This window comes from Patiria miniata, unplaced genomic scaffold, assembly GCF_015706575.1.
Source record: "Patiria miniata isolate m_02_andy unplaced genomic scaffold, ASM1570657v1 HiC_scaffold_1, whole genome shotgun sequence".
NCBI classification, from domain to species: domain Eukaryota; kingdom Metazoa; phylum Echinodermata; class Asteroidea; order Valvatida; family Asterinidae; genus Patiria; species Patiria miniata.
The window spans coordinates 9,688,168-9,832,346 of record NW_024037047.1 but is presented as its reverse complement, the minus strand read 5'-3'; the positions used below and the strand labels follow the sequence as shown (position 1 = coordinate 9,832,346).

General features: G+C 40.3%; 8 protein-coding genes and 1 long non-coding RNA gene across 15 annotated transcripts in view; 3 read left to right on the top strand and 6 right to left on the bottom strand.

Annotated features, from left to right (window-relative positions):
• Positions 1 to 17,553, bottom strand: part of LOC119722811 (histone-lysine N-methyltransferase 2C-like) — a 25,608-nt gene extending 8,055 nt beyond the window's left edge. Inside the window, exons 1-3 of the mRNA XM_038193168.1 lie at positions 17,332 to 17,553; positions 10,173 to 10,366; positions 498 to 3,922 (exon numbers count right to left, since the gene is read on the bottom strand). Of these exons, the coding sequence (XP_038049096.1) occupies positions 498 to 3,854 (3,357 nt within the window). The 5' untranslated portion in view covers positions 3,855 to 3,922; positions 10,173 to 10,366; positions 17,332 to 17,553. The remainder of the gene's footprint in view (positions 1 to 497; positions 3,923 to 10,172; positions 10,367 to 17,331) is intronic.
• A 1,036-nt stretch (positions 17,554 to 18,589) lies between these two features.
• Positions 18,590 to 66,301, bottom strand: LOC119722781 (myosin-10-like). Of its 6 annotated transcripts, XM_038193096.1 has the most exons (43): positions 65,676 to 66,301; positions 59,708 to 59,864; positions 50,508 to 50,535; positions 48,280 to 48,388; positions 47,075 to 47,104; positions 44,565 to 44,573; positions 42,046 to 42,138; positions 41,524 to 41,587; positions 40,912 to 41,010; positions 38,785 to 38,925; positions 38,432 to 38,527; positions 37,833 to 37,951; positions 37,536 to 37,688; positions 37,232 to 37,318; positions 36,547 to 36,630; positions 35,739 to 35,903; positions 35,248 to 35,362; positions 34,179 to 34,369; positions 33,636 to 33,827; positions 33,210 to 33,370; positions 32,333 to 32,441; positions 31,939 to 32,142; positions 31,607 to 31,755; positions 31,252 to 31,366; positions 30,960 to 31,115; positions 30,697 to 30,845; positions 30,129 to 30,273; positions 29,779 to 29,991; positions 29,046 to 29,252; positions 28,317 to 28,421; positions 27,892 to 28,044; positions 27,507 to 27,674; positions 27,228 to 27,395; positions 26,906 to 27,031; positions 26,224 to 26,436; positions 25,745 to 25,906; positions 25,220 to 25,348; positions 24,830 to 25,042; positions 23,906 to 23,989; positions 23,464 to 23,588; positions 23,141 to 23,249; positions 22,674 to 22,846; positions 18,590 to 21,455 (listed from the first exon to the last, which is right to left on the bottom strand). In XM_038193096.1, the coding sequence occupies exons 1-43, from the start codon at positions 66,003 to 66,005 to the stop codon at positions 21,338 to 21,340; spliced, it is 5,916 nt and encodes a 1,971-aa protein (XP_038049024.1). In that variant the 5' UTR covers positions 66,006 to 66,301; the 3' UTR covers positions 18,590 to 21,337. The 6 variants fall into 6 exon arrangements, with proteins under 6 accessions (XP_038049024.1, XP_038049052.1, XP_038049034.1 ...); XM_038193124.1 differs by lacking the exon at positions 44,565 to 44,573; XM_038193106.1 differs by lacking the exons at positions 44,565 to 44,573; positions 47,075 to 47,104 and adding an exon at positions 46,308 to 46,343.
• Positions 66,302 to 66,867: 566 nt separating this feature from the next.
• On the bottom strand, positions 66,868 to 75,191 carry LOC119722802. Its single transcript, XM_038193155.1, has 6 exons — positions 73,281 to 75,191; positions 72,744 to 72,982; positions 72,210 to 72,276; positions 71,498 to 71,851; positions 70,597 to 71,027; positions 66,868 to 70,080 (listed from the first exon to the last, which is right to left on the bottom strand). Exons 1-6 carry the CDS (start codon positions 75,085 to 75,087, stop codon positions 69,745 to 69,747), a joined length of 3,234 nt encoding a protein of 1,077 aa, XP_038049083.1. The 5' UTR covers positions 75,088 to 75,191; the 3' UTR covers positions 66,868 to 69,744.
• Positions 75,192 to 82,655: 7,464 nt separating this feature from the next.
• LOC119730181 (mucin-19-like) lies at positions 82,656 to 92,365 on the top strand. Its single transcript, XM_038202969.1, has 5 exons — positions 82,656 to 82,754; positions 85,005 to 85,127; positions 85,429 to 90,694; positions 91,333 to 91,818; positions 92,023 to 92,365. Exons 2-5 carry the CDS (start codon positions 85,040 to 85,042, stop codon positions 92,363 to 92,365), a joined length of 6,183 nt encoding a protein of 2,060 aa, XP_038058897.1. The 5' UTR covers positions 82,656 to 82,754; positions 85,005 to 85,039.
• Positions 92,366 to 93,932: 1,567 nt separating this feature from the next.
• LOC119722749 (WD repeat domain phosphoinositide-interacting protein 3-like) lies at positions 93,933 to 105,314 on the bottom strand. 2 transcript variants are annotated; one of them, XM_038193059.1, is made up of 9 exons: positions 105,179 to 105,314; positions 101,829 to 101,903; positions 101,487 to 101,588; positions 100,735 to 100,917; positions 100,085 to 100,275; positions 99,042 to 99,127; positions 98,575 to 98,676; positions 98,160 to 98,281; positions 93,933 to 97,684 (listed from the first exon to the last, which is right to left on the bottom strand). In XM_038193059.1, the coding sequence occupies exons 2-9, from the start codon at positions 101,884 to 101,886 to the stop codon at positions 97,578 to 97,580; spliced, it is 951 nt and encodes a 316-aa protein (XP_038048987.1). In that variant the 5' UTR covers positions 101,887 to 101,903; positions 105,179 to 105,314; the 3' UTR covers positions 93,933 to 97,577. The 2 variants fall into 2 exon arrangements, with proteins under 2 accessions (XP_038048987.1, XP_038048979.1); XM_038193051.1 differs by lacking the exon at positions 105,179 to 105,314 and adding an exon at positions 104,137 to 104,339.
• LOC119722772 (enoyl-CoA hydratase, mitochondrial-like) lies at positions 105,153 to 111,832 on the top strand. The gene is made up of 7 exons (XM_038193084.1): positions 105,153 to 105,406; positions 106,757 to 106,951; positions 107,752 to 107,879; positions 108,483 to 108,582; positions 108,989 to 109,093; positions 110,082 to 110,269; positions 110,877 to 111,832. The coding sequence occupies exons 1-7, from the start codon at positions 105,274 to 105,276 to the stop codon at positions 110,940 to 110,942; spliced, it is 915 nt and encodes a 304-aa protein (XP_038049012.1). The 5' UTR covers positions 105,153 to 105,273; the 3' UTR covers positions 110,943 to 111,832.
• On the bottom strand, positions 111,147 to 129,344 carry LOC119722764 (polycystin-1-like). The gene is made up of 24 exons (XM_038193071.1): positions 125,214 to 129,344; positions 124,630 to 124,805; positions 124,103 to 124,273; positions 123,618 to 123,913; positions 123,140 to 123,277; positions 122,501 to 122,539; positions 122,233 to 122,358; positions 121,963 to 122,053; positions 121,323 to 121,552; positions 120,575 to 120,817; positions 119,975 to 120,202; positions 119,287 to 119,551; positions 119,002 to 119,150; positions 118,657 to 118,887; positions 117,724 to 117,894; positions 117,441 to 117,601; positions 116,499 to 117,285; positions 116,160 to 116,304; positions 115,404 to 115,639; positions 114,816 to 115,020; positions 114,200 to 114,690; positions 113,844 to 114,045; positions 113,141 to 113,698; positions 111,147 to 112,846 (listed from the first exon to the last, which is right to left on the bottom strand). Exons 1-24 carry the CDS (start codon positions 129,242 to 129,244, stop codon positions 112,614 to 112,616), a joined length of 9,603 nt encoding a protein of 3,200 aa, XP_038048999.1. The 5' UTR covers positions 129,245 to 129,344; the 3' UTR covers positions 111,147 to 112,613.
• A 37-nt stretch (positions 129,345 to 129,381) lies between these two features.
• On the bottom strand, positions 129,382 to 131,623 carry LOC119730170. Its single transcript, XM_038202959.1, has 3 exons — positions 130,944 to 131,623; positions 129,622 to 130,433; positions 129,382 to 129,428 (listed from the first exon to the last, which is right to left on the bottom strand). Exons 1-3 carry the CDS (start codon positions 131,621 to 131,623, stop codon positions 129,382 to 129,384), a joined length of 1,539 nt encoding a protein of 512 aa, XP_038058887.1.
• A 4,972-nt stretch (positions 131,624 to 136,595) lies between these two features.
• On the top strand, positions 136,596 to 138,936 carry LOC119722743. Its single transcript, XR_005270475.1, has 2 exons — positions 136,596 to 136,701; positions 138,347 to 138,936. It is a non-coding gene; the product is annotated as an uncharacterized LOC119722743 (long non-coding RNA).
• The last annotated feature ends 5,243 nt before the right edge of the window (positions 138,937 to 144,179 follow it).

Below are 144,179 nucleotides of genomic sequence, written 5' to 3'. Positions count from 1 at the left end.
GATGAGAATTCAAATGATTACAAGTAGTATACAGTATATTACAGTATCAGATATATTTTGTACATTTACAGGTCATGTACAAATGTATCGCTGCAAGTCATTCCTGGTGGGAAAATCGAAGCACTTATTACATGTACAATACAACAAAAATTGAACATAAGGGGCTATTAAAACAATCCATTTCAATCATCTAGTCAAGAAAACCTGATTTTGAACATGTGTGATATTGGTTTGAAACAGCTGGCAGTTTTGTCAAAAATTTAGCTGTTTTTTAAATTTAATTTAATAACTTGTTTACAATAATTTGGAAATGTTTCTGATAAGGGGTGAGGTTCCCTGTAAAGGTCTAGATGGTTTTCACTGAACAAAAACAAATGGGAAGATAATGTGTTTCATCATAATTTGTCCTCACTGAAAAGTAGCATCATCATCACTTGCAAATGCAGTGCTTTTGAAATACGCCAAGCAAAAAAAACAAACATCTGGTCTTTACTCACCACTGTTTGTGTAGCTTTGATTGATTCAGCTAGTCCATACAGAGTTCCTCCAACAACATATACACCATGGGTCCATATAACACAATCCTCATGAACCCAATACTCATTAGGATCACATGGTCCCCTGTCTTCAACTTCACTTGATTTCCTCCTTCGATTACCCCCACGATGGCTGGTTACCTTGGAGATCTCATAAGTCATTCTCTTTGGTGTCTTGGACACTCGACCTGATGACGTAGTTGCCTCTTCCAAGAACATGAAATATTCTGCCTCATCTGAGTATTTGCGTTGACGCTGTGCTGAGGTTGTTCTTGATGCTTTCCCTTTGGACGACACCTTAGATGTCCTGGCAGCTTTAGGGATGGGTGAGACTTTGGCTTTTAATTTGCCCTTTTGGTTTGTCCTGACATGTTGTTGTTGCTTCTTGCTGGCTGCAGCAGCAACAACACTTTTAGTTTTTTCATGAGTACTTTGTGGACTGAGAATAGGAATCTGGTATCCAGGAGGGTAATATGGACCATACAGATCTCCTAAGGAGTCATAGTTAGCAGGTTTGCCACACAGTGCACATAGCCATGGTCCCGTTGGATTATTAACAGTCAGAGATTGTTTAGTAGCAGGTCCTAGAGGAGCTCGACTCACGCTCTGAATGTTTTTGTTGGAGGTCTTGTCATGCTTTGACCCACGTTTTTTACTTGGTACCGAAGCACTTGTTGCCAATGCATCTGGATTGTTCACAATCTTACTAGAGACAGGATTGTCACGGGTACCAGTTATTCTTAGTATGGGACCACGAGCTCGGGCATGCTGTGGAACCGGAGAATCTGAACTTCTGCCTTTCACAGATGACTTGAGGTGTTTGAATTTTCCAAGTTCATCTTTGACTTCCAAACTCATGTCAAAATTCTTCTTGACGGGTTTCTTTCTGGGTTTTGTGGTGTCACCTTCTTTTCTTGGTTTGTTTTTACTGCCTGGTGGTCTACCTCGCCTTTTAGTAGGAGTAGGGGTTGATGGATCATCAGATATAGCTTGGCCTGTTGGGGTACTGGGAGGAGCCTTTTGTGAATGAGGCGCGACAGGTTTCTCAGGAGTTGTACGTTGGCTTGAAGGAGTGGTCATTGGATTCTGGAAGGTTGGTGTAATGCTTCTAGGTGGTGCAATGGTCTCTGTTGTTGAGGTCTGTGGATTAGCACCTTGATCTTCTTTAACAACATTGGTTGGAGGAAGTTCCTCGGAACTTGTCTGCTTCTCTTCTTTTGGCTTTGGGGGATCGGTCACAGACAAGGGAAGCAGAGGACTGGGTAATACAATGGCATTACCCTGCTTGTCTACACTAGTCCTTTTTTTCTTTCCACTGTAAGTTTTTAGTACTTTGCGGGGATTACCATCAGAGAAATCTTCCTTGGCCTTTCTTGCCGGGGACTTGGAACCTCTTGGACTGTTAGGACCACACTGGTTTATCTCTTTACCGCTGTTAGGTGGGGTGTATGTTAGTGGGTAGGCCGTAACACACTGCCCACCATTTCTAGGATAGCTGTTGAAGGAGTTGTGGTAGACGTCATTTTGCGTCTCAGAGAATTTACGCTTGAGCTGGTTGTTTACATTCATTGAGTTTTTGTCAACCTGGGAGATGTCATTGGCAACTTTGAAGCTCTGTGGTGACTGGGTCCTTCTTGTGTCTGAATCCAATGAACTATTCATGGCTATTTTCTGTGTGATTGCATTTTCAGTGGGACCATTAAGATTATCAAAGGAGGTGTCTTTGTTGCTATTACTTCCTCTTTGTGACTTAGGGGACTTTGTTGGTTGTCTCGGCAATGGACTTCTCTCTCTGACATCACCGTTAGTCTTAGGACCCTTGGGACTGGCATCTATGAAACTTCTGTCAGTTCTTGGTGATTTGCTGTTGGGTCTTGGGCTTCCATTTCCCTGATTACACCTGTTGTTTTCCTGAACAATGATATGTTGCTTAGCACTTGATATATCTGGCTGTCTTTCTGCAGACTTAACGCTCCCTGTATGAATCACACAAGAAGGTGGTTGTTGTTCTCCATTTGTTTTCTTTGTGGTTTCTGAATTGTTGTCAACTTTGGCTACATCCTTGGATTCATTCTCACCATTTTCTTCACTGTTTTCTTTATCGTTTGGTGTTAAAATCCCCTGGGTAGCAGACTCGCCAAGAAATGCAACCATCTCTTCTAGTTTGGGCAAATGTCCACTGCTACACCTGTCTTCTTTCTTCTTTGGGTAAGGGCTCTCTGGTGACTTTGGATTACTCGATGAGTGAGTTTTATTTTGAGTGTCATTCCTCGAGTGAACAAGTTCTACATATGGAGTTCCAGTAGAGTTGTGGTCACCATTGTCAACAGGTCTGACTTTGGGGGACACAAGAGGGTGTCCAGACTGAGTAACAGCGGCTGGGGTCTGAAATGCTGCCACAGGGGATTTGATAGGTCTGGGCACATTGACCGGACTTGGATTGGACGGAGTATTAAATGGACCTGGTGAAGCTGTTGCTAGATTATGTGGGCTGTTCACAACACCAGGTGATCGTAGGCTACTGGGAGAGGGTAAAGGAGATGTGTGCTGGCTTACTGGGGATGTACTAAATGGAAAGTGGGTGTTACCCCGCCCACCTTGAGAGGAACCGGGACTATGAGAGTACATACTCTGTCCTTGCATTCCAACAGGCGAGGGTACTGTGACACCGGTGCCTCTGTTGAAGACTGAGTTCTGGCCAGTCGGACTAACCATATTCATGTGAGGACTCTGGCTTGTTTGTCGGTGATACTGGGAAGGGTTGGCTCCAAACCCACTATCAATAGGTGACATAGCATGGCTACGGACCGGGTAGATCTGAGAGGCACGAGGACTATGTCCAGGACTGAATGGGCTTGGGTATTGTCCTGCACCATATCCTGTACGAGTTCCATCAGGGGAAGTATACCCCATAGGTTGACCGTACGGACCAGCAACGTTCTGCATCGGTGAACGGTACTCAGGAGGTTGTGGCATAAACATATCATCCTCTGTTAATGCTCGCATCATAGGGCCCATTTCAGTCCCTCCTCCTTGGCCATATCCAGGGCTGGTCAACCCAAACTGTGGCCCTCCAATCTTAGGCCCATCTAGTCCTCTAGGGGGATAGTTCTGACTGGGTTCAATCAGGGCAGGCAGGGGTGTTGGGTAGATAGGAGTTGTGGTACCAGTCCGTTGAGAACTATAGTATGGATCACCCATCTTCTGTGGATAGCCACTGAAGTCTTGCTCCCGACCGTAAGGTTGTTGGACGTGTGGGTAAGTCTGGGAGTACGGTTGTGATGAAATGTGGTTGGTGCCTGACGGTGGAGGCTCCATTCTCTCTCTCTCTCTCTCCAGATGACTTCTAGTTCAGCTCTCACATCTCATCATAAGGCTGAATGAACCTGTACAAACAATTATTCAAAAAAAACAATTAGGTACTGGTATGTGTCCTATTAAGAATACCTGTTACAGTAACATTAACATACACAATTCCAAAACTGCATCTCGATTTCCGACACAGATCATGAACTGCTGTCTGTATGAATAAAAAACTCAACACATTCAAGCCAACATTCATGTACAATAATTTACAACTTGTCAGGTAGGAGCAATCTAAGGTATGTGGATAGAGACTGCATTATATCAGGCTAGACAGGTCCTACACATGTCAAAGAACTCTACATACAATATTTCAGCAATCTGATATTCCTAACAATTTGTGTCAGCAAGATCATCCTCTTTGGCAGACAAATGCAATGTGTGTGTACAAGGTACATGTACGGTACATGTAGTCGTATCCTCGTCCCCAGGGCTCACTTTATTTTCAACCTCGTTTCCAATAATAAGCCCTGGATAGGAAACTTTCTTCCTGTATCCTGAAATCGATACCGCAATTAGCAAGTAATGGATTTATATAGTGTACCAGTACTCGGTGTTGTTTTTTCCAACAACTATGTGTTTTCATGTTCATTTTAATTATTACATGTACACGTATACCTTCCCAAAAATAATCATTTCCTTTGGGGAAAAATTGCATTTACGTAACTCACGTCGTGACATTTTTACCCCAGACAACTCATACAAACAAACGTTAACGGTGAGAGAGCAAGTATAGTGGTGGGCCCACACTGCTCGACACCCTGGGGACTAGATGTTGCAACTATCCAAAGCTTGGGTAGATATTCATGTACCCATGTACACACTGTTTGAAGGTCATGAATACAATGTACAAGAAATAAGGTACATGTACATGTACATGTACATGGACATACACTGTACAAAATGTGTTGCATATGTACAATGTACACATGTACATGTACATTTTTGTATAGTGTACAAAAAAAATGTACGTGTACATGTATGCTACATGTACATGTACATCTACTGGTACTGTACCGTATAGTTAGCAACAAAGAGCAAATCCTTAGTCCAGAATTAATTAAATCACCTATCAATCATATCCACAATCCATGTCCAATATGACTAATGACCAACAACCAATGAAATGAATACATTTTTTCTTCTTAAGTCAACACTGTAATATCAAAGTACAGAACACGACAAAAGGTTTCTGCCAACACAAGAGCCCATGGCCATAAGGCCAGTGTGTTTATGAATGAACTGGAAATACACGTATAGCATATCAAAGGTCTTTGTGTGTAAAGTGTAAGTGTGCAGACTAAATAAACCTTTGGTGACATAAACAATTAAAGGTGCAGATTTTCTCTATATATTGTACATATTTCTGAAAAAAATTGGTACATGTAAATCAGCAATTGAAGTACATGTATATGTGTACGTTTGATTGGAAATAACTTTGAATAGGGGTTAACAAAAATTGAAAAAGATGATTAACACAACAGAAACTCAATGCCCTTAAAAATGTAAAAAGTACATGTACCGTACATTGTATCTGAATTTTACTATAAAAATTCCTCAAGTTCTTTTTCTCACCCTGAATATTTTTTTTTTACATTTTTTTACACATGCCTCCCAATTATTCTCTCTTTTTTTCTTCTTTTTTTTTTTACCAGTAGGTCACAGTGATGCGGTTCACTTTACATAGATCTGACCAAAAAAGGGAGGAAACGGATGCATCTGGTTTCAAGACGATAAAAAAAAGAACCAGAAGGATGACATAGGTACTCCAGTACAAACACACATAAAAAAATGAAGCCTACATGTATGTTTAAAATGACGTTGTTAAAGGCTTGGTTTTTTCAGCTTGAGTATCCACAGTAAACAAATTACAAGACAATTCAATTAACCAATCCTTGGAAGAAACTGTACTTAATTAGTTTACAGCCTCTAGTCAAACAATTGGTCCTCTTTAAGTACAAATGTACATTGTACAGTCTTGTTCATCCCATTTATTGCTTGATCATATTACAAATTACAATTACTCTTGGATCACAAAATACAGCCCTTCACACTAAACAAATCTTGGGCTTGATGCAGGATTGAAAACATGCATTGTTTCACACTTTGGAAATGTTCAACCCTGGGCCAAGCCTGCGTCAATCTTGAGATTGATTTCGCCCCAGTCTGCTCCAGACCAGGGTGGAGAGTTTTGACTCGGGTTGAAAGTCTCGTTAGGGTCCAAAATAGCAGTAAGTGAGCGGAATAAGCCCGGTTTGCACAAAACAAGTTTGAAACGATGAGGGGTTGATATGTAAATCAATCTCTGATTTTATGAAGATGACCTGATATAACCTGACCTGACCAGTGTGCAATAGACATAGAGAGACTGCAGTGCAGACATCATAGGTCCCATCCAATCCCAGCTTAGAGGCAGGCTGGTTTATGGTACTATACAAGTATGTAGGGCAGGAAATCTATTGCCCATGATAGGACTTGACTCATACACGTACAATACAGTCAAGCAATACGTACCTGGTACATGTACATGTACATGGTCTCTTTTCCTAGGCTGAACTATTGAACTTGACAATAAAACAACGTACCGGTACATGTGTGTATGAAGCTGAATAATGAAAAATAAACAGTATACAAATGTAAAACTTGCATTCCATGGAGCCTTTTCACCTGCGCATGTTTGTTTGCTGCGATTTATTTTACAAAATGTAGTTCTGACTGCAAAAGCCATGTAACAGGTATGATGTTGGACGGATCATTCATGGATGTTCCTTGAATTCAAAATTTTGCAAAACATTTTGCAATTTATTTGAAAAAGATGATAACATGCACGCTTAGTTTCTACTTGATAGAAGTGTCAAACAATATCAATCTGGTTTGAAGACGTTCACATACATGTACATCATACATGTTAATAAACGTATTTGTAATTTATGGACAAGTGTCTTTGAGTTTGACTTGTCATACACATGTAACAGTGAATCTCAAGGAAAATCAGTGTTGTAGTACCGTACAGTGTACATGTACACTAAAAGTACAACACATGCACAGCTATCAATAACTACCAGTATACATGTACTCTACACTCTATTACTGTACTACAAAGACAATTTCTTGACATTCGCAATGTGCTAGACGTGCAGCCTTTTATGCAAAACCACATCTGCTACCCAGACTTCTCTCCAGTCTAGTACCTTATCACACTTTGCAATGTCTCACAGTGAAGGTACACAGGCATACACCGACTGTCCTTCAAACTCCCCTTCCCTTAGCATTTCAATAACAGACTGATTATTCGAGTAGTCTCATTTATTATGCGCCTGAGCAATTACTACAGGAAGCACAGAGTAGCAAGGAAACAAGCAGACCTGCTGCAGCAGCAGAAACAGCCCACAATCTCTCTACTAATGCAAGAGACACAGATGGTGAATAAATACCAAACATGTTGACAGGAATCACAAATTACAATGTATGTGACGTTGCAATTACAAAGTGGAAATGGAAAATTATTTTCAAAGTAACATCACATTTTATCAACCCTTTCCCCAACATTTAAATTTCTTTATGAAATTTTAATCCAAAATGTGTATTGGATTCAATAAAATACAATCAAAATATTGTTTTGTGATTACTCCTATAATTGCAATCACAACTTAATGAGTTTAGACAAATTGCAAAACTCTACCGGTAGTTAATAGCATTATAACTGAACCATTTTATTTTCTTGGAATGGCAGTCGTTGAAATGAAATATCTGATTGAAAAAAGGAAAATTTAAGAACAAAGTGTAAGAACTCAATGCAGTCACATAAAGCCAAAAAGTTGTGCGGAACACTCAGATAATATAAATTCAAGTTATCAAGTAAATTTCATTACATTTGATGATGTGAACAAAATGTTCACTATGTGTAATTTTGATTAAAAAGAAATGCACATTTTTTAAACTGTGAATGTTTTGTCTGTACAATATCCGCATGTACCGGTACATATTTCATGGCCTGAAAAAACCCACAGATACATAGGTGTACCGTACTGCATGCATTGTATTGCAGACTATCAAGTGACTGGAATACCAGTATTTTGATAATGGCCGAGTTCTATCAATACTAAAGTCCATGCTCTGTGCACCGTTTTCAACTGTACCTGTATTAATAAATGTGGGACAGCTTTACACTCTGTGTACACAGATTGTAAAGAGGTACAGTGGTACATTGTACATGTACATGTGCACAGTTTTTAATTAAAATCATAAACCATACAATGCATGGGCAGTAACTGAAGGATGAATTTGTTTTTCAACAGAAACACAGGATATACTTACTAGCAAAGCACATTTTACAGTAAAAGAAAAATCAAAATGTGTGTTTCGAGTTTCATAATCATATTTTCAGCCAAATGAACATTATTGGAAAATACCGGTAGTTGCGGATAAGGCAATTACAATAATTTCTACAAAATTGAAAAGACTTGTAGGATTTGTTCTTAACCCTAGACTTAGTTCCACTTTAGTAGAAGACGATGTCCGTCAAAATCCATTACTAGTAATATTTTGTCTGAAATATTGCAACGGAGTGGTTTCAATTTCGATCTTAAAACTAAAAACAAACACCATTTTGCATCATTCTGAATGTTAACTTTCACCATAAATACACGTGCAAGTACATACATGTATGTAGATAGAAATAATAAAAAGTATTAAAATTCACATAAAAATGCTTGGATTTCATACACATGTTGTGTGTAAAGGATCTGGAAAGCATGTGTGTGCCGCAGTTTCCATGATGCATACTTTAAAATGCATATTAATTTAGTATAAGAAGACAGGTTTTACATGTGTGCAAAGTTTTCCAGCATCTTAGAAATGACACAAATTTAGGCAACAAAAGAAGGAAAGTGAACCAAATTCAAGGATACCGGAAATGCACGTTGTCAGGATACAGCTTCCTGGCACTGAATAATACCCAATTTCCTCTCAAGGACTGCTGAGATGACCCCTTAGTGTGTTTTCAAGGAGATCCCTGAATGCATATTTCCTTGGGCCAGTTCAGTGCACGTGTTGTTGTTAGCCAGGCCCGGACCATACTCAGCAAAGGACAATTTACAACACATGCACTTGCTGTTCTCACAGCATGCATGATTTATACTTGCATCCATTCACTCCTAATGCCAATGGGATAACAACAAATATGACTGACTCTCCTCAACCAAAATATCAGATTTTCTCCCTTATTTCAACATCCTGATTTCACTTAAATATGGTAAAACTCAATTTTGTGCATGGAACCAGCAGTAACAATAATCTCAAACATTTAATGTATGTACATACATGTACATGTACAGGTTTGCTGTACATTAAGGAATATGAAATGTATCCTACATACATGCACCCGAATAAATTGGGTAAGTTAAACACAAAACATCCATGCATGTATGTAGCGCAAAATATAAACAACAATGCAGTGCATATTATGTACAATATTGTGCAGCGCAGGGATGTACATGTACTTGGCCATTCCGCATAAAGGCCTAGAAGGTCAGGCCATAAGCCATGCATACCAAACTGGCTGCTCCTCAGCACCACATGGTAGACTTCAATAATAACACCTCCGTACCCCCCCCCCTAAAAAAGGACTACATGTAGTATGAAAGGCAGACTGGTGCATTTTGTATGGACTGACTCATCAGCCTTTTGCAATGGATTGAATTCAGACACAGCATCTACGATTGGATCTGTAGATGTCAATGAATGCAAACACTATTTCACGAGTAATTGGGGCGTGTTTGTAGATTTAATATTCCTTACAAACATGAACAAACATCCACATGTGCAAAGTTACCGGTAACTGATAAAGCACACATACTGACATGACATAATTTACTGCACATTACTGCTAGACAACATGTACATGTACATGTATGTCAACATGTGAATGTGCATGTTGAACACTAAACATTTTTAGTTTTACTTTTTCATAACATTTTCAAGAAATGAAGTTGAACACACACATCATCACACTATTCCTTCTACTACTAGTACGGAGTTCTAGTCTTTAAACAAAATTTAACCTCAATACGCAAAATTTTATGTATAAAATAATGCAACAAAACAAACCTTTCTTGAGTATTATCCAAGCACAAACATGCAAAACGAAATAATACTTGTAAAAGGCAAACATTTAAAGGCAAAATAAAATAAGTAAACCAACCATGGCCATAGCATTATACTCCCCTATTCTACTAGGTGTCAAATACCATGCATTGAAGTAATGTCACTTACTCTTATGGGTTGAATTTCCAGCATGTCCCCGGAGTGTGATTATTATTATTTAGGCCAGATCATTTAAGCGTGTAGGGGTGTTTCCAGCTCCAGAGCATGTGAGAGATTATGACAATCTTGTTCTAACTCCCCTCAGATGACTCACAATGGTTGGACCTGTTCTGGCTGGGTTTATCTGGTGATGGAGTCTGGATCTGTGCAGAAGGTGAAAAATCGAAGCAATGGTTATGAAATAAAATACAGTGGCCTTAGAATACTGCCATGGACCAAAATAACATTCACATACCGGTACATGTATACATTGTACCTGACATAAATGGAAACCTAAAATACAACATCACATGTATGTACATGTACATGTACTGTATTACATATTTGACAATAACCTTTGGACGTATTGTGATGGAAACTGATTCCGTTTCATTCCATTTCACGTCTCTCAGCTCCAATTTCTGTACTATGTATTCAAAATGTGGAATTTCAAGGGATATTTTTTCTTCAACATAGGAGTAAAATATCCAGATGGCATTGATGTTTCCCTTTATCAATACAATTTAAACTGAATAATGCACATGTTCCCTTGTAGAAATTACATCAGATCTTGGTGTTTTTAAAAAGGAAACACAAGACATACCCGGTACTGTACCGGACATGTATGCATAGATGTAACCGTCTAGCTACGTACACATAACATCCGATATGATAATAAATTCCATTATACCAGTGAATCACGACACTAGCCCAGTAATCCTATGCTACGTCTCCAAGAATTCATCATAATTTTGTTTCTCTTTTTTTTTTGGCCATCTCTGTGTTTCCAGTGCAACCACACTCCATCCCATTCCCGGACCTTCTGCACTGGGATTAGCACACCTTGTTACTATAGCAACTTGGGGAAACCCGAGTCGCGCTTGGCCTCTTCTTAATCAGCGTGTACATGTATGCTGTCCACGGTCCTCCAGCAAGCCTATTCACAAGACTCAAGCTCTGTGCATTATGCGAGTGACATGTAATATTCATAACAAGTCATCAGCTCAAAAAGAAAACGGGTATTGGGCAATTTCTGACCATACATGTATAGGGATGAGATTGTGGTTACATGAATGCCCTGCAGGCACTGCTTCTCCTGCGATGCAATTTGACCCATAAACACTGACTGTATGGCAAAGAAATCTACATAGCACACATGTACACATGCACATCCTGTGCAGGTCATAGTGTAATGGTACATGAACATGTACAGTACATTTCTTTACTTGCACCACAATTTACTTTTCTTGTACTGATTGGGAGATTTTTTTAACATAAAGAAATCACAAAATTGAAAGATGACAGTATACAGTACACTGCCCGTTCGTGCTATGCAGAAATTATCCAGACAGGGTAGCAGGGGGTGATAATGGGGATGAAAACCAACATTTTGGAATATGATTGCGTCCACTTCAGAGGTGATGCATTGGGTCATTTGGGGGATGTAGTTTGCATAGGAAGTGGGTATCTACGGTACATGTAGCATGAAAATACCTCCACCCGGCCCAAAAATCAAAATCTGCACTTGTGCACACAGTGGACGGTCAGTATTATTGTGATATGCCTTTTTTGCCCATTTTAATCGACTTGGTATAGTTTATATTGAACACACCACTGAAGTCAGTGATACTTTCATAGATGAGCACATACCGGTAACTGACAATTTATTATTAAGAACATTATTAATGCACTAATATCACTAAATATCACAGACAGTCGGGGGCATAGATACATTATGAGTATAAAATCTTTTATATAAAACTGATATAAGGGTCTTTCCAGACACACAGTAACAAAAGTGCGACATTTAGAGGGAACCACGGGCAGTCGGGCAGAAGTCGATATACATAGTGTATGAAGTAATCTGTCATGTTTTCTCTCTTTCTTTGCCCACCAACAAGTTCGATACATTTCTCAGGTTTCCAGAAATTACAGAGGATTATCTTCAAGAAAACATGGGCAGGCATTTCATTTTAAGTGTTGGGAAGCAGTACATGAAATTATCCCAAATTTCTTCCAAGTAAAGCTATCAATTGAGGGCTTGCAACTGGCCATTCTTACGTCTCTACCTGTAGGTATTTTCAAACTACTGGGTGTACCGCGTACACATCTTCAAGTCTTCATCTTCATAAGAGGTACAGGAATTTGTCACAAATTTGTGTCCTTGTTATAAACATGTATCAAGTCGCATCCTGCTTTCATAAATACTAAACAGGTTGCTTTAGTGTTGAATGATACCGATTCTACATTGAACAAGTAATATGGAACAAGGGCTGGATTAACCCTTACCCTACTTGACCCTCCAATGCATGCCAATTGTGCCTCAGGAAAATGTCCTATGTTTTTTGCATGATATCTGCCATGTCATTTCAAGGGTAACTGACAGGCACTCCAATACATGCCACAGAGACAATGAGAGTCCTCTGATAACAAGTGAGTGCAGCTGTCAGTATCAGGCATCCAGGGCCTCCAACTCCTGCCAATTGGAGCCTTCACTGTTAAGACTTGTTATCTGCCAAATAACTGCAGCTGGAGGCATTGCATAACCAACTGACATGCAGTAAACTACCCTCAGAGAGTAATAATCATTACAAAAATGTATAGTATGATTCAAGAATGTCGGCCAATGTCCGTCATTTCATCTTACAGATGGCTAGGAATTTCCTGCATATCCAGTGAATCAGCGTACTTATTTATCAGTAAAATCAAAAATATGACAGGAATGTCTAAAAAAACAAAAAAATGAGCAACAAACATGCTTTGAAAACCACCTCCCATGTCTCACCATTGAAGGGCTTCAATCGCTTCTCAAAAGTGTGGGGGGGGGGGCCTACCGGTACCTTGATTTAAGCACTAATGCGAACGCGAAGCCTTAACGGCGTTGGGTCCGGGAACTTTTTGGATTCTAGACGCTCTGTGGTGCGATCTGAGGCAATTTTTGACCACTTAAACCAATTTTGTTAGCAAAAGATCATCTTTTAAACATTATTTGTTCGACTTTGGAGTCACTGAAACAGCTATTCTGAGCTTATGTGTGCTACAACTTTTATTTGGGGACCTTTTTTTTGTACCGGTAATTAATTTCCAACACTGGCATGTATGTCATAGATATTAAAGGGCGGGTTTTTAAAATTTGTTAGGGAAATTTGAGGGTAAAATGACGATGACAACAACAAAACCCAACACCATCAAACTTTGCTTTCAGAATTCACCGACATAAATTATGCAAATAAGCCAACTGGTGAACAGCGCCACTCATTATGTGACGTCACAATCGCGTGGCAGAAACCAATACATCGATAAGGCCAACAAAAAAAAGTCTTCGGTTTCTGGTATGGAGCTTGCCCCAAAAGTGGTGCGGCGATGCGGATTTTTTATATTTTTTTAACTTTTTTCTTCAAATGTCGGCCGAATGGCCAATGACTGCAAATGGTGCCCGACTAAATTTAATGCAAAATATATGGGAGCCCAGAGAGGCCACATAAAGCTTATACTCGATCGTAACCCCATCTAAAAACAAGTTAAAATTGTGCAGCAGCAGGATTCCAGTCAAACCAGTGAGTTGGGTGGTTTTGAGATATCATCTTACATTGAAAAAAAAAAACTTCTTAATTTTGCTGACGCGCATGGCTACGGTGACGCGCGCGTATACCAGAAACCGGAGCCTTTTGGGGGGGGGGGGGACCCCTAAGGGATTCCCCCAGATCTGAAGCTTCTCATTGGTTAAAAACAGTCACATGTTAAAAACAGTCACATGATGCACTACGACATCATTTTCCAATTCTCTATAATCAATAGTACGGTTTAATAGTTTACTGCATTGAAATTGGTCACCTCTATACCACGTTATCGGCACTTCATCGCACACTTGTAAGCTTTTCCATGATTCTGTGCCAAAGTGCCGTGTTTTTATAGTGAGTGTTATGTTTGTCTTTCTTCAATTGGTGTACCTTTTAAGAATTTATTCATGAAATGCACTCTTTTTTGTGGGTGAAGTTGAAAGTCTTAGCAAAGATTTGCTGCAAAGGTTGACAACATGCACTTCCATATACACCCCTGCATGACCGATATGCAAGAATATACGGTCGTAAAACCAAAGTGAATGACTGCAAATTCACAGGTACGCGCATGACGTGTGTGCGGGGGCCAACGCTCACGACTTTGACCCAAGCAGTTGACCTCGCCATTGTGCATGCTCACAACACGATCGAAATATGCTACACGCTCAGTAGGCGATGTTTGTTAGTGCTCAACTTGAAAATAAAAATGGCGATCACCGCGCGATGTATAGTGAGCGCACAAGTCGTGCATAGCGCATTGTCGTGGAAAGCAGTCGTAGAAAGCAAGACAATGACTGCCTTCAACGACAACGCACCAGACAAAAACTGAATCCACTAGCGATGCCTGAAAGCGGTATGGTACCCACATACATCGCACAAATTTGTTTCGATAATCATCACGTGATGCATTTCATTTGCATAATTAGCCAAACAAGATGGACGACAGCCCTTTGAACAGGACGCTTTTTATGGACAAGCCGCCAAAATCGTCAAATTTTTTCACATTTTGGTTTTTTTTGTTCTGTTTCAAGTCGATCATTAGCTTCATGAATGACTGCTGAATGGTGTGAGGTATGTATTTGGGGTGGGATAATAGAGGTGAAAAAGGACAATTTTGGAGAGGCCATTCAGGAAGGGTCTCTTAAGACCACACTCCAGCGTTACATGTGAATTCCTGATGAGCATGTGTTAGCTGGAGTTACTCAAGCTACAACCGGCCAATAAACCGCATAGGAAAATCGTAATTTCTACCCCAAGAAATTGTTCAAAATTTCCCAAAAAGGTGTCATTACATTAAGAGAAGTCTGCTTTAGGTTGACAGTGTAATTTTTTATTAATAAAAAAAAAGTTTTGGTTAAAATTTGATCGAAACAATACAGGGGCCCTACACTACACAATCGCCCAGTAAATTGGCAACAAACTAGATCTGTGAACGTGGCGTTGTATGTACAATGTATGTACAACGCCACACTCTGGTATCATTTTGAACCCAGCGAAATCGATCCGCATCATTTCGTATGCAGGTTGAGAACTTACCTAGAAATCATTTTGTGCCTTCACGCGTGTTCAGGAAGTGTTATTTCGAAGAAATTGCCAAAAATGAAGACCCATACGAACGGAAATACAATTTTAACATTTACTGGACAAGTACTCAGGGTCAATTGCATGCAAAATTATCGGAGCCCTCCGAGCTACCCGTCTGCTTCTTGTGACGCATACGATTATGGCTGTCGCTTGGACAGATTGACGGCTGTTTTATGTCACATCCCAGATCCTGTGGGGAGGATGGCTACTACATCTTTTTTTTGTCCACAAGAAGACCTCTGGATTGTCTTTGTGCTTATTGTGGCAAACTTAATTGATATCCCATTTCACCAACAAGATCAGCAAGGATCTTTTCCATGCCTGGGCTTTCCATTTGTTTTTCTTCTGATTTTAGTGGCAGGTGTAAGCTACGTAGAGCATGAAGAGCAAGTGTTCAATTTTGCCAATGTATTAAACGGCACAAGCTGGTGAAAGGTGTAATGACTGCATTTTCAACTTAATTATTATAAAATTTGGATAATAAAGTGAAAAAGACAAGAATATTCTTATATGATGAATTCAATTTATATGAAGCCAGATCCACCTGTTTGTGTTATAATATTTTTTTTTATTGCATACATTAGTGACAAGAAGTAAGATGTAAATTTGCTGTGTATTTTTGCTTGTTTGTATGCAGGTCATTGTTATTTGTTCAGAAAATAAAAAATAAGATTTCCTCTTATTTTCGCGTCGCGGCGAGCAGTAGTGCGCCCGCGTGCTGTGAGAGAGGAAAGGACTGGAAACTTGTCTAAAACGATGTCTTTAGCTGCAACAGAAAACAGCCATCGAATCATGATGGTATTTATGATGCGCATGAGTGAGTTGGGGAATGTCCAACCTCGTCTCCAATTCCTGCTTCCTATTGGAAACGAGTAAGCATTAGGAACGAGGTTGGTGTGAGTCCAGTAAATCGCAAGAATCAGGACATGGTTGCGGGACGTTGAGATCTTGCCAATTCTTGAGCCAGATTTTACGTCAAATTTCGTTCAATTACTTCAATGCGCATTCTTATGATAGCGCAAATCAAAAGAAAGCGCACAACATCTCCAGGGCAGGGCTACAACATGTGAATGAATATGACTTACATGTATGAGCATGTCAGCTGGAGTTGTTGTGCGCTTTCTTGTCAAATTGATCCTTGCGCAATCTACAAAAAAAAAAAAATCTTCCAGAATGAGCGCACATTCTTAAGAATGTGCAACAAGAGAAGCGATCTTTTCGATGCTGAGAACCAGCTGCACTTGGCGAGTCTAGCTGCATCCTCGTTCACTGATTAATTCTTGGGCCATACTTAAATAATTATACCATGGCAATGCAAATTCACTAGGGAAAAGATATAACAATGTAAAGTAGAGAAGTATTGTGCGTATCGGGGAAATAATAAGGGAATAGTTTGGTGGAAAGAATTCTGATAATAAAAACATATAATAAACGTGTTCCTCAGCATGCGTACATGTATGGTGAGGGACTTGTAACTTGTCTAGACTAAAAGCACCTCCCAGACTTGTTCTAGTCCTCAGTTATAATATTACAAACCTTCCCATGGGGGACAATAATCACAGCTTTTACTGAATTCAAATTATCGTAGTTCAACAGGTACAGAAGCATAGATCATTTTCTTTTCTCGTCATATGATTATTTCCCCTTTAGGCCTAATCCTTTAATTCGTTAAATTTAACATAGGCACAAAATGCCGTGCAGTTGTTAAGATTGCGTAAAATTCATAAATTGCACAAGTAGGCCTAATATTCCCACACAATCTTAAGAATGAGCGCTCATTCTTCAGATTGCGTCCTCATTCTTAAGAATGCTCACTCGTTTTTAAGAATGCGCGCTCATTCTTAAGATTGCGCAAATTGCAAGAAAGCGCACAACAGAGTTACTCAAGCTAGACATGCTGCTGCAGTGCTGGTAGTGCAGTGGTAGTGCTGGAGCAATGGGTTTTGGAATCAATATTAAGAAGTTCAGATGGTTAATTCACTTACCAAAATGTTTCAAGCGTTTGAACACAAACTCCTTGGGGACGATATTACATTGTTGATCAACTGTTCACCACTTCTCACCACAAAACTGCATCCAAACAATGCAAGAATTCTGGTAAAATGTCTTCAAACTACCGTCACAATGGGCAATTTACACGAACTATCCAGCACTATGTTAATTGCGAGGTGTTGTCCGTGTAGTCTGTTGAATGAGCACCAAGCTTTACGTGCGCAAAAATATTGATAGAAGAGGCTGTGACCAGACCACAGAAGACCCAATCTGATAATTTAATGGACCGTCACAAGTACCCCCTCAACGGTCAGAAATAGCACAAGTAAGATCACTTTAATTTGGCTGTAATTGTAAATGCGTATTTTCTCTTTTTGCTTTTTAATGTTAAACAAAGAGATGCATTTTGTTTTCCGTTTTGTATTTTGCTGTAAAAAAAACCCCAGATTTTTGCTTTCCCAAAAGAAACTGAGTTTTGTAGTTTTTGGCGCTTGTTGTCCAAAAGAAAAATGGGTTTCGTTCCTCTTTTCGTTTGGCGGACAAAACTATATAGGGAAACCATTCGCTCGCAGGGCGGGGGGGGGGGGGGGGGGGGTACGAGCGAATGGAATGTACAGCGGCGGCGGAATTCCGATTTTCAGACTTGGTGGGGAGATCACTAAAAGGGGCACTTGCACATCCATTCTGAAAGGTCGACACGTTTATTTCCACCGGACACTTGGCCTACATAACATCAAAAGGTTGGGGGGGGGGGGGATGGGCTGGTACCATCTTCCAAAATTGGGGCCCTCTTCAAATCCGGCTAATATGCAAACTAGTACGCATTATCCCCTAACTAATCCCCTAACCCCCCCCCCCCCCCCCCTCCTTTGTGTTGGTCATTGGTTACCAGAATCCAGGGGTGTGTGTGTTAGGTAACAATAGTCTAGGGTGTATATAGGATAAAGGGAGATGGGGGGGGGGGGGGATACCCCTTCGCCTCATAACGTGCTGGCCTATCATGACCCCCGCAAATACTAGTCTCGGTAGTGGCTGCAGCCACTTCCCATATAGACTGTGCCCTCCCCCCCCCCCCCCCCCAAAAAAAACCCCACCAAAGTATGGAAATGACATTGGGGATAGGGAACCACACTACTTCCAATAGACTCCCATTGCTAAGATGGCCAATACGCAAAAGGTCTAAGTTTCCGAGAACACCAGTAAATCTCCAAATGACATTCACATATTAAAATTACTTTACAGAGACAATGATTATCAATACAGAGTTATTTATTAAATTTGCAAGGTTTTCAAAGATTAATAGCTTGAATTTTTTTTATGAGCTTGACAATTATTTTATAATAGTATTAATAAGCATACAAGGGATATACAAGTCTACTCATTTGTTTCTTATTAAAAAAAGTCCTACATATCCCAAGTTTTACGCAAGTCTTTCTATCCTAACAGTTTAGAATTTCATTACTTCAAGATTACTGCATTAAAGTTTGGGTTAGTCTTATAATTTGCTGTGTATCTCATAAACACTAAATTTTGGGATGATGCGTTAACATTTGATTGATGCCTGGGTCATCAAACTTGTGTATGAACATTAAACTGCATTTTATAGTTAGCCGCATTTAAACAAGTTTCCAACATAATGGCTGCCAGGCTACCAAGCATCTGAAGTATCAAAAACCACCACCAAGGCACTATATATAACATACAATACACGTCTACGATTGCTGGACTAACTCCAACAGAAGTATAAAATAAACCAAACTGCTGCTGTTAACTTATAAAAGCACATTAATCTAAGAATCAATTCAAAATGTAAATAAGCAAAAATATGCATTTAATCCGTAATCCTGTTTGCTCTAAGTAAAATTACTTATTTCCAAAAGCAAACCTCAGCTTAGCGAGCAACATATTATTAACATACCAGGGAAATAGTACTTCATTAAAATTAATGCATGCCCCAAATATTCTGTGTCCCCTCATGGAATTGGCATCTCCAAGATCACTCATAAGATTGAAATTAAAAGAATAAAACCTACACAACGTAAATGTTAGTCTTGGGTCATTACTGGTTAACCATGTGTACAGCTTTAGAAAGTACACCATGACCTGATATAATAGAAATACACAGGGAAGTGTAAGGACTTTAACAGTTTGTTCTGTTAGCATTTATCCAATTTTCCTAAGCAGAAATCTGGCTTCATTTACAGCAAATCTCATTGCTTAATCCATTTCATTATGTACAAGCAAAAAAAAAAACCCAAAAAGACGATTCTCTACGTCACTTTAAAGTGACAAAATGTAGTTTTGACATACAAAAAAAAGGGAATCAAAACCAAAAAAATCTTCTAGACTATCACCAAAAACCAAAGGTCTTTTATCAGCAAAACTTGGAAATCTACATCTTTTTTTTTTTCTGGAATGCATTAAACGATTTCAATCTTTAATTTGTCAAAGAGCCGAAAGAGAAAATTGTTGAGAGCTATAAACCTCAAATAAACCCCAGTATCCAGAAACATCCCACACGTGAGTTATTTATTCTTTTATCTGGAATTTAGCACAGTAAGTTCCTTATTCTACCCTAATTAAATGCCTTTCCACAAGCAAACACATTCCAATCATTTATACATTGGCTGGAATTTGCAGGTTTAACAGATTAGCTTGTCTGCCCTTATTCAGCACAAAGTAACAAAATACCCATTATCAATCAGTAATGTCATTTTCTTTCATAAAGCTTACAAAACAATTTCAAGCAAATCCAAAATTTTTGCAAACTTTCTGACAGGCAAAACTGCAGAGTAAAGTTGACTTTTCTATGAGGAATAAAATACACACTAAATACCGCTCCATTGTATCTAAATGTCTAAGTATTAGTATAACAACTTATTGGATAACAAAATAGCATAGGGGTTATCTTTTGCATACAGAAAAATAAAGTCAAAAGAAATGGGTTATATTACTATCGCTGATGAAAAACTGTTTTATTCTATCATTAAACTAAATATATAAACTGTCCTTACTTGTTTGGTTCAATATAAAAATCAATGCTTACTTTTTTTAATTAAAGTATCAGAAACGTTTATTGCAAACTTGACCTTGTGGAACATTTTATTTTCAGACCACATGAGGTTTAGTTCTATTCTACAGCACAGAGGTCAATATTAAAGCTCATATTAGCTACAACCTTTTTTTCACTTTTTGGATTAATCTCGTATTATTTTCAGTTGAAATGCCACGGTCACTTCTTCAACTGTTCAAACACATCAATTATGAACCGAATTCTAGTGGAAGCAGACTTTTAATATACAAAATGCAATTGTCTGTTCTTGATAAAGAGAAAAAAGTTGAATTTGTCTAATTTAGCAACATTTTAGCATTTACATTTTTGGGTTTGATTTCATATTTGAGGTTGATAGTTTGAATTCAAATCTAACGATCAGGCAATCATCTACAGTACTCAAATGTCTGAAACATCAAACGTATCCCCAACCCAGCATAACTGTGTGACTGAAAATTGATGAGTGCAGCAGAAATCAATCCTAATTGCCACAAAGAAACTCAGACAAAAAAACCTTTACACCCTGCTAAATGGAAGTGCATGAAATTCTAGTTTGCAAACCATAACTGGTTAATGTAACAAAAAAAATATGATTTGGTTCAAGATCTACTAGTGCCATGAAAATAATCAAAAACCTACAATTAATACTAGAGGGGAAAAACCTGAAATTAAATGAAAACTCACTAAGCTGTGTAAAAGTCTATGCTATACACAAGAATAATTATATCAAGTTAAAAAAAAAAACCAGCTTTTCAAATTACCACTGCCCTTTCCTTAACCTTTGTTGAAACTTGTTTTGTACTCTCAAGATTGGTTTATTTTCTAGGAGCCATCTTATGTTATGCAAAATGCTTGCAGGATATATCATACATGCACCACTGTGCATGGAAAGCGCCCTCTACCTGACAGAAATGGAAGAACAAATTGTGCATGTGTTTGTTGTTCATTTACTCCACACCATCGCCAGCCCCATCAGGCAAATCATCGGCAGAGCTGGTGCTTTCAACTGGAGCGTTTCGTCGCCCCCCATAACGACTTGGACGAGAGGATCCACCACCACCACTCCTTTAAAAGAAACAGACGATTTGCCATAAATGGAAATTCATCAATGGACTGAATCACGTCTTGAGCTACAACTGTTCCTATTAAACATGGCCCATGTTTTTGTTAAATGTAGAGCATGGATTTTCTCATCATCACTGTTCAAATCTGAAGAAGGGTGCTTAACAACCAACCTGATGAATTTGCAGCTTAGTGAATGCTCTATATTCTGAGAAAGCAATATTTTAGAATCTCGATTTTAAATCAAACGTTGCCCAGTAATGTTTTGAATTGCACCAGAAATCAGCATCCGGGACACATTCTCATTCAGCCGATTGCAGCTATGCGATGTCACGCACTGAACCAACGAATTATGGCAACAGCGCACCATTCATACCCATTCATAGCAGAACTAAAAACAAACTACTAGCTGAAATTTCCAAAAATGCGTCTTTAGACCCATCTTTGGAAATGACCTTTTATTGTTTCTTTCAACATGACAGCATGCCAGAAAGAACAATTTCACAGGGACTTTAGTGCCATTATTATCTTGAAATCGTCCAAAAAATGAACTTCTGTTCCTCATGAATTATGAAACTATTTGACATCCCTTTTGGTTAATTTAATTGAAAAGTGCACTTCTTTAAACATTTAAATATTTTCCATGCTTTTTCCGGACAACTGAGGGAACTGTTGCTGTGATGTCATTTCAGGAAGACACTGCTCAGTTTTGGGGTTTTCTGTTCAAATTGTGGACCCACAAATTCGCTCATTGAAAACATCTGTGAGAAAAGTTTACTCATTGACTTACTGCAATGTTCCAACACAAAAACAAGTCAGCAACGAAAAGACAATTTACAACTTTCGTCAATATAGATTGCAGTTGATTGTAACTATTGATTAACATAAACCTAGCCAGGTTAACTCATCTGTACAAGTAACTAGGATGTCCTGGGTTCATGTTCCTCCCAGGCAAGCCTATGATTGTTTGGAATCACAGGATCTCAGTAAACAATGACAACAAAATGCTAATCACTGTTCAAGAGAAGGCAAATCCCTCTTTCAAGATAACCAAACGAAAAAAATGTAAATAAAGGCAATGTCTCAAATAAGCATTTGTTTCTTCAGCTAGGAATATTTATTTTAGTTGTTTTAACTTGTCATGGTTACAAATCAGATTCAGATCTAGCTTAATAAAAACAAATGTATGTGTGCTGCCCTCTAGTGACCACTTCTTCTCACCTCATTCTGCTCTTGAGTGAGTTGACCTCTCTCGTCAGAGCCTCATTGGCTTCATTCATCTCATCCAACTCACGCTGCACCTTGCGTTTCTGACCGTTGATTCGTGTACACTCATCCTCAGCTTCGTCAAGTTGACGCTTCAGGTTCTTATTTTTAAGATTGGCCTTGTCAACCTTTAAACACCAAACAATATGAGTGATGACAACATGAAACTCACAAATCAAAAGTGTTCATTTTGCTCATAAATTGAGACCCAACAGAGTATCAATCCTAACGGTTCAAGATGCAACAAAAATCCAACCCCTGCTATGATTTGCTTTAGTCAGGACTATAGAGATCTGGAGTCAATACTCTACTGGGGCCTGCTACCTTCATGTTTCTAAAAGTTACTTGTTCCATCAACTTTGGAAGGGAAGCACATCAGCTGAGTAGGTTACGGATAGTTGGAGGGAAGGGGTGATCCTCACCTGTTCTTTGTACTGATCAGCATGTCGCCTTTCATCTTCAACTTGCATGGCCAATTCCTTATTTTTCTTGTCAGCACGTCTCGCCATTTTGGCTTGGGTGTTACGGTCCCTACAATGTAATGAGGAAATATTAAAGGTTAAACATTGACATAGAGCACACAGACACACCTATATAAGAGTCACCCTTTGTCCATCAGGCACTCAGTAAGGACCACACATCACTTAACATCTCTGCTGTAGGATTTCATTTACTAGACTGTTCCAAGTGGTCAAACAACTCTTAATCTACGATTTGCTGCTTTTTGAGTTTTCAGTAGACTTGCCTTGTCTCTGCGTCCAATTGTTCTTCCATCTGTGCAATCTTACTCTCCATCTGAGCTATGACTGCTTTACTCTTCTTGCCCACAGACGCCTCCAGCTCTTGCAGTTTGGCTTTCAGCTCCTTGTTCTAATGATGTCAAAGATCGAATAGATACAATCAAACAGGTCCAAAGACAAGAACAAATATTTTATGTCACAGAGGGTATATGTTACCTACAATCTCGGCCAAAATGGTTGGGACACTTCCTGAGCCTGCCACGGTCACCCACTTCCCCGCTCAATGTTGTTCTCTTCAGCTGATGGAGCACACACCACACAATGAGAGACAACATTGAACGGGGGCCCAGCGAGATTTGGTCAGGATTGTTATCTGAACACCAGCATGTTGTTGGCCTGGATGACCTCTGACATGGGCAACAAAGGAGAGATCGGTATGACACTTACTTGTCGCTCCAACAGCATCTTTGCATTTTCAAGTCGTTGGTTGGATGAGTGCTCAGAGGCCAGCTCGTTGGTGATGGTCTCTAACTGTAGTCATCATCAGAAACAGAAAGACATATGACATATTGCTAAGAATGCTCACTCATATCTCATCAACCTGAAAACAGCATTATGTAATAATAATAGTAACTACAGTTTGTAGAAACAAACACAAGGCGTTGGGCTATGTTCGGTTTGAAAATGAAGACCATGAATTATTCTATCAATTCCACAAAAAGCCAAATCGTATCTCTCATAGTTGATGTTTATGTTGATTTTCAACGATTAAATACATATATAGAGATCTTTGGCTGTTTGTATTCTAATATTTGATGACATCATCCTGACGTCATTAAAAAAAAACAAGAAGACTCAAGAGCTTTGTTTACTGTGCTATTTGAAGCAAAATCTGGATTATATCTCTTGCGGTTGATTTTTCAGTAATTTTTTAAGGTTTAAAGATCTTTTTATTGTCACTTCTGGTCTGGTGACATCATCAATTTGTTCTCGCATACAGGTCTAGTCTGCATAAAGGGAATCATATATATTAATTTTGAAGTGATTACCACAAACGTTGCCTCGGATATCTACTTAAAAATACATTTTTACAGTTTTTCAACCTGCCGCTAGAGGGCGCTTACATTTTATGACGTCACCAGTAATTTTTCTTGTTAAGTTCATCCTAGCCAGAGACTAACATCGTTAACAATAAGTGCACATCTTTTTCCACTTTTACATTATAAGGCACTTCCGGCTTAGACCGGAAAGGATCTGGTGATATTACATATACAAAATAAAATGAAGATTATTCTTTCGATTATTCATCCATTGGTATCTCTCTCTTCATATTAACACCTCACCCTTTGTATCACCAAACTCATCACCCACCTGTTGGGAATTCTTGCGCTCTTTCTCCATTAATGTCTCAACATTTGTCTGTTCTTCTTCTAGCTCATCCTCCAGCTGTGCGATGCGTTGTTCCTGTCGACGTTTATCTTCTAGTAGACTGTTGCCCTTGGTCATGTTGCTATTGATCTCTTCTTGCAGTTCATCCCTATCAGATTCTGCCTTCCGTCGTTGTCGCTCCGATGTAGCTAGATCCTGGCAAAGAACATGGTTTGATTTCAAGATTCAAACATTTCAACTAATATAACATCCCGCTCAATAATAGATTAGTTGAATGCTACTGGATATAGAATGATAAAGTATGTATCAGTGAAAGGGTGCATGGAGTGGTTAAATCATTCTGAGAGAATTGGGATTTTTGGAGAGAATTACCTCCTGCAGCTGCATGGAGTCTGTCTCCATTGTCTTCAGTTTGCGTTCAGCTTCACGAGCTGATGCAGCGAGGTCTTCTCTGGCTTGACGGGCATCATCAAGGTCTTGCTGGAACTCTTTCAGCTGAGCCTGCACAGGTTGGAAGACAAGTAAACAAAAATAGGAATTTTGGAAACTTAAACTTGGATTAGTGAAATCACTGCGAGTGTTTACTATCTTTTCTGGTACCATCATTGTGATGAGGCATGATGGAAAAAGACATATGTAGGAGTCATCTTATGAGTAAAATCTGCATGGCAAAAGCCACAGGTATATAGTGCAGAGGAGTAATATTAATGCCAGACAATGAGGACTGTTCGGCATTAAAAACTGTTCTGGATATTATAAATAAATTGTCAATGATTCAAACATGATCTGAAGATTGGGGACAGGATTTGTTCTTGGAAGTCTGTCAAACATTTACAGATTTGGTCAAAGTGAGGGGGCAGTAGTATAGGGCAATGGGATCTAGTCTTGAGACTTTACCTGTAGTTTACGGACTTGTCGGATGCTGTCTTCCTTTATCTTACTAGCCGCTTCTACCTGACCCTCCAAATCCTTCATATCCATCTCCAGCTTTTTCTTGGCATTGACTGCTCCCCCACGTTGCTTCCGTTCTTCTTCTAGTTCGCCTTCCATCTCACGAAGCTATCACCAAAGAATAAAACAAAATTCCACATCGCTTGAAAGTAATAATGAATGCAGACTTCAAGTACTTACTACTTCCCGAAGCATGGATGTTATTTTCCTAGCTAAGCTGTGAACAAAAACTGGTGCTTGTTCAATTCCAAAGAGCTAACATGTCACTGACAGGTCATATCTGGACAGTTATTGATTATCATGGTAGCATTCAGCAGTTCTCTGACAAACAAACTTTGCTCTCGAACCATTCTCTACTCTGAACTCTTCTGCTTTCCTTATGAAAACCTCCTTAACTCCACCCTAGTCTGCTTGACTCCACCCACCTGTCGGATAAGACCACGCCTCTTTTCTTCCTGAGCCTCCTCCTTGGCTTGTGCCTCCCTCTCAAAGTTGGTCTTCAGGGCCTGCATGTTCACCTCCAGACGCAGTTTAGCATCTTCAGTGGCTTGTAGTTCGTCCTCTAGTTCTTCCATCTGGGTCCTCATTTCCTCGATCTGAGTCTCCAGATTTTTCTTGGATTTTTCCAAACCATGAACCTGATGATCATTGGAGGTGAGGCAAGACAAAGGCGTTAAGAATAACACAAGTCAATTTAGTCATAAGATGGAATTTTGCGCCGGGGTGATGTAAATCAAACTAGGTTTTGCCCTTCACCCTTCACAAATCAATTTAGTCATCGCACATGGTCAAATAGAGCTAAAATGATATTTTCCTTTGTGTTTTGAAGCTTGATGGTTTAACAAAAGGCAGATTTCCCGAGTTATGTTTCTGGTATGAAACCAATTCCAATGTTGACGGTAGTCCAGTCAAGTCAATCTATATAATACTTGCTTGACAAACTCACAGACTTGAATCACTGTAATGGAGCTTCAAAGCAAATTGAATAACCTCAACAAGCTTCGTTGTATTGCTACCTTCTTAATTACCACAAGCAGTTTTCCTACCCTTTACAATTCTTGTGATATATGAGCTTATCTTAAGGTGTCATTTCAGACGAGAACTTACATTCTTGCCAACATCATCCTTGGATGACATAACCTCATCAAGTTCAGCTGCCTGGGATTTCCGGATGCGTTCGCTGTCCGACAGCTGGTCCTGTAACTCCTCCAACTCACGATTGAGTGAAATCAGCTACAAATAGACACAAGAAAAGAGTCTAGTCACAGGGCATGGGTTCTGAACATTATCCTCCATAAGAAGGCAACAATTCAAAGCATCACTAATAATTCTCAGAAGCACAACACAATTGTATAGTAGAAGATTTGTACAGTACCAGACAACAGTGCCATAGTTGGACTATTTCCCTCATCAGCAATCAATAGCTCACCTTAGTCTCCTTCTCTCGGAGTTCCTTGTCAGTCTGGTCTTTCTCTTGCAACAGACGCTCTTTCTCAGCACGCTCATCGGCTAAATGACTGTCAAACTTCTTCTGTTTCTTCTCGAGGTTGTTGACCAAAGCTCGTTCCTTCTCCATGTCAACAACAATGTCATCAAGCTGTAAACAAAATATAAACCAAAAGAAATTACACAGAGGCCTGATCAATTAAAATATTTATCTGCTCCTCATATATGACAGAGAGAACAAATACAGCTGTTGTTTACTTGCCTCAGCTTGCAGGCGTTTCTTGGTCTTCTCCAATTTGTCACTGTTAGCAAGTACTTCTTCTAGTCTGGTCTGCGTTGCCTCAAGTTCACGCTGGGATTTCTTGAGAGACTCTTCAGCATAATCCAAAGACGACTGGTCCTCCTCGTGTCTCTTCTTGGAATCTTGGAGCTGTGACAAACACATAGCAATAGTTAATAGATTCCTTCCCAACTGGAAAACTGTTTCATTTTGAAACATTACGGATCAGTCAGCTATACCCTCTCCTTGGTCATCATCATTGTCCACTTCAACTTGTTTTGTCCAGTTATTCCTCCATGAAACAAGTAATAATTGCCAGGCAACATGTTGTATATTTGCCCTATCCAGCTGTCAATCTATCCCCCACCTGTATAGTCAGACTGCTGACTTGACGCTGCAGGTTATTCTTTGCTTGCTCCTCCTCATCAAGCTGCTCTTGTAGCTGTTCCTTTTCATCCTCACTGGCTCTCAACTTGGAGCTCAGATCCAGCTTTTGACGTGTCTCCTCATTCAGATTTTCCTGAAGTTGGAAAAGGATTTTTAAAAGGATCATGTTGAGTGGTATTTAACATTGAATTTTGGACTTTAAGTGATAGATATCCTTCTTTTGATAGCAATGTTCTCTCTTGTAAAAACTTCCGTTGGTTACAACGTCTGCAGCAATTTATAAACAAATCTGGTCGGAGCCGAATTAAGGGAAATGGTGACTCTGTCCGTGAATGTAGATGTGTTCAGCTCAGTTATACAGTTTATTGACAATCTGTTTTCTGAGATGACATGATACCAGCTTACCTGGACTTCAGCTAGTTGAGCTACGAGGGAGTTAGCAGATTTACCGGACTGTGCGGCCTTAGTGTCAGATTCTTCCAGCTGGATAGTCAGGGACTCCAGCTCACTCTAAGAACAAGGAAGGAAAAGATGGAAGTGGTGATTAAAAAACCCCTAAAGATAACTTAGAAGGCTTGTCCAACATCCACACTACACTTTGTACAACGTTAACTGACTGGTAAATGACAAGGGAAGCGTTACTTAACAAGTTCACAAACTCGGCTGATTCATGATCTCTCCATAATGTTCTAGAATGTGGAAATCAGTCTGAATTGAGAGCCCTTATCACTGGTTGTAATGAATATAATCACATTTTCAAGCTCACATAGTCGTACTTTACATAACTCTTAAGCATTGTTTCCCATTTTTCCTGTAATATAACACTCTCCCATAGACAAAGCACACAAACGCACTATCAAGGACTGTTTTCAACAAAAGATGAACTCTGAAGGACAACAAAGAATCTGTTGTTCTCCCTTTGTCTGTCTGTCCTCAGGGTGCACGTACACTGCTGCAGAACAGTGAAATGTTTGCACATTCGGAAGGTACGTACCCCTTTCAGTTCAACATAATTTACATGTTAGATTCCAGATACTGTACATGCTAACAGCCTAAATATCCTTGATATTCGATCTCAGATTGTCAAATATTTCCCAGGGATGTCAGGACTGACAGCTTCAAGCTTCATCGTACCTGCTGCTTTGTTGCACGATCAGACAGCTCATTACGACTCCTCTCTGTCTCAGTAAGACGGACGGACATCTCAGATAACTGAGCTTCCAGATTCTTCCGCTTGCGCTCAGACTCTTGCTTGGACTGAGTCAATGTCTTGATATCGTTATTCAGCTCAGCATGGCTGGCCTCCAAACTAGACTTGTTCTTCTCCAGGGAAGATTTGCTCTGTTAAAATACATCAAAAAAGAAATCAAACAGTTTTAACAAATTAACTAATCACTTAATCCTTTAACTGTAGGTTTTTTAGGGGGGCTGGTCATATTTTTTTGCCGGCTTATTACAGCTTACTCTTTTGAGATAACCCAATAAAATATACAGTTTGGGAAAGCTCTTTTCTGCTCTATCATTTGGTGCTAAAATTAGCTAAATAGGAGGAGGTTGATAAAAGGTCATGAAACATGAAATCCAGGATTTTTTAATAACATTTTCTAGGTTTCAGTAGCCAGCAGCAGACAACAAGGGTTAATAAGCGCTTAACAATTTCAATGAGCAAGAGTTATCCCTTTTGATTTGTCATTTCCAAAAAGAACAACTGATTGAAGAATCTCTCCAATAATGAACTAAAATTACAATCCCCAAAATGTTACTGTTTTGAAAAGCTCAACAATAGACAGACTTTGGATTTTTCTTCAAGTCTCATCAATTTTCCTTTGGAAACCTCAGCTGACATGAACTGTCTCAAGATACCTACCCTCTTGAAAGTCTCCAGTTGCTCATTCAAACCCTCTACAATGACATTGTTCTTGTGTCGGAGTTCAGTGATAGTTGCTTCATGTGACTTAGTCTCATCCTCAAGAGATTTACGTAGATCTGTCAGTTCTGACTCGCGTTTATTTCTAAGCTCCTGCTGAGCTGCAGTTGAGTCAATGGAATCTTCCAGCTCGGACTTGAGTGCTTCCAATTCCTGATCACATAAAAAAAGGGTTAAAAGTGTAAAGGATGTAGGTCAGAGTCTTGGGATTAGGGGAGGTGGGATGAGAGTACGGAGGGGATGGGGGTTAAGTCTTATATTCATCAAATCTCATCTGATTATGTCTTCACCTCATTCATGTCTTTCTTCTGTTTCTCGGCCTTGTTTCTCGCTGCTCTCTCAGCATCCAGATCTTCTGTCAGCTCTGATACCTGATTCTGCAACTCTCGCAGGTTCTTGAGAGCTGTGTTCTTGGCTGCCATCTCTTCATCAGCCCTGTCAAAATATTAAGATGATGACATTGTCTTTAATGGAAATCAATGCAAGAAACGTGTTGACATGGAAAGCTCCTACGAAGCTGAACACTAGCTAGTAATCTTGTTGCCAAGAACAAGCCAAGGTCGCTTGGCTTGGAAGGACATGAATCCAGGATCAAGTGGCATGAAACCTGTGTCGCAAGAGATGGTTATATGGAAACAAAAATTGCAGTTTGCACCCTAAAGCTATAAAGCCCATCAGACGACTTCCGGGATTCTAACGTTTGGGTTTGGTTTCTTTTACCGGTATCCTGTTACCCGAGGTTTACTTCAATAGGGTAGCTGGTTCAAGTACTACTCGTAAATGCAACCCCTACCACTGCACCAACCTGCCTCCACTAATCAAGAATGAATCAAGAAACAAACAGGTGAAATGATTTACTTTTGCAGAGCTGCCTGCAGGTCTTCTTCTTTCTTGGCCAGTTGAGCTCTCAATTCATCCACCTGGGCACGGAGTTCATTCAACTGTTCTCGTAGGTCATTCAGATCAGTCTCATTCTTACGCTTGACCTTCTCCAGGTCATTGCGTCCCTGTCAATAGAAAACCATAGCAACCATTGTCAACTAGTGTGTAACCAATACAAATGACTTGAACAATGGTTAATATTGTTCCTAATGGTTCATAATCATTTGCATTAATCTCACCTTCTCCTCTCGACGCAATTTGTCCTCCAGTTCACCGATGGTAGATTCATGACGAGACTTCAGCTTCATCAAACCTTTATTCTTCTCCTCCTCTTCAAGCAAGGTGGCCTCCGCATCAGACAAACGTTCATCAATTGATTTCTTCTCCTTGATTAACTAATTTTGAAAAGAAGGTAAACACACCCCATTGTTAGGTAGGGTCCTCTACTGCGCAAATGAGATCCTGAAAAGAAGTCTTCAAAAGCTCCAATCAAGTTAGAAACAATATCTGGTGTTGCCAGGATGTACTTACCTTGGCATGATTATCGTCCAGTATAGCCAAGTCTTCCTCATATTTCTTGACCTTTGCATCCAGGCTGACCTTATCCAATTGAAGCTTCTGTCGCTGAGCTTCTTCCTCTTCCAACCTTGGAGAAAATGCATCAACAATTTGTTTCAGTTTAAGTGATCCTAATTACACAACACAGTTAATGGTTTGAATTTATGTACAGTTTCCTTAGTAAATTGATCACTGGTTCCACCCTGCTTTTACCCATTCATAGCCCAGGGTGAAGTGACGTTGACAACGTCATTCTGACATAGTAGTCAAAGCTAGGAGAAACCACCAAAAAGCAAGATTGAGCAAAAACTAAAGAAGATATTCTTACTGTTCCTCAAGGTCTTGGATGTGACCTCCAAGTCGTTTCTTCTCATTGGCTAAGTTCTGCGAACGTTCTTCTTCCTCTTCAATACGGCTTTCCATGTCATGAAGGATCTCCTCTAGTTCTTGTTTCTTGGCAGCAAGTTTGGCTCGCATCTGGACAAAGCAAGAGAAATCCATCAATCCAATAACTGAAATTTCTCTGCAATTTGGATTAAATAGGTGCAATATTGTACAATGAAATGTTCTTTTATACAATTGTTTGCGTAAATCAATCAGTAATGTACATTTAATTCAGTCAAGGTTTAGACTGTATTGAAGTCGAGTGTTCTAACCTACCTCTTCAGCTTCAGCGCTAATCTCCGCCTCGGCCTGTAGTTGGTCAGCTAAGATACTCTTCTCTTCCACAATCTGTTGGAATTTCCTCTCCAGGTCTGAGTAATCGCCCTCAAACTTGCCCAGCTTGTCCTTGACCTTACGTAGTTCAGTATCCTTGGCTTCCATTTCATCTTCTTGACGAGTCACGTTAAGCAATGGCTTGACCTGTGAGTTAAGGTCAGGAGAAATATGAACCACTGATACGTGGGTTTGGGACAGCAATGACAGAACTGCTATAGATTGGAGTCACTTCACTTCATCGTGGGAATTGAAATACAAAGACAGATGCAACAATCTCAAGACACGGTGCGATGGTGGGATTGACTGCTTGAGGGACCAATAACCTAGTATGTACCTTGGTGAAGAGACGCCACCATGGCCAGTTACGTAGCTTGAGATACGACAGACAGTTGCGTTGGATAATACGAATAGCACTCAGCTGCTGCACACGTTTCTGGTAAAATCTGCAAATCAAAGATAAGCAAGACAACTTAGAAGCAGCAAGAAGTCTGCTTCTATTCACAGAGGTTCTCCAAGTTCTGAGAATCACATCACAATCACAAGTTCAATTTTTGGTAATCTTATGTTTGCTCACCCTAAGACTCAGTGCACTGTCTAACAACAGACAGAGAGTTTAGGGATTCCCAACCACGAATTTTAAGTGAACTGTTATTTTCTTAAAGGTGTGCATCAGGACCGGTTCCCGAGTACCTGACTGCTGATGTCAGAAACCGCTTCAACATTATGGGATCGGGTACCCTAACTAACTTTACAAAGTACTTAGTTACTTCTCAGACAATGAAAATAAAAAAGGTTTTGAATGCCATTTGTGGGGAATTTTCAAAATAAAAACCAGGCTTAACATGGAAAACCAAAACAGATTTCACATTGTTATGCAATTTAACACACAACAGATGACAATTGTGAAAGCTGAAGTTGACACCGTATAAAAGCTCCTACTTCAGACAACTGCCGTGATTTGAATCTTGGGTTGTGTTTCTTTTATGGGTACCAGTGTTACGTCAATGGAGTACCCGGTCCCCGTACTACCCGTAAATGCACACCACTATATTTTCTACATTTCAAAAGATTTGCCTTAACGTCTTCATAATACTACTTCATAAATACTACAAACTTCTTCCCTTCCGGGATGTAGTGGAGACTTTTGATAACTAGAAGATAACTGTGATAAACAAAATGTGCCAAAGGACCAAAGATTTTTGAATTCCTACCTGCGAGACAACATGCCTCGGCAGTGAGCTTGGAATTGGATGATGATGTCAGTCAGTTTCAGATCACGTTCCTCCTCCAAATGAGCCAACACACCAGCACGGAAGAAAATCTTGCTCTGTCCAATACGGTACAAGTTGGGCTCCAGATCCAGGGCTTCGATCTGAATGAGAAAAGCAGCCAGACAACATCTCAGTGAGTACTAAACACATAAATACTGATTTTTTACGTTTACAATGGTACAGTTGTCTGACTTATAGCCATGTTATGAATATTCATCTTCAGTGTGGCTTGTGATTGGATCACTTATCATCTTTAGCCATGTTATGAATACTCATCTTCAGTGTGGCTTGTGATTGGATAACTTATCATCTTTAGCCATGTTATGAATATTCATCTTCAGTGTGGCTTGTGATTGCCTAGCTTACCATCTTCCTGACTGCAATCTTGCCATCCATGAAGCCTTTAGGAATAACATTGGGAGTCAGTAGCTCATATCGCTGCTTGAACTCCATGAAGATGATACGGTTAGGGAAACCCTGACGACAGATGCGGATTCCTTCCAAGACACCGTTGCAACGAAGCTGTTCCAAGACAAGCTGAGAATCAATCTTACCAGCCTGGGAGGTACAAGATGAAAAAGATAAGGGATTAAATAGACAAAAGGCATCACTAATGTCACTAACATTAAACTACACTACACAGTCATGATGGGTATGGAGTCACTAGCAGCATTGTTACCCCTGCTCAGCATGCCTATAGAGCATTAACTAGGACGATCAAAGGAACTCCTTAACAACAGTGTAACAGTCTGATATAGGTAAGTTCAAATGACATTCACCATTCTTGAGACTGGCTGAGTCTCCTCGGAGATTACAACTGAATTGCTGGCATCTGAAACTGAAGGCAGATTGCAACAACAAACTCTACTCTAACCCCCAAAACTCTCAAGCAACTGTACTCGACTTTACCTTCTTCTCATGGTTGGGAATGATGCAACGCACAAAGTTGGGGTTAGTGTTGCGTAGTGTGACCATCAATCGTGACAGCTGATCCTTGTAAAGTTGACCCACGGTACGGAACATACCCTTGCGAGTACGTGAGGAGCCAAAGACAGATGGAGAATCTCCACCAGCAAGTGCACTCATGCTGACAATGGTAGCTGTATTAGAAAAGACAAGTATCATCAATTACGCAGATATAGCCATGATAACTTCATTGAAGCTACAGGGAAAGCTAACATTCAAAGGCTTTCAAGCAGACCCAGAAGGATCAAAGATTCAGCAACAACAAAAATAACAGGACAAAAGCAGGACTTGTGAGGACAAAATCAAGACAAAAGTAGGACTTTTGCAGGCTTTCAGGAGTAGTTTTTGTTGACGCTCACCCATGTCCACAGCATCATAAGCCTCATTTGGCATGTTCTGTACTGACAACACTTGTGTTCCATCCTCAATTAAGCTCTTGGAAGTACAGTTGCAGTACTCCTGCGCCCAAGCCCTTCATCGTGTGATTTGCATATGACAGTGTGTAACACTTATGAAAAAAATATTCAATGAAATTTAAATTTTATGTGTGGGACAAAAAAGTAGGAAAAAGTAGGAATTTGAAGAAAAAAAAGTAGGAGCAAGGTTAAAAACGAGGAAAAAGTAGGAATACTTAAAAGCCTTCATTCAAGTAAAATAATACCATTTAACAATCCCCATCCAGTCAAACTCCAACATCAGGGTTTGTTGGAATCTGTTGGAGTGAGTACTGCACTAGTAAACTGATTATACTTTACATGTGGTCAGGCATGCCGCAATAATCAGAGTCCAACAGTTTGGGTGTTGAGTTTACCATATGGTGTTGGAATTCGCAGGAGTGAGGAAGGTTCCTAGAACATGTAAATCACTGTAGGGGGTTAAGGGTTAAGGAAGGTTTGTGTTTAGTTCTAGGCTCGCATTCAAAAGAAAGATCCTCACTTTCGGAATTGTTTTGATTGAAATAAGCTACGCCTTGTTAGGAGACTGATGTGAGATTTGTTGATTGATTTCTTACCATCCTTCCAGATATTACAGATGAAGGGGTCGTTGGAGTTCTGGAGTAGTGAAACGACGTTATCATTGAGAGGATCCATGTTCTTCATCAGCCATGCAGCAGCGGAATAGTTCACCTGATACAAGCCACAAGATGATCAAAAAATACATGATCACCGCACAGAATCTGGGTTCATAGACTTCAATGGGAACATCAGGTGTTTTCAAACATCATTGAAGAATTACAATTCTTACATACTGCCCTTTAATCCTTTCAATACAACTTGGCTTTATGACATGAATACTTCTCTACTCGTTAATTATATATTTTTATTTTTAAGTCTATGCAATATCAGTGTGTCAATACAAAACTTTTTTTTAAATAAACTTTAAAATTGAAACAAGGGACAATATTACCCACCAAAATTTCAATGTATCGGGGGGAAAAAGGTCAATGTTGTCCTTAAGAGCCTAAGGTATCCCAATAGCCAATGAATGGAGTTTGTGATTTACCTTTCCAGCGTAGTGGTGGACGGCAAAGTCACTGTCTGAACGGAAGTCAGGTTTCTGGAACTTAGGCTGATTGATGTGAGTCTTGCAAAGTTTCTCAGTAAAACTCTTGTCGGTAGCTTTAGGGAACCAACACTCTTCATCAAGGAGAGCCAGAATGCCCATGGGCTGGGGAGAAGAAACATAGGATCTGGTGTAAGATGCTGGCTTGTACAAGCACACTCGGATAAATAATACACACTGAACCAAGGCCCAGGCCCAATTTCATAACGCTGCTTAACAGTTAACAGAAATATTGTGCTTACTGTAGCAGAAAATCATGCTGCTGCTTGAGCACTTTTCATGGTGTGGATGTAACAACGGTTGCACATGCATGAAGACTTCTATTCTTACGTCATTGATTTAAGCAACCTTTTTTTCTCTGGGGTTAAGCATGTTTTTTTTCTGGGCTTACTGCTTACTGATCTCTATGAAATGGACAGAGGATTTTTTAGCACATAATCAGCTGTTAAGGAACACTATGAATTTGGGTCCAGACTCTGGCCCAAATGGCAACAAATGGAGTGCTTGGAAGATTCTTTTCAGAACCAACACACAATCACAAAAAAGATTTGAGAACACGGTGCACCCACAGAGCTTACATCTTTAGACCAGATTTTAACAAGATTTATTGAAAATGGCAAGGTAACGTTTTCTCAAGTTTTTGATCCTGTAAAAGGTTGACATCATACAATAGACAAATCAAGTACACAATGTATATGGGGCCTTCAATAGTTGACAAGAAGGAAAGAGAAAAGCCAGGATGACTTACCTTCTCAATGAGATCAATGCACGGTTGAAGATCCAGACCAAAATCAATGAACTTCCATTCAATGCCTTCACGCTGATACTCTTCCTACAAATACAATAAACACAAAGCTGAAGTTCACTTCTAAAAGTTAGGGGGGAAATGTGATAGTTTGGCTAATGACCTGTCTTCACATCAATTGATTCTGTTGGCTTGGGAAATTTGATATACATTGTAGACAGATCTTTTGACCAGATTAAAGGCATCAACTTCAGTTTTGCCACTTGACATAATGGAAGCATTGTGCGGTACAGTACTATTTGCTCAGTAAATCTACTTCGCTAAGCATTCTTGTTACCTGTTCCATGATGAACATAGTGTGGTTCTATTTGCTCAGTAAATCTATTCTGCTAAGCATTCTTGTTACCTGTTCCATGATGAACATAGTGTGGTTCTATTTGCTCAGTAAATCTATTCTGCTAAGCATTCTTGTTACCTGTTCCATGATGAACATAGTGTGGTTCTATTTGCTCAGTAAATCTATTCTGCTAAGCATTCTTGTTACCTGTTCCATGATGAACATAGTGTGGTTCTATTTGCTCAGTAAATCTATTCTGTTAAGCATTCTTGTTACCTGTTCCATGATGAACATAGTGTGGTTCTATTTGCTCAGTAAATCTATCGGTACTTCGCTAAGCATTCTTGTTACCTGTTCCATGATGAACATAGTGTGGTTGAACAGTTGCTGCAGCTTCTCGTTGGTGTAGTTGATGCACAGCTGCTCAAAAGAATTCATCTGTGAAGAGAGGAAAACACAAACAAACAAATGTCATTCACTCAAGTCAATAACCTAATAAAGCGAAAAGTGAAAAATGAGGTAAGGCTTTGGTTTCCAGAGCCGATCAGATGAAGTGTGATACATCACACTGGACAGGAGGCAGTGCATTACTCGACTAAGTGATGTTATTTAATAGACACTGTGAATTAATTTAATAATCCAAATGTTCACTGACCCTGAAGATCTCAAATCCAGCAATATCCAAGATTCCAATGAAGGAAGCGCCAGTGCGTGTGGTGCGATCCAGCGACTTGTTGATGCGACTCACAATCCACTTGAACAGACGTTCATAGATAGCCTTGGCAAGGGCTTGCGACGAAAACTCAACCTACAATCAGGCAAACAAAATAGTCACACTTACAAAATAAAACCGTACTTTCAGAGAAGCACCCTAACTGTAAGGCTGATTGGCAATGCCATGGAATAAAATTGGACCAGCATTTCAGCAAGTTGTGACATTTTCCCAACTTACCTGTGCGACTGTCTGAGCTTTATGGACAAAGTCACGACCCACTTTCAGTTTGGGCTTCAGCAAAGCTTTAGTCATATCTGTCACATTCAGGCCGAGAAGGGCACACAGCTTCTGAGCAACTGCAATCAAAACAAGAGAAAACCATACATCAGAAACTTGTAAGCCAATAAGTAGAGCCCCTGCACCTGTAAACACCCGATGATACTTGAAGCAGAGTTGAACATGCTGACTTACTGAAATGATGTGTGGTCCTTTGCCAGCGCAGTGTCACCATGGTAACAAGACAGACACTGCCGAAATTAGGACATTTTTCTTGCTGTCACTAAAAAATCCCAAAGGTCTGACGAATCACAAACTGGGATGGTGGAAACAGCTTCATGCATTATAAATGTAATATGTTGTACAGTCCAGAAACCATTATAATCTAAATCTAGCCAATCAAACGATAGATTTTAGAGGAGATTGTTTGCGATGGATTTATCATTCATTTTTAATATCTTTAGCAGTTGTTATTACTTCTTACACACGTAGGCAATAAAGTCCGCTTGGAAATCCCTCAAAACTGTCTCGCAACATACTTTATTTCATTTTGGACTCACTTGTAGTTTCTGGAAGGATGGCTTGGTCGTTGTTCCTCTCCGACTTGAACGTCAAGTTTCCAAACAACAACACTGCAGACACAACTTTGAACACGGCTATAGGTGCAAAATAATCATTAAAAAAACAAAGAAATAAGAAACTGGGGATGAAAACATAACTTTTTTAAACCTCCTACTGTCTGACCAGTCACAGACAGTCAAAAATTCCATTCACTTCCCCGACCATGCCTTTTACACAGGCTGTCACCAACAGTCGGATCATATTTCAAGAAAGCACTTTGACGAGCCACATTCAGCCAACAGACAAAATTGTGCGCATTACTTGAGATCTTTGATAAACTGAGAAGACTTACACATGCTATCTTCAGTCATACTCATGATGTCAAACGCTTCTTGAGTCGCATCAAACTCATCCAAGTCACTAACTCCTGCCACAGGGACATGGCCATTGCTCAGGAATTTGTAATTGTTGATGTCATCCAACAGCAGTTCCTCTGTACAAAAAAAATAACAAGATAAGAACTCTAGAGGGGCTGTTTGAGCTTAAGAGCAGAGCGAGGGTACAGTGATGGTGCCATGTGGACCAGTTATAGCACATGTAGCTGACCAATTAAATATGCACCCAATCAAAGACGTGTTTGCAACTGGGCAATTCCGTAAATTCAGACGTACACGTCAGATGCTTTAATGATCTGCTGTTGGGAAAGTGAATGTGATACATCACTAATACTATGATATGTGATGAGAAGAAAACAATTACAGATCAAACTACTGTACCACCACCTTAATGACCTTGTATGTGTACATCATGTGGTTGGATGTATGTTGGATTTCACGGAATTGCCCAAATAAAGACTTGTAAAAATTAGGCCACTTGATCTGTGTTGGCTGCATTTTCAAGAATCTAATAAGTCACACTTATTCATTAACACTGCCCCCCCCCCCCCATCCCCAAAACCCAAAAATGACTGACTTAACTCTAAGGTGCTACAGAATTGTCACAAATTAATCACATGTGGCATAGTTGTGCAAGCCAAAATAAACTGAGGACTGGAGTGACATGTTGAACTCTTTCATTCATTGATCAGTCAGCAGGTGTCAAAACCAACACGTTCCTGTCATGATTAATTCAAGGCATCCAAACAATCTAAAATGAGGCTACTGAATGTGTAGCTAGCCATATTATTAGCAACAGTCAGTAAACTTCTCTAGAGGCAAACAAACCCCCATCTATCACATTCCTATTGGAAGACAGGAACCCCCCATGAACAAACAAACAGGGGCAGGGATCAGCAATGAATCAACATACCAACCAGGACAAGACTTCACTCAACTAACCTATGATCTTTACTGTCCAGGGTCATAATACTAAACTCAAATATACATCAATGACACTGGCTTGCATTGGAGTGGCCAGTCAATAGGTGCAGTTTATTATTAAATGTCATGATTTTATGGAATAGGGCATTTTGATTTTCTTCTTTTGCTTTCAACCATTGCTGCAGTTATAAATCTCAAACTGTAATACAGATAAGAGGCATTGTGAATGATGTAAACTGGTGCATCAATGGTATACAACTCTTTGAAATGTCACTAAGACATAGTTCATGTTCATCAATTTATCATGCAACCTAACCCACACATCAGACCTTTGCACCGTGGTAAAGTACAGTTAATCATTTGGGGGCATGTTTACATTTCCTGTTTTGGAGTTGAGAGGCAAGGGTTAGTCACACCATGCCAACTTAGGGAGCCGCAAATATCAAAGTGATCATTCTCAAAAGGCCTTTTCACACAGTGCAAAATCTCAGAGTTGGAACCGGATCGAACCCCAAAATTTTTTCAACCATTTTCCCACTTCTAAAATTTCAACCCAGTTTCGACCTGGGTAGCATGCTCTAGCTGGATCAAAATCAACCCTGGCAGGAACCAGGGAAGAAAATCTCAATTCAACTTATCGGCGTGAACCGTGTCAAAAACGATTGTGTGAACCGCCCCGGGTTGAGTTCACTTGCTGTCGATCAGTGTTGAGTTGAGGTGCTACCAAAATCTGACACACCGTACGTATTATTTCCAGCGACCATGACCATTATTGCCATCACAAATATCGGTCGATCACGAGACAATCGCTCCCTAATTATCATTCAAAAACATCTCCGACTATGGAGCAACCTTTGTCGTGTCTGGGCTTGTATTACGTAAGCCTTTTTTTCTCCACAAAATGTACAAAACATGTACATTTCTAACGCTAAATAAAATGAATTGTGACACAAAATAAAATGGGCGAAGCCATTTTTAAAATAAGTCGCTTAGCCGGTGTCATATGAAAATCGAACACCTATAAATGTCGGACTCCTTTACGCTATTATTGGTTAAACTCTCTCACATGACCGATCTTTCTCAAAAGGCCCAAAAAACAAAAAAAAAGTTTGCGTTTCAGCTTGACGGCATAAAATCTCCCAATCTGATAGACAACTCACTCTTCTGTGCATCAGTTGCTCCAGCAAAGAGCTGATAGAAGATATGGAAAGCACGCTCAGTCGCAGCTTGACGAGTCACACGAGCCTTCTCAAGAAGGTCTATAAATAAGGCATGTTCAGGAAAAATGTCTGATGGAGGTGGGCAGGGGGAGAACAGTTATTGTGGTACATGTATGCTCTATTTTTGTCAATAGATAATTTTAGCAGTAACTGCACTTGTGCATCTTTTGAGTCCAATAATGTTAGATACACATATCTTGTGTTAGGCCATAAAATAATGCACAACATGAACTGGGTTTTGGTGCATTATGAGTAGGTACAGCAGTATTGTTCTGCTCATGTATTAAGTAACTCGGGTCTAAGCTACTTAAGTTGATGATAAAGCAATAATATCTTACACAGGACTAAAAAAAAAAAATCTCACCAACTGAATGACAGTAAAACATTAAAGGAAAGTAAGTTGGTTAACCAGTCAATGCCGAAGGACATGTAAGCACGATCTGGCAATGCATATTCGCAGGGCGAGTGATGGGTCAAATAGTCAAGTTTTCCCCCAAAATACTTTTTTTTTCGGCCAAAAATAATCCCAGCAGCAATTTGTTCAAAGGATACAAGTCTCAATGCTGGCTCCGGAGATGTAGCCTGAAGTATCAAAGTTGATACGGATAAACTTCCCCTGCAATCAAAAAACAGCGATAGAAATCAATGCAATGAAATGTTACAATTGGGAAATCATGTCCAAGCCACAATTGATTTGTTATACGATTGGAAGCATAAAGTGGCGCGCTATGGTCCTATGGTTACAGTGTTCAAATCATGTGCTTTGGTTTGTGGGTTCGAACCCTGACAGGGAACATGGAGGTGTTTTTGGGCAAGACACTTTGCTTCAATTGCCTCTCTCCACCCAGGAGTATAAATGGGTACCTGTGAAGGTAAAGACTAGAGTGCACTGATCTCAAGCTGCTGCAAAACTGGTCTCATGGCCTGATGAATAATTGTGAAGCACTTTGAGATATTTGGAGTAGAGCGCTGTACATGTATGTGCATCACATTATTATTATTATAATACACAAACATGGCTTTAGAAGTGAAGAGTTTTATAAGACAAGTTCTTTTCGAATTGTCAGAACTTACAAATCTGGAGGAGTTGTCGTTCTTGACTGTCTTGGCATTGCCAAAGGATTCCAGGATAGGATTGGCTTGAAGAAGCTGAGCCTCCAACTCGCCCTGACAGAGACAGGGGAAAAAACCAAAGGAATCAATCAGTAAAGCTGCTTTTTGTTGAAACAAAATGTAACACACAAAACATCCAAAGTTCAAACAGAGAAAAAACAGTTTAGTTTGTCTTCAATGCTTGTCATGCAAGTCAGTTTTGTGTAACTGGATACATATTGCAACTTCACAAAAACATTTGTAATGAAGTGAAAGCATTTAAAATGTATTCCTGTATAAACCTGCAGGAAGGATGCATAAATGACTTCAGCTTTTCCACATTCCAGATTGCAAAAAAAAAAAACTCATGCTAAAGCATTTTGAACATGTTGAAGTTTTCTTTCTTTTTTCTGTCATCATGCATTTTTGGACATTAAAAAATGTCAATTGTGGAGCAAAAAAAAAATTCACCCCACATTTTCCCCCGAAATTGAGTCAAGTTGATACTGAACATAACAGGAAAATCCAATATAATTAAAACTTCTTTTTCATTGCTTTTTGTCCAGCTTAGCAAACAAGCAATTAGCTGGTATGAACTGTGATAACTAATTTGGTAAGCAACATGAACTGCCAATAACACGATCAATTATTCAGTGACTGCAAGCTATAAATGCTGTGCCATTTAACCCCAGGTTGGGGATGAGTGGTGTTTATGTCTTTATGATGACAAAACAAACAACTTAATGCACTGAACATTTACTGTAATGTTAAAGAATAAAGGCAGGAGCAAAGAATTCAGATTTCTGACTGAAAATGGAATTTTGTAAAAACCTTTCTGGGGGCTTAAGAATGAAGATCCGTATAATTTTTTTCAGAAAACATGGCAAATTCACACAAATGTCAAACATACACTAACAAAGCAATGAAATGCAGAAATACAAACACTATTTGAACACAATGTGAAGCACAAGATGGCTTGCAAAAAATGGAGAAAAATACACGTAATCTCAAAAAGATGACACAGGAAACAACAGCGGTTACAAATGTGAAGCTAGAGTACACACACAAATACAGCCTAAGCCATGACTTCAACATTTCCCCCCCCTGAACAAAAAGCAACTTCAGAAGATGCTCAACAAGACATAAACACAAACATGACTGAAAAGCCTCATGTCAACTGCAGACATGAAAGATGAATGTCTTTAAGGAAAGTAACAGTGAAGCATGATCCTCATGCAGAAGGAAAAACGAGACAGTTGTTGGAAATCACTATCCTCATTTTCCATTTTCAGCCATTCTAAAAAGCAAGTATGAATTTCTTTGCATTTTTATGTTTTTGAAAATGTCAAAAGTCTTCACAAATATCAAGAAAAAATGTGGAAGCTTTGACCACGCCCAATTGACATTACTTCAAGAGGGTTTCTGTAAGAAATTGAAATCAATCTCTGGAAATCTGTGTAAGTTGGGGACACTGATCAGTATTTTGAATTTCATCCATGTATCAAAACAAAACAAGTAACCTCTTCGTTCTAAATGATGGGTGATGAAAGAACACTTCATTTCATCATAACATCCCGTGTGGGTACGATGTGCACAAACAATTGCAGAAATTGGTTCGGGGCATTTCCAACTGCCAACTGCTAATCTATTTATCTGATCCCACAGTAATCTGTTTATGACATATGCTTCGTAAAAGTGTCTCTAATAAAAGATTGTAAAAATACCCAAACAGGACCAAGACTTCCCGTGGGCAATAATGATCCGCTCAAGAGATTCTTATCTTATCATAAATTGAATTTAGTCTCTTGGCTCATTTTGTTCTCTCACTTTTCTTGGTATGATGCAAATGAAAGGATATGCCTTATGTGTCTGAGGTAGAGGACCAAATTACAGCATAAACAAGACAGATGATTTACAAACATTTACTTAAATTTCTTGAATTTGAACTTACTGAACAAAGTGCCCCACAATGCTTTAATATGCTTTACACTTTATGCTTTAAACTGAAGATAAAACGAATAACCAATAAACAATAAGTAGCTGCAGCTACTAAGATCTAAACAAACAATTAAAACTGAACAACAAAATTGTTTCCAAACATGGGAATATTGACCAATTCCTCATTCCGAAATAAACAAGCATGCAAATAAGTTTGAATTTAAACTGGATTGCAACTGCTCTCTGTTGAGTTTGTGGTTTTAATAACTAATTTAAAAAAAAACGCTGGTGAAAGATTCCCAGTATGTGAACAAAACCAAGAAAATAATTTGGAGAAATATATCTTTGGATAACTTTCAAAACAAAAATTCTTTATACAAAATGAAGCATTTATCAATTGAAAAAAAAAAAGCGATTCCGCCAGAAATGAAAACCACAGATAATCACAGAAGGAAAGATGGAAAATTACAGCAAAAATGCTGAAATACAAATGCAAAGAAGGATGAGCGATTTGAAATGACACCAATATTCACAGGAAACGGATGTTTTCTGAAATGACTTACTGTAAATGTCTGGTAAAAAAACATGAAGGAAAACAAAGTGGAATATATAAATTATGTTGAATATTTTTATATGAGAATACAATTCATCAAATTGTAAGTGCAAATCAGGGGAAAAGTCACTCAGCCCAGCCCAGCCCCCCCCCCCCCCCCCCTGTTTCCCCCTCATTTCAAGTGGGTGGATCAACACAAACTACAAAACAGTTTTTGGCTGAGCATGATTTTTTTTTAACCAGCTGAACACCTGCATGTAGTTGGGCCGAAGCTGAGGCAATGTACATGTACATACAGTATACATGTAATATCATATGGATATATGGAGCTGAAAATGTTACAGGCATACAATATTTGCATCCAATCCGAGTCCTACAGCTGAGTGCGTTTGGGATGACAGCCAGGATTCAGTAAATAACGATTCATAATTACAACACTGCTTTGCCTTTTGGACAGAAGCCATGTAATAAACATGGCAACAACCTGCAGTCAAACTATTCAACTGTTCTTCATGGCACCAGGAATGGTTGGGAATGATGCCATCTCCCATTCACACCCAGCTGTAAGCCACTAGAGACAATTCAATATTAGTGTGCACTGAAGAAGCAAACCAAGATAACACAAGTGTCTCTGATGCATACTTACGACAATGTGTTTGGAGAGACTGTCAAAACTCTGTTGACACAGTCAAAGGAAAGGAGGAAGGATCCAAGGGGCGGGGATATCAGGAATGGGAGGAGGGGGTTAACGTAATATTACAGGGTAAATGAGATGGAAAGAGACATGAAAAGGGTTAGAAACAACAGAAACAACTACATGACATGACTGTCTGTTAGCCGTGATTGGGTAACAGACGATCACTTTAATCTACATACATGTACAACATAAAACAATGAATCCATTCTAAAGCTATTGCTTGAAACCATGGCAACCCTCATGAAAATTGAACAATGGTGATTCTGATAATTCAGATCAATATTGCCATTCTTTTCAATTTTCATCCAAGGTGGATGGATGAACACATTCTGATCTACAGCTAGTCAATAAATGACATCTGAGTGCACATGGCTCAAACAATGGCAGGGAAAAACAAAAATAAACAAAAGAAATGTGTTTCAGACGTGTGATTCAACCAAATGGCACATCTACATTTGAACATGCAAAAGTAATAAATATCAACTGAAGAATCTGTATTATGTAAAATGTGGGAGTGTAAACGGGTATGATTGTGAGGTGTACAGATACATGTATGTCTGTTTATTACGTGTTGTATGAAAGGAGACTGTGCTTAGAGTGTGTTCACGTAAACTAGACAGAAGTCGTCTCCATTCACACCGAGTTTAAACTGTTCTGTGTGAACATTAATTCAATAATAATCTTGGTCAGCTTGTAGGAAGTTGAAGTAAATACCGGTTTTGAATAAATTTTTAACACTTAACAGGCAAAATGAGATTAAAATCTCGCTCTTCAGCAGCAAACTTCCCAATTTTGATTTTTTGTTTGTCCACTACATATTTTGAGGGTTTTAAGGAATGCTTGAGAGTAAATATAGAATTTTGGATATTCAACTAGATACTGTGTATACTGAATACTCAATTTCATATTCAAAAAATTCTCTGGAGACAGTTTCATGCAATGAAGACTACTTCCTACAAGCTAACCACATGTTCAATAAAGAAGTCAATGTCCAGTGAGCTAAGATGATTCTGGAGATGTTGAATAAACATTTACTAAATGTTTGCATGGACTGACCTTTTGTAAATCAGATTGCTGGTTCCTGTTACCTTGCTGGAGTTCAAATGAATATTCAGATTGACTGTTTTGCATGTTTTTAATTATTCAGCAAGATGTGACTGAATTTGGAAACATATAACTGTTCAATGTAAATTTGAAATTGAAAAAAAAATTACAGTTAATAGACAACAGAATCATTTGCTGATAATTGAAGGATGTTTGTCCATTTTGAAAATAGAAATACCTTTAAAAAGAAAAGGCACTTTGATTATTGTGATCCAATGCATTTAGGATGTAATTAAGCACTCAATATCTTTAATGTTTTAGAACTTCAATCTTTTATCAGCGCATCAATATTTTGGAGCACAGACGGAAGACTATTAGTCAGGTAAATGGCATACTGGTCTACAACATTGCTGCAGGCAGAAACTATGCATAGTATAGGTGCACTGGGTACAAGACCAGGATCGCAAGGAAAATTGAAGTCAAAGTTGAAGGATCTTAGATAAGGAAGGAAGACAAAACAAACTTTGTTGTGTTTTGTTATTTGTGTGTTGCACTGTCCTTCATTGCCAGTGTGGCAGTACTTGGTGGGAGAAACTTTTGTGACAAAAAAAAAACACGACTGTACAATTCAAACAACAAAACAAAAAGGATACAAATTTTACAGTTAGTGTTTGAAAATTAACAACATGGAGTTATTCTTGAGACAATATTTCTGGACTACTCAAACCACACTGGCTACTTCCACACGTGATGTTCAGACAACGTGTCCATGTACTCACCCTATTTAAATCTTTCTTTACAGGGGAAGGCTTTTTTTTCCAAGAAATTTGTTAAAAGAATGGGAGGAATCTGGGTTGTTATGTAAGTTTAATTTAGGTTACCATTTGGAAACTGAAAAAGTAATATTGGCACAGAATTTAGAGAAATTAATATTTGTTTTGCTAACATGTTTCAGCACCCAACAGGCAGTTAAAAAAAGTACATGTACCGGTATATCAAGAAAAAATGACGCTCTCCGTATCGTCTAAAAAATGTAGGTCAATTTGTGTGAGGATTTGTGGGTACTGGACGCCCTTGAAATGTGTTGTTCAGGAAAGGCACAGTTGATTGAAGCCTTCTCTTCCTTTTTCTTTTCCCAAGGGAAATCAAAAAATGGTAAATGCCCACTGACAGTCAAATTAAGATCAAGCGAAAAACACATCATTGTATAGAAAGCTTTTGATGAGTGAATTACATGTACACTGTTTCAGAGTTTTGTCAAAGGTGAGAGTCATGAGTGTGGCAAATCAGATCAGCAAAAATACAAATGTCCCCAAGGGATGATTCTCATAGGTTCCTCTAGCTATAATCACAAACCTGGATCTACCGGTACTTGGTTTATCATACCGGTACATGTACTACAATAAAGCAGTTTCTGTGTTGGTTGACAAACTAAGAATTGACGGAAGCTGCTGTAGTGTCCCTTCAGCTTTGATTTGATTAAAGTTGAAAAAAGCAGCTGATTAAATTTCAAACATCTCATCAAACTGGTTGACAGGATTTGAGAGGCAAGATATTGTTAATCTGCTGCACTTTAAGAAGCTTAGTCTCTAAATTGCTTTAAGTTTTTGAACAACAGAAAAGCCTACTTCATGCTACTGAACTAAGATTTCAGCTCAACCATGTTTTGTTGTGATGGCTTCTTTACACTGCTATTTACAGACAATTCAAAAGGTTTAAAGTTAGGTTTGGTCTAATGATAACAAAGTGCCTTTTCTATAACTGGAGAAGAATCTTGGAACAAATTTCATGAGTTGCCAAGCAGACACATAGGCCTATTGCCTGAAAAATAACACAGCAAATGTATCTGATATGAATTAAAGAACAAACCCAGTAAGTTGATACCTAGTTATGTCTAGTGTGAAGCACATTAGAGTAGTCCATAATAATTATCAAGTGTGATTTTGTATCAGGACCATGCACTGTGTGAGTGTGTACAATGTACCTGTAACTGAGAGGCAGTAGTCCCTTTGCCTCCCTTACTAGCAGCAATGTAGGCCAGGTACTGAATGACTTTCTTGGTGTTCTCTGTCTTGCCTGCACCAGACTCCCCACTGCAAGAAAATAAAAGATAGAGCATTGGGAGGGGGGGGGAGAAAACATGAACAATTAGGCCTATATTAACAAACAGATCAATGGCAGAACTGACATGATCCTCTTGCATAAACGTTCCAATGCTTTTCAGAAAATTTGGTTTCTAACTTTGTGTTGGAAACATCTGCGCACTATTTTTTTTTTTAAAGGGGGGGGGGGGCGGTTGAAGCAGGTCAGGGCAAATTGTCCTTAACTTATTTCTTATATATTCTATTCAAGAAGAGTAAACATTTCAAAACGTCTTAAAGCAATCACGAATCATGCCCCAGTCTTGTCAAAAAGTAACATGTACATGTAATAATCTTATCTAGTCAAGAAAACTTTACTATAAAGTCTAATTTCCCAAAATTGCACCACATGGTTTCATCATCAGGAATATCACAGCAGCAAGTAGCAGTAATTGAGATATATAGCTCCACATTTCTTTTCGTAATCAGCATCTTCAACGTTGCACTCTTTCATTTTGGGCAGTAAGAAACAAGGTCATTGCTGGTCATTGCTAAGGTGTGTTTTCCGATACTCAATATTACTCATGATGAGCAGTTTAGACTACGGCTATGCTACATCTCCAGCAGTAGTGCTCTGCTCCACACTGGACGGTCAAATTTCCAGGTCAATTCCAATCCAACACTTCATTCAAACTAAAGACATTCTGATCAATGATCTTGAACCCCCCCCTATTTAAAGAGGGTTGGTAGTGGGATGATCGTTTCACTTGTAAAGATTAGTGGCTCTATGAGAACCATTTTCAGCAAGGAGCATGAGGTTACAAGTTCTAAGTTTGTCTTCTGAAAGCATGTGGCAAATGATCTGTACTTGTCAGCAGTCAAGGTTGAAGGAGCCCCCTTCAACTCCTCTCCTCTTCTCTCAACAAACGTTCAAGAGTTCAGACCACGTAATTTTTACAGCATACCTGTACATAAAACTGCGAAAATCCAGCATCCACTAATCTTTTCCATCCTAAATTTATACAAATGGGCATGTCAACATTTTGTTGACGCACATCTTCTGTCTTCCATTTAACCTTACACAAGTAGGTTTCAAATCTGGGGTATTGTTCTGTGCAATAACAGCAATCCCAAGCAGGTCATACTGACTGCTAGGCATCCATTGATGCATCAATTTACTTACATGTGCAGGGTGGACATGAAAGGGACCAGTGCATACTTAGAATTCCTTGTTTTGTTGAATGTGGATCATCCCTGGTGTGCAAGGGCCCCATCTGTTCATTGTATCTTGTACAGCTTACTTTGAAGTTGGTTTGTGACTTGTTATTTACTAGCAAAAGCAAATTTTAGAACAATTCATGTCTCCCTACCTCATCTCTTTTTGGTCAGGTTTCCTTGCTCTACAGTACACCTAATTTATCTATTTTGTTAAGCAAGTCAAGACATTTGTTGAAAACTAAGAAGTGAGTATTGTCAGTAACTGTCCCCATTTCACTGGGGGAATAAAGTGCTTGCCCTAGCCTACAATACATAGGAAATCATTGAAGGTCCAATTGCTTTCAAAACAAGTTGTAGAACATCAAAAAGTTCCAAAACAAGTAACTTTGGAGCAAATCCTCCTCTCCCTGCCTTGATATACAATTCCTTCATGTGAGAACGACAGAACAGTGTTGTTCAGAATGTGTTTACTCCATTCCGGGATAAATTGGGGATGTCTTGACATGAAACTACCCTTGGAGTAGTAATCCACAGTAATACTAAGATTCTACCATGGGAAAACTCACTAGGAATCCATTCCCATGGAAGAGATAAGCCTACAAGATCCTTGATGGGTAATCAATACAGGAATTGTGTTAATTGTCGCAAGAAACAAATTGTAAACAGAAGGAAAACTAGAGGGCTGAACATTAAATCTCAAATGTTCAATCAAGAATACAATCTTGATCAGTAAATTGCTGGTGACACTGCCTGTATTGGAGCAATACTAGATTTGTTTGGCAATGAACAAAATGATAACACTGAGCCATGAAGGGTAATCTCCAGTGGTTAGCCGTGAACTTGCTTAGGAAATCTTCCATTTCTTGTCAAGTGTAGAAATCAGTGAACATGATGACTCATAAATGGAACTCACGTGCACAGGATGGACTGGTCTTCACGGTCTGTAGAGAAATGAAAAGGGAAGAGAAAAGACAAGACAGATTTAATCGTGAGGATCAGTCATTTTTGAAACAGAGGACAATCAAATGCTGTGACAGTCTTCATTTACAGCTTGCTGGTTTGCAGGATATGATGATTTGGTATTTTTAATTCACCGACATGTACGTTGTTCTTCCTTTTCCATGGTTTAGATACATGTAATTACCGAAACAAACATAATGGACACGTTGCAAAAGTACTTATGAGCATGAATGCATCTGCTTCACTCAAGCAAAGCTGTTATCAACGAGTCTAAATTGCTGGTGACTCCTCAGCTTATTGAGTATTGCGATGGATCACTTCATTCATCTATCATCAATTTATTTATATCCTCGTCTGATAGGAGATATCTATTCTTAAATCAAATAAGCTGCAAGTGGATCTAAGTCTTAAGCTGTGGATAATTTGGCTTAAAATGGGTAAAAGTGAAACTTGGAAATGGCCCAAAACCAAAGAGGAACTAATGTAACATGCATGTCAGTTTGTATAAATGTGCACATTGAAATGAATTAGGGATGACCTGAACGATAACATTGCTGAATCTAACAGCATAATCCAACAGCAGGGAATAGATTCTGTTGTATTCAGGACATTAGATGCTCAATTATTTGTGACTGACATACTGTACAGTCAGTTAGAGGTGACCTCAATAATCTAGCAAGTTGCCTTTTGGGGACATGATGGAATTGCTCTTGTGGCTGATATTTGGCTGACCATGGACTGATTGACTTGGGGCAGTGTTGACTCAAGGTTCATAACTCTTGTCACTTGTCAAGTTTTTTGACAAACGACCCCACACTCGCCTAGCTTTCAAGAACCTTTGCAACAATTGTTCATTAGTTGTGTGCCCTTCCATTTCCTGGGGTATGTGCTGTGAATTGTTCAAATTCTGTTTTGCCGGACATGGGTTAGGCAGCCAGCCGTCCCCAAGTTATTTTGGCTCGCTGGAATACATGTAGGTCTGGTTTGGTACCGGTAGAATGGTTACCAATTCAGTGCTGTAGAACCCAGATCTACTACTTTTCAACCTCATGAGGCTTGGTACCGGTACTTCCCTTTACTATTTAGAATAATCAGGAATTTGAGAATCTTTCAAACAATTTAGTTAAAGTTGCATTTGAGCAATACAAAAAAGAAATATTCCAACTTTATCATACTCATCTCAATTTTCAATGGCTACCAATAGAAACTAACGAAGCAAAACGAGCAACTCTTTTTTGCAGTGTGCATACATGTAGGTCACAATTCTCATATTTGTATAACAATTGTACAAATTTGGCATTGGGATCAGAGAGTTTGGGTCTATTTAATTTCCTGTGTGCAACTGTACACGCCCTACTGTCAGTGTCAGACTATGGAACTTGGAAGTGGTTTAGCATGGCTGTCCTTCACAACAGCTTGAATAGGGCTCAGCTTCCAGACAATTTGCATACACGCAAGGTCCTTACTAAACAATCCACAATGTCCTTTGTGGGCTAACAATCCACACAATATGTATGGTACTCAATGGAATGCTTGTATAACCTAAGGTGTGTAGGCAATGTCATACCACTGCTAGGATGTGGGCGTGTACGGACTGTGCAGTATGCCTGCATACTGAAACTACTGGTACTTGTGTGGTAGTTTCAGCTTCATGGGTAAAGCTCCTCTATGGCGACTACCTCAAATGCCTACTGAAAAAAAACATGTACTGTAACAATATGTACATTGCACTTCATGTATGAACTCATTCAGCTGTGTGCATAACATACGTGTACATGTTCAATACGAGTCCTAACTTCATGTACACGACATGACATTAGTGGGTGTAACCACTTGGCACATTGTTTCACCTCTGATGTTTTGGGAATGTTGCTATATGTTTTGCCCCGTGTTCTGATTAACAAATTGAGTCATTTATAAAACAAGTTAAAAAAGAGTAAAGGTTGGAAAAAATCTTCAAACCAAATGTCAAGCACACTGGACATTGATGCATTCCTGCTTTAAATCCATAACCTAAGTTCCATTTTGTCCCATCATAAGCAAGCTATGAAAATTCAAGACAGGAATTCTCAGAACAAATAATCCAAACCTTTCACAAAGCTGGAAGTTATTTACCATAAATAAACACCAGACCAAGGGCAACAACCTAGCCAGAGAATTGAACCACCACCATACGATCTTGACATGTCAAACTTAATAGAAACACTGTAAATGAAAAAAACAGAAACAGCATGCCAAATGCCCTCCACTGTACAAACGGGTTCGTACAAACAATGTATTGCATTTATCAAGAGATGTTATGCTTTATGGTGCCAACTACAGTTGTGCACATACAATGTACATGTACATGTAGTTGTCAACTCACAGCTCATACATGTAATGCCCAACCCTGCTCCATCCACTGGATCCATCTACATTGTATTTTACATTTCAATTGGATCCTGTTGGATTGAGCAGTAACTTTGACCTTGTTCCTGTTGAAATCTGTTGGATTCAGCAGGCAACTGAACACATTCAGAGTCAGATACTGTTGGGTACTGGTAAATAACAGCAATTTGGATTCTGTTGGATCCAGCAGGAAAGTAAGGCACAGTTGGATTCTGTTGGATTGACCTTCCCAATCATTATACATACATGTACGTTCAGGTACCCAACAACTTGGCAAGTTGGGTTGTGCTAGACCGTGTTGGATTGAGCAGGAAACTCATACATGAGACAAGAGTAACCGTCAGACTCTGTTGGAACTGGCAGGGTAGTACTGGGGAACTGTTAAGAATCAGCACAATGAGTGCATGTAATTCAAATATATGTGTTTGTAACAGACATCACCATTCGAGTGTAACCATTATTACTACCGGTAGATGTCATTTTTTGGACCCTTTCATCTGCAACCACTTCTCATCCATCACATAACAACATGAACAAAGTATGGTATAATCCTATCCTACCACTGACCACCAAGTTCCTCTGTCTGATGAGGGGGGCTTCCAGATTGGCTCCAATGCCAGGAAATCATAGCAATTTCCTTTCCACAATTACAGGTCAACACTTTTAGGTTTGCGTGCCATCAGATCATATTTTAAAGTACTTTTCCAAAAAAACATAATATGCGTAGAGGGTAAAGATGAGAGGACGAAATGGACCAAATTTGGATCTGTTTTTCAGTTCATGTAAATGGTGTTTTGACGTGACATATTACAGGTAGATGTCACAACTCACTTTGTTGTTCTTGTGGCAATTATTTTTTAAATTTTTAATTTTTATTATTGTTGAATTATAACTTTGATCATCTTTTTCTCAAGCAGTCAAAGTGTCTGAATAATTTTTCCAGGATTTATTTATTAATTACTTTTGTTTGGTTGTTTGGCAATTCTCCCCTCAAGTTAAGTACTCTCACAATATTCTCAAGATACATGTACATTATGTACATGTAAACTTTAACACTAAAATATCTGGTTGTATTTATTACAGCCTGAAAAATACAGATGTCTATTAATCATTCTGCCTTTTTCTTTTGCAATGTTAGTCCGAAATTCAAGACCAGGCATACAGAAGCATCCACTACTGCAGACCCTAGTACCTATCCACACCAAGCAGGAATCCTGAATATGAAGAGATATTCTTATCAATCCCTTATGTCAATGTTGACAGATTTATAAAAGCTTAAAGCTCAGGAATTTCTCGAAAATGATCCCTTGAGATAGTAAATCAAAGTCGCTTCTGAGATGGGTGTCTTGATCCAAAGAGTACATTTGTTCATGTTATCTTGGACCAATGACATTTGGGAAAAGACTGGCACACGTTGGTCTCAGAGGAAACCAACATTTATATTATTCCGATGGACTACAAAGTGAAGGGACAGCAGAGAAAATGTGAGTTAAATGAGCAACATTCTTGGCTGGGTAAAAAGCAAAAATACCGTACTGTCAATTAAAAAAGGTTAGTAATTAAAAGTACTTTATTAACCAAATTCCCAATTCATACCCAAGACATGATCATGAGAATGACTGCATGAATGTTGCCTAGCTACAACGATTAGTTTGAATACCAGACAAAAAATTATTCATGCGTAATCTCATTTTGAAGGTAGAGGGGAAATATTGCATTTGTGGTGATTAACTGGAGGTGTAAGTCAGTTTCAGCTTTAATTAATTTCACTTGGCCGAGTAACTCTGGACTTACCATACCGTACCTCAAGGTGTAATGCAATTATGTATTCATGTTCATGTACATGTAGGTAAGGATGGTGGTAAATGTGAGCTTGTGTAGTCCACGTTTATCTAATCATGACATTATATGATAAACTTGGAATATTTAATCAGCTTAGGAGAGCTCAGCTTTTATACAGAACTGTCCGCGAATATGCATTTCAAATGAAGTATACCCAGTTTTGTACATGTACTAACCTAACGATATGAAAAAGGAGATAGTTCAAAAGACTTCTATTTCTATTTATTGGTAAATGGAACTTTTAAGTTGTCATCAATTAGCTCACTTACTTTATGAGTATGAATTGTTTTTAAAATATCTTTATCACTTCATGCCTTATCTACATACTTGTAATAAGTAAAACTCTTAAAGGACAATTTTATGACCAGACTTGAACGTCAAAATACAATGTACAATGTGATGTCAACTATTCTGGGAAGGTATTCCTCCATGGTTAACCACAAAATGAAACATCATACATCTTACTACTCCTATCCAATATGTGGTTGACCCACAGCAGCATTCCACTCTTGATACCCAATACCAACCACTGACATGCCAGAAACTGGCACCCTAGTGATAACAGCCATAGGTCAAACCAGAGCCCAGCAAAACAATGTCTACATTTCTCAATAAAATTATTGACCAGATACTGCACCACGGGCAACCTTCTTCTAGTTGATGGGATCTGAACCCACATTGTGCATGCATATATTCACTAAAACGGCACTGTCTCGATTAGTAATATCAATCAATGTATATTTTCATTACATTATGATTTCCTGAAGTTCAAATTGAAATCGATTATATTTCTTTGATATAACACATAAATGAAACATTAGGCCCTCTCCCCCCCCCAAAAAAAAATAAATAAATATGGCTTCATGCTGTTTGGTTGAACACCAGCTGGTCAATTGATGCAACGGGTGTTTAAAGGTGCTGTACAACTATCCTTTATATTTCTGAACATGTTGGTGAGTATCTATTTAAGTAATCTCACTGCACCTTTAACACCTACATGTACAACCCACACTTCCTTCCTGCCGAGATTCTGTTCTCTTATCTCTCCACCTACGCCCAGGATGCAACACAAGTCAGCATGGTCCAAAAAACCAACGTTTCAAATGAAGAATACATGCAGCCTTTAAATTGTGTGCCCAGAGAAATATTCTTTTTATAAAGTGACTTGTTAAAGTAAGAGGTCATGTCATTACAGTGTTCTGCAGCTCATTTGAATATGATAATTGCATGCTAATTTATCATGCTGACCTAACAAACTATTCCACCAGTCAATGAGTTAACATTAACAGAACAAGAAGACATAACTTCTTATTAGTTCTAAAGTCCCTTCATTTTGAAAGCTTGAAAGCAGAACGTCAACAGTCATTAGTTGTAACATGCATCAACATTCTTCAAGTGTGACATGTCAAAACCCTTATGTGAACACAGGTGGAAAACTCATTCCTCTGAAATATAATAACAATTGCAAACTAATGTTGTCTGTCCAATGTAAGAATCATATTGGTTGTACTAAGTGCATATGTACCATTTTAAAGGGTATCTTTGATACATTCCCCTTTCTCCATCATAGAATGATATAGCCGCAACCTTTTTTGTGCCACGCCCTTTTCACATTTGCAAGATTCGGCTAAATAATTCACAGTAAACCTATCACCAGACACAATTTGTGTTGTAGCTTGACAGGACAAGAAAATACATGACTGGACAAACTTCTCTGCCTTCGTAACATATGGTAGCATGGCAGTTGCCTGTCCAGGTATCATACAATGTCCAAACACCATGGTACCTACGCACTACCTACCACCATGGTACCTACCACTGAGTGAGATTCTAATGAGGTCATTATTCTACTCCATTCACTGTCAGGAAACCAACCCCTCAGCTGGATACCAGTTAACTAAAGAAGGGAGGGAAACCGCTCAAAGAGAGGAAATCCTGCCTAAGATTACCACAATGTGGTGGAAAAGAAACAGCTAAACAAAATCAAAGTTGGTGCTTCTTCTTTGGGTCCTTGCTTTATGATTGGGCAGAGTTAAGGGTGGGTTTAACTCCAATAAAATACACAAAGTAAATGTAATTTAACACAACATAGGTACGGAAAGCATCCGACTTCTGTGCTATTTGGCACACAACCTGAAAAAGAAGGGGTGATAATACAATTTTAACAAAGTATGTTTTGTCAGAAGTCTTCTGGACACAAGTAACAAGACGTGAAAATGTTTGAAGTCATTACATGTCATAAAGAGTAGTTCAGGTTTATGAAATTTAGATGGAGCATTTAACAAAAGCTAGCTGACTTCAAGCTTACAATTTCAAAAGCCTGCCATCAAAAAGGTGTTGTCCGAGTGAAATACATGTATGACCTACGATTCTTGAAATTGATACCTCTGCTATTCAGGCTCTCAAATGGATCTTTAAACTGAGAACCTGCATAACTGGCTGTTTTAATTTACACATTATTCATTGCCACAAAAAAGCAAACTTTAGCTTATGAATTCTGGTTACTACATAATGTCGTCTCGGCTTTGGAATTCCTGGATCCATAAACCCAGCCCACACAACCCCTGTTTTTTGTTTATAAATTCCTGGCTTTTCTCTGGCCAAACAACTCCAACAGGTATAATGAACCATGTGACCCGAGGTTGACCTCTCAGTAAATCTGAGTGAATTGTTTGGAAAGGCGGGACTCTAAGAAAGTTGAGCTGGTAACCCTAGCATCGCCTGGTGTCATGTGACTTGGCTTGATATGCAAATTTTTATACCCATGAATCTGGCTTATCAGGATAACAATCAGGATTAACCCTTACTCCCTGCAGGACCAAGTCCCTCCAAAATCCAAAAGTCATCAAATCTTGTCGTGCACATGCTCAGGTGGAATCCTGAACTGGCTTATTCTTTGGAGGGATTAAATCAAATGGAAAGTGTTTGCAGCGAAACCTACCGATAGCTGTACATAAGGTTATTCTCAAAAGCTTAAATGCAATCCCCAATTTAATGCGTTGGCCCAGTTGGAGTTATTGTGATCGTTTGCATCCGTGACTTTGCCGCTGGGGAACAAGCATGGACAAAACTATCCTGGAACAGAATGAGCATAATCCTGTAGGGTCTACAAGCGACAATTGAAACTGTTTCTATTGCTAGGGGGTATGGCTTTATTGTCTAGTAATAACTCATGTCAAAGTTTTGGCCTTTTTATTGCACTTGTTAGCATATTTGCACAGAATGTACAGGTGTTGTACATGTACCATACACTTCATGTACATGGACAGTACTTCCTCAAACCAAACATACATCTACCGGTCTACCGACACACCTGAAACCTAGAAAAGACCTTCACACAGACTGTATAGACTACATGTACAGCCACCATCTACCGTTTTTCTAACTTCCTGTTCATGAACAATAGGTCCTCTGCTGGGTGGGGCTTCTTGTAGGCCTATCTCAAAAAGAGGCGTGGCTGCATACATTTACCAGAAGCATGGTTGCATACACATGTACATGTATGTATGTACACACGCACAGTGCAGTTTTGTGGCTTTGCAATTGTCAGGGTTGTTATTTAAGTACAACAACACAAGTCTATTTAAGCAAAACCTTGATGACTGTAGACATAACCTCAATACAACTGAATTCATTATTGCCAAGTTAAATGTGTACTATACATGTACATGTACCAGCACAAGTAGTGGGCAGTCAATTCCAACTGAAACCAGTCAAATGTAAACAGTAAATTGGCACGTATGGCGCAGACATGAATCCATATTCACGCATACCGTACATGTGCGTGTGATGAATGTCTGTGTATGCTTTCAGTTTCAACTCAACTCTGACGGATGACAATTTGGTTATTTACATGTATCAATGTATGCAACTTTGCATGGTGGTGGTATGAACTAGTAAAGGTTTGCAGTAACACCATCTAGAAATCTCTTTTGGGAAGATGTGTGGTTCTGAAGAAAAAAAACACTGGTTCTTTTCAGAACCACACATCTTCCCAAAAGAGATGTCTACATGGTGTTACCGCAAACCTTCATGAGTATTTATCAATGGGTTGTTCTTTAGAACTATCTATTTTGACCTTAACGTCAACAGCTCTGGAGCTACATGTATGTCATTAACACAAAAGAGCTTGCTTGAGTAGCAACACTTAGCTTGTAGCTTGGAAGTAGATCAGAACTCTCTAATCAATACTACCAGAGTTTTAACCTCTTTAGGTCATCAATGTCAGAGTTGGCAGGAGCCTTGCCTTAAACACATGCAAGTTATTTAATATGTCAAGCAATAACTGCTTACCACATGATCATGGGTAAGGCTTTTCCTTTATGTTCAGTATGTATACTGACAGATAAGCAATGCTTGTGGGTAACTCCAGCATGAACTCTAGACTATGTCAAACAATCAACAATGGTGATTGACTTGAATTTACTATGGTAACCACTATTGGGCACTGAACTGGGAAGGAATCAGTTCCAAAAGATGTGAAAATCACAAACGAGTGCTCAAGACTCATTGGTGTCTGGCCTTCGACTCTACTAACTGAGAAGCCGAGTATGAGTGTTCAACACTTAAAACTCAGTAATGTCTTCTCTCAGACTCTAAGCATGAAGAAGTCTAGAATGGGCACTCAAGACTTGAGACGCAGTAGTGTCTAGTCTCAGACTCTACGAACTGAGAAGCCGAGTATGAGTGTTCAACACTTAAAACTCAGTAATGTCTTCTCTCAGACTTTAAGCATGAAGAAGTCTAGAATGGGCACTCAAGACTTGAGACGCAGTAGTGTCTAGTCTCAGACTCTACGAACTGAGAAGCCGAGTATGAGTGTTCAAATCTTAAGACTCGGTAATGTCTACTCTCAGACTTTAAGCATGAAGAAGTCTAGAATGGGCACTCAAGACTTGAGACACTGCCTAGTCTCGGACTCACCTTGCAGCATGCTATGATATGCAGTATCTGTGATAGCATAGACGTGAGGAGGCACCTCATGACGCTTCTTGCCCTTGTAGAGCTCAATGACCTTCTCTGAGTAAATGGGTAGCTTCTTGTAAGGGTTGACCACAACACAGAACAAGCCGGAATATGTCTGCACAAGAGAGAGAAAAAGAACATTTTATAGCAATATATTCCTTTGAAGGTAATGTATGGAGGTATACAATGGACAAAGACTGCATACAAAATAGCTTCAAGCTTTGGTAATTATAATTAATTCATTGATCTCATTAATTAACCCTGCGAGGCATTTTTGCTGGGATGTAACCTCAATGCTGCAAAATCCTTCAACTTCCTCCATGTACAAATAGCATACAGCATCAATCCTCCAAAATTTACGTTCTTTCTTGAATGTGTTTCTTGGAGGGGAGACCACTGCCTCAATCCTGCAAAATCCTCCGACAATCACTGTCAATATGTTGAGGCAGAGCCAGTGACATCCTGGAGCAGTGCGGAAGATTTCAAGTATAATCTAGGCCTAATGTATGCACGGCTGAGCAAAGCTGAGCAAAGCTGAGCAAAGCTGATTTTGATTTGGGAAGGTTAGGGTTAAAAATGTAGCATATCATGGATAAACATGTGATTTGGAGAACAATTTTGAAGTTCAAAAGCATTCTAGGAGTTTAACGAAAATACCAAAAGAATTAAGTACCCAGAAGCAGCTTTTTTTCTGCTAAGATTCCTGGTACGTCGATAGCACTGAAGTGTAAAAAGTATTAAGGAACACGTACATATAGCTATAGGTATGGGAGAAATCAAATGTGCTATTACAATCAATATGAAGTAGCAAATTTGCAAGAATCTGTCACATAATCCATTCAATTATTTGGATGTCAAGCCATGCTTGTTACATTTCTCCATTCACCCAAATTATGTCATTGCATTAACTTTCCCCAGAATGACGTCTACAAAAACACACTCAAGTCCATACATGTACATCATATGCTTTATTATGTCAGTCATGCGTGTTGAGATTGCTTTCGTCAACCCATCTTGGTGGACGTCTCCTGCGCTAGATTGAAGGTGGACTGCACTTTAAGAGACCAACTAGCATTCCTAATCAATGGAGTTGTGCAGCACTGCATGCAATTCAAGTCTGGTGGGCCCATTACTTTGCCTTTTCATTGGATCATCTGCTGGTATTCACTCCAGCCTCTAGGCTTCCCTGCAATGACCACACTACACTCATGAAAGAACCGCCCAAGGAAATTAAAAAAAAAAAACAAGCACACAAACAGACAGACAACAGAGTTAAAAGACCCCTGGAATGGATTTCTCTCTGTGTAGACTTGTTTTGTGTCAATTACACAACAATGTTGGTTGGTTTTTAGCGAGTGAAAAGCAATTATAGTGAGGCTTTTACTGTTGGCGTCACAAGGGCATTTGCATTGTGTTTTTAACCAAATTCTTCCAAGTAAGGACAGGGCCTGTGTTTTCCCGCATCAAGTAAGCAAAATAACAGTGGGTCTTAGTATTAGTAATAGAGAGTGTTTATTACTACCAAATGCATGTGATTTAAGTGACCAATTCTGACAACCAGCGACAAATTTAAGGAACTGATGAAGCAGACAATCATTTAGTAGACACTTCAATGTATGTACATGTACCGTATATGGTTTGACATTGTTCTCCTGTATTTTAATGTTTGCTTCCAACCCCATACCCAAAGTTACCACTGGCCCAACACAAATATTTTGTCTCAAAAAACCCCTTTCTTTTATGAACTACAAAATGTAAGTTTAAGACAAAGTTGTTTTAATTATGAACACTGATTTTAGTTACACAAATAATTTTGCTGCTAAACGCAATGCCATCAACAGTGAAAACACAGTGACAAATCAATGCTTCTAAACTTGTAAACATTTGAAGACCACCACAAATATCTACCATGTACTCTTTAAAATTCTAGATATATGCAAGCAGACAGACACAACTACAGTATTGGGAATAGAATTTGACCTTGCAGTGTCCTCAGTTGCCACTCCTTACCGATTCCAGCTGTGACAGCCAGGTTACACTGAAGAGTGGCTTTATGAGTTGAACAATGCAATGTATGATATCAAGAAGTGTTGGTTAAATTATCTGGTTACTGACACACTGACAAGAGCGACGACCATTATGATTTTATCTGATGGGTAAATGGGTCATTGAGGAGTTACAGTCTACTTTAGCGCTCAGTTTTGCTGGCTGTATTCAGGCACTGTTCATAACCCTTCCCATGCCCATTCCTAACTAATAATGTTTAGAGCTATAAGTTATTTGGTCTGAATGCTGTATTTGTGTGACATCATTGTTTGGAGTCACATGCGCTGACTAGTCTTGATATATGTTGGTCACTAACGTTTGAGGAAATTATTTCACTTAAATGTGGCTTTAAGAAATTTTGATATGATTTGATAGATTTAAATTACACACAGTAAGGGCAATGACAATGTACACGTATGTAACATGCAAAAAAAGGTAAAAATGTACCTGTATGACTTTATCAACCTCACAATTACAAAATGTATTATGATTTGAAAACAGTTGACACACTTGACAAGAATGCACAATTGTACCCCTGCAATGAATCAGTATTTAGCCATATCACTTCCGGGGCAGAGTACTCCGAAATGCTTTGCGTGGTTGACATGTGACCTTCACATATTTGAGGTAAACACCCCCATAAGGGAACCACAGGTGTGAAAGCCAAATTTGCAGTAAAACAGATTTTTTGAAGTTAGTTTTGGAAATGTGAAGTAATAAATAGACTAATCCAGCGACTACAAGCAGAAGCCATTACTGGCATGGTACCGGGGTACATTGTATCAACCAGAGTGCACCTGTAAAGGAAGCCTGGGGTTTGCCCCTTTAATAATACAATAAGTAAATTCCTTCCAGACATTCTTGTGGTATTTGGTGTTTAGTCTGTTCACAGTCTGGTAAACTCAATGCAATTACAAGGTAGGATCATTCAATGTCATTGTTTTCACTTCCTGAGGTCATGATCCAACACTGACTACACTTGTCAGTACGTTTTGTTTTAAATATTCATAAGACACTTACTGCTATTGCTTGAGGTGGGGTTTCAAGTCCCAAATCTGTTAAAGTACATAGAATGGCTGATTGGCTTTGATTGCACTGTAATGATTTAGGTGGATTTGGATAAGTTCCTAATACAATAACTAACATCTTTTCGATCAGAAATATGGACTAAGCTGTTGATTGGTCGATTTGGCTGCCATGCTTTTGTGCTGAAGACCTGAAGATGCTTGCTGAATGGTCAGAATCTGGATATGTCAAGATGCAGTCTTATTTTGCAATTAATCATCAAATCTGCTCGCATATCATGGACCCTTGCAGTGCAAAGGGATATATCGTAGACTACGACTTGACATGACATGTATTGACAGAAACTTTAAGGTGATCATGACTTCACTGCCAATTGTTGACGACTGTTACTGACAGCTACAATAAGTAATTTCTTAGTCATAACACAAAGCTTGATGCAGACACTCTGTCTACGACACCAGACACTTACAATGGTAAGCTAGCTATAGGAATCATCCTGTCATACTGCATCACAGTAATCAATACTAAGTCAAGTACATATACCGGTACATGCTTATGTACATGAAAAATAGTCTGGTTTTTGAACCACTATCCCCCAATTTTTTTTTATAATTGCAGACAAGTTCTCTTAGGAATCAGCATGGCAATCCAAACCACAGACTACATACATGTAACTATGACTCACCAGTTAACAATTTCGTTCTTTTTTTTCAGCTATGATTTATCAATGTTAGCTGGTTTCACAGCATCCAACACTGCGCACATTCTATTGGACTTTAGGATCTTTAGTGAACACAAGATCTTGTTTAGCTGATCTTGTTGCATGGAGCCAGATTTATTTTGACAGCTGAATGTAATTGGATTCAAAAGGGGAAGTTACTAAAGTTTGAAGCAGGCCAAGACCCAAAGTTTCAACTCAATCTACCCAGATGCCCTTCAGAAACACCAAGCTCTCCCTAAACCATCCAAGGGGTCCCACTAACAGGTCTCCTTGCATTCCTACACGCTCAGATTATTCCTCAAGGCTTTCTACTAAAGCACATGTATAAGCCCAGACTGACTGGCATTTATCAAAAGTGGCTTAGTCTAGAGGTCAGTGACCTCACCTGACCTCTGACATATAGGGATGTCATGACCCATTGAAGTTTTCTAACTTAAATGCGGTTAGTTCATTCAATGATGGAATGAGTAAATTGTATGCAAGTACCATTTGAGATGGCAGGCTCTGCAGAATTTAAAGCCCATTGAATGTCAAATATTTTCAAAGGCAATTTAAAATTTTGTCACATAAATTCAATCAAAATTTGAGAGGGAATTTAGTTCAAAAGGCTGAAACCAACAAGAACAGTGACAAAAAGAACATCAAAATATTCCTAAATTTTGTAATTGAATTAGTTTTCTTCTATTAACCTAACAACGTCTAAAAATGTAAATAAAAAAAGAGTGCTCATGCATAGGAGTACAATAATAGGGGAAATGAAAATATTGATTCTCTTTTTCTTTTTCAAGTTGCTCAATAAAAACCTGCCACTTCAGTGCAGTAAGTATCTGTATAGCTGTATCTGTATCATTATAGTCAGTAAAGCATCCCAGGGCAAATGTCACACCAACTTAGAGAGAAGACAATGAGAAGAAATTACAGTTTTAGAGATGGGAGGAAAGCCCAGAAGATATTCTGGGGAAAACCCACTGAATCAGGTAGGGACTGAAAACCCAATCCACATATTGACATATAAATAATTAACATAATTACATATCACACCACGAATGAGAGATACAGGATTGAGTTGATGGGTAACTATAGTCTGTCAGCAGTGTCAGGTAAAATAATATTATAAATTCGGGGTGTGTAAGTGACTTTTTTAAAATTTTAATCTGCCTGATCACTGAGCAAACAGTGGCCCAGTTTGGCTCAGGATTCAAGCTGTGGTAGCCTATTGTCCTCTGGTATGCGGACACTATGGGCTTCTTTTATCGCAAGATTCCTGGCAGCCATGAAGTGCGGAAGCATTCATGCATGAGAAATCTGTCTGACAAACCAAAATTCTGTCAGAAGTTCACATTATGCCAGGATTGTTATTCTATTTTAATCCTCATGGACCTCTGGAAAGTTTGCATTTGCATACAACTGTTTCAATGCGCAACACTCTCAATACTACTTACTAGGCCAAAAAAACAAAACTGCCTCTGATTAAATGGCATTTGAAAATAGGGTTGGTAGGCAGAGATTTTTTTTTTCAGAATTTTTTTGAGTGTTGACCATAATGTGTCTGCTGTAGTCAAGGGTAAACTTAATTGATGGATTTGGTTGTCAAAATAGGGCAGATACATGTACGGTAACTGGAAGCAGAACTGTTATTTGTTTGTCCTTGATAAGGCCAAAAAAAATTGTTCTGCTTCCGGTTACCCTACCTCCGGTTACCCTACCTACCCTATTCGGACAGCCCCTACCCTAATTTTTTTATGGGCAAAAAGAGGGGGAAAAAACGAAAAACATCAATTTCTAACTTTTACCTTTGACAACACACGGACGCCTCCATATGATTAAAAAAAAATTCCCTGACAGAATTTTGGTTAGTCAGACAGTCTCATAGGGTTTGTGCACAGGGTGACAAGTGATAGCCAGATATGGTAATCTTTTCCTGTTTTATTAAAACCAAAAGTAAAAGTGGCATTAAATTATTGTTGTCTTAATTATTGTTGTCTTAATTATTGTTGTCTTTTGATTTACATTTCTCTGCCTGCAGTGTCACTAGTGCCTGCTGTGTTAGTGTTAAATCTTAAATTTGGGGAACTTCGGAATAAAATCATAGCCTGGCTATAGGCCTAACGGGTATAAAAAAATGTGACTTACATAAATAAGGCCAGAGTAGTATCTGTCTTTGAGATTGTAGAGAACTGATGCTTCATTCAGACAGGTCAACTCGGCCATATCCTCCACTTTGTTGAACTTGGGAGGGTTCATCTTCTGAATGTCATCCTTGTTCACAACGCGAGACTTGTTATTGTCGGCGATTTCTACCGTGATGTTGTCGCCTTTCTCGCTTTTGATGCTTGCTGCCACGAAGCCATGGACCTCGTCCGGTACCCAGACAAGTCTCTTGGACGTCCATTCTGCCTGAGATGCTGGATCACTCACCAAATCCTTGTCTACAATCAAATATTTCAACTCCGCTGCCGCCATTTTGATTCCTGACTACTTCCGCACTCAATAGCAACGCGATATGCACAAGCCACGTTTTACCATACGAACTTCCAACTGAAGTTCACAACTGTCTCTGAACCAAAATTGGAGCCAATATCGTCAAAATGTTTGCTTGTGAGCTCTCAGACTTCTCATGCTCGTGAAAAGAAATTCAGAGTGTGGAAGCGTTTGCTGGTTTCGTTTTTGCGGTAAATGTTTCGGTAGAAGAGTTTTAGCGTGACTCACCTACCGGATCCCGGCGAGCCGAATCGCTATCGATATCAGAATAAAAATGGCATGGCATCCACCAACGAGGCTTGATTCTGATTGGTTGATTTGTCACGTGATGCTTTAGCTCGTACGCGCTACGCGCTGTGTACATGTTAGGGGACACGCCCACAAACCCACAATTCACCAATTTGGCATTTTTATTGTATTTGTCATAGAATTCTGGTTTTTTGTTTTTTATAACACATGTCATTGTGAAAAGTATAAATAGACTTTTTCCTATATTTAAAAAAAAAACTTCTTCCGGTATTTCGATCTTTTAATGTGTTGAGGATTTTGTTCATGAACCTTCGAATTCGACTAGACTACAGATAAATAAAAACAGGTCACCCTGGCCCTGGTCATACTTTTCACGGTTAAACTTTACAGCGCCCTCTATTGAATGTCTAGTTTTTAAACAGCTGATGTGACTGATGATGATGATCAATATGAAAAAAAAGGACAGAAATTATCTGTATTAAATTTTGGACTTTTCCCTTGCATAAAAGTGTTTTGATAGCTTTATTCATTTATTTAAAAAAAATTAATTAGGACACAGTGATTCACACCAAAAGTGGGGACTAAAGACGAGATATTTGTATCAATAAAATGCATTTATTTGATTCCATTATTGTATAGATAACAATAAATTCTTACAACCGAGCAGATCAGAACTGTCAACAAGGGTCCAAGTAGCTACTTGTGCACACTTCAAACTTAAACACAAACCCATGATATGAACAAGTAAACATAAGCAAATTAGTTGGTCATCTATCAATGATACAAACATCAGTACAAATGTTATAATTCTGGTTTGAAAAGTACTATTAAAAAAAGAAATACTGGAGAGACAAATGAAGTACTACATGTATGTAAATTAGAAGATTGACAATGAGTTCCTGTAAGCAGTACATGTATTTCTAGGGCAAATATTTCATTTAGCCACAGGCGACTTTAGAAAGATGGCAAATCCAAACAATGCACACCTAAGTTTACCAATGTGACAGCAGTCACCCACTTTGTACAACTTTTGTTGTTTGAGTTGATTATATTTTATTTATGGTTAACTTTTGGTTTAGATTGTTTACAGAATTGTGACATTACAAAATGCCTTTAAAAAGTTAACGCTGTGAAAGAGAGACAATAAATTACGTGGCTTACAGTTGTCTGAAAAAAATCCACACAAAGATGGGGTTTAAGGAATACAACTTTAAAATACAGTACGCAATTTAGATTAGAAAATAAAAAAACATAAAAAACCAGGACTAAGGATGTGACTTTGCATTTAATTTTGTAAACGTTTAGCAAATATTTTAAGAACCGTTTTTTAATTGTTAAGCCACCCCCAAAGGCTGACGTATGCTCATTATGTCTGCAGACCAGTGTAATTGACATAATAAATCAACAATGGCAGTCACTGAAAAAGCAAAAACATAAACACCTGTGCCCCGAATGAAATCAAGTATTGAAGTGCTTCAAAGGTTTTGTAATTGAAATAGGTTTGAAAACATTGTTAATTATTTGTGCTATGTAAGTTTAAATCAAAGTAAGACTACATGAACGATGAACGTAGGTCCCTATTTTATAATTCGGGTTTCGTTAAAACGTTTTTGGAAAATTTGTATAACGGATTAGAATTTTTGTGTTTAAAAGTTTAAGAGTGTAATTGTCACATCCCTCCCCCAGACAGTACATCAACCTGAACAGTCATTAAGAAATCCTTGTTATCTACACAGTATTTTTACGGGATATAAACGTGACAATTTGGATATTAAATTATGTACTGTAATAAAGTACTCTGCCAAATTTGTCCAAGATATGACCAAGCAACTGGCTTTGAAATAACGTAATGCATACCACTAAGAGATAGCATGCATAGCAGCACATATCTGTGGCTATTAACGAAACAAACATATTCACAAATATCTATCGAATATTCATTCGTAGATACAAAGTTTCCATAAAAAATATCTCTCAAAACAGCACAGTACACTTCCATGTATGTAAAACTCTATAAAATCTCATTATTTATACAAAGACTATTTACAATATCCTGTGTTTGTTTAAAAACCACATGTTGAGGACCTGCAACCTTGGAATTAATAGTAATACACAGTAGTACCTCCATCAAGAATTAATTTCTGCCCATTTTTTTTTTTAAATATGGAACAAGAAATGTTCAGTTTTAAAAACAAAAAAATCTTCATTAGAAATGAATGCACCTTTCAGGCAGCTAGTGTGAAACCTTTTTGCTTATTTACAGATCACTTAATCTCAAGGGACGTCATTTGATATACGTACAATACCTAAAAAAAAACTAATCTGAACCCGAAACAGATAAACATAATGGAGAGCCCACAACTTCTCACGAAAGCCCTCTTGTGACAAAAGAAACAATTACAAATTTTACTTCTAAATAAAATGACGCCTTGCCATTTCTGTCACTTAAGGATTTACCATATTTATTAATTTACATTCCTGAGTTTTTTGTAATGGGATTGAGTGTTCCTGTGAGGGTATACAATGTAATTATACAGTTACAGGTGTCATTTTCGGAAATGGTCAAGTAAATAGCTGGACTAAGCTTGTACTGAATAATGATCGCATACTGAAGTACTGTTCTGATAAAAAAAAAAAAAACCTGGCTCGTTTTCTGGATGATGTACTTTATTTTTTTAAAAGTATTGAATGTAGTCAAAGGTTTGTTTGTTTTTTTGGGGGAGGGCAGATTCTGCTCCACATAATAAGTCGCCGGGAAATCCTAACCATAGATTTGACTAGAGTGTCATCATTCGTATATTTCAGTATCCATTCCAATGAAGATATCAAAAGTAAAAATATACAGCTAGTTAAAAACCAATTTGGTAGGCAGCAGGTGGCCATACTGGACAAACTTGGACGAATTCATGTAATGGCTACAATTGGCATCTGGCTGTGGCTACCATTGACACGTGGCCATGGATAAGACAGCGATCGCGTAGTTACGGGCCTCGATTTAGTTTCGATCAAATTAGAGTCAAAGGTGTTTATTATCTTTCAAAAAAGACTTTTTCTACCTAAAGCAGACTTCTCTCAATTTTAATGACACCTTTTTTGTGATTTGGAACAGTTTCTTTGGGTAGAAATTATGATACGGCTTTACGGTTGGTGTGTAATTCAGCGCGCCTTGGGCGTAAATGGTACATCGCGGCAGTGATTGCTATCTTTATTTTCGTGTTGCGTTTTTCTATTGTCATTGCAAATTTAACTTCAACATTTCCATCTAAAATTAAAAACGCTGCCCTCTATCTATACCTGGATGCTCTTAATGTGGCAAACTAGTTTGTTAAGTCAAATAAATTAAAAGTGGATTTTGTTCTCTTATAGGGAACCGGGCCCAAAACTGCATGATCGCTGATAAGACACTACAAAATGAGCCACTACCTGTCCAATGCCTTGATGGGACTCATCATCAATCCAAGGGGCCAGTCTATCAGCTCCTATTATACACCTGATTACATTTCTTAGCAATTGTCTTAAGATTCAGATCACACAATGCAGCATACAACCTGCCCTTGGTGCATATGTCAGGGCATTTATCCCTCCATTGTAGCAGCATCTGTACAGCTTGTTCCTCAGGCCCTGTATAGTTCTCTCTGATGGCTTTCAGATCTGCTTCAAGGGTTTCATCATCACGGACGAAGCGAGCCACCTTGAGCCAGTGGGGTTGGATGAGAGGTGCAATGCGATACAACTGTGATTGAGTGATCTCTTCAGTGTTCTCTCTCATCAGATGTTCATCTGTACGCATGTGCATCATGGGCATTGACTGCGGAGGAGGAAGGCCAAAATAAAGACCAAAGTTAAATTCTTTTTCTTTATGTGACTAAATTAACCCATTATTTATCAAAGTACTTCTCAAACTGCACAAAAAGCACCTTGGTTCGGGTCAACAAAATGTAACAGCTGTTTCTTTACAATGAAATGGAATTTAAAAAAAAAATGATTCAAAATGCATTGTTGAAAAACCACTCTGATTATTGGTGATCAAGTTTCAATGAACGAAGCATTTTGATACCCAGCTCTCAATCTTCATTTGTAACTCAGTTAAGAGTGATGGATTTCTGTTTATGGTTGTAACTCAGCAGTGTGCGTTGTGTCTACCATGACTTCAACACTGAAACCCTGGCCCACCACATGCAGGCACTGTAGATATCAGTGTAAAGATCACGGGCCAGCCATTCATGATACGAGCTGGATCGATCAGACCCCTGCACAACATGTCATCATTGTACAGCATCCTTGACTGACTCAACCAAAGCATAAACTCAACTAGCAAGCTCACCTGATTGGAAGTTGAAGGTATAGACCCGTATCTTGTCTCTGTGAGTGGTGTGTTGTAGACTCGGTTAGGTACACTGGTTGATAGTCCACATGACATAGCACTACCTGTATGGCTCTGTACCACTGATACATGAGAAAGTCTGTTAGTCATTGTTCCCAATGGTGGTGAGTGTCTGGAGAATGTAGGTAGCGTTGGTAGCAGTGATGTACTGGGTGACCGTGGCGGTGTAGGCAACTTGGGCTCAGGACTGATTCTTAGTGATTCTAGAAGAGTGTCTTCAGGAGTGGAAAGAGTGGAGGTGGCAACAGTCGCTGAGGTTGCTTCACGTCGTAATCGTTTGGCAGATTGAGGTAGGGTTGGAGTTTGGGATTCACAGGTTGGGCAAACACGCTTCCGTTTGGGACTGCTTAAATGCAATCCACTAGGACCAGCTGCAATACAGATAGCAATACGATAAAGATTGGTAATTGTTCACATTCACAAACTCATCATACTTGACACTGAATGAAGATTCACTCCCATTTTTTAAGTCTGACCAGAAAGCCCAAATGCATCACAATCTCCTGGATAAGAGCAGAATTTATGGCTAGTACGAGTTTGGATTCATAATTCAAACAATTTTAAAATACTTTTCTTGATACAGAATTTCAAACCATGAGGAGTCAGCTTGGCACAGAGGTACCTTCTTAAGCGTCCAGCTCTGATACCCAGATATGAATCCCACCATGGCCAATCATGGCTTTTGTTATAAGCCTCTAATTCCATAAATTGAAACTGGACTAATTCTGGGAATTTCTTCAGGTCTCTAAAACTGATAATATCTTCACTGTCTTCTAATATGGGTTGCTTGTAAATTATTGAAATTTTTTTAATAAAACAAACTACTCAAATAAGGCCTCACGTTGGTTTTCTGTGTTCCCTTCAGCAGTGGATGTCGCTGTAGTCATAATTGGTGTTGAAGGCCTGCCTCCACCACCAAACCAACTGAATGACAGCATCTCTAACCAACTTGCTGGCTGCTGTTGTTGCTGCTGCTGTTCTTGTTCTTCTGTGTCGCCGACCCGCAGCGCACGTCCCACCTCATTCAGTGTCTGTAAGAAGTCATTATGGGTGCCGCCTTGCCGTCGGTACTCAGCAATGATGGTGGTAAACTTGTCTGGGCTACGACCAAACTTGGTGCGTAGGTCTTGAAGACTGAAGCCAAGAGCACGGGCAAACTGCTTCCAGTTATCTCCATCTGTGATTCCATGCACCTCTGAAAACAACCCAGAAGGAAACTTTGCTAGATGCCACTTTTTTGTCAATGGTACCTTTCTTGTCGACATCTACATGTATTGATTGGTCCCATTCTTTTAGCCGGGTAAAGTCCCTGTACTTACTACAAAACGCTCCAGCGGCACATAATATCCATCGCTACATGCATATTTTGATGAGTGAGAAAGGCAGCAGCAGCTGGCGTGTGTAAAACTTGATTGGAGAGTTTTGAATATTCGGTCAAGTGCAGTTTCGAATAATCAAATACTAAATTATTAGAAAATGTACAGCCTCGAGTACTACTGTTCTTATGACAAATAAATTTAATATGTGGCTGTACGACAGTTAAGTGTCATTACCTGCCAGTTGTTTGAGTGGCGCAGATGTCCATGGGTCCTCTGGAGACGATGCAGGCTCGTCCATTTTCTGGAACAGGAAAAAGAAAATGATGATCAATAAATATATGTTTTATTACATTCTAAAAGCATCTCTTGTCTCAGAAATCTAAAGGCTCTTATTCTAGAGAGTTTTGAACATATCCACCAATAAAAGAAAGCATGAAATGTTTTGGTGTGTGTCTTACTGCACAGTGGTCAAGCATGATCTTTGGACAAAGGCATTTGTTGTGGCCTTTCAAAAGTTTTTTCCCTAATAAAACCATTTCCACTTGTTTGTTGATGATTGTTGTTTAAAGTCATATCTAGAATTGTGAAATTGTATTTTTTTAGATCTAAGCTTGTGTAATCATTTTCTAGGAGAGTTGTCCAAGTCTTTACACTTCATATAAAGAACATCAATAAAATGCAATTATACTTCAACAAATTGATAAAGTATGTTGGGCTTTTGGGTCAGCATTTCTATGTTTCCACAATTCAAGATTAAAATGCTCTAACCTTGATGAGGTTGAATTCAAACAGTCTCTCTTCTGTGCCATTCTCCCATCGACGCCGCACAAAGACCTTGCCAAAGATGTCCTTGTTGGATGGTTGACCTTTGAACTTACAGGCAAACTGTTTCTCAAACTCTCCACCTTTGTAGTTCTCCTCCACCTGTTCCAACGATTCATCTTCACCTGCAGCTGTGTCAGCCTCAAAGTAGTCAGATTTGCCAAGCTTGACGATGATAGACCCTCCTGCAACAACAAAAAGGCATCACAAATCAGAAACTTAAATACCCCAAAACAAGAAAAGTTTATTATTTTACAACCAATATATGTCAGCATGAGCATTCATCTGATCGGGCATTGTTAATTCAACACTTGGTGCTTAAAAGTATATCAGCAATTAACAACATAAAGTTCATGTGCATGGTACACTTCCTTTTTTAAGACAGCAACATTTATTTTGTAATTATCTGTCTACCTTTATATCCAACAAAATTCAGTAAGATGGTTTCATTCACACAAGGTTGTAATCTATGGATGTACTGACCTGGTTCTATGCTTACAGGTTTCAAGCTACCGCCAACATTCTTGGCGTAGTTCCCCACGTCCTGCATGGGATTATCACTATGATGACAGATGACTACCAGACCAAACTTTCCTGTGTCAGGATTCTCTAGCATCCATGCCTGGCATTTCATGTTGACAGCGCCACCAGAGTAAGCAAAACCCACCCCTAGTCTGGCATTCTGCATCTTACCCCTGATACTAGCCCACAGTGCAGTCAACCAGGAGAAATGCACCACAGGAATGTCAATGAAATAGTTGCCATTCTCGTCACAGTCAATCTTGAAGTTTGTATTTAGTGCTTCCCAAGCTACAGGTTGGTCCTCTGTCGTTGGACTCTGCCAAACCGACAGTTGCGCTTCAAATCCGAAATTCTGAATGATTGCACTGTAGTCTGGGACAGGCAATCTTACAGTGACTGGATTGTCTGAGAAGTTGTTGAAGATGTAACCATGGGGCTGTAGAATTACTACTGGTGTTGCCAATGCATCAGATGGATTGAGGTTAGTCCGTACATCTGCTGGAAGCTCAGAACATATGACTCTGATGCTAGCATTGACATCTCCATGCACACATCCACGAGGAAACTGAACGACCAGTCCAGGTACTTCATTCACTTCAAGTACTCCGCCTTCTTCTGCACTTATCGTTCTACTCACTGAGAATGGTGTCTTACTCAAGACGGCAGTAAACAAGGAGAAATGACTAGTCCTAAGAAGGATGTATCCATCTCTCACTCTGAAGTCACTGGACGGGATACGTTCCCAGGCTGGTCTTTCTAAGTCATCTGTGTTGCTTCGCAGACAATGAACTTGACTTGGGAAGGGTACTTTGACCATAAGAGGGAGTCTTATGACTGCTGGACGATCTTCATAGAACACAGCCCCATGGGGTCCAAGAAGCACTACAGGACTTGCTGGCACCACAATGGTAGGATCTTCATCTGGTATAAACCTGTGGTCTTTCAAGATGTCTAGTGTGAACTCACTCCTCATGTAATTCATCTTGTTGTGCTCTGGTATCACTACTGTTACATTTAATACCTTTAGAAGTCTAGATCTATTTGGTAAAATGCAGTCATAAGGGCTGGAGTCACTAAGGTTGATGTCACTGTACAGAGGTCTTAGGCAGATTTCACAACGATCCTCAGCAACACTTATGTCGCATCCAATATCCTCATTGTCACTTCCATAATCTCCATGGCAACTCAGGTCGTCATTGTCAATATCCCTACGAAGCCAGTCACTTTCAATGTTGGAACCAGAACAAGAGCCATAATCACTGGTGGAGATCCTTCGTTCATAGAGCAGTATGTCCGCCACTTGTTTATGCCTTGAATTCACTGCTGTACTACTGTTAATAACAGCCACCTCTTCATCATTCTCATCAGGAGGTTCTGGTTTAATATCTGGTCTGTGGCATGAAGTATCATCAGTACAACAAGGTGTTTGCCGTAACTGATACGTTCTGATTTGATAATGAAGAGATATATCTTCTAGTACTGGCTTGGTTGGAAGAGGAACAGGTCTCTCAAGTTTTATCCTAAAATGTTGACGGATTGCCCGCAATCCGTGTACATAAATATCTCTGGGAACATTCCTGATAGGGTTCCGAGTAACCATAAACTTTTGCAAATTGGGCAACTGGAATACTGTCTCATCTAGTAACTTCACATGGTTTCCAGAAAAGTTAACCACCTGTAGGTTCTCTAAATTGGACAAGCATGAGGGAATGATTCCGATCCTGTTGTGTGAAACATCGAGAGTCTTCAGTCCTTTTAAGCACACCATCTCGACTGGTAGCTTTCACAGTGTATTGTGGTGAACGTACAAGTGTTGGAGGTTGGTCAGCGTGTCGATACATGGCGGCAGGTCCCGTATATTATTGAAGCTCAAATCCAAGGTTTCTAAGCTGACAAGCAGTCGGCAGTGTTGGAACAGTGCTTCTGGAAATGAGTTCAGGAATTGACCACGTAGATCGAGAGCTTTCCTGTAATGACGCCCACTTCGTGCAATCTCTACATCCTCAGTTGGAAGAGTGTGCAATCTGCTTCGTAAGGACATGAGTCTATTAAAATAAGTAAAAATAAAGGAGGCAAATATTAAAAACAGTAAAAACAGTCAGAAAGAATGCAGTAATGTATAATGCGCCTATCATATGCCCCACCCAGGGGCTGCCCAACCCAAGACGTGGTCGTGGGGATTGTCACTTTTGAAGCAACAAAATCCCCACCCCTCGGGCAAAATTTAATTTTAAGTGACAACCCCCAACCATGCCCCGACATACTTGTCACTTCAAAAGTGACAATCACCACGTCTTGGGTGGGGCAGCCTAGCATGGAGCTATACAACGGACCCGACACGACTGAGTGAGGAATGTTAACTTCATAGTTCAAGCTTCGCGCAATGAACGGGCTCGTTCATTTAATTTATCCAAGTCGTCGTCAACGTCATGAACGTGTACAACGGTGTAGGCCTAGGCCCAAGTCAGACATGTCAGAAGTTATACCAAAATAGGCCCGTCTTTCTTTGTCTTAAATTCCAACAACACGATTGTTGTTATTCAGTTAAGATGACATGAAACACGGACAAGCATTCAACACATAATCTAATAATAACTGTTGAGATACCCATCAATTGTCACGACTTTCCGGTTGGAAATTTATATTCGCCGCATAGCGCTTCGCGAATCGCGCACAACGCTTTTGTTTGTGCCGTATACGTGCCATAAAAACTAGCCACAACAAAACTAGCCAGATTCTCCCCCAAGTTTGACGGCATGTCATTCAAAAAATCTCTTCAGTTTACACTAATTTCTGTCAACTGAAAATCGAGGAAAAATTTGACTTACCTTTAAGTTGGTTTCAATTCCAAATATCAGTAACATTTCCGATAATTGCAGGAAAATATTTTGGTCGCCGAAAACAATTCCACGCTGGAAGCCATCTTGAATTGTCGTAGTAGTTCGCGTAGTAGTATTCTGCGCATGTTGTTTATTCATTACCTGGGATTTACACGAATGTCGGACACTTCGCCCCATTTCCACGTCGCCCCATGTCACTTCGCCCCTAACCACTTCGCCCCATCCCCACTTCGCCCCATTCCCACATCGCCCCATCCCCACTTCGCCCCATTCCCACTTCGCCCCATTCCCACTTCGCCCCATCCCCACTTCGCCCCATCCCCACTTCGCCCCAGCCGTTACATGTAAAAAAAAAAAAAATTCTCATCTATTTTTTTGGCTTAAAAAAAAACAATTTCAATAGATTCACTAATTGCTAACCAACGGAAAGAATTAGCCCATCACCAAATGAACAATTCATAACCAACCTCTCAAGCTAGGCTCTCCCCTACCGAGAAGCTTGAAGTAAAAGACCCAACTTTGTTCCCAACCCCGGCGGCTATACCAACCCGTCTCCCACTTATCTGAGAACGACAATACCTTTGACATCCTAATTTCACTCTTGGAGGAACCAATCTCATCAATGAAGTTGTAAGTGTCACATATCAGACAAATTTTGACGGAACACTTTCCTCAAGTCAGTGAGTTCCTTTTAACTCACTGACCCATACACATGTACGGGATTCTTTTGAATCCAGCGGCTGATGATTGTATTCACAAGCCAATAGGAGAGGCGTCTCTGAATGGGATAGAGCCATCATTTCTCTCATCTGTGTCTCGAGCACCTCATCAGAGCGTTTGTATTTTTCCTGAGTTTCTAGAATTGGGAGCATTTATTATCTGGGGTCTTTGGCAGTTTATTTGGTCTGCACCCCTAGCCTTCACCTTTTTCATACTACATGGGGCGAAGTGGGGATGGGGCGAAGTGGGGATGGGGCGAAGCGGGGATGGGGCGAAGTGGGGATGGGGCGAAGCGGAGATGGGGCGATGTGGGGATGGGGCGAAGTGGGGATGGGGCGAAGTGGTTAGGGGCGAAGTGACATGGGGCGACGTGGAAATGGGGCGAAGCGTCCGACACCCGATTTACACTTGAGTGAGTAACCTATGGAAAAAGAGGAGAGAATTGCGTGGGCGTGTATTGACCAATGGAAACTCACAAATGAAGAGCGACGCTCACCTGAATTTGCATATTAAAGTGTATACAATTCTTTTACGATACATGCACTAGTGTATGGTTGTATACATACAATGCTCGCAAAAAAAGAAACGCATACAGTACATACATACATGTACACACTCACTGCTCACATGTGTCTGTGCATTTACATGTACATGTACATTGTACATTTACGTTTACGTGTACATGCATGTACATGTACTGTACAAAATACATGTACAAAGTATACATATACATGTACATGTACATGTACATGTACATGTATTTGTTTTCCCTTCGATTTTCTGTTTTGATATGAAAGCTTATGACGTGCATAGCGCATCTAACGTTAACCTTTGAGAGACTCCCAAAACTAGTAATAGTAACTTATGATTGTTCACTAAAGTACGAACAGATTATTGTTTTTTGAAGGGGGGATTCCATGCACAAGGTGGGCGGGGTGGCAGGCCGGGGCGCGGCCATGCAGTATATTCCATTATTCTAAAGCCTCGGATCGCACAACAAAGCATCTACCATCCAAACATTTTCGGACAGGTGCAGTGTTGATGCATAGAGATGGTTGATGGAATTCGTCCAGATTCTATGCCTTGTGTGTCAGCGGGAAATTCGAAAAGCGTAACACAACCACGTGCTTGAAATACCATAATTGGATAATGTAACAAAACAAACATGATTTGTTGAAACGTGTGTTTTACTCTCAAGATTGCTTTATTTTCTAGGAGCCATCTTATGTTATGCAAGATGCTTGCAGGATATATCATACATGCACCACTGTGATTGGACGATCTCAAGCCACCATCTCCGGCCCCATTACCACAGCCATTCCTATAAAAGAAGCGGACAATTTGACATTGATGGAAAGTCATCAAAGAATTACGATAAAATAAAAAAATACAAAAATTGTGCTCTCGGATCCGCCCTTGAAGGTGACTCTTTTATTTTTATCTTGTGGGGCTAAGATGACTCTCATATGGGGCCATAAGGTGACTCTACAAAAGTGCTAAGGTGACTCTACTAAAATGGCTCAGAAAGTTTTCCCTGCAGTGACCTATCAGCAACCAGAAAGCGATAACATGTAGAGTCTAAAAAGAAAAAATTAGCAGGGAAAATATAGAAGCATTTGCCAAGGAAACGTTTGTTTCAGACCAGTCTCTCATGCTCATAGGGTTTGGTGTCAAGTCAAGTGATGTCCAGGTATGAAACTCTTTCCTTAATTGTTTTCTAAATCTAAGTTATACAGAACCGGGCCCGTAACTACATGGTCGCCTTAGACTTGGGCTAGTGCGTGGCCAAGAATAGGGGGCTAGGTTTGAGATTGTTGGATGGGGTAGGGGTGTTAAAGTTCCTACCACAAGTCTACTACCACCAATTCCACCTCAGCATAATCCATGAACTTTGTTCTCAGCCCGTCTTGCCATCTTGTTGACTTGTGTATTACGATCCCTATGCAAAAGTTAAAGGTTAAAGGTTAAATACATCTATTGACACACTGGAACTTAAAATGAGAGTAATATGCACAGTGTGGAAAGAATGTTGCATTTTGACACCACTGGCACTGCACTGCGGTTGTGTACAAAGTTTATGAAGAGTAATAGTCCGAGTAACTTGGACCCAACTTTCCGCTTTTTTAACTTTCGGCCACATGTATGGTCTGGCGACTATCGCCAGACCATGTCCTAATGTACTTAAAACGGCGATAAGTTGGGTCCAAGTTTCTCGAAGTTGAATATGAAGAGTCAAGAAATTTTCAAAGTATTTGTTCCTAACAAAATTGGAAATATTTCTCAGTCCAAGATTCATGTCTTATCATCATTTTTGTAATGACGGACCTTCATTGAGATGATATATGATTATGAAGAAATTTAAAAGCAGCGTCAGGTTGCAACATTCTTTCCAGCAGTCGCAGCACTGCAGCGTTAATATCACTGCGGGCATGTGCACTGCCTGCAGGCACTGTGTCTAAAGCCCGCCGCACGCGCTCACGTGCTGTATATATAATGATGAGCACAGAGTTATTTGAGTTGTCTGCTCAGGATAGGCCTACGTAGTTCGGAAAATATATCACCATGCGCGGTCAATTTTTGCTGCGTTTTTTGCCTACATGTAAAATTTAGAGTTAAGCATTTCCACCAACAACATGCTTGTTAAGGCTTTTGCAAATTTTCCGTTGGTGTAAACTTCGTGTAAATAAAAAGGTTTGCCTGCGTATATCTCGACGAGAGTTTTCTACCTCCATGATAAAGTACAGTAGTTCATTGAGGGCGCTCTTGATCTTAGTAGATGGGAAATTGAGTAGGTGGGCGTGACTGTCTTGAGGAGGGGTTTGTGAGGGAAAAACCCTTCCACATAGCAACCATCTTTGAAGGCAACGTCTTTATTTTGCTGGGAAATGCATGAGTGATTCTTTATGCATTTACTGTTACTTAATTAAAATAACAAAAGATGACGTCCAAGATGGCCGCTGTTTCCGATCAGAGCATAATTACTAATCTCCAACTATATTGACATTCACACATTAAAATTACTACACAGAGACAACGATGATCAACACAGTTATTTCTCAAATGGGCTAAGTTTTCAAAGAATAACTTTGAATTAATGTTTTATAATGAGCCTGAAAATAACTGTATGATTAAACATGTAAACTATATTTTTAAATAATTTTATTTATGGATTTTTTTTTCATAAAGTCTTACATACGATATCCCAAGTTTACCACAAGCCTTTTCCCCCAAACAGTTTAGAATTTCATTACATCAAGATTGCTACATGTTTGGGTTAATCTTATATTTTGCCGTGTATAAATACTAAATTATGGGATGATGCGTAACTCTTGACTGATGCCAACAGTCATTAAACTTTTGTATGAACATACCCGGCGGCGCTACTAACAAGTTTCTAACATAATGGTTGCCAGACTACCAAACATCTGAAGTATCAAAAACCACCACCAAGGCACTATATCTAACTTACAATATTCTCTGTGATTGCTGGACTAATTTGTACACAAGTATAAAATAGACCAAACTGCTGCTCTTAGCTCACAATCCGAAATGCAAATCAAAAGTCTTCATTAGGCCTAATCCTTTTTGCTTCGTCTAAGTTCCATACAACAAATAATTAATAACATATAACAGTAGTAATACTTGACCCAGACCCTGAAATCTCTAGGCTGTGTAAACTATATAGACCTACAGAAATTACTAGATAAAGCCTAGATTTCAAATAACCACTGCCCCTAAACTAAGGCCAAGTTCGGGCAAGGACCATTAGTCGACTAGTGGTTGAATTGTGACGTACCTTACACATGCGCACTGATAGCAATGTGCGAACGTCTCTAGTCAAACGCTGGTCAAAATGTCATCGCAAAACTTCTGGATCCTGGCTCTCTGCTAGCGTTATGGATGCGCGCGGCTATTGGTTACCAGCGAAGCAACCAACCCCAGTAGGCTGGTTCCAAATAGTCGACTAGTGTAGTCAACCATCGTCGACTAGACAGAGTTCGGGCAAACGTTAGTTCACCATTGGTCAACTACAGTCCTTGCGCGAACTTGGCCCAGGTTGTTGAACAAGTTGTGTTTTACTCTCATGATTGGTTAAGAGCCATCTCATATGCAAGATGGTTGCAGGACACATCAGGCACATGGAAAGCGCACATGAATATATCTTATTATAGAGTTTGCGCAAACGATATACATGTACCTAATTAACTCATTACTTATAATCATTGAAGTTGAACAAAGTGTCAGTATACGAAGGAAATTGTGGCTCCTCGGTCGCCCCCCCCCCTACACTCTGCTTCTGTTTCGTATACTGCAACAATCTCCTCTCAGGTATAAGTTGCAGGCGCAATAGTGGTGGCTGGCAGACAAAGAAATATGCCCCTTAATAATGATGAAGATACATAGTACATGAAAGACCGAGTCTTTTGTATTGTAGGCAGGCTACATTACATCTCGTTTCCAGTGGCGTATCCACTGGAAGAGGCAGAGGGGGCAACTTGCCCCCCCCCCCTTTCGTGAAAGAAATTTGTTTAAGTAAGTATTTTCATAAAGTTCTGCTGAGATCAACCCTAACAAAGAAAAAGCTCAAAAACTATTTACATTGCTTCGTGAGAATCTGCATATATTTCCAGTATGCACAATAACGGTCAGTTTTGGAGAGTGCCCCCATTTTTAAGATAGGTACCAGCCCCCACCAGGCGCCCCCCCCCCCCCCCCCCCCCCCCCGCTTTTTGATTTACGGAGGCCAAGTGTCCGGAGAAAAACAGCCACAGCTTAGGGCAGAATGTCCGATTGAAGTGCAACAAACACTTTGTGAGGATAATTTCAGTCTCAGTCTTTCCTATAGGCCTATACCCACAAACCCTCATAGGACCTCTGCCAAGTTCCGTCTCATTTTTCCAGAACGCCTCACATAGTTGTTCAGCACAAGGTCTGGTTTTCAACTGGTTTTCTTTCTTCCAGCATAGTTTTATGGATTCGCATACATTATGACATCTTGGTATCGAAAGCAAACACAATTATCTTCGCTCATTTGGTTTCATCCGTCGGGCGGGGTGTGCAATAGCCTTGCGCCTGTTTACCGCCGATCTTCACAGGTAGTAGCCCGTGGGCTCGTAAGTGCAAACCAAACATCATATCAAAGCAAGAGGCAACTCTCCTTTCCTTGAAAGTTTTCATAAGATTTCCTCTTGAAATGAGCGAAATTCCAGTCCATTTGTAGGGAAAGGGGGGATATTTTGGCAGGGAGTTGGAGTGAGTTCGAATTATAAATGTGATTAAAAGTGTCTTGCAAGGTACTTTTGCCATGCACCGGTGGCCCAAGCCATCAAGTTAAACATCCATAGTTTATTTGGCAATAAGATCTTCTCCTCATGACAAGGATAAACACAATTTACATGTAACTGCTTACCACCTTTGAGTAGATGGGAGAGTTATTGGCATTTTTAACAATTAGGTCACAAAGCCTCTTCTGAACGAGACAGTAGTTGTCACAACTAATGGAAAGAGAAAACGGGCGCGATCGCTTTGTTGGTGAGATGTAAAATCGTTTGCCCTGAGGCGACAGTGCAGGAAGGATAAAGACGAGAGAAATAACTCGTCATCCCTGAGAGTATCTGCAAATAGTAACTGTGTTTGGATTGGTGGTAAGTTCTAGGGCTTCGTGTGGCGTGTTATTCTTATTATCCTATGTGTACCGTGTAACCAAGAGAGATGGCAATGCTGAGCTCCTTTTGTGAGAGTGAATTGACCACGGCTTCGAGGGCTGGTGACTCGGCGTTAATCTCAGCTTTGAGGTCTATGCATAAGCCTCTTCCATTGGGGAAGCGCCAGGATTTTATCCGGTCTGTCCATCTTGCACTGCGCCCATTGAATGGTAAGAATTTATTTAGTCATAAATCGATCACTTCAATGATTCATTAAATGCATATGTTTTCCAAGATGCATTCCCTGTGCTATTTCGATTTATTGAATAATTATAGTTTTTTTCGCCCGCAAAATTCGAATTATTTGAGGCCCGAATTTCCCAGGGCGGGTTCCTTTCTGCTCAAATAGAAGCCTTTATAGAAGTTTGCAAAAGTAAAAAATGGCCGTTTCCTCCTATTAAATTAAACATACAAATTAAAATTCGTTATGGTATTTTTTTTTACACTGTAAAACTTCTTGCCCTAAATTGGTGTAAATATCAACTTCCCAACTTTTGGTGACTTAATGACCAACTGTTATTGGCAGGCCATTTTGACCAGAAGATGGGTAAAATAAAAATTACCAGCTGATGATCAGACAGCCTTTCCCAATTAGTTGGTCAATTATTAATTTCCATTTTATTGGTCAAATTATCTTACACAATTATGGTTTTTCCTCATCCTTTCATTTTGTTCCCTTCTAGCGCCATGCATCCTTTGGTAATTTGGCGCTTTATAAATCCAGTTATTATTATTATTATTATTATTATTATTATTATTATTATTATTATTATTATTATTATTATTATTAATGAGATGGCATGTTGGCTTTGACCAATACATGGAACATTAATTACTGAATTAATTAATGGTCTACTACACTTCAATAACATTGGTGTTTCACATGTTCTCATAACGTGGTCACTGGATTTTCAACAACGTTTATGAAGTCTATTAATGGTCAACTATGATTTCAAGAAAATTGGTCAGGCTTATTTTCACATTGTGCAACGAGACATATTTTCCATACATCACTGCAAAGCGTTGGGCAAAATGGGTTGATATGTAGACCAGCATGCTGGTCAACATATCAACAGGTTAAACTTTTGGGAAAATTCTTTCCAATAGTTGGAAAGTTTTTACCCAAATCAACCCACAATGAGGTAACTTCAATGTTGGGAGAAATTACGTACATTGCCCAACAGTGTTTTACCCAACATTTTTTATAGTGATATAGTTGTCAAGACACGCATGTAAATTTACAGTTACCACTTGCGCTCACGTTCTACATCACATATGTGAAAATGAGCATCACTAATAAATTTATCACAGTATTATTCAGCACATTACCCCCAGTTTATGACCTCTGTGCCATAAGGTTAAATATAAACTGATCCGCTTCTAAATTTGCACTTATTGACAGTCATGTTGTTACCAACTATATGACATCAATAAATATGCCTGTGACATGTCCATGTGAGAGGACAACATACCCAACTAAAGAAAGCCTAGTTACGGAACATCTGGTCAAGTTTTCTAGAGTGTTTGTCAGTAATGCCTTTCACCAAATTAGTTGGAGCATCTGGTGTTGGGTAAATATTATGGAAAATGATCAACATCTTTACTAAAAATGACCAACTTCTGGATAATTTAGGTTTACCCAACGTTTGAATGCCCAACGGTTTTACAGTGTAGACCACGGGGCGCGTATTAAAAGTGTTGCAACATATCAGTTATCTTAAAGATGTATTGAGTATTCAACTGATGCTTTGTACCATTTACTTTGTATTCAATTTGTCGTATTTTCTCATTTACTCGTCAATTTTAGACCCTACTTCAGCTACTTGACATGAAATTATATAAAATACGAGAGTTAACAACGAATGATATTTTATTTGGGCTGTTCATCTCGAACTTTTGTCTCCCGAATCTGAAGTGTGAAACCTTTTTAAATAAATCGTCGGCGTTTTCACGAAGTGGCCAAGTCCGTCCAAAATCACAAACGTTCTCTTGTTGGTGGCTATTTGGACTTAACTCTGTGTCCTTAACATTTTTTGCCCAGTTCTAAGACTAGAAAACGTTTACTTAATTAATTACGCGGTGACAAAAGAGGTAAATCTGTTCTACGAGCTCTTTAATACCAACGGCCGAAATATGTATCTGGTCATGTCATTTAACTAATGATCTGTCGCATCAATGGAAAATATTTTGAACTTTAGATGAAAAGAGGGGCGAAATTACAGATTCGAAAAGTGACCAACTTCAAAAGCGATTTTCTCAAAACGCAGTGATCGCGCTGCGATGCGTGGGTCGATTCGTCACTTCGTGAAAACGTCGAAGAAACGCAGGTCTTGTGCGCAACATCTGCAATAAATTCTGCATCGGTTGTCTCTGATTTCGACAATCTTTTAAAAATATTTTCACCTGTATTTTATTTGCAGGTTTCACTTCTATCTGAAGCCTACCAGGAGAAGGAATGGCCGGGAACATGGTGCGCGTCATCGGCGTGGCATACACGTTGATCGCTGTGCTGGCTTCCCCGTATAAAGCCTCTGCTAGCACTGGTGAGTTAGATTAAAAGCCTAAAACTGTTTTTCTTTATAGGGGACATTTACCAATAAACATTCTTTAGATTCCCTCAAAAAAACATATCTTAAAGTAAAGAATACCGAATGATGAGGGGATGCTTGCCTTAAAGTCACAGGTTTATTTTTCGAATATAGATATGCATGTCTGATTGAAGTTGTTTTCGGAGTAAACAAGAGTATCGAGTACTGAGCATTATTATTGAAAGCTGAAAAAAAGATTTTAGGGATTTTAGACCGGAATAAATAATGTACTACGTCTATATATATTGTTTTTTAGATGGCACAAGTACCATTCAGCCAAGTACTGCAGCTGGGAATGACGTATCGTCAAATGGTGCGGTGTCCAGTCCACTATACAACTCCAGTCCGCAACCGTCGTCTAACTCCACCAATGTCATGATGTCCAGCGATCCTTATAATTCCAGTCCACCTCCATCGGGTCCTACTGACAACACGGTGCTCATGTCTGACTCCACCAATGTCATGATGTCCAGCGATCCTTATAATTCCAGTCCACCACCATCGGGTCCTACTGACAACACGGTGCTCATGTCTGACTCCACCAATGTCATGATGTCCAGCGATCCTTATAATTCCAGTCCACCTCCATCGGGTCCCACTGACAACACGGTGCTCATGTCTGACTCCACCCATGTCATGATGTCCAGCGATCCTTATAATTCCAGTCCACCTCAATCGGGTCCTACTGACAACACGGTGCTCATGTCTGACTCCACCAATGTCATGATGTCCAGCGATCCTTATAATTCCAGTCCACCACCATCGGGTCCCACGGACAACACTGTGCTCATTTCTGACTCCACCAATGTCATGATGTCCAGCGATCCTTATAATTCCAGTCCACCACCATCGGGTCCCACTGACAACACAGCGCTCATGTCTGACTCCACCAATGTCATGATGTCCAGCGATCCTTATAATTCCAGTCCACCTCCATCGGGTCCCACTGACAACACATCGCTCATGTCTGACTCCACCAATGTCATGATGTCCAGCGATCCTTATAATTCCAGTCCACCTCCATCGGGTCCCACTGACAACACGGTGCTCATGTCTGACTCCACCAATGTCATGATGTCCAGCGATCCTTATAATTCCAGTCCACCTCCATCGGGTCCCACTGACAACACGGTGCTCATGTCTGACTCCACCAATGTCATGATGTCCAGCGATCCTTATAATTCCAGTCCACCTCCATCGGGTCCCACTGACAACACGGTGCTCATGTCTGACTCCACCAATGTCATGATGTCCAGCGATCCTTATAATTCCAGTCCACCTCCATCGGGTCCCACTGACAACACGGTGCTCATGTCTGACTCCACCAATGTCATGATGTCCAGCGATCCTTATAATTCCAGTCCACCTCCATCGGGTCCCACTGACAACACGGTGCTCATGTCTGACTCCACCAATGTCATGATGTCCAGCGATCCTTATAATTCCAGTCAACCTCCATCGGGTCCCACTGACAACACGGTGCTCATGTCTGACTCCACCAATGTCATGATGTCCAGCGATCCTTATAATTCCAGTCCACCTCCATCGGGTCCCACTGACAACACGGTGCTCATGTCTGACTCCACCAATGTCATGATGTCCAGCGATCCTTATAATTCCAGTCCACCTCCATCGGGTCCCACTGACAACACGGTGCTCATGTCTGACTCCACCAATGTCATGATGTCCAGCGATCCTTATAATTCCAGTCAACCTCCATCGGGTCCCACTGACAACACGGTGCTCAAGTCTGACTCCACCAATGTCATGATGTCCAGCGATCCTTATAATTCCAGTCCACCTCCATCGGGTCCTACTGACAACACAGTGCTCATGTCTGACTCCACCAATGTCATGATGTCCAGCGATCCTTATAATTCCAGTCCACCTCCATCGGGTCCCACTGACAACACGGTGCTCATGTCTGACTCCACCAATGTCATGATGTCCAGCGATCCTTATAATTCCAGTCCACCTCCATCGGGTCCCACTGACAACACGGTGCTCATGTCTGACTCCACCAATGTCATGATGTCCAGCGATCCTTATAATTCCAGTCCACCTCCATCCGGTCCAACGGACAACACCGTGCTCATGTCTGACTCCACCAATGTCATGATGTCCAGCGATCCTTATAATTCCAGTCCACCACCATCAGGTCCTACTGACAACACGGTGCTCATGTCTGACTCCACCAATGTCATGATGTCCAGCGATCCTTATAATTCCAGTCCACCACCATCAGGTCCTACTGACAACACGGTACTCATGTCTGACTCCACCAATGTCATGATGTCCAGCGATCCTTATAATTCCAGTCCATCACCATCAGGTCCTACTGACAACACGGTGTTCATGTCAGACTCCACCAATGTCATGATGTCCAGCGATCCTTATTATTCCAGTCAACCTCTATCATCTGGTACCAATGTGATGATTCAAAACATTGCCGATTCCAATACTGCCAGTCTAATTCCTTCAACGGGATCATCAGCTTTGCCGACTGCTTCCAGTGCCCCAATGTCGAGCCAGTCTTCCAGTGTTACCTCATCTACATCAACAGGATCAGCAGCTGCCTCGACTGCTTCCAGTGACTCAATGTCGAGCCAGTCTTCAAGTGCTACCCCATCTGCATCAGCGGGATTATCAGCTGGGCTGACTGCTTCCAGTGCCCCAATGTCGAGCCAGTCTTCCAGTGCTACCCCATCTGCATCGGCGGGTTCATCAGCCGGGTCGACTGCGTCCAGTGCCCCAATGTCGAGCCAGTCTTCCAGTGCTACCCCTTCTGCATCAGCGGGATCATCAGCTGGGCCGACTGCTTCCAGTGCCCCAATGTCGAGTCAGTCTTCCAGTGCTACCCCATCTGCATCAGCAGGATCATCAGCCGGGCCGACTGCTTCCAGTGCCCCAATGTCGAGCCAGTCTTCCAGTGCTACACCATCTGCATCAGCGGGATCATCACCTGGGCCGACTGCTTCCAGTGCCCCAATGTCGAGCCAGTCTTCCAGTGCTACACCATTTGCATCGGTGGGATCATCAGCCGGGCCGACTGCTTCCAGTGCCCCAATGTCGAGCCAGTCTTCCAGTGCTACTCCATCTGCATCTGCGGGATCATCAGCTGGGCCGACTGCTTCCAGTGCCCCAATGTCGAGCCAGTCTTCCAGTGCTACCCCATCTGCATCGGCGGGATCATCAGCTGGGCCAACTGCTTCCAGTGCCCCAATGTCGAGCCAGTCTTCCAGTGCTACCCCATCTGCATCGGCGGGATCATCAGCTGGGCCGACTGCTTCCAGTGCCCCAATGTCGAGCCAGTCTTCCAGTGCTACCCCATCTGCATCGGTGGGATCATCAGCTGGGCCGACTGCTTCCAGTGTCCCAATGTCGAGCGAGTCTTCCAGTGCTACACCGTCTGCATCGGTGGGATCATCAGCTGTGCCGACAGCTTCCAGTGCGCCAATGTCGAGTCAGTCTTCCAGTGCTACACCATCTGCATCGGCGGGATCATCAGCTGCTTCGTCTGCTTCTAGTGCCCCAATATCGAGCCAGTCTTCCAGCGCAACACCATCTGCATCGGCGGGATCATCAGCTGCTTCGTCTGCTTCTAGTGCCCCAATGTCGAGCCAGTCTTCCAGCGCAACCCCATCTGCATCAGAGGGATCATCAGCTGGGCCGACTGCTTCCAGTGCCCCAATGTCGAGTCAGTCTTCCAGTGCTACACCATCTGCATCAGCAGGATCATCAGCCGGGCCGACTGCTTCCAGTGCCCCAATGTCGAGCCAGTCTTCCAGTGCTACACCATCTGCATCAGCGGGATCATCAGCTGGGCCGACTGCTTCCAGTGCCCCAATGTCGAGCCAGTCTTCCAGTGCTACCCCATCTGCATCGGTGGGATCATCAGCTGGGCCGACTGCTTCCAGTGCCCCAATGTCGAGTCAGTCTTCCAGTGCTACACCATCTGCATCGGCGGGATCATCAGCCGGGCCGACTGCTTCCAGTGCCCCAATGTCGAGTCAGTCTTCCAGCGCTACCCCATCTGCATCGGCGGGATCATCAGCCGGGCCGACTGCTTCCAGTGCCCCAATGTCGAGCCAGTCTTCCAGCGCTACCCCTTCTGCATCGGCGGGATCATCAGCCGGGCCGACTGCTTCCAGTGCCCCAATGTCGAGCCAGTATTCCAGCGCTACCCCTTCTGCATCGGCGGGATCATCAGCCGGGCCGACCTCTTCCAGTGCCCCAATGTCGAGCCAGTCTTCCAGCTCTACCCCATCTGCATCGGCGGGATCATCAGCCGGGCCGACTGCTTCCAGTGCCCCAATGTCGAGCCAGTCTTCCAGTGCTACCCCAACTGCATTGGGGGGATCATCAGCTGGGCCGACTGCTTCCAGTGCCCCAATGTCGAGCCAATCCTCAAGTGCTACACCGTCTGCATCGGCGGGATCATCAGCCGGGCCAACTGCTTCCAGTGCGCCAATGTGGAGCCAGTCTTCCAGTGCTACCCCATCTGCATCGGCGGGATCATCAGCTGGGCCGACTTCTTCCAGTGCCCCAATGTCGAGCCAGTCTTCCAGTGCTACCCCTTCTGCATCGATGGGATCATCAGCTGGGCCGACTGCTTCCAGTGCCCCAATGTCGAGCCAGTCTTCCAGTGCTACACCGTCTGCATCGGCGGGATCATCAGCCGGGCCAACTGCTTCCAGTGCCCCAATGTCGAGCAAGTCTTCCAGTGCTACCCCATTTGCATCGGCGGGATCATCAGCCGGGCCAACTGCTTCCAGTGCCCCAATGTCGAGCCAGTCTTCCAGTGCTACCCCATCTGCATCGGCGGGATCATCAGCTGGGCCGACTGCTTCCAGTGCCCCAATGTCGAGCCCGTCCTCTAGTGCTACACCATCTGCATCGGCGGGATCATCAGCCGGGCCAACTGCTTCCAGTGCCCCAATGTCGAGCCCGTCCTCTAGCGCTACACCATCTGCATCGGCGGGATCATCAGCCGGGCCGACTGCTTCCAGTGCCCCAATGTCGAGCCAGTCTTCAAGTGCTACCCCATCTGCATCGGCGGGATCAACAGCCGGGCCGACTGCTTCCAGTGCCCCAATGTCGAGCCAGTCTTCAAGTGCTACCCCATCTGCATCGGCGGGATCAACAGCCGGGCCGACTGCTTCCAGTGCCCCAATGTCGAGCCAGTCCTCCAGCGCTACACCATCTGCATCGGCGGGATCATCAGCCGGGCCGACTGCTTCCAGTGCCCCAATGTCGAGTCAGTCTTCCAGCGCTACCCCATCTGCATCGGCGGGATCATCAGCCGGGCCGACTGCTTCCAGTGCCCCAATGTCGAGCCAGTCTTCCAGCGCTACCCCTTCTGCATCGGCGGGATCATCAGCCGGGCCGACTGCTTCCAGTGCCCCAATGTCGAGCCAGTATTCCAGCGCTACCCCTTCTGCATCGGCGGGATCATCAGCCGGGCCGACCTCTTCCAGTGCCCCAATGTCGAGCCAGTCTTCCAGCTCTACCCCATCTGCATCGGCGGGATCATCAGCCGGGCCGACTGCTTCCAGTGCCCCAATGTCGAGCCAGTCTTCCAGCGCTACCCCATCTGCATCGGCGGGATCATCAGCCGGGGCGACTGCTTCCAGTGCCCCAATGTCGAGCCAGTCTTCCAGCGCTACCCCATCTGCATCGGCGGGATCATCAGCCGGGCCGACTGCTTCCAGTGCCCCAATGTCGAGCCAGTCTTCCAGCGCTACCCCATCTGCATCGGCGGGATCATCAGCCGGGCCGACTGCTTCCAGTGCCCCAATGTCGAGCCAGTCTTCCAGCGCTACCCCATCTGCATCGGCGGGATCATCAGCCGGGCCGACTGCTTCCAGTGCCCCAATGTCGAGCCAGTCTTCCAGCGCTACCCCATCTGCATCGGCGGGATCATCAGCCGGGCCGACTGCTTCCAGTGCCCCAATGTCGAGCCAGTCTTCCAGCGCTACCCCATCTGCATCGGCGGGATCAACAGCCGGGCCGACTGCTTCCAGTGCCCCAATGTCGAGCCAGTCTTCCAGCGCTACCCCATCTGCATCGGCGGGATCATCAGCCGGGCCGACTGCTTCCAGTGCCCCAATGTCGAGCCAGTCTTCCAGCGCTACCCCATCTGCATCTGCGGGATCATCAGCCGGGCCGACTGCTTCCAGTGCCCCAATGTCGAGCCAGTCTTCCAGCGCTACCCCATCTGCATGGGCGGGATCATCAGCCGGGCCGACTGCTTCCAGTGCCCCAATGTCGAGCCAGTCTGCCAGCGCTACCCCATCTGCATCGGCGGGATCATCAGCCGGGCCGACTGCTTCCAGTGCCCCAATGTCGAGCCAGTCTGCCAGCGCTACCCCATCTGCATCAGCGGGATCATCAGCCGGGCCGACTGCTTCCAGTGCCCCAATGTCGAGCCAGTCTGCCAGCGCTACCCCATCTGCATCGGCGGGATCATCAGCCGGGCCGACTGCTTCCAGTGCCCCAATGTCGAGCCAGTCTGCCAGCGCTACCCCATCTGCATCGGCGGGATCATCAGCCGGGCCGACTGCTTCCAGTGCCCCAATGTCGAGCCAGTCTTCCAGCGCTATCCCATCTGCATCGGTGGGATCATCAGCTGGGCCGACTGCTTCCAGTGCCCCAATGTCGAGCCAGTCTTCCAGCGCTACCCCATCTGCATCGGTGGGATCATCAGCTGGGCCGACTGCTTCCAGTGCCCCAATGTCGAGCCAGTCTTCCAGCGCTACCCCATCTGCATCGGTGGGATCATCAGCTGGGCCGACTGCTTCCAGTGCCCCAATGTCGAGCCAGTCTTTCAGTGCTACCCCATCTGCATCAGTGGGATCATCAGCTGGGCCGACTGCTTCCAGTGCCCCAATGTCGAGCCAGTCTGCCAGCGCTACCCCATCTGCATCGGTGGGATCATCAGCTGGGCCGACTGCTTCCAGTGCCCCAATGTCGAGCCAGTCTTTCAGTGCTACCCCATCTGCATCGGTGGGATCATCGGCTGGGCCGACTGCTTCCAGTGCCCCAATGTCGAGCCAGTCTTCCAGTGCTACCCCATCTACATCAGCAGGATCATCAACTGCTTCCAGTGTTTCATCAAGTCATTCTCCTCTGACCACATCATCAGCGCCAGCAGGTACATCAATTGGCCCAACTCAAGTTCCTATCGAGTCTGATAATTCCAGTGCAATCTCTCCCACACTGAATACCGAGGTTTTATCCACTCTGTCCTGCGACTCAGCCGAAAGAGATGGTTGCTTGACCGGAAGCACGGATGCTACAACCAGAAAGCCGAGTTCAGAGTTCGAACCAGGTCCACCGCAATACAAGACTAATCTCGTACGGTTGTTTAATGAGAGAATAGGGAAGTTTATCAGGCCTTTACGCTGGATGGTTTACCGGTATGGCAAAATATAAACAAATATTCTTGGAACCTATTTTCAGCAAAGGCAATCATTAGTCGGCAGAAAAAAAGGTGTGTGCCTTGAAGAATATTATCCTGAGTGAATTCATTTTGATTCTTCTGTGACCTCTGTAGTACGTAGGCGACGTGACTCGGTGGCACAAAACACATTTAAACCGTTTGTCGTTAGTTAACAATACATTTTCAGTTTACGGGGCTGGGCATGGATTTCATTGATGCTCATTGGTTACTTTTTGTTTGATTTCTCTTGTAAATTCTTGTCAAATTTTAACATCGTTTAAAATTTTAATTTAGTTTTTATTTGTTTAATTAGATTGTCTAGATGGTTTGACACTAACTCATAGCATTTACAGTTTGTGTGCATTTTTTGTTTTAATTCAGAGTGACTTGGCGTTCTCATAATGACAATTTTTACCATTTTATCTATAGACTCGACTGCGCATGCGTGTAGGTATATAACCCCCAACATTTTAATTAGTCACTGGCACACGCTCTGTGTTCTTCGGCCAACCAACTGTTACAGTACCCTCACACTGCTACAATGTAACCAAAGCAATTAATATAAAATACAATAATAGATAATGTACAAAAACCTGATGAGATCGCCACATCTTCAGGGTGTGGTTTTTTTTTTTAGCCGTGTGATTTTCTTGTCTGATTTAATTAAAAGGAATAAAGCTAACATCCTCAGCAAAACATACCTGGGCAAATAGTGGGGAATTCAATAACGGAATTTCAGAAGCGATTTTTAGGCTCGTGAGTTTGGTTTTGGATTGCATTATAATCATGGTTGAACCTTTTCATTCCAGGGACTTCTTAACCTTAATAGTACATATAATGTAAATGACGAATTTACGTCAACTGCCTTTCCTCCTTTATTGCAGTCAAATTGAAGGCGACTTTTTCCCATTCTGGTTACATCGGGTTTACATCTTATTGCAGTCTTCTAATTGGTCCATTACATGCATATCTAATATCGTTTTATTGAAACCCAGTCCACAAATCAGTGGCTTGCATTGGTGATTTTGTATTTCCATACTTGTTGACTCATTTACTAATAATCCAAAGCCATCCACATTGGACGTTATGAATATTCATGATGGCTTAAAGGGCGCCCTCTGATGTCCTGTCAGAACCGCACGAGGAAAACAATCGCAAGAGAGTGGGTAGGAAAATTAAACTAATCTCAAACTGTGGGCTTTACTTTGAACACAAAAAAGAGTACAAAACACATGAATTCCCTCCCACCATATGTGATTTGAATTCCTAATTTTGTAGACTTTTGTTTAATTAAAAAGCAAGATATTTTGAAAACAAAATCATGTTTACATTTTCTTATTTATTTCCACTTTAAAGGAACATTTTAAGGGATTTTCACCAACAATTTGAGTCAATGTACATTTGGTAAGTATCACGAACCAAGGTTAAAATGTCTACTGAAAACAGTCATTGAGCCTTGAATTCAAACATGAAAGAGCCGTTGACATTTATGCAGCTACAACTACATGATCAATTGAGGCTGCGACTGGTTTTCTTGGCTATGGCTGGAATTAACACATGGGTGAATGGGAAGTGGCTGTAGCCGCTGTCAGCCGCTTCCATAGACATGTGCGTAATTCCCAGCCGTGGCCAAGTAATTCAGGACCCGCCTAACTTATGATTAGACTTTATTCATGAGTTGGCAATCTTAAAAGGAAAGCGAGGTAAAGTCTTTATTTTTGGAACTTGCGAGTAGAAATGAAGACAATGAAATGATCAATACCAGTCTGCTCTGATGAATAATTAAACATACCCTCATGTTTTAAACCACATTCACAAAAATAGAAAGTGAAGCTTGAAATGCACTCCAATCATAAAATAGTCTGGCACCATCCCATTCAACAGTCTACAATTTATAAAATGGATTCAGGGAACACGGTCAAAAATGGCTTCCTCATGAAGAAGGTCTATTGGCAATGTTTGTATGTACAGCATCATGTACATTAGAAATTCTCGCTACAGTACTAGTAAACAAATTGAGCCAACTGAAAAGTACTTAAACTTGAAGACATTTTAACATTCATATATAACTTTATAATTATTTTGATCATACGTATACAGATATTCACTTTTTTCAGCATAATTAAGAATTCTCATGGCCAGCACATGAACGAGAATGGGAAAGATCTAGAATATGTCATGTAAGGTATGAGAATGACAAATTAAACAGTGAAAGGTGTTTATACACAGGCAGCCTATTACAATGGCGGTACCACCCATGTGACAGGCTCTACACAAGTGGAAATCCTGAACTTTTAAGACAAAAGATTCCTCGATTGACCAAACACAAAAATTCCATTTGAACAGAAACTTCCATATTCCACATTCAAGGAGCGTCTATGCACATAAAAATATTGGATAGAAAATATTGGTGCTTATACCGAAAATGAAGAACAATCTACAAGACATAAACAAAGATAACTTGAAGCTTAAAAGTTTCATCTTATTAGTGAATCAAGCTTGTTTTGGCTATGTCATGCCAAGTTTTGAATATTTATGTTTTATGCAAGGTCTATTTCAATGACTCTCAAGGTGAAAAAGACTATCAATACCTAAAGAAACGGTTGTGTTTTATGGAAACAAATAACTAAAGTATGTTCAAAAAAATTCTGATAGGCTACTCACAAAATATACATTCCATACAGAATTTCATTGGACATTTAAAAAATATATTGTGATTTAGTAAAATCATTTGTTTGGCAATAATGGGACTGCATGACTATTACTCCCTGTTTTGATTTGTCATTTTAATGCATAATTTGAATCACTATTGATTTCAATATTTTGTGGTAATTCATGGATGTTTGCTCCATTAGGGCCTATTGGTTTAAATAACTTTTTATATAACAAGAGCTTTATTACTTTCAATGCAAAATGTACAAAAGAGTAAGCCTTCCAACGGGTCCCACTGTGAATCTTAAGAGCTTCGTAAATTGAGCCAAATTAGTAAGCATACTCTATCACTGCTTACTGCTTACGATCAAATGCTTCATAACAAGAGCATCATAACACTGAGCCAAATTAGTAAGCACACTCCATCACTGCTTACTGCTTACGATCAAACGCTTAGCAGTCTACAATTTATCAGATGTCAACATATTATGTCACTGCTTGATACGCTCATGCTATCAGTGATCATTCTCACACTAAGACTATTTCACTAGTTTATCAGGATGATCACATTGGATGATACCACGTTTACACTAGATCCCGTAAGGGGGATCTGAGGGGGATCCAGCCACATCCTGTCAGCGTAGAAAAGTCCGCGAAATATATTTTGTTATGTAAGTGAGTTGCCGGTGAGGCCTGTGTGAATGCTGCGATGGTTCCCAACGCGGTTCTGTGCACAGTACATATGTGCGGTTGGTACTCGGCCAGAATCAATTGGTGCTTCATCCACATACATGAAATTGGAGACTGTGTAGTCACGGGCCCGTCTTCTGTTTTAGTCCTTAAATAGTGTTTTTCTTTCCAAAATCATTTCTGCATTAAGCAGTCTGGTTTATATTCTTTGAAATCCATTTTTTGTGTGGAAGTTTGAACATTATCCTTGGGTTGAAAATGCGATTTTCTCACGCATTTTCAGTTGATACCAACGCGGTTCAGCATTGCCGCAGTGCCCGGCCATCAACGATTTTTTTCGGGTTGTGTTTTGAAATCATCGTCTTCATTGCTAGTTTACCCCCAAAGACTCCCTAATAACTTCAAAGCCCGGTTGGTGTTACATATTAATTAGTAGTTGGGTGACTCCTGAATCACCAGGTTACGTTCTCTATATTTGGAACGGGGCCCTTTAGCTACACAATCGCCATGAAATAGCTACCTACACACACAGGACATGTCCCCAAATCTGATCATTTGTGTAGTCCTATTTATGCTGATATTATGTTGTTTTATATTCGTGGACTAGTGTTAACAATGCGTGGAGGATGAAGCTAGATTATATTACGACAAAAATCGGGGGACCAGCGTGAGTAAAATATTAAGTAAATCAATATGATAGCAATTTCTGCAGTGATTAGCACGCAAAATTGGCCATCTTCTGCGCACACTCAATGACCTTCCTTCCGTTGTAAATTGGGGATTGGAGGGAGATCAGGATAGGGTATAAACACGGCACAGTTCTCTTGCGGTTAGCTTCCCTGTAGTTTTATTGCAACCGCAGAATGCGATCGCCCTCTGCAGGATCGAGTGTAAACGCGGTGTAAGTGACATAGAACACAAATAGTGTTCGGTTTCAGCTGTCTTAAAACAAGACAATTAAAACTTAATGTACATTTATTTACAGAGAATTAATGGTACAGCTGATAAAATGACGTCCATTTTTTGACATTTTATGACGGATGTCTGTATTAGTACACAAATAAAACATGGTTCAGTTCGGGTGGATAGTCGATATTAGCTCTCCGAGGTGTTGGAAGTTGACAGACTAGTTAGAACTAGTCTGTCAACTTCCATACCTAATGGCTAATATCGACTATCCACCAGAACTAAATCATATTTTACTTGTTTTGCTATACCTCAAACACATTCACAAACATTTCATGATGTTACGCATACGTTTTCTCGGCAAAATGTTGTTGTTCCCCATCTTTTCATGTAGTTGCTGCATGCTGCTAGGGTGATTCGCGTACGCACTACCACCTGCGCCAGTTCCACGATTGCTTTGTGAAGTGCATGCGTAATAGACTAGCGCACTGGTAACCACTGCGATAGTCTACCATGCATAACTATTTAAGCTGTGTATGAATACTTGCATGCCCACTTGCTAAATTGCAAAACTAGCCGCTGACACGTGATGGTGAATAGACCAGTGAGAACTCGGCTCTCGATCATGAATATGCATGAGGTGTAGTAATATGGACGTTCCCACTGAGAACACGTCATTATAGTTAGCTTTTGAATGGTTGAATGATGGGTGGGGCTCACATCTTTTCATCAGTCATTTCAAGGAAGTTCTCATAGACCTCTCGACTGCATTCTCCTTTCTGATTGAAGACAAATTTGAAGTAGCTGCCATCTGCGCAGATTGCTGTTAAAAAAACAAAGTTGGAAAAGCATTTAATTCAAAGTACATGTTTATGCATTAACCGGTTTGCTTTCCCCACACAATTCACGATACAGAAGAGGTGCACTGTTTATTGGTTTCATGGAGTAATTGTTAAAACACACAAATAACTGAACTTCTATGGTGAAATTGAATTTCAGCTTACAAGACAACTTTCAGCTAATTGTCCAATTATCACATTGTACAAGGAGACCCAAAAAAGACCTTGATGACATTACTATAAACTCAGTGGCATAATTAGTGTGAAACTTTCTGGGGGCACCCAGGGTGCATATTTCTTTTCAACATATTTTTGTTCAATTCAAGATTTTAAACCGGGGGCAATGGGGTAGGCAGGTGGGGAGAGGCACAGACATTTGTTGGGGATCACATGCCCCCTCCCGCCCCTCTCTCGCCCCCCTCTCGCCCCCAAGATTACATCACGGTATAAACATCTCACCTATGACTGAGTTGCTGTCAGCACCAAATGCACAGATGCACTGCGCATTGCCTGGAACTTGGAACTTGGAAAAACTCCACTTGGAACTAAAATATTTGGGCAGGAAACTGGCAGATGCAAGGCTGTGGGCAAATAGAAAGGTCCGAGAGTATTCAATGGCACATGACCACTGTGTGGCAATGGCATTCCAGCTAAACGAATGTGACCAATAAACAGGCATCTGACAGTAACAAAGTGCAACTTTACGAGTAAAAAATACAACACAGTCATGTGCATGTGCATAGTTTCTTCTTTTCGAATATTCAAACCCACAAAAAGATATTCGAATATTCGTTTGATGAGCGACTATTAAATACTTGGGTCTATTCAGGACTTATTAGGGTGATGGGTATGAGGTCAATGTTTTGTTCTTCACCTTGACTGCTTGTTTTTCCGTGGTTCCTCCGCTCCAAACACATGCACCGTGCCATGGTCACTTGAAACACACAGTAGCGAGGAGTCTTGGTTGAAGTTGATGCTGTAACAAAATAACATCATGAGTTTCAATGTGTGACACTCAACAAGCAAACATTAAGCCCGTTCCTTTTTATGATGACAGACTTTAACTCTTTGCATCTAGCAGCTTTTCGCTGAATCCATCAAAGGAAAGCCACCTACAACTCAATCAACAGATGTAACATATGTTGCAAATTCTCCACAACATCAAGTGAGCACAATTTTTGAAGTCAAATCTGCTTGCCAATCCTATTCTTAAGCACAGATCAGCCTTTAATATAAAATAGATTCTGTTACAAAAAAAAATGGTCTACATGATACTGTATTTTACTATACCCCGTTGCAAACTACAAATCAACCATGTGGGTTATTATTTAAGTTACTCACCAGTAGATGTTAGCACTACCTGAGCCCCGTCTTAGTTCTTGTAACTGGGTTCCGTTGCTTGTGTCAAATATCCTTATGAGAGTTCCCTGGAAAATAAAATCAGTTTCAATTAAGACTTTTATCATCTCTGAAGTAAAAGTTTCTACATCATTGTAATCACATTCTTTGTCATCACTGCTGGTGTCCGAACTGTAGTCACGCATGAAGTCATTGTCATCCATACTGTCAATGACACTGCCAAATATCATCTCAATATTGTCATCCATGTCATTGTCACTATCCCTGTCAACACTGTAATTAATGTCTAGGGATGTGACTTTGCATTTATTTTTCCAAATGTTCAGCAATATTTTAAAGAACCGATTAAGCGTTTAGCCATTTCATAAAGGTTGATGCCTGCCCATATGTCTAGAGTCGCAAACTGGCGTGATTACCACAATGAATGAACAATGATTGACATAATAAATAGCAGGGTGTCATCGAAAACATAAAAACTTGAATACATATCATCATGTCCATGCAACAAGGCCATATCTTCTAAAATGCGCCGTATGCGAAACGCGAGTTTCATAATGTCGAAAGGTTGTATCTCACTTACAATAACCCAGATGTACACACAAAGTCAATAAACGTTGAGATACGACCTTGTTGCATGGAACGTATTTGCGCGAGATATGACTTTGTTGCAAAATGGAGTTACGACCTTGTTGCACTGACGCGACGATATACCCCAAATGTAATCAAGTACTGCAGTGCTTCAAAGGTTTTGTAAATTACATAGGCAAAACATCAAAGATGTTTGCTGTGTTTGTTTAACTCATACTGTCTCTTTTCTATAATTCGGGTTTGTGTCAACAATTAGGAATTATTGTTAACAGATTTATTGTAAACGTTGTACGTGTAAACGTCACATCCTTATTAATGTCACTATCATACATCATCATTACTTTTGATGATTGTCATTGTTGCTTCATCTTCCTTCACACTGCCTGTCATTTTCATTTAAAACAGCTCCACAAAATCTGCAGCACACTTTGACTTACCTTTTCAGATGCTGACGCTATTCTTGTACCTTGATGGTTGAACGTTAAGCAACTCAAGGCATTATCGTGAGCTGCAATGTCCACTGGGTCCTTCTCTGTGCTGGCTAGGTCAATGATTTGTATGTGACCTGTCCTACGACCAGGGAACGCTAACAAAGAATTGTTACTGTTGGGGCACAGCACACACAGACCTGCCAAAATGATTACGAGTCGCGGTTAATTGATGTCATAAACATCAAACTAAGGAAAGAAACAAAAATGGAGAGAGGCAAAAAGAGGTAAAGTGACTTGCCCAAGAACACACTTGGCAAGTGACTGGATTCTAACCCTTGACCCTTTGATTGTGAGTCACAAACACTAACCACTAGGCCTGGGCCCAATTTCATGGCTCTGCTTACCGTTTGCGAAAAATCCCTGCTTACGGTAAGCGTATTTCACGGGTTAGCAAGGAATTTTGGCTACTGCGCATGCATACATCCCGTAACTAAGGATTCTGTGCTTACAGGGTTAGCACAGAATTGTTGTTCTAGCGCGGTTAGCACAAAATGGTGATCGTCTGCACGGAATTCTGTGGTTAGCAGGTTAGCCATGAAATCTGTCCCTGCTCAAGAAAGTCAGTTACAGCATACATCTCTAATGTTCGAAGTTACCTTTTGGGTTTGTCCACGTTTGGAAGACATGTAGCTGTTGAGGATTCTGGGTGAATGTGTAGACTTTGATCATGGTTTCTAAGACAACAACGATCCTGTCTCGTCTGAGTCGGACTGATCGAACCTCACCAGAGAACTCTAGTTCGATGACTGGCTTCTTCTTGACGTCATCCCATATCATCACTGAATGGACAGAAAAGAAAAGGACTGAATGGCATAATGCATTCAAGCATGGGGAACAGTAGTCTGAAAATGTGGGACTTGCAATACTGTGTATGAAAGTCACAAAATTAAGATAGACTGGCACCTGAAACAACCAGTCCAACACCCTTTTAGTACTGTATCAGTTAACTGTGTAAAAAGAAACATCCGGTACCCAGTCTCTATTTCTACACATTTCCATAGTCATGCCACCAGACTACTGAAGGTCCATCTCCTCAAAAACTTGGATACTGAGGACCTTGTCTCTGCCTCATGAAATTTTTGAGAATTTTGGCAATTCCAGGCATAAATTGTGGACAAAAGCAACTCAAAATATAGAAGTCTCCATCTCGGCTGGAGAGGTTGGTACAGTTTGAATTGCATAGCACAACATTCCAGCTTTCACACACAGCACCAGGCAATGGCTCCTACTATGACGCTTTCTAGAATGAAATATCTAGGCTGGTACCCTCATCTCTAACCCAAGAATGCCAAGCATATACACAGACAAGACCTGCAACAAAGACGGATCTAAGGGTCACAATTCCTACCTTTATTTGGCGGATAGTTGGGTGTTTTACCTCCACCAACTAGTGCTAAATAGTTACATCTAAACAGCATTTCCACATGTGCCACCCCTCCATCAGTGAAATCTGAAACAAAATCAAGAAACTCTCATTTTAAATTTATCTCTGAAAGACAGCTGATGTGTGCAAATTTCAAATATTTGCGGCGTTCTGGCAGAAGGAGACGGAAGCAGGCTCGTGTAATCAAATACTAAATTATTTCAAAACAGACAGCCCTATATCTGATGCATCCATCAACATAAACACTCTGTTCATTTCCACAGCTCTTGAAAAGTAGCCACATTTCCCTCCGTCTACAAGACTTACCTTGCCTCTCTTTTTCTTTCAATGGGTCAGTGTTATAGACACGGAAACCAGTCTCCATACCACAGGCAAAACATCCTGCGGAAACAAGTAGATAAAAGACATTAGTACTAGGCCAGACTGGGACCTTGAGTGCAGAAAAAAACATGCAAATCAAGTTCTGAAGCACAAACGGGAGATTTCTTTTGATGATTATCTCACAAATTTTCAATATTTTCGAGATAATTCCTCAATATCGAAATTTTCAATGTTTTGATATAATTCAGAAACTGCTACTGGTGATATCAATATAATTCAGTAATCAATTACATCAATATATCGACGGTGCTCAGTGAACGGTCCCTACCCTAGTACATTAATTAAGAAGGGGAGTGTGCGTCCAAAGCGAAAATAATGTTGCAACAGAACAAATTGAAAGTCTTGTCTACTGTTTTACTTACTGGTCTAGGCCTGTGAAAAAACACCTGTTTCAACGGAACGTTTTCAACTCGTCACTTTGCTATCTATGCTTGCTGATTCGAAAATTTGGGACTCTTTTAGTGTGAATGCCTATGTGCTACTGCTAGGGGGCCCAATACACGGAGGTAGTCCAAAATTTGGGTCCATTTATGAGGTTGTTATTGCACGCGCGCAGAATAATCGCAGTCATTTTCGGTTCGATCGCTCGGAGCGCGCCGTGGGGGGTACGTACTTGCACTTGAACGCATGCGCATATTATCGTTCCGCTCCTACCGTACCCCCCGTGGCGCGCTCCGAGCGATCGAACCGAAAATGACTGCGATCATTTTGCGGGCGTCAGGTTGGCTCAGTGCGGAAAGGGCAAATTTTTCATCGTTTTTGCCGAAAAACCGACAGAATCCACCGATGTTTGTTTGGTGCACATAGCGTGAGTATGTCATGAGGTATTGTACGGAGTTTAGGGGCAAACTGTGCAGCGGTTCTGTGGGAAAAAGCTTGGTTGGGATGGACGTTTTGGTACTTAGTTGGTGTTTTGTATAGCAAACAGTTTAGCGGGGTAATCTGCCTATGTTTTTGTAGTGGAGCCTCATAGTTCTAGGAGTAGGAGTCCCTTTGAATATGCTTGAGAACGAAGCAACACAAAATGAATGGGAGTTGCTGAAAAAATGCTAAGTCCAAACCAACTACCCTGTTGGCGGCTACGCAGATACGGAGTGGGAGTGCAGTGGAGCATGACACATAGTACATGCAAGTAGCGCTGAGAGTGAGAAGCTCTATGTTAATTAGCCCCACTAGTGTGGCCGTCGGTATGCTGCGCTGAACCTAAGGCCACACACCGTGGTCCGCGCACTACTAAGGACGTTTTCATAAAATTTGCAGGGAATTTCTTACATATGGTTGTATTCTACGATGTCCCATCTATTACTTCTGGGATGCTTAGGTGTAATGATGTTCAATTTTCCGAGATATTCTTGAATCTTTCTGGGAGCCCATATGCACTCGTGAAACGTCTGGTGATGGCAGCCATTTTGAATGTGACAAGAGATGACCTCAAGCTGTGACGTCGCGTTTATGCAAATTGCTTGTCGAGCGAGGGCGCGAGTTGCAAATGCGACGGCTGTTTCCTGTTCCAAATAAAAATTAAAATAATACCCTGCGCATGCACTGCGTGGGCATCGATGTCGACGGCTTGGACGACGCGCGCGACACAGGAAACAGCTGCGCATTTGAAACTCGCGCCCTCGCTCGACAAGCAATTTGCATAAACGCGACGTCACAGCTTGAGGTCATCTCTTGTCACATTCAAAATGGCTGCCATCACCAGACGTTTCACGAGTGCATATGACTATGAGCTCCAGAAAGATTCAAGAATATCTCGGAAAATTGAACATCATTACACCTAAGCATCCCAGAAGTGATAGATGGGACATCATAGAATACAACCATATGTAAGAAACTGCCTGTAAATTTTATGAAAACTTCGTCCTCAGTAGTGCGCGGTACCACGGTGTGTGGCCAGAGGTTCAGCGCAGCATACCGATGGCCACACTAGTGGGGCTATATGTTAATATGTAATTTAACTAGTATAGTTGGGACACTGCAAAATAAAAAAGATTGGAGTGGCCCAACTATAGATGGGCCCCCTTGATGACTCTGAACTATAGTTGGGCCAGCCCAACTGTGGAACTACAGTTGGGACTGTCCTAACTATAGTTGGGACGATCCCAACTATAGTTGGGACCGATACCATAGTTGGGGCGCAACACAAACACAATTGAACATGCATTGACAATGTCAATGTTACTAAAAATACTGTATCTGAAAAGACTGACTGACTGAAACAAGTTCTCACCATGATCTTGGTTAAAGCCGGCATACAATAACTTGTTACCCGAAGGGTTCTCTGGAGTCAAGTTCATGTTGTCATGGACAAATTTATGATCCAACGATCACCGATTTCGAATTGACGACAATTTTGCTTCAGACACAAATGAGCGAATGTTGAAGATTACAGGCTTCCTGTTATATGCATGGGGTGATTGGGGGAATGTCAGACAAGTCGACCGTTGAGACAACTCGACTCGGGACAAGTCGACCGTTGAGACAACTCGACCGTTGAGACAAGTCGACCGTTGAGACAACTCGACTCGGGACAACTCGACCGTTGAGACAGCTAACGTGCACGGCACGTGCACGGTACGGCCACGCGGTTGACCGGAAATGCGCGCACAGGCCCGGCAAAAACGAACGATGTGCACGGACAATCACGCTGCGCTATATCGGCTCTGCTCTGTTACGTGTCATAACTCCCAAACGGCGATCAGCCGCCGTCAAAATCCCCGGTACTATCCCCAAAACTAGGCCCCAAAACATGCGAGGCGACTTGTCTCAACGGTCGACTTGTCTTTCCATTTATCGCACATACGGTCGAGTTGTCTCAACGGTCGAGTTGTCTCAACGGTCGACTTGTCCCGAGTCGAGTTGTCTCAACGGTCGACTTGTCTGACCCCCGATTGGGGTCGTCCCCCTTGGACGGTTTCACTTCATAAAGGTAAAATAATATCCCCTTGATAAAACAATAATTAATTTATTCCACCATTTTATGCTTAAATACATCAATTTTAACACACAAAAACAATAATGTGTAATTATGTAGACAAAAATTATCAAATTTGGGTTTGTTTTTTTATATGGATGATATGTTTATATAATTAATAAAGAGCATCCCTATATTTTAGTGGTATGCCCAATCATCATTCACATCACGTAGAATCTCACGAGAATTAACGTTACAGGTCAATTTGAACTCTCGTTGACCTTTGCACATCAAGTGTAGTTCCCAGAATCATCTTTCAAAACGCTATGGGGAGACATTTCAACAGACTACTACTTACTTGCACGACTAGCTGTGTTACTTTACATTTGTCCCCCGGGGTACGTACTTTGGACTTGTAAAAACTTCCCGAATAATAGAAATATAAATCACACAATGGCCTCTTTGTACAAATGTGCCTCTGCCCTTGGTAGGACTTTTGTGTCAAGGACAGTGGTTAGTTTATCGACGCGCTCAAAGTACTTTCCGTCATCAGCTGGACATTTTCGATGTTTGTCGTCTGCAGCCTGTGCAGGTACGGTATGGAATCGAATACGGGTCGCAGTCGCACATAGCCTACGTACGTGTACATCATACTTTATGTACACAGTACATGCAGTATGCTGTGCCATGCCGTGCATTGCACAGCTGATTATGATATTACTGAGCTGAATACTGTACATGATGTAGTGCTGATCAAAGTCCATATTATTAAGCTTAATCCTCTTACTACTTAATGGCAATGGTTGAACCATGGTTGAACATGAATGATGAACATGTGGATTTAATAATTTTATAAATCCACATGTTTATATAATATATAAATGAGGGAATATTTTTGCTGCCATTTGGCTAGCCCCAAATGTGGTTAAAATACTGGACTTCCTCTGTATGTTCAGCCACAAGTAGTTCTATAAACCCTGCTATGCATGGACATCCCCGTTGACGCGTTGCTAAGGGAACAGAAAATCCAATCAAGATCGATATTATTTTATCAAATTTAATGTAATCACCCCAACCCATGTATTCTATAACTGCATTATAATAGCAAAAAAAAAGGAAAGATTTCCATATACAAAGTTCACTCATTTTCCTCTGTATTGACCAACAAGCCCCCAGATAGCAATTTCATGTCATCAAAGTCAATTTGAGCAGTGAGAAAATACGAGCATTTTCTTGGAAAACACTTAGAATTTTTCAGTCCAATCTCATAGGGTTTGTACACAGGGTGTTGAGTGAACTTCGTATATGGAAATCTTTCCCCAAAAAACAACAAACAAACAAACAAACAAACAAACACTGAATTCATTATCTTCAGAGGTCTACTTATCTTATAATTTCAGGTTGTAATTAACTGAGCTTGGCGAAGTGCATCAGTAAGGCTGTTGCCTGTCTTTCAGTATTGGTCTGAAGTACGCCCACATGCATGCACTTTTGACCAACTGTTGTGTGCAAAATCTATGGAGAGTCAAAAAAATTGTTGTATTCGAACAAAATTAGAAATGTTTCTCAGCCCCAGATTCATGGCTTTTAAACATTTTTGCAATGACTGACCTTTTTTGAGATGATATATGAAAAAAAAACAGCGTCAGGTTGCAACGTTCTTTCCAAAATTTGCAGTGGTATTTTTATTCACTTACACTTACAAACTTATAGTCAAGTAATTTTTTTTTTATAGCATGGAGGATTTTTTTTATTCATCCATGTTTATAGTAAATATGTTTTTTTAAATGTGTTATATTTGAAATTCAATTTACAATTACAGTTCCTGCATAAGTACACATCGACTGCACCCCATGCATAATCTACAATAATATGAGTGTGTAATTTGTGTTGCTTCAAGAGTTGGTTTGTGTTTAATTCCTTTATGCAAACTCAGCCAATTATGAGAATATCATCGTTGAGAAGAAAGGAGAGAATCAGAATGTTGGCTTGATCCAGTTGAATCGGCCCAAGGCCTTGAACGCTCTGTGTGATGCATTGATGACCGAAGTGTCGGATGCTCTCAAGACATTTGAAGCAGACAAGGATATTGCCTGTATCATCTTGACAGGATCACCTAAGGCATTCGCTGGTAGGTGCTTGGAAGATCTATTGACCAGTGTAACATTTGAGAACAGACAATTGTACTCCGCAGTCATCTTTGACGTGTTTATTTGTATTTTGAACCCTAACCCTCAATCCTTCAAAATCAACTAGCCCATTTTGGAGTAAAGAGGCTGATTGGCAAAAAAAAGTGTTAATTGATTTTGGAGGATGCATTGTGTGGAGTTCGTGGGCTGTTCCCAGCATTGTTTTTGTTCATCCATGCATAATTGAGCCCTGCATTATGCTCGGTATCATTGGCACTGCTTCTGAATGTCACCGGCATTGCCTCAACCTTTTAATAGTGCTTGTTGGAGGATTTTGAATGATTGAGGCAATAGTCACCCCTCCACTGAACAAAGTCAAGAAATAATAGATGAATTTGGAGGACTGAAGGCTGTATCCAATTTCACATGGTAGCAATGAGAGGATATTGCAGGATTGAGGATGGTTCCTAGCCAATAGGGCCTAGGGGTTAGGGTGAATTCAGTTACAAAGTTATCCCAGTGAAACAAAGATATGCATCCAAGAAGGATTATTCTGCCAAGTGAAGTTATTGACCCAAACGGTTTGATTGTGATTCCCCCCAACCTGAAAAAAAAATAATAAAGTAAATAAATGTTTAAAGTGTCATGTATGAAAATATACATTGGTTAATACCAATCTGTAATAATTTGTTAGTAAATATATCTTTCTTTTCGAAAAAAAACTTAGTTACTTTTAAGTAAGAAATCCACTGTTCCAATTGTTTTATATTATTTATTTATTATTTTTTCATTGTGCTATCAGCTGGAGCAGACATTAAAGAGATGCAGGGATTGTCATTCCAGAAAGTTTACAGCGGCAACTTCCTTGGAGACTGGGACCATGTGAGCAGGACCAGAAAGCCTGTCATTGCAGTTGTGAATGGTTACGCTGTAAGTATCTGGGAGAATGACCTGCCTGCCATCAACTGCTGACATTTGTTTTATTTGACCTAAAAGAAGCAGATGACTTAATATGTGTCTTCCATTGTAGGGCTGTGTGTTGAAACCAATACCCGAGTACCCAACCACTGATGTCAGAAACCGGTTCCAGATTACGGACTCGAGTACCCATAATAAACTTGACATATTACTTAGTAACTTCTCAGACAATGAAAGAGAAGGATTTGAATGTCATTCATGGGGTATTTCTAAAATGAAAACCAGGCTACATGGAAAAACAAAACAGATTCGCATTTATGAGGCTTGTGAAAATGTGATTTACATTGTAAAAAGCTCACTGTACACACTTGCATTTTTCTGTATTGACGCACCGATGTGGCACCCGTTGCTACTCGTAAATGCACCCATTTACTCTATTGCAAGGCAGAAACTACTAAGTTTTAATAAAAAAACTTAATTATTGGAAGAAGACTAAAATAAAATCACAATTGCGGAAGAACAGGGTTGAGGTTAAGGTTTGAGATAAGATCATGAGATGAAAGATAGCAGTGGACTGAACTTTGAAATAAACACACTGTCTTCTTTATTTCACAGCTTGGTGGGGGCTGTGAGCTGGCCATGATGTGTGATATTATCTATGCTGGAGAAAAAGCCCGATTTGGTCAACCAGAAATCTTGCTAGGAACAATCCCAGGTACAGCAAGTGTCATTATTTGTTTTTGCAGAGCCTTTCCTGTTAAGGCCCTTGAATATTTACCCAATAATTCCCATTATTTGGTCAGCCAGGAATCTTGCTAAGAACAGCCTTCTTAAGTAGGGTTAGAGGCGTCTGTCTCAGGAAAAGTCAAGACATTACCAATGGCAGGATGGGGTGTAGATTTAAGTATATAAATCCCCTGTTGACGGGATACACGTTTCCCCGTACTGCAGTTTGGCACTGGGGCGGTGACCTGATTTTATCTCAAAGTTTGTGTCTTGTCTTTTTCTTCTCTGTCATAACTTTTTGAAATTGGGTTTGAAATTAGTTCTTTGTTATTCGCCTTTGATCATTGGAATGGAAAGGGCACATTTTATAAATATTTTTTTTTTTTGGTCAACAGGTGCAGGAGGTACTCAGAGACTTACCAAAGCTATCGGTAAATCCAAGGCAATGGAGATGGTTCTCACTGGAGACCCTATCACCGGTCAAGAAGCCAAAGAAATGGGTAAAAATGTCTTTGGAGTTTCTTGGAACACCTATCAGGAACATTTGTGATCCACAAAAAGTGCCCATGAAGCCTGATGATTAAGAGTTGTCAAACACTGCTTGAAATTTCAAATTCAAGAAGAATTTTGCAGGATCCAGAAAGAGACACCCAGTCACATGTAGGGTTTAATGCATCTCTAGAATTTCAAGAGAAAAGGATGTGCCATTGGATTCTTGCAAAGGAAAAATTTCCAGGATTGAGAAAGGATTTTTGGGCTTTGATTATTTTCTTTATTGCAACTTTTTGTTGTGTTACCTTCAAAATCAGAACACTCTATTGGTTACTAATACGCTGTAGAAGTGGTTACGTCATACACTGCCTGGGTCTCGCATTGTCCAGGGTGATATGTCCAAACACACATATGTGATGCGATCAAGCTAAATGAGTCGTTTGTCGGGAATTTTCATTTGGAGATTCAGGTCAAAATAGGGCCACTTCATCACATCACTTCATCACATCTCTTGGTGTTCCGACTTCCATAATTTTTAAACTAAAGATGGTATCAGCATGCGGTTTTCACAGCGGTAATGCTGAGATTGTGCTCTTTTCAAATCTGTAAAAAAAATTGACCAGGGTAGACAAACAACTCATTTAGCTTGATCGCATCACATATGCGTAACTTTAATAGCAATAGGCACGGTGCCCAATTCAACAGTTTTGCATCTGTTGAAAAATAAAACAGCATTCTTTATGTTCAGATTACATTGATGACTCCAGTCAGCTTCAAAATACAGTCCCATATTCCAGCCTTATAAATTCTTAATTTCTGTGAAATGTCAACTAGAAAATGTTCATCTAAATCACCTGTGCAATTTGTACGGTAAAATGGCGGATGAGACATTGTTTGGACTATTGGAGATGACCCCGCATGGCGTCACACTTCTGTGGCGTATTGCTTGCATCTCATTTACATATAATTTATATCTCATTTGCATGTTATTTGCAGGACTTGTGAGCAAGGTGTATCCTGCCGAGGAGGTTCTTGACAAGGCCATCGAGTTGGCCGAGAAAATTGGCAGAAACTCCAAACTGACGGTTGCCATGGGGAAGGAAGCAGTCAACTCTGCATATGAACTCTCCCTGCATGAAGGCCTCAAAAACGAGAAGAAAATCTTCTACTCCACTTTTGCAACTGTAAGTTTGTGGTGTTTCTTACCTTATAAATTGTTTATTTAGTTTAATGGAAGCTTGGCTCAAACTTGAACACATAGAAACAAATTTGTAATGTCAAATATTTTGTGCTGCAAATTTGGAAAAATAGTTGGTGTGCCTAAAGCTAGATCACCGGTATGGCTTTTTCATCGTTGGGGAGACCGCAACGGTGAATGTTAACCCGTTAACCCGCATGAATGCCCCATTCTGTTTTATAATCTGTCACATGATGATCAGTCACATGATGACAAAATGACAGCCGTCAGTTTTGAATCATGTGACTTCCTTCTTGAATCTGATTGCTTAACATAAATCCTGTGTCATTTGAAATCGGAGTGCTGTCCACACATTTTTCTAGTGACATCGGATGTGGTGAAATCGGATGCGAAACAAGCTAGTATGAAACATGTTTGATTTCATCCAGTCGCTTGGTGTACAGTCAGATGGGTCCGAATTTTCAGCACGCACCCCTGTATGATTGCCAGATGAACCGGTAAACCGGTTAAATCAGAAAGGTGAGGGGTGAGCTTAAGATCAATTAGAGTTCATTCTTAAACGATGAAATCTTCTGTTGTGTGTTACATTTCAGGATGATCGCAAGGAGGGCATGTCAGCATTTGTCGAGAAGAGGAAAGCAAACTTCACAGACAGCTAAGTGATGCGTAGCTACTGGTATGCAGGGTATTTTATAAATAATCACTATCTTGAAATTTGTTGGAAACTGTTGAAATTGTAATGATTTTGATAATGATCTTATATCTTACAATTTTGTAAATTTTACGGCAGAGACAGTGTGTGGCAAAGCCCATTTGGAATAACGTACAAAAGTTATTTTGAATAGTAAAAGCTACATCTTTGGTTTTTTTTCAATTCTTTGAGGATTTTGTGTTTTCTATTGTGCCAAAGTTGTATTCAATCAAAATCTGGATTTTTTTTCTGCATGAAGAATTAATTTTAAATCACATCTGTCTTTTCCATGTAAAGTAAACATCTTTTTGTTTCTAGTGATTTCATATGAATTTAACACTTCTCAATTGATACAAATTATGCTTTGAGAAATGATTTATTCATGTAACTGACACTAACTACAGGTTCTTTATACAGTAAGATTACATTAACTGAACTGATTTACTTATTTCACAATTATTGTATTCTTAAATACAATAAAAGCTACTAGAAAGAACAGTGCTATATTAATCATTTTGCTTAAACTCAACACTGACTATTTTTCATGATTCTGCAATCAACTGGTCTCACCAGAGTCTACTTTTCATTTTTTCGTCATATTTGGCATGGATCTTATATTCTGTTCATTGCCATGTATAATTTATAAATACTTTGCAAGCTTTACAAAATGTGCTACATTAGATGTTCAACAACCTGTACATAAACTGCTAGACACAGGCACTATATTTACAAAGTGGTTCATCATTCCGTCTTAAAATATGTCCTTCAAATTGTTTTGTCTAAAGTGTGCTGGTTAAGGTAACCAACAAAATGCCCTAAATCTGCACAAATAAACACCAGGATTTACTTGATTCAAAGGGATTCAGTACTCTAGCCCAGACCATTAATTGACATCATGTTTGTGCAAGTACAAAGATTGTATGACACCTATTGACTTCACAGTGATTTCACGGGAAAACAATTCATTTAAATATGAAGTAAAACAATTCTGTTCTTACTGAAAAATACTTTGTCAATGGGAGAAGCTAATTTACACAACACATAAAATACATGTATTTAGTATGTTGGAAACACATAATAACTACATTCATTTACAAAACTTGTTGAGATATTCCTTTCCAACAATATGCACATTATTAGTGATTTTGAAAATCATGTGACAGAGTTTTTATTTGGAATGAATAAATTAGATCTAACCGCTAAATTCTTTTCAAAATACAATCAATAATGTTTTGAAAATAAAAAAAATAGAGTTTATCTTAACTGCAAATGTCCACTTTCCAATTATTACAATTGAACCTTTATTACCTTTCAATCTATTTAAAACATTTCCTTAGCCCTTTCTACTTTAGGCTAGGTTTAGAGTTGATAAATCTGGATTATAATAAACACCTCAAATACTTTAAAACTAACCTGGCCATATAATGATGTCACATTCGGTGATATGTTTATTAAGCATATTGCTTTAGATATTTACAATAGATGATACATAATGTAAAAAGAAAACACTTTGTACAAGCTGTTAAACTATGACAAAGAAAAAACTGCTTGTAGTAATTCCACAATAGTCATTCATTAAAGTTAAAAGAAATCAGTCAATTTAATTTCAGTCAAAATAGGTTAGTTTTATCACAAATGTTCATGCCAGTAAAATGACCCGATTGCGTGGTTTCTTGGCTGATTTGCTGCCGCCATCAGATGACCTTGTCGCAGAGTGTAGTGAGATGCGACTCAGACTTCTCGCTGGTGACGTTGTAGCCTCATTCTGATTGGTGGATATTTCAAGTTTCCCGTAGTTGGTCTCTACAAACTTGACGATCTTGTCAACTCGCTTCTCAAGCAAGTTTGTTGTGTCTTCGTAGGTCACATTGGCTGATTAAACAAAACGAGAAAAGTTCCCCAAAATAATTATTTGTGAAAGGAAGGTGAGTGAAATTCAAAAATTAAAACTATATCTGCTTGTAAGGTTCCTAAAGTACCTTAGAAGTTATTTTAAGCAAAAGTATCAATTAAAGTTCAATTAAGTAACTTGATTATAATTTATCTAATAAGTTTTAAGTTACTTGAATATGAGGAAAACAAAGTACAGTTTAATTGCAAACATTTCTAAAGTGTGGTGTTTGTGTACAGATATATAAGTTAGTCATTGACAGGAGTAGAACTAACCTTTGATTGGTGGTACATCAGTAGTTCCTCTATGTAAGGGACGTAAGAAGAATGCCTTGAACCTTTCTACGATGTATTCAATCATCTCGGGGTCCACTGCATCATCTAACTCTCTCTTGTGTCTCATATGGTTGAAAGCCTCCACCACAATTGTAATAAACATGTTGGTTAGGATCATATACACAGTCACAATATAGATAACGAAGACAGCCCCGCCTAGCATCCGATTTGCTTCCACCAAGGCGTGAAAGTCAAACTTGCCAAGCAGCATGGAGAAGAGCGTCTCGAGAGTGGAGACAAACGAGGAGAATGTTTCAACCATGCTGTGGAAGAGGATGTAGGACAACTGACCAAAAGCGAAGAAGACAAGATTCCACATGATGACAAAGTAGAAGATGTCCTTGGATGCGTGGCTAAGAGTCATCCCAAGGAGAGACATGCGAGCATTGAGACGGAGTAGACGCATGTAGCGGATGAGAGACAGGAACGCAATACAAGCCAGTAGGTATCCAAAGACTTCATCCCATTTGGCGATGTGACTAAAGTTGACAAATTCACCTGTTGGATATTGCAATCAAATCAAATCAAACTTGGGTCAAAGCATAAGGATTCAAATTTTTTGAAAATGTTTCAACTCAAAGTACAACTTGTGGAATCATTGTAAAATCTGCTTAAAGTTTGATTTCAGGAAAACTCCACAAACCTTGGTTTTTATTCTTGACTTCTTGTAGTGCCAGCTCAATGAAGACTTGTCGCAAGGCAAACATGACAATGGCGCTGATGGCTACCAATATCAGGACCAGCTCAATAGCTGTCCAGAAATTCTTCAGCTCCTTCAAACCATCTTTCTTGAGAGATACAAGCAACTTGATGATGAAGAAAAGAAGGTAAGCCACAAACATAACCTGGAAGAGTAAAGAATGTGTCATTAATTGATAAACTAATTGACATATTGTAATAACCTGCTTCTACCCAAAAGTGTGTTTTGATGTGTGTCATTGTTTGGCTGAATAAATGACTTCAAACGTGGGTAATGAATTTCAATAACGGCTTTCATACCTGGAAGATGATGGTGAATATTGCAACAGTTCCCTCGTAATGATACAGTCTCAGGGTGTGGATGTATGATGTCACCAAAGCGCCCCCTGTTGTCGATGTTTCAGCCAGTAGAGTTGCGACACTGAATAAATTGATGTTTGCGTTGTACACTGAGAACTCTACAAAGATTGCACGAGTTAGTTCATCGTACCAGCTGGTATCTTTGAGGAATTGAGCAGTTTCTAATGCCTTGGCAGATGTGGTGCCAAATTCAGCCACATAACCACTTCCTGAATACACAGCGAGGATTCCGAAATGTGGAACTCCGTTCAGCTCAAGAAAATCATGATATATCCAGGGGGCATTTTCCTCGTCAGAGTAAAGCTTTGAGTTATGTTCAGTCGTTGGTTGCCAGGCAACGGTGAAATTGTTCTCATCTTGGTTGCTCCAAGAGTAGTCCAGATGACAGTTTGGATGTAAGACACTGATGTCTGGAGGAATGGCACATGGTTCTAAAAGAGATGCATTTAAAAATAGAATATTCAGTGAGCTCAATCTGATATCTTATAATCATTGAATCTAATATCACAGGACAAAGGACACATTCCGTCTGTTTTTAAAAATATTTTTTGCTTACCGTTCTTGACTCTAAGTTGCCTGAGTCGCACCGGTCCCACCCGGTACCCTTGCCAGTCACCAATGAACCTTGTATGTCTCCAGTGCATCGGTACACCATTATAATAAGCGTTACCATAGAGACCAGGAATGAGGGCGGTCTCCACCCATGTCCAGAAGAGATCGGGTGTGCTCTTCTCTAAACTGTGGAATGTTAGCTTATCACTCTGTATTACAGTGAAGAAACAGCAATAAAAGTAACACAGTCAGTAGTTAGTTAGCACAATTGCAATTATAAGCTGAATCATTTGGAAATAAACCCAAAAATTGCAGCATCTTTGTCATGTTATTCGGTCTACATTAAATAAGATATTTCAAGATTTTTAAACCATTTTCATTTTAAGAAATCAATATGCAGTGCAGAAGAGAACTGTTTTGCTGAAAGTTGCCACACGTGTCCACAATATCCAATTTGGTAAACAAAAGATGGACTTTCTTTCTGGGATATTTTGATGTCGAACAAATACTAAAATGGTGAAGTAATGATTTAAACATCAACATTGTTTTCTTGAATGTTCCTGGAATCTCAATCAGATCTGATGTAACTCACTGAGTTCTCGGCCCCGTTGTTCTCAATGAAAACATCTCTGAGTGACTGAGACATGTAGAATGACATGTCATCTCGATTGGTGTAACACAAGAAGAGGACAATGATGACAAAGATGGTATAGATCCCTGTCTCCTTCAGCATCCGATTCATCTTAATCTCCTTGAGACGCTTCTTACGTGCCTCCTCAAGTGCTTCTTTGCTCGGTGGAAGTCGTACTTTGTACTTATGACAGCTCACTGTCAAGAAAGATGTCATCATATGAGATTTACCAGTCAGAAGTTGATTTTGAATTGGTTGAGAAAAAGAAAAATTAAGCAAATTTAATTCAATACATGTGCTTAACAGTCCCATGAAATTGATTCTATTGCAGTTTGCAGCAGTGCTAGACTGTTAGTAGTCTGAGTATCACCCATTGTCCAATGGAACCCTTTCAGTAGTCAACGTCTGATAGAAATTGTGATGTCATTTTGATCTGAAATGTGGACTAAGCTGTTGATCTGTCCATTTGGCTGCTATGTTCTTGTAATACAATGGGTTATGGAAGACCTGATAGTAGGCGCTCGCTGAATGGTCAGAATCTCAAGGTCAAGACACAGTCTTGTTTAGCATAATTAATTGCCGAATCTGCTCATATATCACAGACCCTTGCTGTTTCCATGGACTGGGCTGTTTAGTGATAGTAGAAGAAACCGTTTCTTTTTGTGTTCTTGATTAACAGATTAAGAGTAGAATTTTGATCGTATGGGAAATTCCTACTTTGTTTTGTGGACTGTGAATCATGTAAGAGCTCCTCATCATTCTGAAGTTGATTCTGATAACGGCAGAAATCAGAATCTATCTCAACATCCATCTTGGTGGGTTTCTTGAAGATGAGTGAGAGGACTATTGCCACGGCAACAACCTGTAGAAAGGAAGTCATTTCAGTTAGGGATATAAAGGGAAGATAATTATAATAAATATGATGGAATACAAATGATTGCTCATATTACATGGTAACAAATCATTTGGGAGGAGATTATTCGTGTTCTCTGAGTTCAGACTTGCACAGAAATGAAGCAATACTGGCATGGAAATTGAAACGTTGAGAAAACCTGCCTTGAATGGTTGTATTACGAGCACAGAGTTGAACAGTGATATCAGCATTGACGTCAACCATTCGCAGGACTTTTCCTGTCCCCATTCTAAGCTGTATAATACAGTGAAGAACGCTGCGGTAAATGATGACAGAATCATGATCAGCCATGCCATGTAGACACACCAGTGGGGTAGTAAGTATGGCCTGCCTTTTGTTCTCTGATCCTTTACTTTGTGTTTTGTTGATGTCTTCATTGGGACCAGTTCCACTTTGTCTGATTTGATGTCTACGACTGAGTTCTGTGGCGTTGAGTCCTCTGATGGTGAACTGTCTTTCAGATTGTCTAGCTTCTCTTGCAGATGTTTAGGGAGTTGACTTGTCAGCTGGGATTTGCTGGGTTTGGATTTTCTGAAGATCTGGACAATGAGGATGTTAACTGGTACTACAATCAAGGCACTGATGAATCCAATGTAGACTTGTTGAAGTGTGAAGATGAACGGCCCAAGACGTAAAGCAGTGGGATTCTCAACAGTCTCTTCAGTGCGGTAGAACATAGCGCTAGTGATCATACTCAGGTAGAGCAGACACAGACAGCAAGACAGACGTTGGACTCTGGTGAATGGGCTCCGTGTTGGTCGACTGAATAGGGAGAACCAGATGTGATCATCAAAGAGGTTGCGCCGGCTACTTGAGATGAAAAGCTTACTGAACTGAGTCAGATCAGAGCGAGTTGCGACGGGAAGAACACGTTCTATTGCTCCGTCGTCCTTCTCTACAGCAAGCCACCGGTCACAGACAAAGAAGTATCTAAAGGAACAAACACAAAATGATCACATTTGTCCATTGCTTTGCTGAAACAACAAACTATTGTATTTTATTGTTACACTGCACAATTTTGCATCAGTGGGATTTAGCTTTTAGTTCTCCTTGTGTCCTATACTCTTTTTCTCTTGTTTACTTACTGTTTTCCATTTTGCAGATCAAGGATGGAGACTTGTGACAGATACCAGCTAGCGAGTTGACCAGGGCCAGTGTTGTCATGCCATAGTTTGATGTAGGAGAGGGGGCCCAGAGGACTAGCCACGCCCATCAAGAAGTGACAGATGCTACCACTCTCAAACACCTGTAAGAATTGTATGGGTAAACCTTCATGTAACACTCATGAGCAACTCTGCTTGCCAGAACATTAATGTTCACAAGATGTCATAGAATCTAAACAACAGTGACATGAAATATTTTACTTACCTTTCGTTTGTCATCGTCCAGTAAGCGCACACCACTATCCCCACTCTCTCCAGTCAGGATGATACTGACCTTTGACCTTGTGCCACAGCCTGGCCCCATGCCAGTCTGCACTGTGATTTGATAGAAGTACATATCGCTGGGATGGTTATCTGCTAAGGGACTCACTCCCCACTGAAAAACAAAAACATTAATGGATAAAATAAACATATGTAAGTGCTCTCTACTGTTACTGAACAACGGTTAAAGTTAATCCGTCTTAATACTTTAAGGTGCCAGCAGCCTATTTCACAAAACAGTGCGTTTAAACTTACACCATTGGTAGGACTAACACAACAAATTTATTGCCCAGCAATAAACTTGAAATCGATTTCACAAAACTTAGCATAGCTGCACAAGGTTTTAAACAATTATATCAGCTTGGACGAGGATAATAACAGCATTTATGAAGGCTGTTTGTGTATGAATTTGTTCGTTCATAAAACAGTCATTGAATCACCCACACCCGCTATTTTGAAAATAGTTTTATCCAACTTTCTTTGTAATCCTGCGACCACTCTTAAAACTTTGTTACAAGTAAAATAGTGATTCTTTTACTTCAAACTCAAAGCTGTGAGTGTCTTGTATCAAACCTGATCATGATTTGCTGGTCAAATAGGTCATTTTCAGTAGCTACGCCACAACTTATGCCACCTAAAATGATTGCGCAAGTAACGCCATAATTTGTTGTGTAACTCGCTGACTTGCGCACTATAAAACTTTTGAGAAATTGTCATAACTAAAATGTTGCGCAGCATGAAATGTTGCGCAAATTGCGTAATAAATTGTTGCGAGAGTGGACTTACCCTTGCATGAAGTTTCTTGAAATCGGCTGCAAACAGACTACAGAGGTCCTGAAAGATCTAAATTTTTGATTTTCTTAACACTGAGAGTTACCTTGATGATGTCCTGTTTATCTTTCCTTCTAAGCCAGACTAGAAGGAGCAGATACAAGCCCAAGAATCCAAGCACCGTGGCAAACACAGCCGCATTGTCTCCAAGATTCAGAAACTTGCTGAAGACGGTGGAGAAGTCGATGGTGTTTGGGGGAACGAAGAATGATGACGCAAAGGAGGAGAGATGGTTACACAGACAGTGGATGGAATGAGTCGTGGTGTGTTGCCCAACCTGACAACAAACAGAGTTTGGTAATAAGGTGAAGCTGTGGATTAAAATAGGTTTGTCCTGTCGTTATGATTTTTTGTCATTGATGAGACCATATGCAGTGCTGACTGGGCATACCTGGCAACCGTGACTACTCCATGCTGTGATGTTGCTATCCCAGTATCGGCAACCAGCTGCATATATCACCATGGTTACGTTCACATCATATAATTCATCTGTCTTATTCATCATGTCGTCCACTTTATCAGATGATTCTTGGGATGAATCTACAAATTAAATTAAAAGGAAAAAAATGACATTTGAAAAATTTAATGTCTGTCTTATATTTTGCAGAATAGCTTAGGAAAACTGAAAGAAAGAAATTCATTTTTGAAATTCAGAAATTAAAAACATAAGAATGACCTGCTAGGCTAATGCCCAAGTAGTAGTCTCCCACACCAGTCAGTAACTCTTCAGCAAATACTGCAGTGTGTCTAGCCTCTGTTTCCAGTCTCTCATCACTCCATGTTTCATCGTTGCCAAGACATCTGGGTATTTCTGTGAGCGCATCGTATGTTAAGGTGTCAGGATGACCTCCCTTCCTCAGATAGACATGAAAGTTGGTCCTGTTGTCAGATATTTCCTTGAAGATGACTCTCAGTTGGATATCTTTCTCTTGTATTTCCACCTGTCAACGATTTATAACTCAGTATCTATTAATTTTTGTCATATATATTAGATAACTATAACCAGAACAACAGGTGCAGGATTGGTCATCAAAAATATGGGTTGAACAGTCGTAAACGTAACAGCTGTTTTGTTCAGAAACTTGATCGGTTCAAAGTTTTGTTCCATTTTGATTCCCATTCAGCCTCCTTGTAATAATACTTTTAACCAAATTGGCCTTGCTGTGTTGAAAGGACTTACAAATAGACTTAAATATTCACATTTGTTAAATTTTGGAACTTTCAAAAAATGGACAAATAGTATTACATTTAGTTTATAAATTAAGGTAACTGACTCAAATTGTGCCGTGGCTAGGCCAGTGCTTTACAATATTTGTTTTGTTTTCTTTTTTTAATTTAGGATCAAGTCGGAGGATATTTGTCACCTTGTGATACTGCATTGTGGATACATTCGTAAACCTCATCTGGACTGTCTCAGCACTCGTTACTTTGCTGTCATCAACGTCTAAGGTGATACTGATCATATCTGTCAGGTTCTGCACCGAGAGTGGCTCCCCTTGTCCCGTCTTAAACTCTAGGGTGAGTACCCCCTTGGAACCTATACTGTCTGAGCTCTTGGAAAAGCTGTAGGGGTTTGCGTTGAAGGAATAGATCTGTAAAAAGTGAAGGAAAAAATCCAACAATTACTCTTACAGTCATCTACTATCAAATGTTAAAACATTCTTTGACAACTGACAGAATTTTGCATCGGTGCAAGTGAACCTATAAAACGGTTTGCCTTCAGGAACTTTTGTTAAAAACTCCACAAGCTGACTCATGTGGGACTCGAACCCACAACCTGTTGCTTTCTAATGCAGTTGTCTTAACAACTTGTTTACTCAGTTTGCTAGGGTTGCTTGATTGATTCAAATCCACTGTAGCAGGAGACAATAAACGACGTTTCATAGATGTTTGTTTTGGGATGGTGTGATCGTAAATCACCCTTCACCTGAGTCAAGTTCTGAGAAATAGTTACTCAAACTCACTATTTGTTCGACGTGTTTTGCTCCACTTGTTCCAAACAGTGAGCTGGCATTAGGTAGATGGAAGGATCCAGCGTCTGCAGTGATGACTCTGTCAGCCACGGAGTTGGGTTCATCTTTGTAGACTTCTAGAGTGAGTTCATCTGTGACTAGCGTGACTGGAGGTTGACCTGTCACACGTTGACCTATGACCACGCCAGACACCAGGTCAAGTGTTTCCTGTGCTAGCATGCTGATAGTCAAGGCCTGTTTGATTTCAGAAGACAATGTGAAATCAGTAAGCTTGTCATTGGAATCCTGCAGTCCTTGGCATGACTGGCATCCTTATCACTATTATTTCATCAATGTCAACATTAGTTCTTGTCAATGTTATGAAATATCACCACCATCACCACCTCAAATATCACCACCATAATCATCACTATCATCCTCAGTGCATCGTTATAGTTATCTCATCATCACAGTCACCATCATCCTCATGCACCATCATCTCAACATCACCACCACCATCATCTACATTTGCTTTCATCTTCTCCCAACTACCCCCAACGTCTGCTTTACCTCTTCTAATATCTCCACCCTTACCCCCACCTCTCTTCCTACCCTGCTCCTACCCCAATCCCCTACCCACATAATATGTATGATAACCGCCAGATAGAGGTGATTGCATAGTATTAAGCAGAAGCACCCCTACCCACCACTGTGCCCCACCTCCTACCTGATCCCCTACCCTCACCCTCACCCTACCCACCACTGTGCGTGCATTCTCCTCATTTCTCTCGCTTTCCTCCTTTTCACTTGCAGCTTGTTCAGCAATCTCCTCAGGTGAAAGGTCATCGCCATAGACATCAAAGATGACTGGTTCCCTGGTCCCTAGTGATGAAGGCGTAGTGGTGTACATGGAAGCTTCACTGGTTCCCATAGCATTTTGAACGATTCCATCTGATTGGGCAATGAGACTTCCTAGTCCTCCAGTGAGTCCTAGTCAAGCAACAGGTAAACATATTTTTGAGTTTTCACAACTGCATGTGAGTTTTTCTTGAAATCTAAACCTTTCCCATCAAACTGTGACTCAATTATATCACAGTATTTCTGTAATTTTTGGAAATGGAAAATTCCCATGATAAAGGAACTCCCTTGATAATTAATGTACATAATGGTTTTGTTTGTATTCAACTTAAATGAAGAGATAGTCCTATAAAACTAAACATCTTCATCATTGTTAAGCAACTCATGACTTCCCTAAATGCCCCAACAGGTGTGTCAGCTGAAATTGTTAAAATAAAACTGATCGAGCAGTTGAAATTGCTCCTTGACGGTGAGAGTATGCAATAACGTGGAACACATGTGAAAAACTAAAACAATAAAGCCTGATTCTGATAAGTACGTACCTTCGGCTGTTTCTATGACAATTTCCGGGTTATCTGTGTCTACGCTTTCCAAACTCATTGCCATCCTGACCATTGTAGCTGCAGCGTCAATCTGATCAGAAAAAAAACACAAATTTCTTCCCCTCAACAGATCCTAGAATATTTATGTTTGTGTGTCAGTCCATAAAAACACTGAAGCATGCAGTATTTCGGTGGAATTGAAAAATACAAGAACAACAATGCTGTGTCTCTACTAATTCCTGTATGCATTTTTGACAAAACTTTACTCACCAAAGCATTATCATTGACACCTCCAGTAAGACTCTGAGACATGACAGAAGATGCTTGAAGCAAAGCCTCGGCTGTCTTAGCCCACAAGGAAATCTTCCCTAACTCAAGCACCAGATTGGAGCGTATCTGGAAGAATAGAAGTATATAGAAAACTGAAGTGCCTCAGTGAAACCCAACGCCATTTCATATTTGACTTTCTTGGTTTCAAATGAAAAAGGAAAGGCGTCAATTAAGATAAGATGAGTGCAATCACATTTCCTCCTCCTACCTCTGTTACGTCTTCAGGTGTCATTGTGGTGTTGTCATCCTGAAAAAAAAACAGGAAGAAAAATCATGTGATACAAAAATATCTAACTAAGATAAGAGTTGTATGACACAGCTATGAATTTTTAAAGGAAATACATTTATCCAGAACAGACAAAATCACCCCATGCAAATGTGACTTTGGTAAAATGATCAGAAGAATTTTACTCGCTTTGCTGACAAGCAGTTTGAGTAGTTTGTTTAAATCACATTCTGATCACAAGTGCACATGAGTTCACATGTAACAGGTGTTGATCTAAGTAATTGAATGTTGAACGATAAAGCTTATCAAAACTGGAGTAGCTTGTGACTGAACTTGTGACCAGTGCCCAGTTTCATGGCTCTGCTTATCGGTAGCAAAATCCTTGCTTACTGTAACAGAAAATCCCCTGTTTACGGTAAGCATATTTCATGGGTTATCAAGGAAATTTTGCTTTAGTGTGTGTACATCCCGTAACTAATGATTCTGTGCTTACAGGGTTAGCGCAGACTTCAGTTACCACTGCTAGCACAAAATGGTGATTGTTATGAAATTGGGCCCTGATCTTTTGACTTTCAGTGACTGTTTACAACTTTTGCTTGTATTATTTGATTGATACTTGACCTGTAGAATTGTCAGGACAGCCGATATCAGTTGAGTAGCGCCCTCTACGTTACCAGATGATATCAGAAGAGACAGCTTACTACCATTGGAACTGACTAGAGATGTGATGTCATCAGCTGACAAGTCTGGTTTCCTGACCTGTTACAAATAAGGTAGGATATGAGAAAATACAATACACACTGACACCATACTAATTTTAGATCCTTCAAAATATTGATAGATCATGTATCTGGCCAGCATTACAAATTAACTATATTCAGTGTATAATGGTTATTTTGCATTATTCAGTCAGTCATATGAAACAATACATGTACATTCCCCCAATTGGAACATTTAAGGAGTACCTCCTGTGGGAATAAGATCCTAACCCTGGCTATGTTACCGCGCTTCATGATGATGGCAATCCCACATGCATATTAGTTTTTGGCACCGGCATGCCCAACCTTTTCATCTTTCGCAATGAAAACAATCTTCGTACCGTGATCGTCATCTCAACGTAGGCAGCTGCTCCGTACACGTCCACTACTTCAACTCGCACCACGTTTTGGAAGCTGAATTCCTCAGTACCAACCCCAAAGAGAATACCCGAGATGGAGCTGTCCGTGGTCGATGTCTTGAGTGAGAAACTTGTCTGTCCCATGGGTCTGCTCAAGACGTGGTACTGGAGGACTTGCGTAGCAGCAAGATCTTGGGAGATAGAGGCACGATCAACGGCATAGCCTTCTTCTAGCCAACCAGTGCAGTTCACACTAAACTCTGTGGTGACGGCATACCCTGTAGTGATGTGATGAGAATTGGACAACTTGTGTTGTTTTTGTCATTTTATTTATTGTTGTCAGTACAAGAACTGAATGACTTTTGCAAAGCTCCTGGACAAACACACCTCAAAGAAAAACATCTCAGAATTCAAAGGCTGACTTCAAATGGTTGTTAATATAATAAAAAGTTCAATATGAATCTTACCTTCTGATGGAGTGATTTGGCATGAGCCATTATATGGAGGAAGGTTGGTAAGGAAAGAGTGCTGTATGAAACCGTTGCCTAGCAACGCATCCTTCACATCAAGACGAAGATTGTATTCATTCCCCGCATCCAGTTGGTTTGGATTGAAGGCAATACCTTGCTTTGATACACCTTTAACATTCAAAATAAAACAATTTTTATTTAGTCCTTGTATTATTTTTTGGTTAATGTGTTGAATGACACAGATTCACTTTTTATGATTTATGATGTTTGAATTAGTGAGCAAAGTGTACTACAAAGTAAACATGGAAATCGTCAGACTATAACATAAGATAATCAGGTTAATCTGAGAGTGAAAAAATAACCATTAATTTTAAATCAAATTTTGTGTACAAAATACTACAAATTGAAATTGATCAATTGATCAAATAGTTTAAATTCTCAATAGTTATGAAAATTATTTTATGAGTTGCATTTGAAAATCTAATGGTTGATATGCAACTGCAATATATAAGATGGAGACGTACCAGTTGATGTCTTATCGCCAAGGTTACTGACTTCCTGATACACCTGAGTTCCTTTCTGCTTGATGTAGAGTGACCATGTAAACATTGACTCGCTGTGAATGTCACAATTGTCACAACTCCCTTGCAGTGTGAAGGAAGATGTCGGGTTGGTTTTATCGCGACAGTTGGAGACGCACCTGTATTGTGCAAGAAAGACATCAAATTACCAAAAGAATGTTACTTTGGTGAAAAAAAGACGATGAGCTGTCACATGGCCATGGTTTAGTGTTTACATTTCACATGAAGCTGAGGCTGTACGCATCACACTTGAAAGTCTGTGCATTACACATGCCTTGTGAACCAATGCGTGAAAGTGTTATGTGCATCCTTAGCTCTCCTCGGCAGGACACATGCCACAATTTGTAGCCCATGGACAAAGTATACAAATATAGTGCATTTGAGAGTTGAATAAAACAGGACCTCGTAGAATTTGGAATTCAATCAACTTACACCAAAAATGCCCAAATACAATAGAGACTAGATATTTTTTATTTATTTTTTGGATTGAAGACTTGTAATTAAAACTGAATGAAATGTGTACTTGCCTTATAGATACAACCGGGGGTTCCCCTTGCATGACCTGGATGGTTTGCTGGTAGGATGCAAGTCTGGATCCAATGGCTGTGTCAACCTTGAATGCATACAGAGCACCCACCCTGAGTTGCAACGGATTCAGATGAAGTACACCAGATGTGAAGTTGAGTCTTTCCCAGGAGCTGTTCTCACACAGGTAATCAGTGCTAGCAAAGGGTACATTTGTGGTCATGGAATTATTCTCGCTACGTTCAGAAAGTTTTTTGCATGTCCACTCAAAGGACCAATCAGAGGAGTTTCCTGCTACGTTGTCAGGGTCGTATGATGATGTCATCGCATCAAGGACCAATGGTTGGACATTACCCACTGATCTACTGCTTCCACCTTCCAGAACCAAGACAAGTGGAGAGTGATTGATCCTGATGTAGACTTTGTCCATACCAGTTGCATTGTCCAAACCTTCTACTGTGACAGTTAGAGTGATTTCGTACAGGCCAACGTCAAGCGAACCTGGCATTAGCTGCAACTGTGGGCCATTCACAGACGGCACATCGTACATCACTCTCTGCGTTGTGTTCTGAACGTCATCAAGGATGAGTTTATAGACTTCCCAGGTGAAGGTTGTTAAGCCAACACCAATACAATCAAATGTGGTGACTGAGTCGATGAGGATAGTTTCTGATGTCCTGTGAGACTGCGGTGCATCTATCGTCTCCCCCGGACCCTTGATGGACACATCAGGTGGATTCCAGCATCCCATGACGGTGATTTCACTTGACATGGATGCAGTAGTGAAGAAGTTAGATACAGACACATGGACAGTATAATAACCCGGAGATGTGTAGGTGTGTGAGACCTGTAGACCATCGTCTTGATTTGATTGGACAAAGATGATGTCATTGTGCAGTGTCATTCCACAAGACTCTGGCCCATAGACAATTTGTTGAGTCTTATCCCCAACATCCCATGATATGCACATTGGACCTTCTAAACCATTCCCATTCAATATGAAATCCACCTGTTGGCCTGACTTCAAAACTGACAGTCCTGATTCATCCATGGCCTGAATTGACGTCAGTTCAAATGGCTGGACAATGTAGAAAATGAAGTGCAATTCTACAGGCTCATCTGTGTGGCCTTCAACTTTTAGTGTGATGTTGTACACACCGGGGGTTTCATATCGACGGAATACAATGTCAAGTGGAGCTGTTTCCCCGTTACCAAAATCCCAGATGATAGTCGCATCCTTAGAAGTTACGTTAGCACTCATTCTGATTACTGAATCACTAGCAAACCAATTAAAGTCATGTCCTAAACCAGCTGTCCAAATGCCATCTGTGTTTTGGTATTCAAATCTGACTTGTATAGGTGCAGCTTCTTTATTGATAATGACACTTGTCTCAAACATGTGAGAGTCAAGATTGTTGGTGACAGTTACCTCAGCGTGGTAAGTTCCTGAATTGTTGTAAGAGTGAGTATGATTGATGCCTTGGGTCATATTGAACTGTACTGTCTCATAGTGAACACTTCCGTCTCCAAAGTTCCACGCAAGGTTGACTGTAGTTGGAGGGGTGGTACCTTGCATCGTGACCAGTTGAAATATCACCATAAGATCAGGAAATGTCCTTGGGCTATTGGACAATAAGTGAAATCCACGAGTGCTGTGCAGTACCTCAATACTGGCATTGGAAGTGACATGAGACTGTCCTAAGATATTCTCAGCAGTTACAGAAGGAGTGAACAGTCCAGGTTGAGTGTATGCATGCTGAAATTCTTGAATCTTTGTGCTTGTTGACATTACAACATATCTTGTTTCTGTCGTACCGTCACCGTATTGTACAGCATAATTCAGCAGTGAGCCCTGAGAGGCAGTGATGGTAATCAACACTTGAGATCCAACCTCAGCAACCAAATTTTCCGGGAAGATCTTCAAATGTGTAACATCCTCAAAAACGGTAATCAATTTCTCCAGGGTAAGACCGCCCAGAATATTCTTGCACTGCAAGCTGACGACAAACTGACCACCAGGGAAATAATGAGTCACATTCAGACTCTCACCAGAATCAAGGCTTACATTCTTCTTTCTCCACAGTACATCAGGGCCAAGGCCTAGTGTAGTGGGTTTTTTCCGCCAAACACATTCCATGACAGTGGGTGGCGGTACCTCCTGATCGATGGTCAAACTGAACGTGATGTTTCCAGGACTGTAGATCACCTCACTAGTGGTTTCAAAGTTCAGGCCCTGGACAGGATAGACCACGCGGATCTTTGTATGGTTAAGCACAATCCCACCTAGTCCATTCTCCACTCTTATTGTCAGGACGTACTTTCCAACTTGTTTATAGGAGTGCGCAAATTTTAGAATTTCCGGCTTGTCTTGAAACGATGTGACCACAGTTCCATCTCCAAAGTCAATATTGTATGACAGAGAAGTCCCTGATGAAGCTAGAATGGAGAGAGTCAGATTGTCACCAACTGCAGCTGCAGTACTGATGTTGTAGTCGACATCGTCAATCCGCTCAAGAACCACCACTGTGTCATTCAAGTCCAATTCACTGACCATATTGGAAAGATGCACTGAAACCTCATACTCCCCAGTTTCTTCAAATATGTGTGAAACGTTCAATTTTCTACCCAAAAGGAGTATTTGTGAGGATGAATTTCCATCCCCAAAAGTCCAAGATGCTGTAACGTTTGTTGGTAATGGCATTTCATCCATCAAAGTAATAGCAAACACTGTCGTTTGGTTTGCTACATCTATTGTGCTTGGGATGATCGTGAGATTGTAGCTGTCTGTACGGATTGGAACCTGGATGGTTACGGGACCGCCAGATGCTTCGCAGTCACTGATAGGATTAGAAGCTTTCAGGTGAGCTGTGTAAGAGCCTGCATGATGGTAGACATGCTCAAATACCATGAATCCCACTGTGTCAATGTGAGTGGACATGTTTGTCCCGTCACCAAACTGGATGAGCAAATTGATGTCAGATCCATCACCAACTGTAGTGAGATACTGCACTGTTGCATTGGTTGCAGCAACCACTGTACTGACATTGACAATGCATCCAGCAGTATGGGTGTAGAGAGTGACATTGACTGTTAGGTCAACCTGGCTAACCTCATTTGAACAGTTTGCTTGGACTTGATGAGACCCAGAAGTACTGTATGTATGCTCAATGGTGATGTTACCGTCTGATAGAACACTATCCCAAGAATCAATATCGCTACCATCACCGTAATCTACAGAACAGTGAACTGTTTGCGGTATCACTGCTCCCTTCTCTAGGTAGAATACAAACTGAACTGGTTCCCCAGTTACCATGTCATTGCCACTGGTGTCCATCCTCAATCCATTAATTGGATTGATGATTCTCACAGACAACTGCCTGACTTGATCCCCAAAGTCATTGTGAGCTCTAACAGTAATGATGTATTCGCCAGAACTGTTATATTTATGATAAATGGTTGATGAGTTGATGAGTTGATGAGTCTCGTGGCTGCCATCTCCAAAATCCACTTCAAAAACAATGTCGCTTCCGGCTGTGAAGCCAAACTCCAAATCCACATTCTCACCTGTTGCATGCATTGAAGACAGGAGTCGAGCATAGAATCCTTGGATTTCCTGCCCTATCTGAATCGGGACATGTACCATCATGAAATTCACTGCATTGGAGACATTGACAGCTACATCAAAAATACCGTACACTGGTAGAGTGAGGAAGAACATGCCAACAGCATCTACGGGGGATGACGGCACAAAATGTTGCTCAATTTGATTTTGAAAACCAGCGACGGAGAAAACCACCTTTGCTTCTGTCGGCCACAGGGACGTATTTGATTGAGGGTAGATACGTAGCTCAACAGGGTCACTTATGGAGCTAGAGTTGGTTACATCTACACTCAATGCTGGGACAGGGTTGAAAACACCCACTGAGTAGATCTCACTTGTAAAGACGGTAAAGTCATTGGAGACCTCGACTGAAATGTTGTAAACCCCTGCCTCTGGAAAGCCTTGTGTGTGAGAGACTACACATGGGGCCATGAAACAATTAAGGACCGTTGAGTTTCCATCAAAGTCAAAGTGAAAATAGACAAGTGTACCCCTGGTCACATTTGCTGTTAGTTGGATCCCTTCATATGGTATTGCAACAGTGCTGTTGATTTGATATGAAATATTGCTTATTGGGACTCCGATGTAGACGTCAGCTCTTGAAGTAACTTGACCACTGATGAGATTAGAAGCACGGACCTCGAAGACATGAGTTCCTAGAATGTTTGTGGAACTTTTTCCTAGGAACCCCTCACAAGAGAAATTCTCTGAGCATGTGAAGTTTGAAAAGGAGGATACACCATCCAGCAGAACTTTAAGATCGGTGATGTTAGTGCCGGAGATTTGGAATGGAATTGTCAGATTCTCACCCTTGATCACTCTAAATGTTGTATTTAGAGTGATGGTGATGCGTTCCTGTATTACTATCGTAGCTGAGGCATTCATAGATCGCAAGTCTGGTCCTTCACAGCTGACTGTGATGAGAAACACACCAGAGCTGTCATATCTATGAGTGAGACCATGACTAGACTGATTACCAAGGATGGGTTCGATCTTGCCATCACCAAAGTCAAGACTACAAGACATATCAGGACTCCCATTGGCTATCACTACCCAGACATGCACCAGTTCAGACATACCAGCTAGCAGATCTGCATAGATTTCAACAAAAGGGACACCCAACTGCACTGGATTTTCTTTAGCTGTTACCCATAATTCCCTCTCTAAATGACTGATCTGATTGGTTGCTATGACAGTCAGGTGATACAAACCAGCCTCAGGGAATAGCAAATAGGTGGATGCTTCAAACGTCTGAACCTCAGCTAAACGGTTGTCTCCAGAGATGGAATACAGGACATCTTCACCCATGCTGACATAGAAACTAATATTGATATTTGTCTGCGTCGTTACTGAGTAATTACCCTCATCTGACTGGACCCCGTCTAAACCGACAGACAAGCCTTGGATAGTCTCTTGAGCAGGAATTTGTTGTAGGAATGATGGCAGGTGATACAAACTCAGGCTATCAGAACTTCCGCAAGTAATTCCAGTGTAACCTGGGCAGACATTACAGGACCCTTCAGGATCTGATTCCATGTATGTGTAGTTAGCAATGCAGTAGCATTGCGGACCATCCCCACCGATTGCGGCATATTTGAATCCATTCCCATCACACGCTGCTCTGCATTGCCAAGGCAGTGGTGGATGTGAACCATCAGAGAAATTTGATTGAGTTGGAGGTAGCAGTGAGGTGGACAGAAATCCCAATGACACACAGGTCTCATAGTAGGCATGTAGCACTCCTGTGGAATTCGGAGCAAAAGAAATTTAACATTCAGTTTGCTTGGTAATAGTTATGGAAACTTTATGTAGAAAGTAATGTAATTATTAGGCTGAAAGTCTGAAAGGGACAAGTTTTTTATACAACATAAATTCAGTTCTAATGTTCGAATTTTTAGCAATCCTGTTTTGGGATTTGTTGTGTGTGAACCAATTCCATGGAATGAATTGATTGGTGGGACATACCAATTTGTCAGGATTTGGAGTTTTGAGGCTGTCTTGTTTTTTTTGTGGATTTTTTTTTTCTCAGGAATGGTTAAGCATAAAACATGTTGAAATTACGATGATTGGAATCAAACATGATTTTACAAATAAAAGGTTAAGCTCGTATTTGTTTTGTCTTCCAACAGACTTACCTTCTTGTTCAAGATTGTAGACGTCAATGGGGTTCTTCCAAGCATCCCAGATGATAAGTTCTCCAACGTCAGCCACAGCAAACCCGCCACTAGCCAAGTCATTCCTTCCACCGATGTACAAATCTTGGAATGGATCGTCTGAGCATGAGGTCAATGGATAACGCTGGTATCCTTCATCGGTGTCAGGGTTACCAGCGCAGATACCATCAATGTACACATCCAACCTGACGTCGGGTCCCCATGACATCATGACATGTGACTTCACTGACATTCTGGCCTGGTAACGCACTTTCCACAGAGTATCTGCGGTTGCCACGGCAATGTCAAAGACACCGACCCTTGACCCATTGGGGTCAGAGTTCACTGAATCAAGACGAAAGTAGAACCCACAGGACTCCGTTCTCTGAGCTCCGCTAGAGAGGTAGTACACACCCTCATCAGTGACTGACGTATCGTTGGCAAGCAGCCACATAGAGATGGTGAAACCATGGAAACATGAGGTAACATTGCCAGGACAAACATCAGTTCGGATTGCTGCTACTCTGGAGTATGAACCGTTTAGGTGAAGTGGAAATGCAAATGGGTCCAGGTCTATCGCGTTTGACGAGATCAGCTCATAAATCCTGGTGTGATTCACTAAGAGAAAACAAAGAGAAAAAAAATTATCAGCTCTCATAAATTGATTAAAGGGAATGTACATCATTGGCATTTGCTTTAATTTTCAGAAATGAACTATTTGAGGGGTTAGTATATATATCAAATTATTGTTACACTGACATGTTTGAAGTTTTGTGTTGGAAAATGCTGGAAAAACTAAGAAAAACAAAAATGTTCGAGTAGTCTGGTTCCCTGACTCCACTGAAGATTAAATGGATTAATTTATAGATGCCGGGAAATTGTACGATAAGGGAACCAGTCTAGCTGGCCTGCACCCATTCAGAACATGCAACCAATAGCAAACAAAATTTGGACTGAAAAAAAAATGGTACATTTGGAGCAGTAGTTGAAAAATAGTTGGAAATGTATACAAAATTACCATTTTCTTGAAAGTGACTTCACACCAGGTGCCATAATTTTACAGGATGCTTTAGACTGTCATTTACCAACATCCTGTTGTGTATTTCGTAAAAACTTGGTAGTTTTATTTTTCGATGTTTGCAAATGTTGTATTTTCCCTTTAAGGAAATCCTGGTGTTGCCACATATTTAGATAAAAGGGTCTATAATAACTATTTATTTGAATTTGAAACATGACAATGAAATATACATTGTTGTTACGAAAACATATTGCTAAATACTGTAGGCCTGTTGACACTGATTTACACCATTTATGATGAGATGTAGTGTATAGGCCTGGTAGAGTTGCAACTACTTTAGAAGAAACTCAACCCATGAAAATGTTACAGAATACTCATTTGCTGCTTTTAAAACATTTATAGGTGTTGTGTTGGTAACTTTAAAAAGTCCAAAATATTCCAGCCCAAAAAAGGGGACACAAATCATTGATTTTATAAAAAAAAAAAAGATACATTGGTTCTCTCCCTTTTTATTGGAAGTTGCTATTTCCTTAAATATTTCCTCGTAGTTAAACACCTTCTAATATATATTTCATGAACGAAAAATTGCATACTCTTTAAATAAATCATTATTTTGTATTGATCTTTTCTGATACAGGACCCCAAAAAACTGACACAGTTATCATGGCAACATATACGTAATGAAGAATGATGTCAGTATAGTATTGATTTAAAAATCCAGTTGTGTTTAAAATCACCCATTCTAGCCAAGAATATTAATTTGAAAGTGTGATGTGTTGTTTGGGGTGAAAGCTGCTTAAGCAACCAGCAGGATAGACTGATATTAAAATTCATTGATATTTGACTGTGTATTGTGAAACCAGTCACCTAATAAGGTCCTGTAATTACTTGATGTAGCAGGTGGTTGGAATGGGCCCAGGCTGCCGATACTAACAATCATGGTTAACCTTGGATCCATGGGGGGTGAATTATGTGGGTGGGAGACTGGGGGTGGCCCTTAGCTCGGGAAAAAAAAGGAGGGGGGTGTCGAGCAATCCACTTCCATCGAGGGTTACCAGGCATTTATTGTTATGATGTTTTGTCTCTATTTTCACCAATTGATTTACATTTTTCAAAGGTAATGCTTAGTTCTGAAAAAAACATTGTTTGTGAATATTTTCATGTTCTTCATAGTTCACATCAGTGAGTTTGACAGCTTGATGTTTTTTATTTTGATTTTGAAACTAAAATTTATTATGTTTTTGTTAAATATTACCCTTCTACGTACTTTTGATATAATTGTAAATATTTAATATTATTAGACTAGACTTTCAGGTGTTTTAAACTGTTCATTTTAGAATTCATTACGAAAGAAAGTTAAATGTTGTAACACCCTCCCCCAAAAACGTAACTCCCGTTTGGCCTGCAATTGGTCTTCCAAACAACAGTGTTTCTTTATTTGCTATATCGGAAGATTTCGTACCCAAACAATATACGAATTAGCATCAGGATACTCTACCCCGAAGAATTGAAACTAATTTAATCGTCTACAGATTGAAGAGACACTTTCTTGTGATCAAGACGCTCTGCAAAATTGTATATGGTGCTTAAAGATAAGCATTTTTTAAAATTGTTATACAGGGTGTCCTGAAAATAATGGTGCATGTAAACCCCGCCATTTTTGCCAATTTACAACTGGAATTTTTGCAAATGTTTACACGATCTTCAAGGTTACAGATTTAGCTTGAGAATACCGTTTGTTTAATTAAGATTATTTTTGTAAATTCAGAGATATGTTTGAATAACCGCAAAGCCAAAAAAAAACATTCTATGCCACTTTTAGGAAGCCAGTGCTTCAAAGATCAGACAGTGCCAGTATGGCTTTTTTGATAAGATTATCCCTATGGGTGTAAGACAAACATTCCATTCACACGACAATATAGGGTTTTGTTCTTATGTAGAAACAATTCAATAGTACAGACAGGTTTACTTCTTTAAAACTTCAATGAAAGAGTTCAATTAAATATAAATAAATATTGTACACTCTGCTTAAAAATGTTAAAATCACTAACAGTAAAGTGATTTGGTTTTAGACTAGGACTATACTGATTTGACTGCTTTACAGAAAGTGGCACAAAATGGGTTTCTTGGCTTTGCCGTTATTCAAACATATCTTTGGATTTACAAAAGGCTGTAAATTAGCAAAAATGGAGGGGTTTACATACGCCATTTTTTTCAGGACACCCTGTAGTAGTTTCAGAGCGCATCCCTCAAATCAACAATCTTTCAAAGACTATATTAATTCCCTCTTTATAAAAGTGGCAGGTGCCGATACACAGACACGCATAGAGAGAGGTTTTGTTTCACAGTAAACACCAGCGAATTAACAAAATTGACATAAATACTGAGTTTCCATGGAGACATTTCCCCTTGAGTGTTTCTCTCTTGACTCGGTTCTCCTCTGCAAATATGCCTCTCTCTCCATCCATGTTACCCTCCACAACACCTGTCCAAACCCCCTAACGTTAGTTCCACTGATTTTCATTTCTAGAAATGATGTTGAACACGCCATGAGTGTTTGGACTGAATTGACTGCATATAAGTGGTACATCGAGAACTTTGGCAAATATTATGTGGAAACAGCTGTAAATGCTTCTCTTAAAGGGCAAGGATTGTGAGAAATGTAGACATTATTTTGTAGAATTAAAGAAGAAAAAAAAAGTTTGTGAAAGAGCTGTGTCATTGGGTATATATTTAACCATGTGTTTCCTGAAATTTATTGGTAGAATCAGTTAATAACCATCCATGGGACTACAGCTGTTAGTAATAATAAGTTTTGTATTAAAGAAAAATGCGATATAAGGAATAACAAACCTGAAGGAAAACACTTTTTTTCCTTCAGCTGTACAAATAAGCCTGGAGTAGATATGAAAAGGAAGTCCTCAATCAAAAAGAAAAGCAAAAACCGATTGAATTTTGTTATGTGACGTTAAAAACAAATGTTTTAAAGTTGCTCTCCTGTTCTTAAATAAAGTTGAGGTTTTTTTTTAATCCAAACAACTTTTTAATTTTCAGTTTTCTTTTAACGAACAAAAAGCTACCTTTTTCTGTTTTGGGTGTCTGCGTTCCCCCCCCCCCCCCCCGAAGTGTTTTATTATTATTTATTTTTTTTGCACATACTTAACTTATCGCCCTTAACTCTCAAAAAGTTCCGTCCGCGATATTGTAGTGCCACAAACAATCGAAATTTGCAAAGTATTTTATATCCTAAATTGAAAACCTGTATTGTTAGAAACATATTACATACTGTAAGTAGAAAAATAATTCTCTGGTTTAAAACTCGACAATAGCATGGGGTACGGAGATCAAGAGCAGCTTTAAAAAACGTCTGTTCGTTTCTTTGTTTTGGGCGCCACAATTTAGATCTGCGCTTTAAAAGAAGAGCGACCCAATCGAACTGATTTTGTTAATTAGGCCGGTTTCGACCGTTTTATCTTCAATACGTGTCTTACCGGAGGGTAGTTTATTTCTACAAGTAGCATTCCCAACTTCTGCATCGCTTTCAGGATCATCGGGTGATGTTACCCCCTCGGTCGAGCTGCCCTGCACCGTTCCCATTCCGCCCCCTCGTCTCCTGCCATTCCTACGTCGATATCTTCCCCGATCTGCTGTAGCGAGTAGAAGCAAAATAAACCACACGTTCAGATGCGCCATGATTGCGCGCCAACTGAAAAATGACAAGCATTTGCTCCGGGTTATCATATCCTTGATGTTTTTTTCTTTTCTTTAACAATTTCTGTTGGCAGTGTCAAGACGTGCGCATTGTTTTATCGACCGTCTTCATCAATATTGTTTTACAGTGTGTGCTGGCGTGATTGATGACATACTGCGTAATTGACCGTCTCATGTTTATTCATCACGTCCTGACTTTTAACCAATAGGAATGCGGTTAGTAACAAACGTGACTTTATTAGCGGTAAGCTGACGCGTGAGTGGTGGGAATATAACCAATCAGGGAAAGGAAGTGACCTTGGGGTGTGTCAACCTGTGATCCGTGTGTTGGGCAATCAATTACACCTGTTCCTGCTGCACTTTGTGGAAATCTGACAACAAGCAAATAAGTGAATTCATAACATAATCCAATTAACTGAAATTGCGTAACCTTTTCTATTTCTTTTTCAATAAAAATGAGCGATTTTTTCCAGGGATTTTTTAAGGGGTTGTTGCAAAATGCAGTATTTAAAATGAATATTATTATCCAAATATTGCACCGGAGTACCGGTAACAAAAATAAGATAGGGTAATCTGCTCAATTTGTTCGTTTCAGTTCTGTTCAAATGACTTAGAACGACAGAATAGGAAAACGCGACATTATGAATTACTGAATAAGCAGCAGATGGGAAATCACAAAAACTAAGACGTGAATAAAGTCTTAAAAAGGAATTTGTTGCAGGTGAGCACTCACATAATTTTCTTTTGGGCGGGCAAATTACCGTTTGTTTATATTTGGAAAACTGCTGAAAAGCAAACCCTATTTTTGGGTGCCTGGGATCTTTGGTCAACACCGGTACGGTGCGCGGGAGAGCTGATTAATGCACTTGTTGACCTTTGACCTGGGTCAAAGGTAACAATTGACAAGACAGCAAAACATTGAGCTGTGCCAATGTCAAATTGATGTCTGAGCTGCTAGCTGCGCTGCCATTTATTCCTCCATGTGCTGCTTAGTTGTTTTCTAAAAGGTAATGCTCTAATTAGCTGGAAGGAGTAAAGGAAAGAATGTTGCAACCTGACGCCACAGTCACTGCAAAAAATAAGGCATGAATCTTGGACTGAGAAACATTTCCAATTTTAATTTTATGTTATTGTTGGACTTAAATCTTGACTCTCCATAGACTTTGTACACAACCGCTGAAGTGGCGCACGTCAGGCCGGTTGCAGCATTCTTTCCGGCGTAAAGTATGCAGACAACATTACGGAAAAATCCTGACAATTTCCTTGTTGTAGTAGCACCATACATGCCATATATTATTCTGATAGTGATATTCATTCACGTTCTTGCTGACCGCGTGCCAATTCCAGAACTGTACTTCATTGGTTGTGTACGAAGGAAAGATTTCCATATACGAAGTTCACTCAACACCCTGTGTACAAACCCTATGAGATTGGACTGAAAAATTCGAAGTGCTTTCTAAGAAAACGTTGTATTTTCTCACTGCTCAAATTGACTTTGATGACATTAAATTGCTATCTGGGGGCCTGTTAGTCAATACAGAGGAAAATTAGTGAACTTTGTATATGGAAATCTTTCCGTGTACGAAGTCTATGGAGAGTCAAAAAAAAAAAATTCTAAGTATTTCCTACCAAAATTGGTACTCGTATCAAAATAAGCCTTTAAAGACGTAGTAGGCTGATGGTTCCTACCGTCCAACAATCAGTATCTTTTATTAACATTTTCGAACAGGCATAATGCATAGATGGATTGGGACAAGTTAGCCCATGTAGACGTTATAATTAATTGTTGTATAAAGTTGTCCCTCCGGTTGTTGGGACTATAAACCCCCGCTACAAACTGATGTCGCCCAGTGAAAATGATGCATAATGTACCGATAATGTCAGACCCGGAGTCGGTTTGCTGGCAAAGCTGATCTGTTTGTGCCCCAAAACAAAAACCTTTTTTTTTTTTATTCAGAGGGTTGCAGACTAGACATACAAAAAAGAAAAAAACGTAATTGTTTTTGTTGGAATAAATAATTAAAAACTTAAAAACCTACTTTTGATTAACATCACCCCAACGCAAAATTCCATCTTATGAATAGTTGCATGTGGTACCCGCTGCTGCATGTACATTAGATTTGAACTAGCCAACCAATCCCGTAAGCTCGGTGGTCAAGTTGTAAGACATCTGCACTAGAAAGCAGGACTGAGGTCGTGGGTTCGAGTCCCACCCGAGTGATTTTTTCAGCTTTCCTCGGGAGTTAACACACTGAGTATACAGTGTTTATACGTCGGTGAAGGGCAAACCTAACATTGATTTACATCACCCCGATGCAGAATTCCATCTTATGAATAGTTAAAATTTATTAATAGGAAAACAAATAAATTTGTTGAAAGCATAGAAAATGCAACTAAAAAAATGAAATATAATCACTGTCGTTATAATTGACACTACCGTCCGAGAATAATCGAGAATGATCACTTGATGAGTAACATTATGTTTGGTAATGACAAAACTGAAACAGATAAATTGGACAGATAAATGGTCAGCTCTGTGAGCTGTTTGGAAACTCATGTAAAATAGGTTTTATTTGACAGCCCGTTGGATGTATTTGCTAGCAATGCTCACTTTTTTGTAATCTGACATTTTGGTTGAATTTATTTGGACAGGTGTGGACATTCTGATAGCTTGACTGCTTCTCCTGCTGCTCATCCTGATCATGACTATGCTGCACCCACCAGTGATCAGTTACAGGCTGCTGTGCTTCACATCCGACAATTGGCAGCTGAGAATCAACAGCTACGAGCTCTGAGGTTTGACACATCCAGGTTCTCCAAAGATCCTGAAATGATGGAGTTCTACACTAGCTTTGATACTTATGAGCAATTCATGAACACGTTCCAGGCCTTACAACCCAGAATGCTAAGGACAGGTGCCTGGGTTGCCATTAAAGACCCAATGGAGACTGAAAACCTTGAACCAATTGACCAGTTCTTCCTGTTCTTATGCGGTGTTGGGCTGGACTCTTAGAGCAGGATTTAGCGGTGCGATTTGGGATCAGTCTTGCTGCTGTGAATGGAATCCTGAACATCTGGACCAGCTGTCTGCACTGCATTCTGGCTTCGCTCCCTGTTTGGCCATCCAGGTGCAACGAGGCACATACCATAATTAAATGAGCTAGTGGGATGTTTCACAAAACATTTGGTAGAAGTGCTGAACAAAATCATTGGAAATTTATAGTAGTGTTCTTATTTTGACTTTCTGAACAAAGAGTATTTATGAATGAGAATAAATATGTGCTTGGCCAGTATTAAACAAGTACATTTAAAGCGGGCTAGGAACCTGGTCGCTGATAATGGCCCAAGCCGACAGCCCTTAGCCGGTTTAAAATGTACTTGTTGTTAAAACCTGCCAAGGCCATATTTATTCCCTTAGTTAAGGTTTAGATTGAGTAATTACTAGACTAAAGAAGGAGAGCTCTCATAACCTGTGCAGGCGCGGATCCAGAGGGGGGGGGGGTCAAACCCCCCCCCCCCCAAAAAAAATGATCATACAAATTCCTAAAAAATAACTTGAAACCGCCCCCCCCCCCCTGCTGTGACACCCCCCAAAAATTAAACTGTTATAATGTCTGCCTGTTTAAAATACGGTACACCATTCTGTAATCTAGTGTTAATAATCGTTGAATTTGAACAGTGCCCCCTATTGATTTTCCGGAGGCCAAGTGTCCGGAGAAAAAAACCTGTTTACATTTTCTGATTTTTTTGCTGATGAACCCCCCCCCCCCCCCCCTGCGAAAATTCCTGGATCCGCTCCTGCTGTGGCTTTGTTGATGAGAGATGAGACAGTGAGCTTGGCTATTACAGACATGTCAATCAAGTTCTTCAGTCAATGACAAGTCAATCACAAGAGTTCATTGTTCTCTTAAAACCTAGTGTTGGTTTGAAATAAACGTGCTCATAGTAATTTTAAATTAAATTTAAAACAATTATTTTTATGTAAAGGCCTAATTTGGCCAAAGCTTTTAATTTTATTCTAAAAGCATTAAGTTGAAGGTCAGCATTCAGAATTTTGACTGAATTGCCTTATCATTAATTAACCAATCCAGAAAATGTGTGAATCATTCCAGATGGGACTGGAAGAATGCTGCAACCTGACGCCAACTTTTTCTTCATATTATCTCGATTAATGTCAGTCATTGCCAAAATGATGATAAGACATGAATCTGGGACTGAGAAACATTTGCAGTTTTGCAATGAAATACATTTAAAAAAAATGTTTGACTCTCCATAGACTTTGTACATAGCTCCATGATGTACCCAACGGCTGAAGTGGCGTCAGGATGCAACAGTCTTTCCAAGACCACTTCCAATTTATCAACAGCAAACGATCAGTTTGAACAAAACATGGTCACTGATCTGAGGGTTTAAATTGTCAGTACATGCATGTGCAGATACAATTTTGTAAAACAGAAATCTGTTGAGACGTATACTTCCTATCCTTCACAGATTTTGTCTGAAATTATCTCGTTTCAAGAGGAATATCTAAGTTAATCATCGGCTTTTCTTTTTATTTATTTTAATTGTTTAAATGCTGTTATTTGAAAAAAGTAATTGATTTGAATAAAAACAAACTTCAAATTGAATGCACAAAGATTAACAGTGATGTGGACAGTTAATTTGTTTGTTTGTTTCTCCCATTTTTCGCGCATTTTGGGGCTTTTTTTTTTTACATCATCCGTGCATGGCTTTACCAATCCACACAGGAACAACTTGAACTAAGAAATTTAATCAGTTCTTGGACCACTGAGATTTAAGGAAACGAGTAACTTTGATATTTATCTTTCAAAAAATGAGAACACAATCAAAATCCCAAGTCAAGAGAGGGCGCTAATAATATTCATATATGTAAATTATTGCTGAAACTGAAGGCTAAATACCATGGGCTGGGTTTTTTAAATCTCGGCGTCGTTCCGGGTTCGATCAATCGGCTGTATTAGGCTTAAGAATCTTCAGGAATCTTTTTATTTCCACACTACAAGAAAATAAACTCTTAAGTTTGTCCCATATTAAGGTGATTTAATTGTCCTGAAGCTGAACATGACCCCTTATTGAGGATTTAATGAGCAAGAGCACGACGTTAAATATTCTAAAGCTGGCAATGAGGCCGAGTTTTGAAAAACACTGTTTGGCGTCGCTAGCTCGCAACAACACTAATGCGCTGGTCTTATTCACAGGCTGTTTAGAACTAGTACTTCTATGGTGCACGTGTAGCTCAATGGACATGGACGAATACGTGTGTTCGACGGATGCAAGAGAGTCTATTTTCTTTGTTAATTTTCTTTGTCGAATCTGGCGTTAACAATAAAATGTTTCCATTGAGGCGAAAGGATTAAACGCCGCTATCTTTTTCCACGCTTGAGTGCATCTGAATGGGTGTTTTTCAAGCGGAAAATCACGAAATTCAGCTCTTATACAGCATTTTAACACACAAAACGATACTTTTTGCAGAGGAAATTGCATACTGAATACAACTGTAGTTTCAAAATGCAAAAATTCGCCGTATTAAGAAAATCGATGTCGAATTTTTTGGTTGTGCCAAGCAAAAACTTTCCACTTTCCAACGTAGGTGGCGCTAAACATTTTTCATTCACACGTGTGTCAGAGAAAATCAAACTGGCAATTGCCACAGCATACTTTTTCCTCGGGAAGGGGCGGGGTCGGCGGGTTCTTTAGGGGGAAGGGGGGAAGGGTACAGACGTATTGAGAGTACCGTGACAGACCTATTGGCATTACAGAAATATTGTTTGGGAATTAATGTAACACTATTATTATTGATAGTTATTTTATCAGTTTTGTGCGCGCGTAGGGGGAACATGTGGGTTGGCTTGGGACCGGCGACCCGTGATCACGGTATGGCGGAGTTGATAAGTGGGAGGGGGGGGGGTTACAAAACTGTATTTTGTTTGGACAGGGGGGGGGGGGGTATGAGGGGGATATATATAAAATAGAAATTAAGTGCATTCAATTATGTAGCCTATTTATGAAGCAAACTGCAGTATTCGTGCATATTATACTACACGTGCATCATAGAGGTGTTTGAAAAAACGCGGCCTCATTACCAATTCAGAATATTGTAGATCCTGAATAACTAGTGAGACTCTTGATCAATATGGGGTCATGGTTGCTTCAGAAACAAATAATTTATGAATTGATGTCTGTATTATATCTGGTGTTTAACCCCTTCCCCCTCCCCCCCCCCCTCCCCCTCCATAAAAAAGACAGTGTCCCTCCTCAACTAATTTGTGGGTGTATAACTTGTTTGGCTCAGTGACTGCACAGTCGATGAAATATATATAGCGCCACCTACGTTGGAGATCGGAAAGTTTTTGCTTGGCACAACCAAAAAATTCGACATCGATTTCCTTAATACGGCGAATTTTTACATTCTGAAACTACAGTTTTGTTCAGTATTCAATTTCCTCTGCAAAAAGTATCATTTTGTAGGTTAAAATGCTGTATAAGAGCTGTAATACGTAATTTTCCGCTTGAAAAACACCCATTCAGATGCACTCAAGCGTGGAAAAAGATAGCGGCGTTTAATCCTTTCGCCTCAATGGAAACATTTTATTGTTAACGCCAGATTCAACAAAGAAAATTAACAAAGAAAATAGACTCCCTTGCATCCGTCGAACCGGTGTTCTTATTTTGTTAGCTTAGTCTATGCACGTGTGCTTCGCAAGGAGATAGGCAAAACGCCTGTAAACAAGCCTAGTACCCGGCGTATACGCGTAAGAAGCACGTGGTGTGTGGTATTAGCTGGAGACGCCATTTCATTCAGCATTTGCAGTCCCAGGGCTTGGCCTTTTCAGCACTAATTTGAATAAATGAATATTTAGATTTCGAAGCAAACTAACGTTTTACCCGTTTGTATCGATGGTGGCGCTGTATATATTAACGCGCGTACCGCGCGCTGGGGGCGACCACTATTGTCGCCCCTAGCGGTATAACGCTTGTACCGCTGGGGGCGCCCTTTGTCGCCTCTAGCGGTATATAATAACGCGCGTACCGCTGGGGGCGACCATTATTGTCGCCCCTAGCGGTTTATATTAACGCTTGTACGGCTGGGGGCGACCGTTATTGTCGCCCCCAGAGGAAATTCCGCTAGGGGCGACCTTTCTTGTCGCCCCTAGCGGTATATATTAACGCGCGTACCGCTGGGGGCGACCATTATTGTCGCCCCTAGCGATATACCGCTGGGGGCGACCGATATTGTCGCCCATAGCGGTATATCTTAACGCGCGTATTGCTGGGGGCGACCATTATTGTCGCCCCTAGCGGTATACCGCTGGGGGCGACCGATATTGTCGCCCATAGCGGTATATATTAATGCTTGTACGGCTGGGGGCGACCGTTATTGTCGCCCCCAGAGGAACTTCCGCCTATATTACTAAGCCTATATTACGGCTATAATTATATAGAACGCCAAGTTAAGTAGAAAGGGTTTTGCTCTTGTGGTACGGCATAGGATTCCCAATCAGGCGTCCCGGGTTCAATTCCCAGCTATGTTACTTTATTTATTTTAAATTATATATACATATTTTTTTTTAAAAGTTTTCCCGTCCAAAAACAAAAATGTTAACATGAAATTGTCTAAGTATGTGTGAAATATGTGTTCTCAAAATCAGATAAAGAGAGAAATTTTGGGCACAGACATTTGAAGGACAGAATTTATTTCATCCCCCCCCCCAAATAAATATATAAAAAGATTTATATATAAAATCTTCACACAAAGTCATCTCTGATTTGACATTTGAAGATATGTTTTGCTTGTCAAAGAACACTTTATTTTGTTTTCAAAATCCAAACTTTACATACTTCATAATACAGTATTATAACCACATAGTTGAACCCTAACATCTTTTACTAGGAACTGGACCAATTCCATCAAAATCAATCAATCACTGTGCGTCTAATACAAAACTGTGTTGGCATTCATGGACTTGCTACACATGGCTTTTATCACAATAGCAGTACAGGAAGCTAGGCAAAATCAATCGGATACCCCTAGCACTGCTTCAGACCATTAGGCCCAAATCCATCATACTCCATCAGAATCTACTCACGCCAGGCTTCTGGACACAGTCCCCCAACATCCACCAAAATGGGGGGATGGATTTTGATGGAGTTAGGGTGGTTAGGGTTAAACATGTCATTAGAATTGCACAAGGAGCTCTTCAAAGCACTTAGAAGATTCGCTGAGCTGTTTAAGGAAGACAAGGCAAAGTACTAAAGCTGGTCCCAGAGTTCACAATTCTACTCGATTGATTCTCATTTTGGCAGAGCGGAGATAAACAATGCAATGGTTGTTGTCAGACTCTTCATCCAAGTGAGAGATAATTGAGTTGAGTTCATATTACAGGGCTCATGCAAAGTAGTTTGTGATGCAGTCCTTGAAAAATGCACCTTTGTGTCTTAGGCCAAAAAAAATAATAAGTCGGTC

Coding starts and splice junctions, on each gene's coding strand:
- LOC119722781 (XM_038193096.1), bottom strand. CDS start 66,005: ATGGCGGCAGCGGAGTTGAAATATTTGATTGTAGACAAGGATTTGGTG. Junction 34,370..35,247: donor CTGTAATATCTGGAAGGATG/GTAAGAAATCAA, acceptor TTTCTAATACAG/CTACCATTGTCAGCATGAGT. Junction 25,907..26,223: donor GGCGTGGTCTTATCCGACAG/GTGGGTGGAGTC, acceptor CTTTGGTGATAG/CTTCGTGAGATGGAAGGCGA.
- LOC119722802 (XM_038193155.1), bottom strand. CDS start 75,087: ATGGTGTGCTTAAAAGGACTGAAGACTCTCGATGTTTCACACAACAGG. Junction 72,983..73,280: donor ACCTGTAAGCATAGAACCAG/GTCAGTACATCC, acceptor TTGTTGTTGCAG/GAGGGTCTATCATCGTCAAG. Junction 70,081..70,596: donor TACCTTCAACTTCCAATCAG/GTGAGCTTGCTA, acceptor CCTCCTCCGCAG/TCAATGCCCATGATGCACAT.
- LOC119730181 (XM_038202969.1), top strand. CDS start 85,040: ATGGCCGGGAACATGGTGCGCGTCATCGGCGTGGCATACACGTTGATC. Junction 85,128..85,428: donor TAAAGCCTCTGCTAGCACTG/GTGAGTTAGATT, acceptor ATTGTTTTTTAG/ATGGCACAAGTACCATTCAG. Junction 91,819..92,022: donor AGCTGGGCCGACTGCTTCCA/GTGCCCCAATGT, acceptor CATCTGCATCAG/TGGGATCATCAGCTGGGCCG.
- LOC119722749 (XM_038193051.1), bottom strand. CDS start 104,203: ATGAACTTGACTCCAGAGAACCCTTCGGGTAACAAGTTATTGTATGCC. Junction 101,904..104,136: donor CGGCTTTAACCAAGATCATG/GTGAGAACTTGT, acceptor TTGTTTCCGCAG/GATGTTTTGCCTGTGGTATG. Junction 100,918..101,486: donor CAACTATCCGCCAAATAAAG/GTAGGAATTGTG, acceptor CTGTCCATTCAG/TGATGATATGGGATGACGTC.
- LOC119722772 (XM_038193084.1), top strand. CDS start 105,274: ATGGCCTCTTTGTACAAATGTGCCTCTGCCCTTGGTAGGACTTTTGTG. Junction 107,880..108,482: donor CAGTTGTGAATGGTTACGCT/GTAAGTATCTGG, acceptor TTTATTTCACAG/CTTGGTGGGGGCTGTGAGCT. Junction 109,094..110,081: donor TCAAGAAGCCAAAGAAATGG/GTAAAAATGTCT, acceptor TGTTATTTGCAG/GACTTGTGAGCAAGGTGTAT.
- LOC119722764 (XM_038193071.1), bottom strand. CDS start 129,244: ATGGCCCCATGTGTAGTCTCTCACACACAAGGCTTTCCAGAGGCAGGG. Junction 120,818..121,322: donor AGGAGAATGCACGCACAGTG/GTGGGTAGGGTG, acceptor GAAATCAAACAG/GCCTTGACTATCAGCATGCT. Junction 114,691..114,815: donor GCAACTTAGAGTCAAGAACG/GTAAGCAAAAAA, acceptor CATCTCTTTTAG/AACCATGTGCCATTCCTCCA.
- LOC119730170 (XM_038202959.1), bottom strand. CDS start 131,623: ATGAGAGCTGATAATTTTTTTTCTCTTTGTTTTCTCTTAGTGAATCAC. Junction 130,434..130,943: donor AATCTTGAACAAGAAGGTAA/GTCTGTTGGAAG, acceptor TTGGCAATGCAG/AGCAGCGTGTGATGGGAATG. Junction 129,429..129,621: donor AACATTTAGAGTGATCAAGG/GTGAGAATCTGA, acceptor TAATCTCATCAG/TGGTCAAGTTACTTCAAGAG.